This window comes from Gorilla gorilla, chromosome 3, assembly GCF_029281585.2.
Source record: "Gorilla gorilla gorilla isolate KB3781 chromosome 3, NHGRI_mGorGor1-v2.1_pri, whole genome shotgun sequence".
In the NCBI taxonomy this organism is placed as follows: Eukaryota; Metazoa; Chordata; class Mammalia; order Primates; family Hominidae; genus Gorilla; species Gorilla gorilla.
This window is the reverse complement of record NC_073227.2, coordinates 201,561,722-201,705,900: the sequence shown is the minus strand read 5'-3', so window position 1 is coordinate 201,705,900 and position 144,179 is coordinate 201,561,722.

The window sequence follows — 144,179 nt, the reverse complement described above, 5'->3', positions numbered from 1 at the left end:
GTTATATATTTAAAAAATACATATACACTTAGCATATAATACATATACATAATATATTTGAATGAATTTTCAAAACTTATTTATAATAGTATCCTATAATCAAATGTATGTTCAAAATTATTTGTAATGTATTCATTAAAAGTAATATTATTTATATTTAGTTAAAAAGGAGTTAAAACTTTACACATACAATCTCCTTTCAAGTATTATAAGGGTTCTACGGAAAATACCTTTCGTCTACCGACTGCTGAGGGTGATGGAGAACTCACTATTTCCTGAGTGTACATACTACAGTTTTTTATATAGTTAAAATTATTAAATTTATTCTTCCGTATGCTTTTCCTAAATTTGTCTACCTGTAACACACAAATGCTGTTCTGTATTCTGGGCTCTATTGAAATAGTATTTTCTTAAGTGATAACCAATCACATAGTTTACATTACTTATTGGGTGTTTTCCAAAGCTGACTCTTCTCCTTGCTAAACATTATGATAGCCTGGATAGATTTAAATCTCTCACCATTCTGTTCATCCTCCACTGCACATGTTTTAATTCTGAACATCTCTTTGAACAAATTGATCCAGAAAAGTAACATAATCCAGATAAGTTCTAGCCAATTCAGTAAATGGAACCATTGCTTTCTTTGTTTTACAAATCATAACACATCACCCAAAAATGCCTCTTACTTAATAAATTTTAAAAATATTTCCCTTTCAGGAAAGTTTCAGGTGCTTATTGATAATATTATACTAGATCAATAATTTGTAATTGGAGGAATTTTACTTTGTGCTGAGTTTAAAAGATGATGTTTTTGAAAAAAAAAAGTCTCACCCTCTTTTTCTCCTTTCTTATGGTATTCATCTCAATACTTCCAGAAAATAGCTGGTGCCTCTGTCTTTGTCTTGAATTATTTTTGCTTTTTTTATTAAAAAAATTCTTAGATGTCAAATTACATTACCATCGCTAAATAAAGGAAAATAACTAAAGGGTGAACATGGTTATTAAAAATTGGAAAATAAAGGTGCCCTGCATATTGACTATATTTATTATTCTTGGAGACTCTTACTCTTCTTTGCAAGGAGGACAGATCCTTCTAAAAATTTAAAGAGTTTCAACTTTTCTGTATAGGATGATCGTTTGCCAAAGCCTACACACTTTGACTAGTCATGACTTTTTCTTTTTTCCTGTGATGAAAAAAAAATTTTTGACAACATCAAAAGAGAAATGTTCTCTAAAACTTCATTGTTAGAAATCAGTACTGAATTGGCCACTTCAAATAGAGAGAATTTTGAATACAGCATGTATGGCTTTAGGATAATAAAATCCAATTCTGTAGAGGAAGGTGCCTTTAAACAACAACAACAAATAGTGCAGATATTAGAAATAAACCATTCCTTCCCTCCTCTTTAATCAATCTCAATATGATGATTAGATGAACAAAATTGCCTTATAAAATATCCATACAATACAATTTAGAGGCAGCTTAATGAGGTACCTACAATTATTGCTGGGAAGAGTGACTGGAGAAATTCCCTTAAATTGCAAACAGAGAGTTGAATGGGGTGTGGGCTGTATTATAGATTTTCAAAACTAACTTCTTCCTTCCTTTGACATTATACTGAGCATTCCATACAAATCCAATTTTGTATTAGTTCTACTCTCAGCTTTCTTTGACTCTACTCTCTTTCTGCCAAACTCTTTTAGAGAAAAATAAATAACCATACAGCTCTCACCCATTATAGACTCATTTTGCCCTTAGTGTCGCTTGGGAATCTCCACCAAACCACCCTTGATCCCGAGAACTCCCTCCTGAGCAACAATTCTCCTAAGTCAGCGTGCTGCTTACATAATTATAATAGTACACTTCACTTCGACAAACCTTTATGGAGAACCAACACCAGACCAAGTGCTTGGCCCTGCGGTAAAGCAACTACTAGAAACCGCAATCCTTGTCTGGGAAGTGATGCAGACCCACGGTGTGAACAAACCAAATGGTTTCATAAGTCACGAGTGAGCTCTTCCTCTCCTCTTCACTTTAAAAATTGCAGCTGCCTTCTTACATGACAGTTTTAGAGAAGGGGATAGAGCTGCCTGTGAGCAAATGAAAGACCTTTGGCTAATTGCCCCATGGAAATCAGTGAGAAAGACTTTAACTCACGGATGTATGGATGTATATTTATATTGTATAAATCTAGTATCTGTTCCAATCAATCAATTAATGCAATAATCCCACTTGAAAGGAAAGTCTTTTGAGAACTATTTTTGCTCTTTTTTGGTAGTTTTTGTCCAATTCTTCTGTTTCTATCGTCAGCCCAGCTTTTTGAACAGAAGAGGAGGCAGTATCCTCATGCTCCTCTTTGTTATTTATTATTTTCTCTAAAGCCATTAACTCTAGGGCTTTCTTTGAGGTGCAACATTTTTCTGTCACTCTGACTCCTTCTGTTCCTCTGTCCTGACATTGAATGTGTTCTTTTCTTCCATTCCATTTCCTCGGCCACCGCATGCACCAGGGCCTTATTAAGCTCCCACATTGCTTAACATATACTGGTTGATAATCTTGCCTTCCTGAGGCTCATTTTACAAGCACCCCACTCTGAGACTTGGCATATTAAACAAACCACATTCAGCACAGGACTCCACTCCATACTTTCCTATTTCATTGAATCTGTATTTCTCACTAAAAGGTTTCCATAATTCTGTCCCAGCAAAATGTCTCATCATTCTCACTATCCCCAAACACAGCCTTTTCCTGAGGTCATGCTGATTTATTTATATTCTCTGAACCTAAACTTCCAACTTCTTGGATTATATTAATGTTCTCATCCATGTTTGAAAATTTTATCCTGCCATCTGTAATGTACTTGCCTCTATTCAGATATCCAACAATTACTCCCAGGCCTGTTGATGTTCTAACATCTTCATTGCCCAATACCCATATCTTCTCTGGCTTATTTTACACACACACACACACACACACACCCCTGATTATACAATCATTATATTCAATGGTAATGATGATAATAATACAATAATAGCAAAGACATCTTACAGTATTTATAATATCTCAGTCAACTATTCCAGAAACCTTCCATATTTGGTAAGGATAAGAGCAAACATATATTAAAATAAGTGCAAATATATATTAAAAATAAGTCATCCTGTTGAAAATAAGAGAAGAGACTACCTCCTAACCCCTGCCTTCATCTTTTTGTAGAACATTCACTTAGGAAACTTAGGAAAACATGTAATTGTAAATTTGTTTTCTGTCTTGTTAAAATATATGGAAATCCTTTCTGGCTAGGTGAGCCTTATTCCAGGTTTAGGATCCAGGAATACCTTTCTCAGCTACCAGGGAATCATCTTTTTGAAATGTATTTAAGGAAGATTGCATCCCTATCTCCTAGTTTCTGTGCAAGGGCAGGAGCATAATATATATATATATAAATATATATAAATATATATATAAATATATATAAATATATATATAAATATATATAAATATATATATAAATATATATATAAATATATATAAATATATATATAAATATATATAAATATATATATAAATATATATAAATATATATATAAATATATATAAATATATATATAAATATATATAAATATATATATAAATATATATAAATATATATAAATATATATAAATATATATATAAATATATATAAATATATATATATATAAATATATATATATAAAAATATATAGTGTTCAATCTAGTGTGGCTTATGGTAAGAATGTTATTTTTTTTCCATAATAGTAGAACTCTAGTCCTATTGCTCAGTTTCTCTCAAACGAGTTTCTACTCATTCCCATATGAAACTTTCCATGCATTCCTGTCTGTGTCAAAGTTAAAATAAAGCAGCTGTGCTTATTCAGTGTCTATTCAAATCAAGTTGAAGCGAAACTCATCCTTCTACAAAGAAACAATAAATATGTCAAATCTAAATTCAAAGAAAACTAAACTACATTTTTCTTCATTCTTAAAGTATTCAACTGTCATTGTCAATGAGACAAATTCTGCCCATCATTTTTGTCATTAAGTCTTTCTGCAAATTGAACTTTTGCATTGTTTCATTAGAGCCTGCTAAATTATAGTGTAGCATTTAAAAGATAGGCTCTGAAGTACAAAAGATGTTGGTTCCAAATTCCAACTACTTCTTAACAGCTCTATGACTTTGGGAGAGATCTTTAACTTCACTTTTCTTATTGTTAATAAGAGGAGTGTGGCCAGATTTAGCAGATAAAAATGCAACCTTAAATACGAGGCTAGGCACAGTTGAATGATGCGTGAAAAGCATCAGTAGAATGCCAGGTACCTGGTAACCACTAATAAACATTGGCTATTACCATCATTACTATGTTATTTGAACACCCTTCTCACTGTCTAAGCCAGGTCTTCTCTTAAGTTTTCCTCCAGTTGACTTTGTGCAACTTGAGGTCTAGTGTTATCAAAGAATTATATGGAAGGCCCTATGCATCACAAAAATATTCCTAAATCCTGACAGCTCTAAAATACATAACTTTAAATTATCTTCAAATAAATTCACATGTAAGAGTATAAGTAATAGGCTCCAAATGCCTGTGCAAAACTTAGAAAAATCAGAAATAATGTTAAAAAATAAAGAAATGTTATGAACTGTTTCTATCTCACTGTTTATATTTTTAAGTAAGTATATTTGAAAGGTATATTTTGCTTAGTAAATGCTTCACATCTGGTACTTGATCTAGACCAGCATTGTGTTTTCTGTGGCATTTTCCATCTAAGCAGTGTTGAAATTTTCAGCCTCAATTATGCTGAGTAAAGAACATGCAATTTCCCCTTGTTTTCCAGGGGAAATTTTATTTCCCAATCTGCAGCAGTGGAATAAAAGCAAATGTGGTACAGGAACGACATTTCAATGACTACAGACCTGCTTCTTACTTGTCTGCTACCAGTAACTCTTGCAAAAACTGATCTCTCCTTTCTTTCCACGTATTCACAGGAACTTCCTTTCACCTCCATATCTTTCCTCAATTATTTGCTCAGTTTCTTGTCCCTCCCTTCCCATAAACAATCTGTATCTCCTCCTGTGGAGTCTCCATCCAGGAATCCCCTTCAGTGGCACCCTCAGTACCAGCAAAAAAGCAAAGTCAGTTCTGCATACTGGTCGTGTGCATCCCTGTTGCGCTGGCTGAAGCCATTCTGTGGGAGGTGAGGAACAAGGTAACCAGCACCCAGGGCCACGTGAGAGAAGGAAAGGAACCTGGCAATGTAGGCTCTAACCCAAAGAAGAATTTCTATGGTGCATCTTTATCCATCTGCCCTGTTATTTAAGACAATTGTGATGTGGCTGCTACAGTCAGAAGCTGGATTTCTCCAAAAGAACCCTTTCCAGGAAGCTGATGATCTCCTCATATGCCAGAAGTAGTGAATTAATTTTCTTCAAGGTCAAATTCTGATGATCTGGACTTTCATTTGGCTTTCCAAGTATTCATCAGTGTTAACTATTTTACTCCCTCTACGAATGACTAGTTTTTATTTTGTTTTAGTTTAAAATCACAAGTAAGGATAGCTAAGAGTAAAAATACCTTCTTATTTCTCTATTTCCTCGTTTCTCTCTGGTGATTGGTTTATGTCTTTTGATGCATATTTAATTTTTCTCAAGCCTGTGATCTACATTTGAGAGAGAAGGAGACAAAGTACAGATGTGTGGGGAGGTTTTCTCCAAGCAGGGAAAACATTAAGATTATCTTTTGAACTGTATTATTCATTCCTGGGGTCTAGGAATTTCTTTCCACTACTTCATGTTCCACGTAAAAGTGTACCCCCAAAATACTTCTTTACTCATCCACTATGTTTCTATCTCCATGAATATAATTGTTTTTTGGACATAACCTGACAGAAGTGCTCAGTCCTTCCTAGGCACCACTTTTGGAAGAATCTTCCTTAAGTGGCTCTATCATCCCCGCTCCGGCAGGACCCTTCTAGGCTTTCCACTGCTGCTAGAAGAGCATACTTCGGTAATCGACTTTTCAAATCAGTTCACAGCACGAAAAATAGCAGTGGCCTGTGAAATCGGCAAATTCAGGGTTAGACTCGTTCTAATTGTATATTTGAACCACCCACCAACTCTAGGGGCACTAGACTTTCTGTTTGAAAATTAGGTGACCAGAAGCAAGGATGACAAGACCCCTTTCTTCTCTACTCTTCCAACCTTCCTGGCACCCACTTCCAGGGCAACCTGGATCCGGTAAGCACCCACCCCCGCGAGGGCCACTCCTTTCCTCACCAAATGTTTTCTGATCGCTCTGCCCAAATTTATTCTTCTCTGCTTCCTCAAGCCCATCCACATTTGAGATATCACCTTAAATTTTACCCTCTCCAAAGAGCCCCTCCTCACTTCTCTGACAGGGCATAGTATTTGCCTCCTTTGAATTCCTGTCTTTGTTTATTATGACATCTCACCTACTGCCTTCTTGTATTTCAATCTCCTATAAGTTTTCTAATCCAACTTATTTATCCAAATGTTAAACTTCCTGATACAAATTGTTCCCTGCGGCCGGGCACGGTGGCTCACGCCTGTAATCCCAGCACTTTGGGAGGCCGAGGCGAGTGGATCACGAGGTCAGGAGATCGAGACCATTCAGGCTAAAACGGTGAAACCCCGTCCCTACCAAAAATACAAAAAAAAATTAGCCGGGCGTGGTGGTGGCCGCCTGTAGTCCCAGCTACTCGGGAGGCTGAGGCAGGAGAATGGCAGGAACCCAGGAGGCAGAGCTTGCAGTGAGCTGAGATCGCACCACTGTACTCCAGCCTGGGTGACAGACGGAGACTCCGTCTCAAAAATAAATAAATAGATAAAATAAAAACAAAAATAAAATTGTTCCTTACTTATTTTACATCTGTGCAAATTTTGTATGTTGTAAGTAGGTTACATGCATTATATTTTTAAATTCAAATTAAGCCTTCAAATTTTTAATTATAGAAGCATTTTAAGAACTTTATTACAAAAACAGTGAAAATATTCTGGAAAATTCAATACTGGAATATAGATCTGGAATACAGCTTGATATTGCCCTTTATTTCTTGTCTCTATCTCTGTCTTTTTATAACAGACTTCCCAAATTCAACACATTTTACAAGAAGATTATAATTCCTTCATTTTTCTCAGGCTAGGTCATATCAATACTATTATTCATTCTATTTCAATAGGTATTGACATTTTTATGACTTTATATGACCACAAATATTATTTTATTTAATTGGGCTTTCCCAATATAATGAAAATACCTAATAAAAAGATTCTGTAACCCAGGCTAGATCTAGTCTTATTACAAAGTGTGTGTACTCTATTTGACCTACTGTCTTTCTTGGTCAGAATTTAAGTATTGGAAAGGCACATGTCTACTCCATCAGAGTAGTAGTGCCTTGCAACCAAGGGATGTTTCTTTGCTTTCTCACCTCAAAAAAACCTCTTCCTCAAGGCCTGCCTTGCAATAGTGCACTTTTTTTTTTTTTTTTTTTTTGAGATGGTTTCTCACTCTGTTGCCCAGGCTAGAGTGCAGTGGTACAGTCTCGGCTCACTGCAACCTCTGCCTCTCAGGTTCAAGTAATTCTCCTGCCTCAGTCTCCGGAGTAGCTGGGATTACAGGCATGCACTGCCACGCCTGGCTAATTTTTGCATTTTTTAGTAGAGACGGGGTTTCACCATGTCGGCCAGGCTGATATCGAACTCCTGACCTCAAGTGATCCACCAGCCTCGGCCTCCCAAAGTTTTAGGATTGCAACAGTGCATCTTTAAAGAAGTTAGTTGGAAGACAAATAATTTGCTTATGCCATTTTCTGACTCAAAACCAGGTTAATTAAAGTAAAAGGCAAATCATTTTCATCTATTTCTCAAAACGTATTTTTATATGTAATAAGAAAATAGTAAATTTGAAATTTATTGTGTTGTCTGATGTTACGCACCATTTTTAAAAGCTCAAGAGTTCCTTTGAATAAGATTTATTTTTGTCTTATTTAAGATCTTCAGAGGGTCCAGTCTATTTCCTGAAATTGGAGAAGCCAAACAAATGACTTCGGCTTTCTATTGCGCTGGAGTGTTCAAGGTTTAACTCTGAGTTAGCGTTTTGCTGTTGGGTTTAAATCACCTCTGTTTCCAGTTGCCCACTCTGGCATTTAGTAGAGAAGCTACATTCCAGATGGAAGCATACCTTTAAACTATAGGAAATAATGTAAAGCAAACCCTTGAAAACATCTGGGAAAAGAAAAGTCCCCAATGTGGAATTTGCATTTTTCTGATTTGGCCAAAAGGAGAAAGATTTGAAACGTTCTCATACTATAATGCATAGTAAGTAAAAGAATATAAAGTGAAGTGTTCATAACAAGGGCATGTTAATATGGTGAAAGCATGCTGCAAGGCATACGCTTGTATGTTGGGTTGGAATTTTGCCACCACCATGGTGGCTGTGGGCATCTCTGTTCCTGGCCTCATATCTTACACACCCAGCACATGGCACATTCCCAACACAGCACACACACCCTGTTGTCTCTTACTGCTTAATTATGGCTCATAATCCCAACATATGCTCCATATTGTCAACGAAAGGGAAAAAGCTGACTTTGATTTGGATCACATTTAGTGTTTTAAAATACTGGAATATGCTATTTTACAATGATATATGGCCATGAACAATATTTTTCATTTTTTTCTAATAGTATCCCTCTTAACGGATAAATCATGTTTTCCAAGATTAAATTAAATGGGTCCTGCTGTTAGAGAAAAATGTTTTTGTGCTTCTGCTTGGCTTTCTATATTAGTGTTTATTAAATCTTTAAAAACTTAAATAACCCTACAATAAAATTCAGGAATATGAAAAATTGCATGTGTGTATATTATAATGGATTTTAGTATATTAAAAAGGAACATTAAACCAAATGATTTCATAAACTAGAATAACAGAGCCTGGCCTTAGGTGGTATCATATAGTGCAAAATTACATTACTGAACAAAGTTGTTGGGTTTAAAGTCACTTCCTGAATCCTGTTCCATCCCCTTTCCTATCCTAGCAGTAGACTAGCGTTGGTTATATGCATGGGGCAATCCTCCAAGCAATGGGGAGGAAACACCCTCCTTCTACTCTCTCTTATTTATTCACAGCATTGTACATTTATATTTCATTTTTGATTTTGTAATGCCCTTCTACAACTATAACCTCACAACAATCTTGCAGCAAACTCCTCAGATATTATCATATGTTTTGGATTTCTCTGTACTTGTATGTTCCCAATTGATACCTTCCTGAAACACACAGCCTAAAATAGACTCAGCCTTTTGATTCTCTCTAATAGCATCAAGTTTATTTCCTTGAAGGCACCAATGTCAACTCATAATGATCTTACTTAAATATTCATATATGTATTTATTTTCCATCCCCCTTCACTGGAATGTACGATCCAGGAGGCCATTGTGTCTTCAGTACTGTCCCTGCTGTAATAAATGAATGAATGTAGTAAGAAAATTTCTTTTCTTGTCCTAGGTCATACAATGGACTCATCTTAAAATAATAATAATTGGACCAGCTGTGTGGTGTAATCGCTTCTGTAATACCAGAAGGCTGAGTTGGGAGGATCCCTTGAGCCCAGGATTTTCAAACCAGCCTAGGCAATATACTGAGACCCCCATCTTTAAAAAAAAAAAAAAGGTAAAAAAGAAGGTTGGAGCAAGCCCCAAGGACTCCATTGCTATACTAAACACCATCGATAGAAAAACAAACTCAAGTATAGTAAGGATTTGCCAAAAGACAAAATATAAATTGTCTTACTGTCCTACATTAAAATTTTCAAATATATGAATGCTTGGAATGGACTTGTTCTGTTCATTTCAAAATGACTCCTGTGTGTTTCAGTTGACTTGACACTTCAGATTACAGTAAGTAGAAAACAAGAGTTCCAAGCTACCTTGAGAAGTCATTGTATCCTTTCCCTGCCCTATTATTAGTGTCCTGCTGTGCTGAAAAAGAACAAATTGGAAACAAACATTACATACTAGTCTATCTTTGTGCATATTTAAACACAAATTCCATCTCTACGCTATAGAATACATCATATACTGTTTATGAAAAAATATTCACTACAGCAATTATGCCGTAAAGAATATCCCAGGGACTGAGGGAAACAAAGACAACATTTTGAGCAAACATCTTACTTTTATATATGAGCTTATTCACATAGTAGAAGAAGGCTCTTGGAAGTTTTATACAATTTGCTTTGAAAATGTTAAATAACAGTTTGGCAGATGAGGCATTATTTACTTGTTTCTTGTTAATGTTCCATCTTATTTCAAATAAAATAATTTACAATATTAATTGGATAGATGGTAGAGTAATTATTATATTGCAAGAATGTTTAAAGATTATATAAATTGCTATTTTAATAGGATTATCTTGCAAATAAATGAAACCTAATCAAATTGCTCATTTTGATATATACTGCCTTTTATGATTATTTTTAAATGATTTATATAATTAAACTTGCTTCATCTGGCAAACAACCATTATAAATAGAAGTGCAATAAAAGCTTCTTTAATAATGAACATAAAATGCATCACCTCCTTAAATAACTTTCCCTCAATCTTTGCAGCTTTTGACTAGAGGATAAACATGAATGCCATCACTAAAACCCCAATTCTTTTTCACTGAATCCAAATCAGTCTTCATCTGGTGCCCCCGCTACCCATTACTCTCAGGCAGATAATTCTAATTCCCCTGGGTGGACCCTGGGAGAGGCAAGGAAGGGACACAGCAAAATACTAAATGGGCATATGAGGGAATCCATTAAAGGTCTCAGGTTCCCTTGTAGCAAAGAATGAAATGTAAATACTGGAGTAAAGTGCTGGTGACCTCGAAGTACTGAGGACAACAGGATATGGGCTCTAATGCTTGGAAAATTATAGTCTCTCTGCATTTAGAGCCCTGGGACCCTGTCTGTTTGGCTAATAATTGCCATATTTCTCCACTACTGAAGCAAAGGGTGAGCAATGGGTAGCATCCTAAAGATGTTTAAAAAAATCCATTATGACCTGGTATTTGCTGACTCTGCTACTTGAACTAACAGGACTGTTTTTTTCTGTTTGTTTTTTTTTTGTTTTTTTTTTTTCTGACTGTACTGTTCCTTTCTACTAAATAGGGAAGGGAAAGATTTATGAGGGCATTTCTAAAATAGTTTAAAGAAAAATAGCTTTAAACTAATTGATTTATGCAAGACCATTGCTGTCACTTATATACAAGTTTGTGTGAGGAACATAAACCTCAAAAGCACAGGTGTCACCCCTGAGAAGGTAATTCAGAAATGGTCTCTGTCTTTTATGGCAAGGGAAGTATGGAATTTCACTAAATTGTCCTTTCAGGCATAAATTCCCCTGTGTTGCTACATATTCATGTGAAGAGAAACGTAAACACTCTCTTGATTAAATACTTGCATCTTAGTCTCACAGATTAACCTGCGGCTGTACCATGAATAAACTGCCATGGTATCCAAACTGATTTTCTGCCTCCATTCCCTAGCTCTTCAATTACCAAGTACAATATGCCTATGGTTCAATGTTACCTTTGATCTGAGAAAAAACAACAAAAAGCTTCTGAATTTATCAATGACTTTTCCACCCAGGGATTAGAAAAGCAAAGGCCTGAGATATTGCTAAGCTCTTCATCTAACTGTATTGCCTCCAGTGATCCTTATTTATTAGACTAGGGTAAGATAGGCCCTAAATAGAGACGTATTTTGCTTGTGATGCTTAAAGTACAGATAATGCAATCTGAATATTTGTTGCAAACAATACGTATCTTTAGCTTCTCTCTTAAGGTGATGTGAATCAAATGCTAAAAACAAGTATTCATAGACTACTCACAAACCACTCATATGTTCCTCTCTGTTGACTGCACATAATGGAAATCATATTTCTACTCTAGTAGTATTTCCAGAGTTTGGCAGAGCAGGATGGGAAGGATCCGTCTATTTTCTCCTGCCCACGTTCTCCCTCCATTTGTGAACTTGTTTTCTTGCCCTCTCTTGCTTTCTGCTTTAGGGCTTCCTTTCCCCTATCACCAGCTTTACTCTGTTCCCTCCGCCCCAAGAACCAATCAGATGAGTTAAACACAGATCCTTTTCTGCATGCTGATACTGATTAGAATTTCGCACTAAGAATATTTCCCTTTTCCCAGTTATTGTAAAGGAAGTAGAGTCAGGAGCCCTATAGAGAAGGAATAACAAGCTTCAGTTTGGGGACTAGGCTGAGTTTGAATCTTGGTTCCATGCTTTTCTTACTATATGATTTTTGACAAGTTATTTGTTTTCTTCAGGTACTTTTAGCAAAAACAATATTAAATATGAGTTTTCTATGTGAAGTGCTCAGCTTCTGCTCATTACACTGCAAGTGATCAACAAATACTATCATTTTATTGCAAAAATATTTCATTCAAGTGTATCCATCTAGGAGCAGCCCTATAACTAACACATTCTGTAAGCTTGAGAACTCAACTTCTTTTTTTCCTCAGAGCCTAAATTTCCTTCTTTATAAATGTAACTTGGCTGAGCATGGTGGCTCACACCTGTAATCCCAGCATTTTGGGAGGCCAAGGCGGGCAGATCATTTGAGGTCAGGAGTTTGAGACTAGCCTGGCCAACATAGTGAAACTCTGTCTCTACCAAAAATACAAAAATTAGCCAGGCATGGTGGCAGGTTCCTGTAATCCCAGCTACTTGGGAGGCTAAGGCAGAAGAATTGCTTGAATCTGGGAGTTGGAGGTTGCAGTAAGAGAAGATCATGCCACTGCACTCCAGCCTGGGCAATAGAGCAAGATGCCGTCTCATAAACAAACAAACTAATAAATAAATAAATGTAACTGGAGATGACATAAAATGGAGTAACTAAATAGTGGAGTAACTAAATGGAGTAACTAAATATTCTCTAAGATTTTTCAATCTCCATTATTGTAGAAAGTCTCAAAAGCCAAATCGGGAGACAGAACACCTTCGTCCTCTACGGTAAAGATTGCACCCTCTCTTTTGTCAAGGTTAACTATTTTTTCAACAATATAAAGATTTCAAAGACAACTGTGGTTGTTAGGCAACATGGGATGATCGACAAAGTAGAGTTCTCAAAAAGTACTACAGAAACATGGAAAAGAAATCGCCCAATTGTGTGGGAGACAGACCTTCACAGAAGAAGTGGCATTTGAGTTACGTCTGGGGGAAGGTGTGTGAGGGTGGAGATGGGTCGGGGGTGGGTTGCAGAAGCAACAGTAAGCATGGAGAAAAGAAGGTGACAGAGAGCTAATATAGCTTAGAAAACAACACAGTTATGGATAAATCATGGGTATATGGAAGAAGGGTTCAAGATGAAGGTACAAAACTAGACTGGAAGTAGAATATGAAGAGCTTCTATTTTGTGTTGAAAAGTTTACTCACTAATTAAATCCCAATTACTGTTTTCTCTCAATGACACTACCATTTTCCTTGCTTTCTTTGACAATGTTTTTAAAATTATTATATTATTTGTATTCCTCATGCTACTTTGCCTCTACCCCACATGCCATGAAGTACAACAATCTATCAGGTACAGACAGGCAGAGAGGCACATTGTTATAAATAAAGATGGTACCATATGGCTACAGCCACCTAGCTACATTACGGAAGGCAAGGTGCTTAACCTTCCTATGCCTTTATTTACTTTTATATACAATGGTCTAATCACAGCACCTCTCTTAGCTAGTTGTTATGAGGATTAAATGAATGAACAATGGCACATAAGAAACTTTATTCAGCAATTTTATACACTTAAAAAAATTACAGTACTTTTTTCCAGAACCAGCTTAAGATGACTCAGTGAGTTTTTCCAAGACTCACTTAAACCTGCAATTTTTCATTTTTTGCTGAATTTCCGTTTACGTCTGTAGGACAGAATACTATAAATGATCTATCCATGTGATAAGTTTAACTCCATAACTGTGTGTCCAATGATTCTAGCTCTTTCATATAACGATTCATTCAGTGAATGTTTGTTGAAGGTTTACTAATTGCACTGGCCTGAGACATGAGTATAAAGTGATAAAACAAAAAACATGGTCTCTGCCTTTGTGTGGCTGAATCTAGTCGAAATGCTTGCTTAGTTTACAGAGACTCTCCTCCTATATTTACTAAATTGGTATTTGCAATATCATAAAGTTAAAGGGGCTGTTATTATTATTATGTTCACGTTACACAGATGAGGAGACTGAACCTTAAAAAACAGAGACATTCCCTAATTTCACAATCTATCTAGAAATGTTGGGCTAAGATTGAACTCCAGGTTCTCTCACTCCTCATGCAGGCCTCTTTCCATGACACCACACAATGTTTCTTATTCCTACATTACATAGTTTCTATGGTTTGGATATCTGTCCCCTCCAAAACTCATGTTGAAACTTAATCCCCAACGTGGCAGTACTGAGGTGCGGAGTGTTTAAGAGGTGAGTGAGTCATTGGGGCTCTGCCCTCAAGAATGGGTTAACCTATTTGTGGATTAATGGATCAGTGGGTTAATAAATTAATGAAGTATCATGGGAGTAGGACTGGTGGCTTTTTTAAGAGGGGGAAAGAGACCTGAGCTGACATGCTCAGCCTCCTCCACCCTGCAACATCCTGAGCCACTTCAGGACTTTGTAGAGTCTCCACCATTAAAAAGGGCTCACCAGATGTGGCCCCTTGACCTTGGACTTCTTAGCCTCCATAACTGTAAAAAATAAATTTCCTTTCTTTCTATAATACCCAATTTCAGGTTATCTGTTATAAGCCCACAGAAAATGGACTAAGACAACCATATATTCCTTGGGATTAGGGAAATATCTTCTTTTTTATATATAACATTTAACACAATGCTGAGCACACCCTAAGGATACATGATACGCACATCGAACAAATGCATCCTTGAATCTATTGGGTAGAACCTGGCGTTCTGGTTTCCCCTCATTCTCCCTTGTCCTACAGTTCCACAAGGCCCTAGATCCATCCTGATGTTATGGCAACAGGGCACTCATGTGTGTTTCAGAGTCAGTCTCTTGTCCCTCTTCCTAAAAGAGAGTGCTCTCTGTGAGTATTATTGGTGGAGGTGAGAATATTGGGCAAGGAAGACATTTGAGATGATGGATAAAAACAAAGGAACAACAACAGCAACATAATCTATCTTAAATCAATGTATATTTACTGAAGACCTGAAATCTACACTGTATTACATTGGATGCTAATTTACTGACACAGTAGGACACCAGCATTTATGAACACACAGTCTACTTAGTATAAATTGATCATTACATAAAATCTCATTCATTACTCACCACAACCTTATGAGGTTGAAATTATTACCCCTATTTTTCCCGAGAGGTTATGTAACTTGTTCAAGCCCTTATTTTGAGGTGGCTGACTTCCACAGTACAACCCTATTTCATTGAAATCATCACAGTTAATACCTACATTAGTTAAAGGGGCATCGAGTAAGTAAAAATATGCAGTTTAGTGCCAAAACAAAAAAAACTAGCAAAAAATCTAGGCTAAAGAAAAAAGGTAAAAATGGCTGTTTTAAAAGTTACCAAGTGTAAACTACATTAATCAAATATGTTTCTTGAGTGCCACAAATTTAGTACAGCTGTCATCGCACACGAAGACATTTTCTTTGTCGTTAGTGTGATTATGACATCCGTGGGAATACATAAACCCTTCGACTGTCTGCATGCGTTTAAAGACTGTATCAAGTCATAACAAGAAGCAGTCACAAGTAGCCTCCCAGATTTGCTCATCTGGACTTTAAGATCCCAAAATGCTTACTTTTTTCATATGGTAATCATGTTGACATTTGTTTCAGAGATCATAAGAAGAGAAATGGAAAACAGCATCTGAACCAGGAAAGGAACCTCAAAACAGCTGCTGGCCACTGAGCAGCTGTTGAACAAGGATCTGACTATTGTTCATCTCTCCCCCGCCCCCCAGCAGATGCCACTACCTTAAATAGCAAGTAATATAGACTCTGCAGTGGGTATGACAAACATCCTCATAGTTGAGCAAGACACATCACCACTAACGGGCATGCATCTCCAAGAAAAGAAGCAAAATAGTTCCAGGATCCCTGACGTGCATGCACTTCAGTGTGGATCTTTTACCATCTTTATGGCAAGGCTGACAGCTATCTTTGGAAACAGCGAGCAATGAGGTAGATGCTAATCTAATTTATATTCTAAAAGGAGGGGCATCTGCTACTTTTTTCTTTGACCTACAGGAAAACAGCTAGTGGTGTAACGAAGCTAATCACAGGAAACTAGTTTGGCTTTGTGTGAGACTGCTAATTCGTTAGACTGCAAATTTTCCATAAAGAGTTATTTACATCTCACTAACCACTAGGTTCACACCTGGGGTTGGCAACACCTGGCAGTGTTCTTAATGAGTTCACCACTGTTTCCAAAGAAAATGCTGACATTAATAATTGTAATGTTACATTTATTGCGAGAAAAGTCCAAACATAAATGTGGTGGATTAGTAAAGGTCATTGCAATCTAACTGCTTTTGGTGCTAATGTAGCTTGACAGTATTTGCAAGCCAGGAAGGAGACAGAGAAAAAGCCTCCTGTGATAACTAGATCTTTCATGGCAATGCCTGATTGCATAAAGGCACCTGCTTAGGTGATTTTTGCCCTCAATGATGCTTTTGGCATTTTCCAAAATGGCACCTGAGTTTCTGTCATATTCTATTCAGTCTGTTACTAAATTCTACTGATGCTTTTCTCCATATTTTTCAAGTCGTCCCTTAATTTCCATTTTCATGGTTGGCCAGAGTCTTGGCCTGACCTGCCTGAATACATTACTGCAACTGCCTCCAATATAGCTAAGTAAAGAAGCAAAACTGACCGTCTTTGCATGATGTTGTGACTAATCCTGAAATTCACAAATAATTACTGAATGCCTGCTGGGTACCCAGCCCAGTGCTTGGTGCTTTAAGATCAGGCAAAACGTAGCAGGCAGTTTGTACTTTTCAAAAGCTTTTGATTTAATTAAGGTGACAAAAAGTTAAATAACAGTAATGACGAAAGGCAGTTCTTGGGATGTAGGAAACAAATAGATAATACATGAGATGTGAATTCAGAGGACAGGATCTTTTACAGTTTGTAGTGTTCTCTTGAATTTCTTAAATTGTAATACTTATTTGTTATCTCTTAGCTTTTGCTTCAGTGAAACAAACCTACTTTGCAGGACAGTACTGTGTACTGAAAATAGTATGTTTTTTCCTGAATATCCTACTTTTTCATGCTAAATCTTCCTTCGCCTCCTCCATCACCATCTTTCACCTGCTTCTCCTGCTCCATGGAGACACTTACTCTGTCTTTACTGGTTCCAGTCGTTCAAATTCACTCTAGTATCATCGCGAGTTTCATATCATTGCCACTCTCTATAGTTATATTTTCATATAGCTACTCATCCTTTTGAAGTGTTTTTATTAATCTAATAAACACAGGTGTGTTGAGGCTGGACTTGTGTGTGTCATTTGAATTGCATTAAATCAGCACAGCACTGTGGGCAGGAAAGTCTTCATTAATAATTCCCCATGGTGCCTCCTCATGCAGGACTTAATCAGTATTTCCAGGCGCCTGGATCCTGATTCTACAGGATGGATGGTAAGTCAGCACCTGCAGCTACTTAGAGCTGTTAAAAAAAAATAAGACTTCTTCCCTCACTGCTCCTATTTGGCTGTTCCTGCTTCCTCTACGCCCTCTTTTTATTGGAGCCACTTGCCCTTGGCAGGATAGCCCTTGAGCAAGGTCAACATTTCTACTGATGCTTCACAATTGTCTCCAGAACTCACATACCTTTGACAGGATGATAGAGGCAGCAACTCCCCCTCCCTCTGCCCTCTGCATTAGGCCAATAGCCATAGCTTCTCATCTTTAGACCAGATGAGTGGACATGTCAAGTCCTCACAGTGGTTCCCTCTACAGCCCCTCTCAGTGGACTTGAACTGAGGGGGTGGCAACCCCACTCCTCCTCCTTTGTTGAGACGGTAGAACTCACATGACAGCTACATCCCTCTCCAGGTAAATCTGCATTATGATCTATCTCACACATCTTGATATCTAATATGTGATATATGCTTGGTGCCCAGATTGAAACTTCTTATCTAGAATCATGGCACCCTAGCTATATTAAAAAGTAAATTAGCCCAAGCATCATTCTGAGGGCAACCGTTGATTCACTGTTTAACTGAGAAAAGTTAAGAAAGATGTAGCTTAATCAGATATGAATTGAGATAAGGATATTGGACGGTTTAAACACAAACACTGGATGAGTTTTAGAAAGTGTTATACACACATACTGTATAAATAATGTGGATTTTTTGGGGGTGGAGTGGGTACACCCATTCTATAAATGGGGGCAATAATATACCTCCTCTTTTTTCTGGAATGTGAGACAGAACTGGATGACATATCTGGGATCTGAACGGTTGCCCAGAGATGATCCACCTAATATGTAAAAGTACCCTTCTCTCTCTCACCACTCCACACTTTTCTTCAAAAAAAGTTCAATGGGTTGGGTGAGGATGCTGAATTAAAAACCTGTATAGGGATCTGTAGTCCTCTGCAACAACCATCACTTCTCCTTATATAAAAGTGCAGTTGGCATGCCTGAGGCCCCAGCTATGTACCACGGTACTCCAGCCTGGGCAACAGAGATCCCGTCTCAAAAAAAAAAAAAAAGCACAGTTGGGGGTTACTATTTAAGTGTGAATGATTTAAAAGTAATTTCCTTAAAATATTAAAATAGTAAGATCACAGGACATAACCAATCAAAATTTGGCAACTACTGATTTGAAATTTAGGATGAGGAGAAACTGCCTCTTAGTGTTATTATGCATGGTAAATTGCTACCAATGAGTAAATAGCATTAGCTATAATAACCCAACGATTCCTACAAACTACTTTAAATCTTACATATTTTACCACATTTCATTCATAAAATGTATGTATGATGTTAATTCACTCTTTTAATAACTTTTGTCAAGCCATTATAGAATAACCATAACCAAGGGACATAAATGTTTAACAAGGTATCTATAGTCACCTATCTATCATTTATAACATGGATGGCAAAAGCACTATCAAACATTTATTAAATATTTATAAATAATTTTATCCTACTTCTAGCATGTGTTATAAATATATTATTAATTCTTTCTAAATTATTGATAAGAACTCCTTGAAACTGAGTATGAGAGTAACATTTATTATGTAAATGACATTTTGTCACCCTTGAAATCCACATCCTAGGCTAACTATATGTACATCAGGGAGGCCATGGGCAGGGGTGAAGAAATACTATTTCTTGTGGAAAAATATAATATTTAAGTTATTGACAAGGCAAGTGCGTTAGATATAAATTTCATAGAACTAGTTTTCTCCAAACTGAAAATTCTGTTAATTGACCAGATGCTTTGGGAAGTGGCTGGACTCTTTCTATTCACGAAGGAATACTGAATAGAGCAATACAGCATAGTTTAATGCACTATATATTTTATCTATTTTGCATATTTGCTACATAGGCCATATACCTACACCAGAGAAAATATTCATTGCACTGAATGGGATAATGATGCATATTAAATCTTCCAAGCCATATAAACATTACTAATACATAAAATTCAATACAGTCTTAGGACATGACCAGAAACACCTAAGATATTTGGGGGAACTGACTCAACATCTCTTTAGCTATAGAGTGGAAACCATGATGGCCACATGAACAAATTGCCACACCTACTTTGATCCAAGTTAATATGCTATATTAGAAGGTGAGACTGCATCCTGGGCATGGTGGTTCATGCCCGTAATCCCAGCACTTTGGGAGGCTGAGGCGGGCTGAACATGAGGTCAGGAGATGAAGACCATCCTAGCCAACATGGTAAAACACTGTCTCTACTAAAAATACAAAAACTAGCTGGGTGTGGTGGCACATGCCTGTAGTTCCAGCTACTTGGGAACCTGAGGCAAGAGAATGGCTTGAACCCAGGAGGCGGAGGTTGCAGTGAGCCGAGATCATGCCACTGCACTCCAGCCTGGTGACAGAAGGTGAGATTGAGATTGGAGAAACATGGCTACCAAATTCCCAAACACACATTTCAGAGTCATTGGAAGTGGGGTGAGAAGAATTGAGTTCTAGGATAACTTCTGTGCCCTTTGACCACTTAACGCAGCTTCGGACTTCTTCTCATTTCTTGACTTCTACTTCATGGACTCCAGAAAGCCACCCAGAGATTCTGAGCAAGGAAGAGTCTCTGTACTATCCAGAAACACAAGCCAAATCAGGCCAGCATATTAAAAATTTATTTATTTATTTATTTATTGAGACAGAGTCTTGCTCTGTTGCCCAATCTGGAGTGCAGTTGCACCATCATAGCTTACTATAACCTCAAACTCCTGGGCTCAAGTGATCCTCCAACCTCAGCCTCCAAGTAACTAGGATTACAGGCATGTGCCACCATGCTCAGCTAATTTTTTGGTGTTTTTCTTTTTTGTAGAGCCAGAGTCTTGCTATGTTATCCAGACTGGGCTTGTACTCCTGGCATCTAGCCAGCCTCCCAAAATGCTGGTATTACAAGCTTGAACCACTGCCCCAGCCCTAAAAATTTTAGAATCTTAAATTGAAGGTTTACATCAGAACAAGAATGATCCATTAATCTGCTAATGACCCATTAAAATTCAAAATTTATTTTAAGAAGAAACATGTTTTTTCATGCTTTCCAAGCCTTTCAAAAAGTGTGATTTCTCTAGAAATTTTAAAATTTGTTTTTTAGGTGTCGATTTATTTCTATACATAATGAACAGTACCTTCTCATTGTTGGTACACTATTGTATTCACCTACTTAGCAAAGAAGTTGTGAGAAGAATAGGTAGTAGAATGATCTGAATTATTTGGACCAAATGTAATTAGAAAAGCTAACAAGAAGATGGCACAAAGTCACCAACTAAACTTGACCCTAAACAATACTCATTATGCAATCAAATAACATGAAAATTCCAGCAGAAGTTTAGAGAACTGAAAATATAACTGCACAAAAGTTCAGTTGCATTTTGTTTCCAGGTTGAAGATCCGCAATTAGACGCTATCATAGTGGTCCTGCTTCTTGGCTTTTATTTACTTTTACCTCGACTTTATGTTTTTTGGAAATCTTGGATAGGGCTAATAGAGATGATGAATAACTAATCCCTCCTTTCCCCCTCTCTATACACATACAACAAGGCACTTCTCAGTATCATCATTGCTTGCTGAATTGTAGATAGTATTTGATGAGTAAATTAATATCACATAAAGAAGGTAGCAAACATTCACAGGTGTCTTTCACTAGTGCCTACAATATATGCTCTGTCATTCCAGCAATTAACCTTGAATTCACTAGGGTCACACTCAAGCAGTGTAGTGAATAAAATGCTATAACATTCTGAGCTTCAGTGAGTTCTTGGCACAGTTAATCCAGCTTGATGAATTATAAAAAAGACATAGTCCTCTATTAAGAGGCCACCTCATGCTCTGGAAACAGTTGAGCAGAGGAACACAAGGAATCTCGGTTCTAGCCAGGTGGTGTTGGTGAGTCACTTAGTAAACTCGCTGACTTTCAGCTGCATTTTCTGTAAAACTGCTAACACAATTGCATCTCTGAACATATCAATGACATGATCTTCTTGTTTTCCTTCTTTGAAAACAACCATAAGTAAGACTAAATTAAGGTAAATTGGGTAATTCCAGACCAAGAATAGAGACATTGAGAGGAGACCGACAAGGTCATACTAAAAACAGAAGTCTCTGGAGGCGATGGAGGAGCTGAGGCAGCAATGAATACCTTTTGGGTTTTCCACCTATGGGATCTATTTCGGGGGGTTCCTAGACCTGGAAACTGTCACATAGTGATTTCATTCTTATTCTGGTCAATGGTACTGTGTAAAGTAGTTGAAGATTGTCCTAAGTGAGTTCCAGTCCCTCCACCATCGTCAATAATGCCCGCCTCTGAGTGCCCTGCCTAAAGCCTCCTCCTTCAAGCTCCCATTTGGTTCTGCTCCATCTGGGTCACTCGGTCCTAGTGAGGCAGGAGAATAGGGTCTGAAGAGAAGCTAAAGCCAATTCGAGCTAATTCCCTAAAGCTGGATCAAAAGAAAGACACCAGCGACTGGGGGTAGGGAACCCCAGGCCAGTAAGTGCTGATTTCCTGAAGCTAAATCAAAGGGAAAACTCCCGGGTCTGGAGGTAGGAACCTAAGGCCAATCTGCGCTGCCTTCCTAGGGCTGGATCAAAAGGGAAAACCCCATCTCTCCACGCTGGAGTAACAAAGGATCAGAGGCTACTCTCCCTACAACCCCGCACCCCACCCCACGACATCTCAGATGAAACCGGAGCTTGCTTTGCATTGATGCAGGCCAAGCGCGGACCATGCCTTCATCCGCAGAGGACAGCAATCCAATCCGGCCTCTAATTGGCCATGGGCCAAGTCCTTTATCCACACAAGGGGTAGCCAGTAGGGGCCTCGATAGGGTACAGACACTCCAGAAAACTTTGTAACCGGGCCCCTGAGCCGCTCGCTGTGGCCTGCTCCCACCCTGTGGAGTGTTCTCTCGCTTAAATAAACCCCCACATTCACCGTTTCATTCCTTTGGACTTAACTCCCCTTCACGTCCTATCAAAATGTCTCCATCCCATGTCCCAACTTCCTAGCCACAAATTAAGTTAATAAATAAATATCTTAAAATTCCAATCCTGCTTCGGCAGTATTAATTCCTCAACAGACCATTCTTAAAGAGGCAAAGTGCGGTGGCTCACACCTGTAATCCCAGCACTTTGGGAGGCCAAGGCGGGTGGGTCATGAGGTCAGCAGTTCAAGACCAGCTTGGCCAACATGGTGAAACTTCGTTTCTACTAAATACAAAAATTACCTGGGCATGGCGGCCCACACCTGTAATCCCAGCTACTCGGGAGGCTGAGGCAGAGCACTGCTTGAACCCAGGAGGCGGAGGTTTCAGTGAGCCAAGATTGCGCCACTGCACTCCAGCCTGGCAAAAAGAGTGAGACTCCGTCTCAAAATAAAAAAAAAAAAAAAAAAAAAAAAAAAAAAAAAAAAAGAGGCAAAGCGTTTAGCAGGAAAACAAATACTTTCAGGGAGCTTGATGGGCTAAACTCTCCTTAAGACAAAATTTTATGTCTAGGAGCAGGAATTTTACCTAGTATTTGGCAGTATATGATATGGTAAGTTAGAACTCAGCAAAATGTGCACATCACACTTTAAGTAGCAGGTTATCATGCTTTTGATATAATGCCTTGCTCACTGGGGCTACAGTTAATGTTGCCTGTAACTTCTAAGCTGGTGGACTGCTGGCAATGTGTTAACAGTATCATGTGCAAAAGGACCAAATAATTATTTTGATTTTGTGATTCTAAAAAAGAATATACATCATTATTTATAAGTTAAAATTGGCTGTAATCATTACATTAAAAATAAAATAACAACCTTATTGAAAGTGATGTGCTGTTTTCACTTTACTGGAATCTGGTACCATCTTGAGGTTGGAGACATGGTGCTGAGATATCTGTTGGTACAATGAACTTCAAAGCCAAGCCCCACAATTACTGTGAATGAGCCTCCATACCTGAGCATGGCAGGAAGTCATTCATTTTGTAACTTTTGGAAAACTATTTGATAATTCAGATATCAATACTTCCTCCGAATATCCTTACAAATCTCTTTAGACTTATTGCACCCTCAATTCCCAATTGCCTACATAAAAGGATTGTATTAAGCATTCTTTCAATATTCTAACTGTACTTATTTTGTGGCACAACGAATATACCTTTATTTTTCTTTCTTGCAGAGTCTGGAAAATTTGAGGTACTTCAAAATGTAACTTTAGTGCTGCAAAACCCTGCAGCCAACGGAGAAAATCAAGGCTATTCAAAGCTATACTATAATGTTTCTTATTTCAGAGCCAGGAAAATATATAGAAAATTACTTCCATTTCATTCAACTTTACATTGCATTATTGTCTTCGCAAATGTTGCTATGTGTTCTTTTATATATAGTAATTGATATTTACAATATTTTCAACATTATAAAAGCACGCATTCTACCTTGATAGAAATTTATTAAATTTTAGTTCCATAAAATTAGTACATTTTTCATTAGATTGCACAGTAAAGGTCAATCTTTGTATTTCATTAGGATAACACAGCCTTGAAATGATTCAGAGCAGGTGCAAAAGAAAAGAAAGCACAATTCATGAATATATGACAGGAGAGCAATAATACTAATTAATCTGGGGAAGAATGCGGCCAGATTATGCTTATGGAAGACTTAAATCTTTTAAAGGCTAGCAAATAGATGGCAAAGGTCATACAATCAATGTAGATAAATAATGAAAGTCCTTAGAAAAAGCCAAAATGTGACAAGTGAGAGGGTGGTCATGTCATTCAATTTGGGGGACTTAAATATTGAAAAGTCAATGATTTGGGCATTACATTCAAATGACTAGAGTAATGAAATAGAGAGAGATGAAGGAAAATCTATGTGTGCCTCTATGTCGCATGCCAGAATTCCCCGCGACCTAAACTATTCTCTACGGATGAAATTATACATTCTGGTTTATACATTATCTTATCACATGCCTTACACACCTGGTAAGAACATCACAAAAAGCATAAGAGTCATAGTGCTGGTGTTCAGTCTCCTGACGGATGTTAGCTGGGGCCAGTATGGTTGTAAATAGTGAAACGTGGGCTGTGTGTCAGAGACTCTTGCCACTTCCACGTTGTTTCTGCCTCCCTAACATGTCTGATAATGATTGATGCATGAGCTTAAGGAAGAAGCTTATTGATTCATAGAGATGTAGAGTTTATAGAAATATCAAATATGTTTTGATAGGATCCATCCCCAAAGTAATGAAATGAAAAGGATTAGCATAGGTCATAATGTGTATTAGCCACTGAGTATTAGATTTCAGAGTACACTTGAGTTCTTTCTGTTCTGTCACTAGGGGGCACTGTGAGCATGGATGAAGCCCTGTGTCCTGGATGACCAAATAGAAAAAAACCTCCCTAGGGGAATTTGCGATGCCTCTTTTCATCCAACATTACGCGTTTTTTAATAACATAGAAATTGACCCTCCCTGTCTTAAAACCAACTTTCAGGCAAGGGACTGAAACTCACCAGATGACTACATCCAGAAAATGAGATGCCGGGCCCCTCGTCCACCTTGATTACTTCCTTACTCCTCCCTAATTGATTTTTTCCCTGCAGGTAGCTACATTCCTTCCCTGATATATAAACCCCCCAACTTTAGTTGGTTGAGGACACAGATTTGAAACTTATATCCTGTCTCTTTGGCTGCAGCACCTGAATAAAGTCTTCTTCCCTGGCAATCTTCCTTGTCTTAGTGATTGGCTTTCTTTGTGGCAAGCAAGGGGACCTAGACCAAACCCCTGGCATTTTGGTAACACCAGTTTCTCTAGAAAATATTAGAGTAAGACCGCATAGGCAGCCAAATACAGAAGAAAGTTTAGATAAGATATATGCAAAAGAGTTTGGTCAGATAATGTTTATCTACTAGGGCTTGGATTTTCTTTTCTTTTAGAACAAAGAAAGTGATGAGAAGCAGGAAATAATTTTATTGATTTTTTTTTTTTGTCCACATTGCAGATACTGCACTTTGTGTGTCAAACAAGGTGATAAAGACATCCGGAATGTGGCAGTTTGCCAAAAATATACGAAACAAGATACCACAAGCTTCTCTATATAAGAATCCAAGAGACTACATCATTCCTTAAGAAACTGGGATATTTCTAGCGAACACTCTATATTATTTGCATAAATTATTCCAAACTAAAATTATAACACTAAAAGTGCCCTCTTCTAAGCATCATTATTTCTGGAAAGTCTACTGTAGAAAATATTTTAACTAAATACGTTAGATAATTCCCATAGTGATGCCCTTGATAGTACTCCAAGATTTGATTTATATATGCTCATTTATTCTTTTTTAAATAATTCAAGAGACAGATCAAAGCTTTACTTTTGTGAGTTTAGAATAATATTTTTTAAACTACATCTCTCAAGCTTTCTATTTTTCATGTGCTCATAAAAACATTTTCATACTGAGCATTTTAAATAAAAAAATAATTAGTTGAAGATCAGCATGGTACTTGTAATATTTTGTTGAAAATGTATTCGAGTGTTTTCTTTGAAAATAAAAGCAAACATAAGTGGAAATTTCACAGAGCTTGATGTACAGAGTAAATCACTTAAGTACAGATATGCTTATCCTTTGAATAAAGGAGACATGGATATTAGGATGCATGAGAGGCTTGGAAACCTAACACTGAAGCCGGAAGCCCTGTTATTTAGGAGCTGGCAGATGAATAACCATAAGTACGTGACTACACTGCCACCTAGTGGTGCAAAGAATCAGCCTTCCAATAAGGATGCATGACTTACAATTCAGTGGCAATTTTATCAACAAATTTTTTTGTGCGTGAAAGTGCAAAAAAAAAAAAAAAAAAAAAAACACACCAGATGGCTTGAAAGAGCCTAATAAGAGCAGTTATTGCTCTTTTATTGTATATTATTTCTCCAAAGCTTCATGATTCTCATTGATAAAAACCTCAGGTGTCTGCAGAAAGGCTCTGCAAACTCAGCACCCCAGGCAGGTATGAAGGAAAACAAGCTTCAAGTGTCTTTGAATAGAAATAGTATTTTCTTACTGCTTGGAAGAAGTCTGTCTTTTGAAAAGTTTGCTTAGGATTTGAATCTCTGTTTTCCTTTTCTAGTTGGAAGCCAAAGACAAAAACAAAAATCCCTTGGAGATTGTTCCAAATGCATCTTTCTTGCCCTCAACTGCCAGCCTTCTTAGGAATTAAATAATCCCACTTGTGATCATTCCAGGATTCAAACTTCTAATATTGACATCTCTGTTACAGGCGACAACGATGCCAGATTATGTCTGCAAATTAAGGTCATTTTAAAGGCCTAGGGAAACAGAAAATGCCTGGCAAGGGATCAAACTCTTCTTTGAGAGAGGGTTAAAAGAACCATTGCTATTTACTCATTGTGGATTTGTTTTGCAGGGGCATTGTTATTATCGCAGGCATCAAACCGTAGAGGGGAAAAAGCTGCAAACAAAATATCAAGGGAAATAACGACCATACAAAATAAATAGCAGGCACAAACAAAGTTCACAATGCCTCATGTGACCTTAGGAAAAACGCAGTCATGCATCCCACTTCCTGAATATGTTTTCAGTGGAGCCTTTCTTTCTTCTACAGCAAACAAAATTATTCCCTTCACCAGCAGTTGCCAGATTAGCCAAGAATATAATATTCAAGCTCAGGAAGAGATTACTGATGTGTCTATATTTAAGGGGGAAAGAAACATCTAATCTAAAACTTTGCATGAAATTTCTCCTAGGTAGCATAGTACATATTTTAGCTCTCATTTTTGTTTCCAGACATTGATTGCACTCCACATAAAATATCTTTAGCCCCCCAGAAAGACACTGTGTTGGAAAGTCCATTTACAGTCATTTAATGCAATACCTAATTTTTCTGGTGAGGTAGCAAAACCACAGAAGAAAAGGGAGCACCGCTAGGCAGAGATGATCTAGAGTCCAATTCTCTTACTCCCTGGCAACTCAATTTTCACTGCATCCTATAGCCTCTCTGTAGAAGTCAAGTGTATTTTACAGTTTTCTAAGAAATGATTGATAACCTCAACAGTCTGAAATTAAACTGCACAGCAGACAGTGGAAGATGGTATTTTAAAGTACCTGGAAGCTTTAGTATTCACTATTACACTACACTATTTTAATAAATAGAAAAGCAATGTTTATTCACTTTAAATTCATGACATCTATGAAGTTAAAGGTTTGCACAGCAATGAACAACTAGTTAAATATCACACATGGAAGCTAAACAGCAATTTGTAGATTCTGTTGCTCAGTGCCTTAATTACTTATATTGCAACTTGTTTCAGACCACTAAAGACAGGGCTATCAAAAAATCCCCAGGCAATTAAGGACAAAGCGTGCTCAAACATGAACAGCTCTTGAAGAAATAAATGGAAAGATCAGGTTTTATCTATAATGTTATTAGGTAGATAAATCACTGGCAAGAATAAACCTATGGAAAAAAATAAAGCACAAACTAAGATTAGCCTTTAGAAATCTCCTTGGAGATTATGCAATTTTCCCCCACGAAATCAATATCAGTTCAATTGAAGATAAATTACAACAGAAATAAAAACAAGACACTTCATGAGAAGTAATAATAGCATTGTTTCTTTCATTGCATAGTAAGATCTAATCACAAAGCAGTGACGAGGGTTGGGGCATCAGGTTATATTTGCTGGCTATTTTCTCACGATGTGACTCTTGGCTGTGGGGGACATTGTTGTCAGAATGCCTTGTTGGCACTGGATTGAGGGTTTAGTTACTTTGTTTATTTAAACACATCTTTAAATTTTCCATAGCTAAAAAGAGACTAGTATTTTGATCTGTTTTCTTCCATTGAAATATTTAGGCCATGTATTATTAATATAGATCATCGATAGAACTTTTTAAAATTGTCAGTGGATGTCTAGAAAAAATATGAAAAATTTAAAAATATTCCCTTTTTTGAAAAAGTATATTTTATTTAAAAATAAACCATCAAACCAATAACCCATGACTCTATCTACCAATGAAATGGAATCTAATGAACATGAGCACATAAAATAACACTTCTGCATAATAAATTTATTTCTTGTGACGTGAAACAATTTGGAAATGAGATTTGGATGATGTGTACTTTAATAGGCTGTGATTATGATAAAACCACATTTCATAGTGTAACACTTGCATTAATTGGTCTCAGATACTACTTCTTTTATAGATATTGTATGATGTATACTATATTATTATTATAGTCCGTTAAACCGTAAATCCTTCTGAATAGGTCCTCCAGACACAGTATTCTAAACTGTTATAAGAAAATGATTGCCAAGAAACTTTTGACATGAGCAGTGAAAAGTATTTATATAGCATTTGGTCACATGTGTTTTTTAAGGATGAAAAAAACAAACTAAAATTTTGGAGATGAGAAATCATGTTAAGAAAGTTTTAACGTATCTGTGGAGATGGCACAATAAATGCATTTCCTATTTTCTTTTAATATATGTAAATTAAATTAAATCATGAAAATATATATTAGTGTTGAGAGTGGCCTTAGAGTCTATTACATAACTATTTTTAAAATGAGGACATGGAGGCAGGAGAAGCATTTATCATAACATTTCTACAGAAATTCAATGTGTCTAGCTCTACTCCTTGGCATCACAGTCTGGGAGAAATGCTTTGTCTGGATTGATTATGAACTTGCAAAAGAAAGCCAAGATGTAACATTTCTGAAACAATTTCTTAATTCTCTAGTGTCAGAAATTAGTCAGATCAATACTGCAAGAAAGTGTTAGGTGAGGATTTGAGGGACTCATCTAATCTATACTACAGGAACATTTTTAAAAATATGAACTCATGGCCGGGCGCGGTGGCTCACGCCTGTAATCCCAGCACTTTGGGAGGCCGAGGCGGGTGGATCACGAGGTCAGGAGATCGAGACCATCCTGGCTAACACAGTGAAACCCCGTCTCTACTAAAAAATACAAAAAATTAGCCGGGCGTGGTGGCGGGCGCCTGTAGTCCCAGCTACTCGGGAGGCTGAGGCAGGAGAATGGCGTGAACCCGGGAGGCGGAGCTTGCAGTGAGCCGAGATCGTGCCACTGCACTCCAGCCTGGGCGACAGAGCGAGACTCCGTCTCAAAAAAAAAAAAAAAAAAATATGAACTCATGATGAGAGACTTCCGAATGGAGAACAGAACACACGAGTACAGAGCGGGATTGAGAAAAGAGTGGATCAAATATGTAGAAGACAGGCCTTTTGACTTTAGACCTTATAAAACTGATCCTACTCTTAGAAGATAATTAATGGACCCTAAAAAGAGAATGCACTGAAGGGGAAATGGTCAGGCTATGCCAATGTTTTCAGTGTGGAGGGTGAGCAGGTGCTCTTTATGCATGAGGGTGGCCTGCAGTTGAGAACAAATATGCTTTGTTGATGAGAACAAATATATACCTTTTGAACCAAATACTGGCTAATGCAAATTTTTTATCATTAGCACTAACTATTGCATAATTTAAGCAATGACATGCTAATATTTATGACTTCTGCTTATAATGTATATCATTATATCATAGATACGGTCATTATATCACCGTATCATTGCTTTACATGCATAAGTCAGATAATACATTTGAGGAATATAATCATACTATGTAACAAGACGTAAAAGTGAAACAAAAAAGGGGCAATTTATACATGGAATTCAGGTACATGAACAAGAAGGTAAGAGCAAAGAAAAGCTAGTGGTGTTTCTGTGGGCTTAGCATTTTTTTTTAAGATCCTCAGTATTAGAATAAGACAAACATCATCAACAACACCTTTCTTTTTGTGAAAGCAAAATATGATTCATTAAGTAATGGAAAAAATACTTAAAATTTAAGCATCGAAAGTCAAATAGGCTGGGTGCAGTGGCTCACACCTGTAATCCCAGCACTTTGGGAGGCCAAGGCAGGCAGATCACCTGAGGTCAGGCGTTCGAGACCAGCCTGGCCAACATGGTGAAACCCCGCCTCTACTAAAAATACAAAAATTAGCTGGGTGTGGTGGCGCACCTGTAATCCCAGCTACTCAGGAGTCTGAGGCAGGAGAATCACTTGAACCTGGGAGGCGGAGTTTGCAGTAAGCCAACATCATGCCATTGCACTCCAGCCTGGGTGACAGAGCAAGACTCCATCTCAAAAAAAAAAAAAAAAAAAAAAAAAGAGTCAAATACACAGAACCAGGAAGTGGGAAATGGCTCGTGGGGGTAGAGAAATATATTTGGTGTTTATGCCAGAGGGAGTCACCTTTAAACAAGGATAGATCCATAAAGGAATAAGAGGGAAGGTAAATTAGAAGGGTTTCCAGACTTTCGATGATACTGCAGTCTGATATTTACTGAAAATTCAGGAAGCAAAGAACTAAAGACGATGGGATACAATTTGACAAACACTACATCATACTTAAAACATGATATAAAGCTTGTCTAATCCATGGCTTTGGGCCACAGGTGGCCCAGGTTGGCTTTGAATGCAGCCCAACGCAAATTCGTAAACTTTTTAAAAACATTATGAGAATTTTTTTGTGATCTTTAAAAGTTTATCAGCTCTCATAAGTGTTAGTGTATTTTATGTGTGGCTCAAGACAATCCTTCTTCCAATGTGGCTCAGGGAAACCAAAAAATTGGATACTCCTGAACTATATGTATCTTCTATTAGATTTTCTAGAACTTCTGGTTGAACCCAAGAATGGTATTGTTCCTGTGAGATCACTCAAATTGTAGGCTGGAATTTCTGAACCAATGGATTCCCCACATGAGAAATCTCTAAGTAATTGCTCAGATTTGAAAATACTTTCTGAATACTCCTGAAAAGATTACCAAAATTAAGAAACCAGCACCAATGTCCAGGTTTGTGTAGAAAACACTAACAATCCAACCTTGCATGGAGAAAATTCCCTGTCAACTAGGCACACCAGCAGCATTCTTGATAAAAGTCATCCTCTATGTTCATTGCTCAGGAATCTGGGCTTCATCCTTACACATTCTTTCCTGACCCTCGTCCGATCAATTCCTAAATCTTGCTAATTATACCATCTTGATATCTCTGGACTCTGTCCACGTGGCCCAGTGCCAAATACCAATCGCTCCACTCCATCTGTGTGAGGCCTTGCGTTGACTCTTATACCAGCCTCCTAACCAATTATCTTGAAACATCTCTAATCTAATCTTTATAGTCAGAAGGTTATATTTAAAACACAAATCTCATTCCCTTTTTACCCCCAAGATCACTTCCCTTTGTCCCTTAGAAAAAAACTCTGTCTGTCCTAGAGTTTGTCTGACCTTGTCTCCTGTGGCTCCGGCTTATCTGCCCAGCAACATCTACGTCAATTTTCTACTCCCATTTCAACACTCCAAGCACACTGCTTTTACTTTCATTTCCTGAAACATCCCACTTCCCAAGTCATGGATTCAGTTCTCGCTGCTCCTTCTCATTTCCTGTCCTCAAACACTGAGTTCTTTTCAATCGCTTCCTGAGTGAAGTTAAACATCCCTTGCTCTAGAGACGTTTGCCCTTATCCAAACAACCAGACCGTTCCTGCAGTCATGCAGAAAATGCCATATGCTATATTTCCTCACTGTCTTCATAATGTTTGTAATTGTTCAGATCTATATTCTCTCATTCCTTACAGGCTTCTTAAAAAAAGAGCTCGAGTCCTGGCACAGTGGCTCACGCCTGTAATCCCAGCACTTTGGGAGGCCGAGGTGGGCAGATCACCTGAGGTCAAGAGATGGAGACCAGCCTGGCCAACATGGAGAAACCACGTCTCTACTAAAAACACAAAAATTAGTAGGGCGTGGTGGAGCGCACCTGAAATTCCAGCTACTCAGAGGCTGAGGCAGGAGAATTGCTTGAACCCGGAAGGCAGAGGTTACAGTGAGCCAAGATAGCACCACTGCACTCCAGCCTGGCAACAGAGCAAAGCTCTATCTCAAAAGAAAAAAAAAAAAAAAAAGAGCCTGAGTCTGTGTTCTGAACTCCTATATCCCTCAAACTGATATTTTCTGGTCCAGAGAAGGTGCTTAATAAATGGTTCTTAAATAGGTGTAAGATTATTAATAACGAAATATGTAATATTGCTATAATTAAACATTTTAAAGTGATGGTTATCTCTTGTCCACTTCCTCATAAGAGAAAACAAGCCGCTGAAATACTAAGCATTGAAGCGTAAAGCTTAGGGGCATTGGTGGGATGACTTGCATCAAGTCGTTTGGGATATTGACGATGTATGACGATATTCACAATATTGCAATAACTGACAATACATGAAAACATTGATACTAGAAGACAATATTACAATACATGACAGAAAGTCAACCCTGGCAGTTTTCACTGTTGGCGGATTACCTCCAATGTCCAAAATAATATTATTTTGCAATGTGAATTGTTGTTGAGGGGATTAATGACATGATGCATAGCAAGCTTATAATAGAACTATGAATCAGGGTTATCTGATTCCCACATGTTGGAGAAGGTCACTAAGCTATTGAGCAAATCCAGTCAATACCAAAACCATCATCTGTATTCCAGTCATAATTTGAGACTTCACAATGGTGTCAGGAATTCTGTTTAAATATCAAGAATATATTGACATTGAGAAAAGAGATGAAGTGACTGATATGAAAGAAACTCTCTCACCCCGTTACTTTATTTCCTTACTCTGTTTCACATTTCTTCCTAGTACTTAATATTTGTTTATTTCCTGATTTTGTCTATTACCACAATGAAGGTAATTTTAATGACAGCTTATTTAATTCTGTATCTGCGGTTCCATGAAAAGTGCTTGGCACAAAAGAGGAACTTATTAAGGTGGCAACAAATGAGTACATGAGTAGGTGTTTAATGAATATAGGCTTAATAAAGGAAGAATCAGCAAGGTAGGTGTGCGCCCGTCATTCATCATTTGTTAGAAAGTGGGCGAAGATACTTGGAAGGATGTTTTAAAAGCTGGCACAAGGCTGTAATGAGCAGGAGGAACTCGGCGGGGAGGGTATCTAGAGTTTATGATACTCACACTGTACTTCTATACTCCACATCACACCCAGATACTCTAGAGTAAGATCCAGGAAGGAGGACTGAGGCTACATGAAGCCAGGTGAGAAAGAAAGAAGCCCACTGGCCATTTCTTTAACACTAAGGAAGCTCATTCTATTGATGAACATTCAGCCATACAGTAAAGGAATATAGAGGATTTGCATTTTTCTCTGGTAAGAGATGAAAGTTCTCTTTCCCAGCAGGGCTAAAACAAGGGTAAGGCAAATGAAGAACGTGCCTCAGACAGAAAAATGCCCCCTTATATTTTGTATCTCACTCACCTCACCCCTGTCTCCGCCCGGTTCCACAACTCCTGAAGTTGATTAGCATAGGTTATATTTATTTTGTTGTTTTCTTGAGACAGGATCTTGCTCTGTGGCCCAGGCTGGATTTGGATTGCAATGGCATGATCATGCCTCACTGAGCCTCAACCTCCTCGGTTCAAGCCCGAATATCTGGGACTACAGGCCCAGCTAAGTTTTGTATATTTTGTAGAAACAGGGTTTCACCAAAATATATAATAACCAGGTTGCCCAGGCTGGTCTCGAACTCTGGTCTCAAGTGATCTGCCTGCCTCGGCCTCCCAGAGTGCTAGGATTACAGGCATGAGCCACTGCACCTGGCCAGCAGCAGATTATAAAGCACAACTTTGCTGGAGGTCTACCTCTACCTCCTTGAAAGGAACCTAGAATCCATCCAAGGTCTGGGGACAGTAAGGAGTGCCTTTCAGATTTTAAGGCCCTGCACAATACAGAATTCAATCAGCCACTAACTGTCTGAGTGCTTGCTTGGAGTTTATAATATGGGGACATAAGGCTGGTATATGGAGGCTCACCAGGAATCGCTCAATGTGCACTTGAAATTCCATGATAATTAAATGAAAGATTCCAGACTGTAGCCCCAGTTGCACACATTTATGGTGAGGAAAGTGAACACCTAACATTTTCTCCGCAATGCTTGATATCTGCGGATGAACCCTGGATTATTAAATAATGGCCTCAGGCTAGCAAATGAACTACGCACTTTGCCATCTTATTATTATAGTTTGCTTGCCTTAAATAAACTTCAATGTAGATATTCGTGTTCTTATTTGGCTTGGAGAAGATAAGTGTATGAATTTGCGGTGTGGCAACCTTTCTCATTTTCAAAAAGAAACAAAAAACAACCCCAATGTCGTGATTTCACCTTTTGCATACTTCCTTTAAGAACACCCAGTTTCATCACATAATCTACACACTGTCCTCCTCCCACGGAAATGACAGTAGCAATTCTGTGACAGAACATACAAACGTGGGAAAAACATTTATGTATATAAATTCTTCCTAGGTGCTCTTGGACTGAACCCAAGAACATAGCACCACAGCAGGCAGATGTAAGCCTATAAAGCATGGTCACAGAAGATAATTGCTGTTAATAATTCATTAAGAACTATTCCTTTCTCTTTCTGGAAACGTATTCACCACTTCAACCATTTTCATCAAGCTTTATAATTGGATGTGGAGAAAGGGCACACAGGATTTTATGAGCAATAACAACTAACATTTGTACAGCATTTTACAATTTGCAAAGCAGTTTTCATAAACATAATTCACTCCTTACTGCCTCAGTAGTAGTTAGGTGTTATTAAGATAATCTACATTTTCCTAATGAGGAATCTGAGTCGGCAAGATTATAAATGTCATTCATGGCTATGGGAGTAAACCCAAATAAAATGTTTGGAATGCACAGAGATTTGTTGTTTACATAAGGAGTAGTCCAAAATTAGGCAGGAGCTAGTGCTGGTTCATTTACCCATTCCACGATGTCAGCTCCAAAGTCTCAGAAATTCTTTCTTGTCCTCATGGCTATGGAATGGCTGCATTCCAGGATGTAGGTGGTGTAGGAGGAAGAAAAAGGAGCTCAGAAAAACCAAAGCTTTCCCAGAACTACATGGGAGATCTTTGTCCCTGTCTCGTTTCACAGACTGTTATGCAGCAACTCCTCTGAAAGGCAGCAATGGAAAGGAGATTAGATGAAACAACTGCAATCTCTCCTACATAGTATAATGAAATTTTAATTTCCATTCTCTTACTCCAGAGCTCCGTCCTCTCTATCTACAATAGACAACACATCAATGGGAAGGGGGTCTGTGTGTGTATAGTTTGTACACATGCTTTTGTGTTTGCAAATAACTATGAAGCTTATGATATACAGGGGAGATAAGGACTTTGCCATGAGATTGAAAAACATCTAAGTACTTGTTTAAAAAAAAAACAAATGAATTGTTGCTTACACTTGAACTTCTTTAATTCTTATTTCAATGCTCCCAGTCATTGAAGAACCATTTGCACCCAAGATTTCCAATACTGTAGCTATATAATTGTAATTCAAGTAATACACATCTATCATTAATCTTTTAACTATATTTGAATTCTTCAATCCCATCTGATTGCAGAACATTTCCAAGTAAATTGCTCACTATCTTAAATTCATTGTATCTAAAACTATGTCCCATGCTGTCTGTAAAACTTCACTTCCAAACCTTCTTAAAATCTTCCCGTGAAGCCACTATACTCATAGAGCTCAATGAAAAAGTGAAGTCACAAGCCAGGCACAGTGGCTCACGTCTGTTATCCTAGCACTCTGGGAGGCTGAGGAAGGAGGATCATTTGAGGTCAGGAGTTTGAGACCAGCCTAGCCAACACGGGGAAACCCTGTCTCTACTAAAAATACAAATATTAGCTGGGCATGGTAGTGCATGTCTGTAATCCCAGCTACTTGGGAGGCTGAGGTAGGAGAGTTTCTTGAACTTGGGAGGCAGAGGTTGCAGTGAGCTAAGGTCATACTACTGCTCTCCAGCCTGAGTGACAGAGCGAGACTTTGTCTCAGAAAAAAAAAAAAGGTGAAAAAAAAAGCGAAGTCTAATTTGTTGAAAATTCAAGCAACATGCTTTGTAGCCAATATGCTTATTGTTCACTTGCCAGGCATTGTGCTAGGTGCTGCAGCCACAATGGGAAGCAGACTTAACACATTATAGATTTGTTACATTTTCCCTATTTGGGTCCTTATTGCATTAAACACATGTATGTTATTGCAAAAGATTCCACCTTCTTTTTTCCACTCCACATGCTAACAGCAGAATCAACTTTCTAAAAGATTGTATCTATTATGCTTGTTTCAGTTTCAATAAATTACAGTGTTTCTGCAGCACCAACAGCTTTCATTTTAAACTGCTATGCTCTTCTGTGCAATAAAGGATTAATCTCACACAGAGAGTGGTCTGGCCTTTGTCCTCAGCTCCTAGGAGGTGATCTCTAGGTCACTACAATGTCCTGCCTGGGATGAGTGTCTCTTTGCTTGGAAGCTTCCCTATAGGACAGTCTAAAAACGTGATTTATGATGGGGGCTTTGGGACACACCAAATCAGCCCCAACCTCCAAAGGAACTGGAGATTAAGTATTGGCTCCAACTTCCAGGAAGGGCTGGAAACCAAAGGTCAGTCATGTGAGCAGTATGTGATATAGCTAGAAGGAAAAGTGGATGCCAGTGGCTTGGGTGGGGGTCCCCAAAGGGTCATGGTCAGAAGAGGTAACTGCCCATAGCTCCATGGCAAGGATGACTGGAAGCCCTTCCTCCTAGAGTATGCATCCCTCCTAGACTGCCCTATTCAGCCTTGTCTTCAGCTGGTTCTAATTTGTATCATTTTTCTGTAATAAACCTGACTGTGCATATATTTGAGCAACAGGGATTTCTATTGCGAGTCCATTTACATGAGGGTTTTTTTCAACAAATGCTCGGCCCTTCCTATCCAACAGGTTCTGCATCCATAACCCAGTGCAGATGAAGAATACAGTATTCCCAGGATAAGAAACCCACAGATACAGAGGGCTGACTTTTTGTATGTGCAAGTTCTGCGGGAGCACTGTGGGGACTTGAGTATGAGTGGATTTTGGTGTCTTCAGGCGTCCTGGAACCAATCCCCCATGGATATTGAGGGTCAACTCTAATAGCTTCTGGTGAGTTCTGTGAGTCTTTCTAACAAATTAGCAAATGTGAAGGTGTCAGTGGGGGAACGCCTGACTTTGTACCAGCTGGTATGAAGATGGTCCTGAGACCCTCGAACTTGAGTTGGTGTCTGAAGGGATGGAGTCTGGTGGGGATGGCGCCCTCCGGCTGTGCAGTTTGTTTCTCATTGCATATCCTTTCTGCAAACTCCTGGCTTTCCTCCCCAGGCTTCTCTGCTGCATAGTTCAGTCTTGTTTATCCTCTTAATATTCTCCCCTTACCCTGGGGTTGTTTATAACCCTTCTCTTCTTTCTCCAAATCTTCCACACTTTCAAGGAAAATGTCAAGTCCTGCCTCCTTCATGAAGCTTCTTTTCACCAGAAGACTAAATGTACATTGATGGTGCCTCAACTAGCAGGTGAGTTTTGTCTTTGTTTTTATAAACAGTAACTTTTATTTGAAGTTTAGGTGTACAAGTGCAGGAGGAGCAGGTTTGTTACATAGGTAAACTTGTAACATGGCGTTTGTTGAATACGTTATTTCATCACCCAGGTATTAAGCCTAGTATCACTTAGTAATTTTTCCTGAGCCTCCCCCTCTTCCCACCCTCCACCCACTGATAGGCCCCGGTGTGTGTTGGTCCCATCCTTTAGCCCCCACTTATAAGTGAGAACATGTGGTCTTTGGTTTTCTCTTCCTCAACTAGCAGATGAGGTTTTAATATCATATACAGTGCTTGGTTTTGCATGTGTTGTAATGTGACCTCATTACAATGTCAACTTCTCAAGATGAGGGAACATGTCTCAATCAGTTGTGTAACCCTCCCCCCATTCCTATTACAAGGCTAGCGGGGCATTCCATCAGTAATACTCACTTGGCTTCAACATTTCTAAGAACAGATGGAAGCACTCCTCCTTCTGTCCAGAACGAAAATGAGTGTACTCAGACTTGCATTCATTTGCAGTCATCAACGATGGTGACCAGTCTTAAGCTAGCTTTAATACAGGATCCATGCTCTCAAGTCATTATCTGTGACCCAAGAATGGAGTTATAGGGATGTTTTTTTTTTTATTCTAAGGATTACTATGAGTAAATGAATGCATTCATACTGCCTAACCAAGTTTCTTTTTTAAAAAAATCAACTACACATTTGCTTTGTTATGAGCACAGAGAGTGGCCAAAAACAATGCTTGTGGTGATTGACCAATGACTAAAATTAGCTAACTCACCTCTCAAGCTGTTAGGCATCAGGCACTGTCCTAAAGTCCTTCCTGTTGGGGCCTGGGGTGTCTGTATTTGTGACTGCATAGGGGTAAATTTGCTTCACTCCCACAAAAATCTATGAGGGAAGTGCTATCATCATCCTCATTTTATAGATGAGCAAACTAAGCACAGAGCGTTTAAATAACTAGTCCAAGGAAAACCAGTTACTAAACAGTAGAGGCGGGATCCTATCCCAGGAAGTCCAGACATAGAACCCATGGCTCCATTACGATCACTTGCTGACTCCTGCCTATTTGTTTAGAGTGCAGCTGGACTGTGCTCCCATACGAGCATACAACCTTGTCACATGGCATTGCCACATACTGATAACCCTTCATGAGTATAATAAAAACATGAAAACATATCATTTTCACGTGTGGGGGCATCACACTAGGACTTGTCATCAATGGACGTGAATTGGTGCTGTCTTTCTCACCTGGAGCACGTAAATGTTATTCCCGCCTGAGTGCAATGGCTCATGTCTATAATCCCAGCCCTTTGGGAGGCCAAGGCGGGCGGATCACTTGAGGTCCGTAGCTCAAGACCAGCCTGGCCAACATGGCGAACCCCCATCTCTACTAAAAATACAAAAATTAGCCGGGCATGGTGGCACACGCCTGTAGTCCCAGCTACTCAGGAGGCTGAGGCAGGAGAATCACTAGAGCCTGGGAGGCAGAGGTTGCAGTGAGCCGAGATCGTGCCACTGGACTCCAGACTGGGAGACAGAGTGAGACTCTGTCTCAAAAAAAAAATTTAAAAAGTGTTTCTGCCAACGTCAGGGGAGGTATCTCATAGCAAGAAACAGGTTGCATCATTTCATTTTAGTTGAGAGGAACAGAAAAATAATATACTGAGCAGTATAAACTTTTGGAACTGAATTTTAATCATTTTATATAATCTGTCATTTAATGACTCATGGTAATACTATTAACAATAAACCGTTCAGTGGACACAGGCTTAAAATTGCATGTATAAGTATTAGCCCACTTTTTGCATAGATCAATACATAAATATACATCTTTGAAGGTGTTCACAATGCTTAGCTTTTGGTACCAGTGTTTTTGGTATGTTCCTTTGTTTGTTGCTTGTATTTTCTACACCAATTATCTATAATTAAAATAGATTACTTTGCCCAAAAACCAATTGATACAGTTTTTACGTTACTCTGAACAGATAAGCCCAAATTAAAAATACATATATAAACATCTTCAATTGAACTCAAGTGGCCTAAAAAAAGTGATGTTTTAAAACATACACACATAAGATACTGTATTTTTTAGAGGTCTTGTTTTAAAATTACTTCTGAAACATATTTTTTCAAATACAAAAGGAGACAGAAGGAGTTTACTAAATGTTGGTTTCAAACCAACCAGCTATATGAAGTCAAAACCATGCTTTTTACTTCTTTAGATAAGATACTTAATTATGTACTTACATTCAAATTAAATTCATGGTCAAGCTCTATTGCTCCATTAGTAGTTTCAGAGAATAAGTTACAGAGATGGTCATGTGAGCAGACACCGACAGAAGGAAAAGAAGGAGGAGGCATGGGACAAGGAGGAGGAGGAAGAGAAGAAGTCACTGTGGTCTATAAACCGTAATTTAGGATGTGTGGAGAAAATTTTACTTTCCACATCAAACCAAAACCAAAGTTAAAATAATTCTATTTTACATTAGAAATTCCACAGCCTTTGTATTAAGGAAGCTTTTTCTTTAAGGTGTTTTCATTCATTTCATTTCAAAAATTTGTTCCAAAGGCCATCTTAAGTTATCTGCTACCCCACAGTAATTAACTTATGATTTTACTCTCCTATGGGATAGAAAGGACCCAGGACAAGAAGATTACTTCAGTGCCAGAAAGAGGCGACTTTCAAACAAAGGAACATGTCTCTGAAGGGGAACTTCCATGCACTTCAAAACTGTGCCTGGAATTTGCTATACTCAACGGCCCAGTGACATTGCGTATGTCTCAATTTTGTGGTGATACAGTTGGTGTCAAAATCCCACTTGGACATGCAGAAATTCGTTTCTGTGATTTACTCTGAGCCCAAAGTCAGGAATTTGTTTTCTACTGAGGGATGCTGACACATGGGAGAAAGACAGATTACAGGGCTCAACGACACTATCGACTCCTGAGAGAAAAAGAGACAAAGAGGGAGAGCCAGGCACTGTGATAGGAAATGGAAACCGATATTCAAGGGGAAAGCGCCCGTCTTCTGACCTACTCATTAACAGCTGTTCTAAGCTGTTTGGTATAGCTTGGGCAACAACAGAGTTCTCATTTGAATATTTTCCTTCATTTGATTTCACAGATTGCTTACAGCTTATTTTCATCATCATTCTAAAATAGTTGACAAATCTCAATATCAGTCTGTGATTTTTGTTTCTTTAGGAAGCATTGATCATTTTAATTCTAAAAAGAGAAGCCACGCAAGTTAGGCAAACACCTTTTTTTGTGAAACATCTTACCAAACAAGGACAATTTTGTGAATTATTTATCACTATTGGTGTTTAAACAATATTAGTTATAAAAAACACTTGACCTCAAAAATTTTGTGTTTACTCTGAATATATATGCATATATATTTACTCTGAAAGTATATATATACTTTCATATGTGTATATATATGCATATATATGTGTATACATATATGTATATACACATATGTATATATATACACATATATGTGTATATATATATGTGTATATATGTGTATATATATGTATATATGTGTATATGTGTATATGTGTATATATATACACATATATACATATGTGTATATATACATATGTATATATGTGTATATATATATATATAAAATGAAAGGGTTGCAGGCCAAGAATAAACCAGACTAATCATTTGTACTCAATGAATTGCTGGTATAAGTGGTAATATAGTTTTAATAAAATATTCAAATATCTAGAATTTTAATATAATACATTTTATTCATAATTTTTCTGCTTAAAAAGTCTAAGCCCTCTATTTCTTGATCTGAGAAATTATGCATCATTCCTGACTGAATTTTGAATTATTTGTGAATTCTTATAGAATAACTTGAATGGCAAATGATAAGAAAGCAACTCTTGAGAAAAAGGAAAAATGCATACCTAATATGCAAACCCAATGTTTCTATCATGATGACAAAAGGGGCTGTCCTTGACTCATGTACAGAATATAAGTAGCAAAATTCTGGGCTTTTCTTACTTCTTAAATCTTGAAATGTACACTGAATGTTGACTTGGAAACTGTTCCAGACTGTTTGATTGATATGTATCACCTGTTGATCCACGTTCTTCCCTCTATTCTTCCTTCTTGTATCTGCATTGTATACCATGCTTACTGAAGAAAAAACTTTTTGAAAATCAAGTGTTTGGGTACTAATAACAAATACTCTAGATAATACTTAAAATTCAGAATAATTTCAATATACTTACCAATAATTTAAAATATTTTGTAGTTTATAACGTGTTTTCACATACTCTTCTACCTTATTATCTCCATTTTATTAATGGGGAAGTTGCTGAAACTATGAAAGTTATATATATATTTTTTTGAGATGGAGTCTTGCTCTGTCTCCCATGCTGGAGTACAGTGGTGCGATCCCAACTCACTGCAGCCTCTGCCTCCTGGGTTTAAGCAATTCTTCCTGCCTTAGCCTCCTGAGGGGCTGGGAATCCAGGCATCTGCAACCTTACCCAGCTAATTTTTGTATTTTTAGTAGAAATGGGGTTTCACCATGTTGGCCAGGCTGGTCTTGAACTCCTGACCTCAGGTGATCCACCTGCCTCAGCCTCCCAAAGTGTTGGGATTACAGGCAGGAGCCACTGCTCCTGGCCTATACTTACCTTCTCTTAAACAAAGGCATAACTGTTTTAAAAAGCCACAGTACCTTACAAATGCTAATATGATGTTTGATTTCTACTTCAAGACTTCTTGGAAAATGAAAAATATGCCCAGGCATATGGAAAAAGTATCAACAGATTTCACTTATGAGTGGAACTCCTTCAAACACCACGCAGTCCTCTAACATTTAAATAGCAGTCATCAATTTATATTAAATAACACTTAAGGCCCAAGTAAAATGAAATTATTAAAATGGTTCTAATTAAGCCCATCTTTACTAATTCATATAATATTAAAATTAATTTAGCTGCCAATTAAAATAGCAATTGTATTCTACAATGATTTCTTTTCAAAACAATTTATTTAACTTAATAATAATTTGGAGAAACAGTCATATGCTGTATTAAAAAAGGTATTAAATGGAGGAACAGTTACCCCTTTGGGAGAAGAAAGGAACATGTATTGATTTTATACCTTTACCCCAAGAAAGTAACTTTCCATTGCTTGATATTTTTTTTTCAGAAATTATTTGTCTTGTCATTTTTATGACATACAAAGGCTTAATGCAAACTGTCAAAGGAAACAATTCCACAAGAACACTGCCTTTTTCCACTTTTCATCATAAACTGCTATTTGCCTCAACTAAATTAAATTTCTCTTGAGTTCATGAATCAGTCTAGGTGCTTCATTCTTTATTTGATTCAATGAAGAATGCCTATCTCCTCCATCAGTCCCCATCATTTGTTTGAAAAGGACTTTGCATAACAAATGAAAATAACTTTATTACTTCATCAGTAGAGGCAGTATTCAATTTATATAATAAAATTAAAGGTGAGAAAATAATTTTCTGCACACTTTCTATAGTGGCTTTCTCAATAGGAGTCTTCAACCTTCAAACACCTTCACAGTAGTGATTTGGACATTTGTCACTCATGGATTTTAAGGTAATGTTCTTTCCCTTAGTAATCATTATGACTTAATCCAAGATATTTCTTCTCACTGTTGCAAACCTTTAGGAGGGCTACAGTTTGCAAAAAAAAATTATTTTAAAAATGGAGGAAAAAATCTTTATATAATGTAAAATTAAAAGCAATACTCAATATTGGTGTATCAAATGATTAATCATTTGGCACGTACCTACAATTAAAAAGTTGAGAAAAAGCTCAATACATGATTAATTAGTCCTCGCTATTCAAGACACTTTATAGAAATAAATGAAGATAACATTGCAATGAATATTTGGAATTATATAGATGATATTAAACAAAAAATAAGCTAAGAACATCCTGTTTGATTTTACTAAAATTTAGCTTCCAAATGAATGAAGGTTTTTTTTTTAATGGAAAGTCAATGATTCTTATAATTTACATCCAGAAACAATGAACAATAAATGATAATGATGAAATGAAACTGTCAAACAGCAGAACTCTGGCTTTCTTTTTCATGCAGTTCTATTTTCTAAGCTTTCCAAAATAATAAAATGTACAAACTCAATAGGATGACTGAATACTCTAAGATGTAACAAAATACCCATGGCTGATTAAAGGCAAATTTGCTCTAATCATGTGTCTGCACTTATCAGAATGAAGTCTAAACAATATGCAGTATATCTTGACCAGAAAACAAATATGAAAAGCTCCACTACACATTGTGGCAGATGAGATTTTTCTGAGTGGTAATTCTGATATTTGATGTATGCTCTTTATTCTTTCCAAATAACTTTGATTCTGTGCCAGCCAAGATATAGCCCTGAAAAAAAAAATACTTCAAAGCACTAAAATGCTGAAAGAATCTTCAGTGTCAAGTAGAAAACAAAATTGTGTCCATATGCCTTACAAATAGTTTTTATTTCAAATCCATACAAAACAAAGTCTCAATCTTGTTAAACCTATGAGAAGTGCAGGTATTTATTGGTGTTCTTTACATGTAATGCTAATTGATCACGTTTGATTAACTTTCAATATAATTTTTACGTTGAAATGGAATTTAAATAAGTCATAGAAAGATCACCGATCGGGATTTGTCCTTTTCTTCCTTCACAGTTAATTCAGATTTTTTAAAACCCAATTATCACATATTGCCAGTGAAATGAAGAAGATATTCAGGAAAGAATGTAGGCAAATAACTGCTCTGGTTACATGCTTAAAAAAAGATGAATTTGATATGTGTATGTCACTCTAAAAGGGACAGGAAATTGTTGAGGGAATTCAAACAAAAAATCTATTTTTACAATAATTTACTAGACATTCCAGTTAAACATGTCTAAGATTCTATTTGTTTTTGAAAATTATAACTTATATTTTATACTTCATTTGACTCATACACGCTTAACTTAAGAGAAAACCTCATGAGAGTTTTAAAAGTTGAACTCTGGATGACGTAAGCCATAATATGTGTTCTTCTATGTGGCATCAGTTTTCTAACCATTTGAGAATACCTGAATACATATGAAATTGTGCTTTAGGTTGGAATTATTCCAATAGTTTTCTTAAATCCTCACTCACACATAAAATCATGACCATGGTTACATAATCTAAAGATTGTTACTAATAATCTCAAAGTTGGGAAATATTAGGAAATAGTATACAATATAATCCTTTATAATATAAAATAATCCTTTCTTTACCCCTTCTTGTGATGTTTGGCCATAGAGTCAATGTTATCATCACAGTAATACAGGACAGTTGGCCAAATACAATCATCCAGTGATATCATTAGCTGTTAACAATTCCAGCGTAGTTTATGGCACAGTGTAAGATGAGAAGACAAAAAGTGTTTGCTCTTGGATGAACCTGTGAGCCAGCCACAGAAAAAATGGAGAAAGGACACTATTGGCAATCTATTTGTGGCCTGAGTTGCTCTCTTTTCTCTGTCCAAATACGAATGGGAATAAGTCCCACAGTTGAATATTTTAATATATTGGGTGCATAGAAGAAACAAGGAGAGAATTGAGGGGATAAAGCAAGCCACGTTTGGACTGTCAGTGCCACCTTACATCATGGCCAGCTCTACGGGCTCTGTGATTTTCTCCTTGGAAAATGATAAGGGTAAATAAAACAGAAGTGTAGTTTCAGGGGCCTGTCATCAAGTAATTTGGGATTTGTCTGGCTATTACTTGTTTCTGAAGGAGCAAATGGCAGTGGATAGGCACACATCAAAATTGTGAGCACCTTGTGGCTGTAACATTGAAACTTAATCCAAAAAAGATGAGAACAAAATAAATCCAGGTGCCGTTGTTGGCACGGTAACACCTGGAAACTATTCAAATCTGTATTAGTACATCAACTTTTGAAGGTCCATTTTCAGCTTTATAAACTCTAGATGGTGCAGGTCTACCTTTTCTTCCATTCCTATCTCACACTTATAAAAACGAGGATGAGTTATGAAAAAATAACTTAAAATGTGTAAAGTGCTTTTAGCACTTAGGCGCTAAAACAGTCTTCAAATCTACACCAGATCCCACCCCCATTCCCAACTGACTTTTGATGATAAACATACCGTTACGACATTTAGCTAATAAATTTTCATGCGTCATGAATTTATGGTAGGCTGTACAATAAAAGTAACCATTCAAAGCCAACCACTCTAAAACAAATGATGACACCAATTTTTGCTAATTCTTTGAATTTCTTTGTAAGGAAAACAACAGGGAATGCACGAAGAATACTTTCGGGTGATTTATTAATCCAGGTGCTTACTTTCAAAATAAGTAAAGTCAGCCAAAAAAATGTTTGGTACTACTAATATGTATTGAAGCAAGAAAGCAAAAGTAAACTAATTTAAGATAAACAGTATGCATACGTTTCTGAGATCTGCAGAGAGCCCTAGATATATAACAATTTTATAATATATTTGACACATATGTTCAGGACCCTTTTCCTGACTACTTGAAATAATCAAGTGTTTGCGGTAATCACAGTTTAACTGATAATTTTAAAGTTTTAAAATAATTTAAAATACACATTTATATCAGAAGTTAAAGAGTTGCTAAAGTGGTTCTAAAATAGTGTTTATATTTACTATATTCATATTTGATGGGGTTAAAATCCACATAGAAATCTTCTTTCTAATAAAAATTCCTATGACTTGGAGTTCAAAATCTAGTCTTAATTTTATTTTTATTTAACTTTTATTCTACCATTTCATTTTCTGGAGTTCTTTTTTTCTTCCTTCTAATTTCATTTTCTTTATTGCTTTAGTATGCCATTACTGACCAAACATTTGAAACTAGAAAAATTTCACCCAATACATATCAGGGCATTTTCATGCTAAAATGTAATATTTACCAACAAGAAAATTGTGCAGAACCTTTACGTAAAGGTGAAATCTTCAGAGGCTTTAGATTGTCACTCTATGGAATCAGACAGTGCAGATGGTTGACAAAGTTCTCATCAAACCTGGGTACAAAACACCCTACGTAGCCGCGTTTTTGCAAAGAGCACACATAAGTGGAAACAAAACAGCTCTATTATTTTAATTTTTGAATTCTTACTGATTATTTAGCAACATCAATGTTATAAATAACAAAATGATATTATATTATTTGAATCAAGAAAAACTCAACTATATATCACTTTGGATTTTTGAAGTAATCATAGACTATTGTTTTAATTTCCAGAAATTGCATAAGTTCTTTAATTACTAAGATATGCTTTATATACTCTCCAGAAACAATGAGGTTCAAACAGAATTCATTAAACTACTTGCATATAAAGCCTGTAATACCACAAATTTCTTTTAATAAATATGATAATCTTAAGTTAAAAATACTTGATTTAGTGTCTGTCTTCACCAAACACTTATCACTATGGCCTGAACAGGTATGACTTCTGTTCAGAATAGGATAGATTATTCTTCCTGAACTATATGATATTTTAAATTTTATTATTAACTAATAGCATATATGATATGATTCTCAATTCTATAGCTAAAGTTAAGGAATCTTGCCTCCAAATTGGAGAAGTTTATTCATTCACAGAGGCGTTATTTGTTTTCATACGTGTCAAATAGTTAGATAGGGACTATGCTCATTTTATATGATAGTTCTTAGAAGTACATTCAAATGGTTGTCTACAGATGGGATACAATTCCAGAGAATTCATTTGCTGTTCAGCACAATTCTAATATTTCTTACTTAACATACAACTTATTTATTCCATCAATATAACACATTGAATTGATTTATTCAGGAGAATTGAATTATATCTGATAACCCAGAATTTTTCAGCAACTACCCATGTAAGCTTTAAGTATGTTAGAGAAATAAATTTTACCTTAAAACATACATATCAAAACTGAACTTCTGTACTGCTCTAATATTTTTTATTCTGTGCATGCTAAGCTAAGCATAAAGCTTTTTTTTCTTTTTTTTTCTTTTTCCTGAGACAGGGTCTGGCTGTAGTTGCTGAGGCTGAAGTGCAGGCTGATGTGAAGTGGCGCAATCACGGCTCCTGCAGCCTCCACCTACTAGGCTCACAGGATCCTCCCACCTGGGCGTCCTAATCAGCTAGGCTGGGACTACAGGCACATACAACCACTCCTGCTAATTTCATTTTTTTTTAAATTTTTTTTTGAGACAGTCTCCCTATGTTGCCCAGGCTGGTCTCGAACTCTTGGCCTCAAGCAATCCTCCTGCCTTGGCCTCCTGAGTAGCTGGGATGACAAGTACATGCCACCACACACAGCTAATTACTTTTTTTTTTTTTTTTGTCTATCCTGCCTCAGCCTCCTGAAGTGCTGGTATTACAGATGTGAGCCATCACCCACTTGGCCTTTTTTTTTTTTTTTTAAGTGTGAATTAGATAATCAGGAAACAAAAATAAATTGGAAAAAAACCCTGATATTTATCAGACCGTATAATTTTCTAAAGTTGCTCTTGCTCAGAATCAACAAGTGGCAAAACCAACAAGTGGCAGAATAATCAGATGGAAGAAAGTGCCGATAGGTAGGCAGAGTTAAAAGTTTTACCCCAAACACCTTTTTCTTTGTGGTCACCTATAGCTGGTACTGCTTAGCTTTCCCAGGGGTCTGTCTGCGTGGGGCACTGTCCTCTTCCACGGAGAGGACTAAACGCGTCTGTAGGAGAGAGAAAGCCTAGCCAGAAAAGCCTTACAAGAGGCCAGGTGCAGTGGCTCACGCCTGTAATCCCTCCAAGCCATTGGTAGGCGGAGGCAGGTGGATCACCTGAGCTCAGGGGTTGGAGACCAGCCTGGACAACAGGGCGAAACCCCTAAAAATAAACAAAAAACAAACAAAAAAATACACACACACAAAATAAATTAGCTGGGCGTGGCGGCAGGTGCCTGTAATCCCAGCTACTCGGGAGGCTGAGGCAGGAGAAGTCCTTGAACCCGGGAGGCGGAGCTTGCAGTGAGCCGAGATCGCACCACTGCGTTCCAGCCTGGGTGACAGAGCGAGACACTGTCTCCAAAACCAACACCATCATCACCACCAGCAACAACAACAAAAACACAAGAAAAGGAGAAAAAGAAAAGCCTTACGAGAGAGTCAGGCAGAATTGGGGGATTTTACCACAAAAAATGATTGCTAGTGAGACTCTCTCTTCAGAGAATTGATTTTGAGGTAACCTAGAGCTCGTTGTCCAATAATGGCGTCCCCTCATTAGAAAATACACTTATTCCTAGGATGTTTTCTCTGTTCAATTCATTTCTGGAGCTCCTCTTTGGGAACTGACGTCAGAGCCAATTTAGGACCCACATAAGAAAATCAGTTCTCATTAGTGTAAGGTCAAGCCTCAGACATCAAAACAGTGTAGCCTCTTGGGTCCCGTCAACTTTGACGATAAATGATGCCACACAGCTCTGAATCTCTTTGGCTCTGTTTATACTGGTTAGAAATTGAACATGTACAACCACTATTAGTGGTCAGGTAAGCAAAAATCTTTCCTTCGACTTATTTCACAATTGCTTAAGTGTCTTCAAACTGAAAATGTGACTCTTGTAACGTTTTAAACTCATGGATTTATATTTTACAATTCTACGTGTAATTTTAGCCATGCTGTAAACACCATAAACGTTATTTACAATTTTAAATAATACAAATTATTACATTATGCAAGGAACTTCCCTATAACAGTGTGATGTGAAATTAGCAATAATTATTTGCAACTCCATAATCTCACCAAATGGTGGCACATGTACCATGTTTTCTGTAGACTGAGACTTGTGAGTTTCATTCCTAGTACGACTTGGCATTAGCTGCTTCTATAATATTTCCTTGCATTTTATAAAATCATTTGAACTCCTCTAAAGGTTTCAACATCAAATTTTATGTTTTATTTTAATCATCAATAACTATGTAGCTCTCACCTTTATTTGCATTTTGTAACAAAATTTGAATTTTCTACAAAAGGATCTGCTCAGTATTAGCAAGGACACAATGGCAGTCTTTCTGGCAGGGTAATGAACTTGAAAAATTAGCATTTTTTTCTCTATTGCAATGATTTTATGTATCTCTTAATTTATTCAACAATCGTTTATTCATGAAATATTTACTGAGTACTTGCAACGTGTCAGGCAGCATGCTAGGCATTTGCAATAAAACTGTAAACAAGACAGACACAGCCACCTACTTCACGGACCTACAGGAAAAACAGACTGGTCAAGGTGTTTCATCATGTTCAGATATATATATATATATATGTATAATATATATTATATTATATATATCTGATAATGTATAACTATTATCTTTAGGGCATGCTTCATCCAGTACATCTTAAACATGGTTTAACGGAGTTGTTTTTTGTTTGTTTGTTTTTAGCTACTATATTGCATAATAAATCCCATGCTAGTTAATCCAAAATTATTAGTAAGAAAATCAGGTGAAGGAAATTAGAATGCAGGTGAGATAGTGATAATGTCTGGGTTTTTTGAGGTCTTTGATCTTAAGCAAGTAACAAGCTTTCTAAGTCTATGTTTTCTCATCTGTAAAATGGGGTTAAGAACCTGTATCCCTGGGGTAAATCTTATATATGAAAATCTCATATATAATATATATATATATATATATATATATATATAATATATACTTAGAAAGCATTATCACATGTATGTAACATGTACTGGATGAAGCATGCCCTAAAGATAATAGTAGATTTTGGAACCCCAGATTTGGCTTTGGACAAGTTATTGAAGTTAACGATTGATTTCAGTACTCTCATTTGTATTTTACACACTGTATTTTATACTGTATTCTCTCAATATTTCATAATGTTGGATTGGTTGAAATATTGAGTGGAAATAACTACAGAGGTATAAAACACAGAGTTAGCACTGTGTAACTAACTAACAGTACACAGTGCACTGTTAGCACTGTGTAAGCAGAATGGTAACTAAACAATTCCATAATGTCACCACCGGTCCCTTCTTCCCGTTGCTTAGAACATTGCTTCTTCAATGCTGCAAGTCACTTTGAAGCAAACTTCCTTCATTTATGGAAGAATCATCTGACTGTCTCCTTTAGTTATGTAGATGTGAAGCAATTGGAAGCAATTAGAATCTTCTTTCTTTTTTCTTTTGGGTCTAGCCCGCCAGGAGCCCAACCGTGTAGACATGAGGTTGTGTTTGTGGTTGCACATCCTTTGCTCTCTGGAAGCTTTGCTTTTGTCTTAAAGAAGAGGCTGAAGTTAAATTTGCCTGGGCATCAGTCTTCAGGGAGGAAGGCATTCATAAACCAACTCCTATCTCTTTGAATTCAAAATGCTTAAGCCTTGTTTCTTCCATTGGTCTTGACAGAAGTGAATTGTTAGTAAAACACAGGCAGAGTTTGTGAGAGTATCCAAAAAAAAAAAAAAAAGAAAAAGAAAAAGAAAGAAAGAAGGATCTCAGATATCCCAGACCAGTGAGTGACCAATGACCAAGGTTCAGCATCCAGACAGAAAATGTGTCTGAAGAGAACCACTTCTGGAAACATCATGTACCCCCTCTAGAGATGCCTTTGTCACTCTGGGTGTGCCCCAGGGAAGTAGACTTGAGTGTGTTTCTGTGAAAGCTGTGTCACTGGGTGCTGCAGGATTGGCAGTCCAGGCTCACTGCCTTGGTATCAGGAGACTGTTGGAGACCTCCAGAGGGAATGCTTTCAGCAAAAAGATGGACCATCAGTCCATCTTTTTCAAATGATGAAAAATAGGACTGACCCTTTGAACTGGACATGTACTTTGGAAATTTGGGTGGACACAAGACCCTTAGGAAAGGAAAGTCAGTTTGGTGGCTTGGAGAATTGGTGGGCTAAGCATGACTGTGTCAGAAGCATTCGAACAAGAGCACTTACATCTTGAATAGAGGCTGGGTAAAATGAGGCTGAGACCTACTGGGCTGCATTCCCAGATGGTTAAGGCATTCTAAGTCACAGGATGTGATAGGAGGTCAGCACAAGATAGATCATAAAGACCTTGCTGGTAAAACAGGTTGCAGTAAAGAAGCCAGCCAAAACCCACCAAACCAAGATGGCAATGAGAGCGACCTCTGGTTGTCCTCATTGCTGTGTTCCCACCAGTGCCATGACCATTTACAAATGCCATGGTAATGTCAGGAAGTTACCCTATATGGTCTAAAAAGGGGAGGCATGAATAACTCACACCTTGTTTAGCATATCATCAAAAAATAACTATAAAAATGGGCAACCAGAAGCTCTCAGGGCTGCTCTGTCTATGGACTAGCCATTCTTTCATTCCTTTACTTTCCTGATAAACTTGCTTTCAGTTTACTCTATGGACTCACCCTGAATTCTTTCTTGTGTGAGATCCAAGAACCTTCTCTTGGGTTCTGGTTTGGGACCCCTTTCCTGTAACAACTGTGTTTTAACTAAGACAAAAAGAGTTATCTAATATTACCTGTTGGCTATTGTTTAAAGTATTGGTTCTCCATCAATGCTTTTACTGTTTTATATCCATTTATACAACAACAAAACCCAGAAAGTTACATTTGTTATTAATAGGAAAAATATTTTCTGATGACTTCAAATTATCAAAAATATTTTTTAAATACTTTGAATGCTTATAGGGCATTGAAAATCCTCACCATTTAACTTAGCCTTGACAACATCTTCTTTAGGAGACATCTGAGCAAGATCCAAGTATAGATATATTTCATAGAACATGGAGGTAAATATAGATTTGTACATTATGGATGGAAATCCGTTTTTAAAATTCAGATATACTAGGAATGTAAGTGGTATTGCCATTCATTTTTCCATATAGGACCGTGTGGATTTTTTCCCTGAGAATATAACACTATCTGTTATTGTTCAAGGTGTACCATAAGTAAGAGAGCCTAAGCACAATTTTTTTAAAATCCTAAAGTATTTATTCTGCCAACACTCCTAATTATCCACACTGTATTCAAGTTATCAGCATAAAAAAAGATTGTGAAGTTTTTTTACCTGGATGTATTTCTAGATCAAATGATTCACGCTTATGTCCAGAAATTTGCAGAAGCCAGTAGGCATTTTATTTTTCTCATATGAAATTGGTGTGTTGAGAAGGAAACAACGAAATATCATGCCCACCAGAGGGACTGATCCTGAAATCTGTGGAGCATTTTCAGAACATCGCAGGTTAATGTAGCTTCTTCCAAGGCCTTCTACTTGTCTTCACAGCTCTCTGAAAGCCTTTACCCTCTTTCTGATCATCCTTACCCAGGCAAGCTCTCCCTCTTTCCTTTTCCTTTCTGCTCTGGTGTTTTGTCAGTAATAGTAGTCACTCCACCTGTACCCTGATGTTAGCAAAAGGTTCTGTTGGGACCGGCACTTCTCTCCACACTTCGAGTGAATTTCAATGTTGTACATCTTCAATAGCCACTGGCTGCCTTGTCTAATACGTTCCCAAAGCCTTTTAACAATGAGTCAACAAGGGGCGGCAGGAAAAGCCTGGGACCGACACAGCGGGGGCGCCCCCAAAGGAATAGCTTGTGCTGCATTCAGTGGTGGTGGTTGTGGGGAGGGGAGGGCCCTGTTGGAGAAGGGACAACACTGAGTTCACACAAGGGCTCCTGGACAAGACATATCTCTGCCAGTGATACACGGTCCACAAGCCTGGGACAAGAATTGCTGAGTCAGAACATATCCTCATCATCTCTCTTTTTACTACCATAATAGTAATCTACCATCATCTAGTTCTTTTGTGGCATCGGCATATTCAAGGTCTCACAGCCACTATATTTCACATGACTTCCCCCAGCTCTGTCATTTTGCCTTCTCTAAAATAAAAGTTGGTTTCAAGTTCATTATGCTAACCACTTTAGGTCTTGGGCATATCTTCTCCGTCCTTGCTTTAAACTATCCTTAGAAAAGCCTCATATATCTGATTTACGTCTTTATGTTACTAATAAATAAGTTAAAGAAAGCTAGAATCACTGCCGTTTTTTTTGCACCCACCATTGGGCAATTTTTATGCAATTGAAATACTGCTTATTTCTACCTCACTGGCAGAGCACTTCATGACTCAGGTCTAAGGAAAGTACCTAAGGTATTAAAATCCAGAAAAATTACATCAAGGGCCACAAAAATAAAATCTTTTCTAATACAACTTGAAAACGGCAAAGAAATATAGAATTTGAAGGTAGCCTCAGTTCTGTCTCTTGACAAATTTTGGTAAGCTCACTGTTACACCACGGAGAGCATTTTTCCCAAGCAGCTCTGCTGTCTCTGTCTCTAAATCATTCCATATGTCAAGAAAGGCTTATCTATACATCACAAAACCACTCTGAAATATAGCTTACTCAGGGGAAAAAAAGTGCTATCTTAACGTATTATGTGATAATTAATCACACACAGTTCAGGAAGATAAAAATTCTTTTGCAAAAGAAGAACAATAAAATAAAGGGGTTAAGATCCAATAATAAATTGGTACTCTGAAGGAGTTCAGAGTCTTTATTTTTCTGATGTTTCTTAATCTAGAAGCCTAGAGGATACTTTTGTAATCACTAAAGGAATTTTATTCTTCCTACTAGAGCTGTTTCTCCCGGCAAAACAATTAGGTGATTAAAGAGGTTTACACAGAGCATCACTGTGGTCTACTAAGGATTTGTACTTGACATTACCAGTAAATGAAATTCACAGGGGAAAAATCTGACTCATATGGGCTTTTACATAAAGGCAAAACAATTAGTCAACCAGTGTGGAGGAAGGGGAAAGGGAGAGAGTTAGTTGTACCAGATGTTAAGTAGCAAATTTTCCAGCTGATATATATATATATTTCCAATGGTTGCTTGGCAAACACATATCCTATTGTCAAAAAAAAAAAAAAAAATGAAAGAAAAGAAAGGCTTTATTTTGCTTTCCACCAGCCCTTCTAACCTCCAGGGGAACAGCAGGAGAAACAACCATTACAGAAAAATATAAAACGTACTACTCCAAACTTTACAGGAGAAGGACATATACTCATCACAACTATGGTGCAATTAATTCTTGATAGTCTTAAAATTGTGTGGACACTAACTCATTCTAGCTTTCCGAAAGTTAACGGTTCCTTCCTTATCATTAATATAATGTTTTCCTTTTATGCAATGCAAAGAAAACATACTGGCTGAATGTGAATGTGGATCCACATTCCCAACCTGTCATCTTTATCTTAACTCTTACAGACATTGTTCCAAAATATTTTATCATACTCATATATTACTGCTTGTATATATAATAATCATTTCCATCTTTTCTACTATAAAACCCTGCAGGGAGAGGAATATGTAAACAGCAGCAGAGTTCCTTTTATATACTAGGCACTTGAGCATGCTGAGAAAAAAAAAAAATGGATGAATGGCCTGATGATGTTTAATCAAAAGAGCAAAAATTGGCTTTTCAGTTATGCAAAGCAAGATTTCATTTAGCTGTCATCATCGATTGATTGAAATCTATCCCTTAATTCTTTATATCTTGTCTTATATCTAAAAGTTTCACTTGGTAAATGGTTGTCATTCAACATGTACTTCCCACAATATGCATTCTAAACTGTAAACACCTCCACTTGGATTTGTTTCTCAGCACATACCTTATTATCCAGTATACATCACTAATGTTCATGGTTAATTTCAACCTGCAACTTCATGAAATCGTATCAGGCATGTCACATATTAATATGTTGAAAAGTAAAAAGTTCTTAGTGCCTTAACTAGTTACCAGTTAAAGGAGGCTACTAGCTGTTTAACAAATTAACCAAACTAACTTCCCATGTCATACTGATTCCATGCCAGCTGCAGTAGAGTTAGGCATGAGAAGTTAATGCTCTAAAAGCTGCCCTTGCAAGTTCCAGGACCATCGAGGATAGTACTGCAACTGTGGAAACTTCTTAGAGTAGAAGCAGGGCTCATGGGGTCCTGCATTGTCGGGCTCCTCCCGCAGTGCCTCAGATCTCTTGGTCTGATCCGGGAACAAGAAACACGTGGGTCCAGCCAGGAGCAGCGAGCCATTCAAATGAGTCAGCTGGTGTGTGGAAGATCAGTGCTTGCATCTTTGAATTTTGCTCTGCCCACCTGCCTCCTGCAAAAGGCAGAGATCAGAGGCTCCGCAGGATCAGTGAAGAGCATCTCACACTGCAGGAAAGTCAGAGTCTCAGGGAGGGCCCGTGGTGGGGTAGCCACTTAAAAAAGACAGATGCTCTGGAGGAGGGAAAGCAAAAGTGTGAGGTGTTGACTGTCCTTTGTTGTTTAAAGAGGAATTTGGTAACATAAACATACTTTGGAAAGTTAACCTATTATTATTATTTATTTTAGAGACAGACTGTCTCTCTGTCACCCAGGCTGGAGTGCAGTGGCATGAACATAGGTCGCTACAGACTCCATTTCTTGGGCTCAAGTGATCCTCCCATCTCAGCCTCCTGAGTAGCTGGGACTACAGGTGGGTCACAGTGCCTGGCTTATAGACAAACACACACACATGCGTGCGCGCACACACACACACACACACACACACACACACACACACACGGGTCTCTATGTTGCCCAGACTGGTCTCAAAACTCAAGCGATCCTCCTGCCTCAGCCTCCCAAAGTGCTGTGATTACAAGTGTGAGCCATTTTCCTTTGCCTGACCCTCTATTATTGAGAAAGTACCTTGGAGGGTCACTTGGTTGAATACTATGTGACCACACAGATTCAAACCCCAGCTCTGTTACGTGTGGGCTGTGTGGCCAACCCAAGGCACTTCTCCACACTACAGTTTCTTCATCTGCAAAATGGATATCATGATAGCACCTGCCTCATAGAGCTGTTGTGACTATTAAGTCAAAGTTTCTAGATTACATGGAACCATTAGTACATTATCACCACCAACATCATTTTTCTAGGAGCAAATGTAAAAGGAAGTAAATGACAATGATAAATCACAGAAGTAAAGCTTTACAGATAAATGAGCTTGAGGTGTAGCAAACATTTCCAGGCTTCTAACATGTTAGAAATCACTCAACAGTATTCCCATGGGTTTTACTAGAATGGCTTTTGGACCTTCATCAAGTGAAGTGACAGCAATTCCTAACGCTGTGCATGGCCCCTCCACTATAAAGTAGAAAGTGTTCATCTGAAAGGGCTGGGAGGATGAGCTGGGATTTTGTTTCAAAAAGGATTCTGTTACATAAAAATTTGAATCAAAAAGAAACATACTATGCACTTCTCTTTAAAGAGATTTTTAAATTATCAAAGATTTCAAACATTTATAAAGGTAGAAAGAATAGTAATGAACCCTGAACTCTGTGCACCCATCACCTAACATGAATAATAATCACTCGTGGCCAATCTGGTTTTCTTTCATTTATATCTATCCTTGTCTCTTTTCCAAAAAAGTACTTGCAGTATGCATTCCTAAATGAAAGGCTCTTAAAAATATAAACACATTACCACTAAAACACTTATAATTAATTATTACTTAATACTAACAAATATGTGGACATTTAAAAAACATATTTACGTATATATGTGTTTTACAATTATAATTTTTGTTTTTTAAATTTTATTTAATGTTTTTATTATTTCTTTTTGGTAATGGATTACAACACGCATAATGCATGTATGTGTGTATACACATACATACAAATATATATTTTTAACTTGATATGTTATATAAATGTACTAAGTAATTATGTATTTATTAGTAGCACATGCACAAATAGTGTTTTACCAATACCAAACCGTGATCTTTTTTTGGTTATTATTTTGGATTCATGGGTGCATGTGCCAGTTTGATTACATGAGTATATTGCATGATGCTGAGGTTTGGGCTTCTAGTGATCCTGTCACACAGATAGTTAACATAGTACCCAAGAGGTAGGTTTGCAACTCTTCCTACTCTCCCTCCCATCCCCCTCTAGAGTCCCCAGTGTCTACTGTTTCCGTCTTTATATCCATGTGTACCTGATGTTTAGCTGCCACTTATATGTGGTATTTGGTAAAACTCTCTTTTTTAAATGGGAGAAATGGGGTGCCGTCTTACCCTCTTCTTGCCAACCCTTTACACTTTAGGTGGCAACTTATTTAGCTCCTGCTATTTTCCAATATATTGAGGTTGTTAGTATATATCAACATAAAATATTTGACCTCCTTGGAAGGAACAGAGAGCGCGGGTCTAAACGATAGAAGATAAAAAACAAAAACAAAACAAAACACCAGCCTAGTTATGGGACAGAGAAAGCAAGGCAAAGGGAAGGAAGAAGTACAGGATCGTGGCAGAGATGGGGCTGTGCACAGAGGTCAGGAAATGGGCTGGCAGGGGTGTCACTGCCCGATGACCTAAGCAACTGAATTAAGTCTGGCTTTGAGAGAAATGACCAGTGTTTGGCTGGGAAACAACTCATAAGAATTTTCTGGGCAAGAAGGCAGGTGTTGTTATTGTCATTTTGCGGAGAATATGACAAAAAGTAATGGTATGTCACCACCAAATGTGAAACTATATGATTTTTTATGAGAGGATTTCTGAGGGAATAAAATAGCATTGTATTATACACAGAATGAAGATTAACAAGGTTATTAGTATGCATACCATATGCAAATGTGTATAAACATTTACACATATATAGAATTCAGCAGACTTGATTTCAAATCCTTGCTTAATTCCTATATAATTGAGCAAGTGATTTTCCCTTATTGAGCCCTAGTTTCCTCAACTAAAAAATGGGAATAGTAACACGTCTATAAGGTTACTGTGAGACTTAGATGAGATAAAAACATGCTAAGTACTTAGTTCAGTGTCTGGTTCAGATACTAAGCCATATACTTGTCACAAAGCAGCAACAATATCAGAAGCAGAGGTGGTCGTATTATTAACATTTCTCTACCTTCTAGCCAGCTTTTCTTTGCCTGGATATGATTTCAGAACAGAGAAATGCAGGGAGAGGGCAAGCAAATGGATACTAGAAATAGCCAGTGATTGCAAGAAGGTGACTGGGACCTGGGGCAACCTCTTAGAATGAGTAAAGGGATGTGACAACTATGTGGGGACTGACCTTCCGTTGGTGCTTAATCTCATGTCTTTAGGGTAAAAAACAAAAACTAAAATAATACTAAACAATTTAAAAAGAAAAAAGAATTCCCGCAAATTAGGTTTGGGGGAAAGTGAAGACAAACTAGAGAAATAAATTTGGTTGAAATCAACCTTTGCTAAAAGTAGGCTCCAGAGATGAATTGGAGAGGAAATGTCACAAGATGTGAATGGACAATTTGTTGAGCTTACTTTCTAGAAAAACAGTAATTTAACTTCAGATAACTTCACTAAATAAAATATTGTATTCCTTGAAACTGAAGTCTTTGAAAGATATATATATATATATATATATATATATAGCACTTATATATATATATATAGCACTTATGTATTGATTTTGCTAAAACACAGGAAAGATGGGACAAGGTGAGGTATTTCTAACATTGGGTGATTAGGATCACCTAATCAGCAGTTTTCTTTTTGCTGATAATATTGTTCGCATTTAGAAAAAAGATTAATTTCAAAAGATCAGGAAAATGGTACTTGAAAAATGCATCATTTTTCAGGGTTTCCATTTACAACCTGTTAAACTTTGAGAGAGAACCACTGAAAAGAAAATATCATGAACATGCCTTAATAGTTCATTAAAGCTCAGAGACTGGCTGAAAGATCTATTCATATTATAGTACTCATAATATCAAGAAGTGGAAGAGAAAAAATGCAAGGACCTTGAAAACCATCAACTAAATTGAGAATATCACTTTGGTGTCTCCTTCATGGAGACTGCAATGCTTTTGTGTCTTTCCTTCTTTCTTTTTAATATATGGCTCAAGTTCTAAACAAAATGTAAAATGGCTGTTTTATCACGTTTTTAAAGGGAGGGAGATTGAATTCTTTGGTGAAAACAGTTCAATATAATGCCCATAGACTAATATTAATTACTAATTTTAGGCAAAATGGCACACCAAATTAATTACTGATGAGCTATTTTAGTGGAAATATGCCAGGAATCAGATTGTTTGGGGGCAAAGTGTCTCTGTAATAAATATTTAACACACTGTGAGATATTCTGGTTGCCCTGGTCAGCCATTCATTTCCTTTGATCCCTGGAAACTATTTTTTGTTGCAGTCAACTGTAACTGATTGCAGATGGCTATTTTTTTTTTTTTTTGCAAGCCAGCCACTTAATGTACAGTTTCCCATTTCTTCACTTGCTTTTCATCTGACTGTACCTCTAACACAGAAAGCAATAAGACATAGTACCTGAGTTTGTTGCCAGGTGCAATCTGCTAATCATTTAATGCTTTAGATTTGAATCTAATCTGCCTGATGTTTCTAACTATTTATTTAAAATCAGACATTTCTGTAGTGAACAATCACTTAGAATCTAGTTTATAAGCGGTGAGATACTGTAGGAACATGTTTCCCCATTAACAAGTATGTTGTTCCATTTAACTACAGTATTTTATAAACCAGTATCATGATTGTTTCCTTGAAGTCTTATCTGAAGTCTTTTCCTAAGTTTTCTCTTTCTACTGAAAAACCTGGGATTTCAGAATAGTGGTATGAGCTTGATAAATAATGAATTTTAGTCTGAATCAGAGTTTATCAGCATAATATATTAATTTTCAAAATATGCATCCCTAACATTTTTATTTTATAATGTCCATTATGACTAGAAATTTTAAATAGCAGAAATTGTAGAGTTAACTTTTAAAACTGAATAGAAAATCACTGAGTGATTTTTTCTTTTTACACAATACCATAGATTACAAAATTAAATCATATAATCTTCTTCCAAGCACAAATTCAAATTAATTTTTGGACTCACTAATGCTTTTAAGAATGCAGGAGAAATGTTGAATTCCTATGCTAAATCCAAATGAATAACTTGTAAAGACAGTGTTAACATAATCTTTTTGACTTGCATTGTCCAATACTAGCCACTAGCCACATGTGGCAACTCAGTTAAATTTAAATTAGTTAAGTGAAACTGAAAATTTAATTATTTGCTTGCACAAGTCATATTTAAGTACTCAGTAGCTGCAGGTTATGGCGGTTGGTGTATTAGACAGTACAGGACTATGGAATATTTTTGTCATGTCATTGCAGGAAGTTCTAAGGATACATCTGTTCTAGATTTACTTCTCTAATCTCTGGATTTTGGTATACATTAATCTAACAAATGTAACACGTAAAAAGAAAAGTTGCCATTTATTGAGGACCTATCTGCTAAGCACTATACTTGGTGTCTATAATAATGTAAAGCCAACGTTATGACCAATTAGATAATTTGTGTAAAAACTGATATAGAGCAAAAGATGATGTCATTTTGAGAATTACAAATACTTTTAATTTAACAACCTTTAAAAAGAACTTACTGAAAAACGTATTTTTCAGTATCAAAATAATCATGTTAAACCTAGCCAACTACAAACAGGCTATGATAATCTCTTATCTATATATGTATATTCAATCTGAATGCTAATAAAAATTTCCCAACCCACAGCTAGGGGAAGAAAAAAAGAAAACTAGATTGGGTTAATAGTAAAATATGAAGTGACTAAAATACTCTTCAGGAATCCATTAATTATATATATATATATATTTATTTATATATAAAGGATGTAATTAGATTTTTTTTTTTTTCGAGACATATTCTTGCTCTGTTGCCCAGGCTGGAGTGCAGTGGGGCAATCTTGGCTCACTGCAACCTCTGCCTCCCAGGTTCAAGCAATTCTCCTGCCTCAGCCACCCAAGTAGCCAGGATTACAGGCGCCTGCCACCATGCCCAGCTAATTTTTGTATTTTTAGTAGAGACGGGGTTTCACCATGTTGGTGAAACTCCTGACTGGTCTCGAACTCCTGACCTCAGGTGATCCTCCCACCTCGGCCTCGCAAAGTGCTGGGATTAAACACAGGAGCCAGTGATTAGATTTTTATCTCCTGTGCATCAATTTGTGTTTTCACAAACCAACTTAGACCTAGTTTTTTTGTAAATAAGAATTGTTGCATTAAGTGTTCTCTTTCATGTATCTTTACATCTTGTCTCTACATACCTCCTCATAAACAATAAACAACACATTAAGTAAATTTTCAAGGCAACATTGTAAATTACACTAATTATCTTAGATACTTTATTTCTGGAATGTTATATTTAATATCTCAGAGTATTTTTTAAAACCTAATTATGTTCAATGTATAAGAATTTATTTACTGGGTAAGAATGTTTAACAGGCTTAATTGATGAGGGCCTCTATATTCGTGCAAGCCCTCACTGTATGAATTTACAGTCCCTGTGAATCACATCTCGTGGAGGTATGCAGTGCAAAATAGGCACAGCTGCACATCTCTGCTCATCATTGAAAGCACACAGTGTTTTCCTTTGACTTTATTTCATGAATGTTTCTGACGAATATGTAGCATGTCCTGTACCAAATGACAAGAACAAAACAGGTTCACCAGTGAGAGAATACTAGAATTTGGACTTGGAACTAAAAGCCATTGGCAGGTGCACTTCTATGCCTGGGATCTCCCTGTACTTCACTGAATATTCTGGAATACCTAAAAGCAACCCTAATTATTAATTCATCAATTTAATCATTTAAAAATATATGTGTACCTAAGATATACCAGATCTCAGTCTAGGAATATAAAGAATGAAACAGTCCTTACCTGAAGGTTTTTAGATTAGAGAAAAACAGAGACACGGAGGAAGTAATTAAAATATGTTATTATAACTGTCACCAAATGGATATGCACAAGGTATCGTGGAGGTACAGTGGATAATTACCTAAACCATCCTTGGGTATCAGTGAAAGCTTCTTAGGGGAATATTACCTTAGAGAAATTTTAAAGTTTGGGCAGGAGTTAGCCAGGTAGAGCAGAACTAAAGAAAAGCACTCTAGATAGATATTTAAGAAGACACAGAAGGACAACCCAGGAGTGTTTTTCAAGGTTATTCTATAGACTACAATAAATCACAGTAATTATTAATAATTGTCTCACTTACATGGCAAAAAGTCGTATTGTCTCATCAATATCCATTCTTCTCCTTCTTTAAAAATGAAATCCCAGCATTTTAGCTGGGCAGTTGGCTGACCATCTAAAGACTGTATTTCTTAGTCTTCCTTGCAATTAGGCATGGGAATATAACTAAGTCCCAGTCAGGGATATATGAGCAGAAGGAAATTTGTAATTTGTTTATTTTTATTTTTTGAAATTTTCATAAAATCTAGCTCCCAGAAGAATGAATTTGTGATTTCTAAACTCTGTCTTCAAAGGAAAGTGGAATGACTTCTATTCTATCTTGAAAGCTATGTGAAATATAGATGGATGATAACTGGAGCAGCCATCTTAGAATTACAAGATTAAAATTGCATGTTGAGAATGACTGAGCCACAGGATAGGAGAGCCTGGGTCCCTGATACCACAGAGACACCCTAGCAGCACCAGACTGCTTAAACTTGGAATATTATGGGAGAGAATAAATGAATTTGCAACTTGCTTACGTCACTATTATTTTTAGATCTTTGCTAGAGCAATCATCTTTGTTAAGTGTTAAAAAAACATTTTTAACAATAATTTACTTTTATCTTTACATTATTGTTATTTGACTAGAACTCCTGATGTACCTCAAGAATAGAATCTCTATTTGCTGGCACATGACTTTGGGATTTGTAAGACGACCCTAAATAAGTTTTTGGATCCCGATAAGTCTATGTTAGCTATCTGATATACTTTTTGAACAAAGATTTATGTCCATAGATTCTGGGGCATAAAACAGTTAATTTCATAAATCTTTTAAAAATAAGTTGGTAGTGTAAATTTATTTAGTTTGACTTAATCCAGCCATATATTTTATTATTTTTTAACATATTTGCATGTATTATCTTGAAATATCCTATGGAGACATTTTCATAAAGGTACAATTTGATTCTCTTTCTTTCTCTTTGTACACAAAAATTAATATTCTGCTATTCATTTCATTGAAAATGAAAACCAAGTTACAGATAAAGCATACTGTAATACAACTAAAAAAACTGTTTGCAAAGGAACCATGTATGATGTATTCTTAATTAGGAAGGCAATACGTTTTAATGTCATAAATGCCACATTTTATTGTTCCAAATACAATGTGTTTGATGTATTACTAATTTTGCCTGAAAAATTAAAACATCAAACTTTATGATTGTGCATGCAAAACTATGAACACTATATCATATCAAAATAACTTAGAATGTGAACAAATCATAGTTCTTTAGTACAAGCTGAAATTTAACTAGTTGGTATACAAAAGACATCAAGTAAACCATCTGCTTTTAAAGACTGTGCATCCTTCACCCTCAAGCTATGTAAACTAAAGCACTACTTTGAATTTTTAATTATTAGGTATTTTCTATCAATCAATAAAACATTGACTTCACTGAATATCACTTTTAATGTCAACATACAGCATTCTTATAGTAAAATTATAATGACTAATAATTAATGATAATAATTGATGACAAAGTAACTGTTTGCTCTCTTGTGTCTTATATCCTCATACAGTTTATATACTACTTATACACCTGACAATGTAAAACTTTTTTCTTAGAAGCCATTTAATATTCTGATATTTCCATTGACTTAATCTCAATCATAGAAATAAAATTTGGTGCCAGCTGATAAAACATCACAAAACTAGAACAAGAGATATTGCCTACTATTTGGTGAGCTGGCCATAGTTCAGTGTTAGGCATCACTTCCTAGACCAAACTGAAATCCTGGATGATAAGATTTTTGCTTTAATTGTACATTATAAATCTAAATGTTATTCCATCTCTGTGATTCTGTGATGACAGAAAGGACAAAGCTTAAAAGGCTGGAAAGATCCTAGATATCCTTACTTGGAGGCTAAAATGAAAGGTATTCTGTAATCGAAGGCACCACAATGAGCTAAACAATAAACTAAACTGATTCCCTAAAAGAACTCTCCAGCCACTCAGACATAAAAAGCCTGATTCTTTCTCCCAGGGACTCACTCACATTCAAATCTTCCTTCTGAGGTTGAATAATATTCACAATATCTTTATATTTCCATACCTGAGGAACTAACATAGGTCTGTTGTGCCAAAAAATGTACATTCAGGACTTTTCAGAGACATTCTATGTGGCTTATGCTTTTTTTTTTTTTTTTGAAGTCAGAATCATATCTACAGCAAATTCAACATCAAATGACAAGCCAGAATGATCAATGCTGCTCATAACAAATCCACCCTTCCAGCCCTTAAGAATTATGTGCTACAACACAGGAGTGTTGCAGTCGATGTATTTGAACTAGAGAGGACAGTATAATACCTAAGCAAGCATTCTGGGATGAGCCGAGAATGACTGTAAACAGAGATGGCATCAGACATGCTATAAAGCACACATTCAAATATGACATAGCAGAGCTGTGCAGTGCCAGCCATCAAACACACAGACAGCCTCCTGCTCTGACAATTGGGATGGAAGTCTCTCAGAATCACAGGCAGTTATAGGTTTTGAAACTTTAGCTGTAGTTGCAATAAGTAGCCCTTACATAAAGGAAGAGTAGAGAGAACTCTACTCTACATTAGGTCAGCCTAACAGTGTTTTCAGAAACAGTGCTTACAAACTACGAGTCCAAAGAAAAAGATATTTGATTTCATAGAAGAATGCTAAAGGCCGGGCGCGGTGGCTCACGCCTGTAATCCCAGCACTTTGGGAGGCCGAGGTGGGCAGATCACGAGGTCAGGAGATCGAGACCATCCTGGCTAACTAAAAATACAAAACATTAGCCGGGCATGGTGGCGGGCGCCTGTAGTCCCAGCTACTCGGGAGGCTGAGGCAGGAGAATAGCGTGAACCCAGGAGGGGGAGCTTGCAGTGAGCCGAGATTGTGCCACTGCACTCCAGCCTGGGCGACAGAGCGAGACTCCGTCTCAAAAAAAAAAAAAAAAAAAAAAAAAAAAAAAAAAAAGAAAGCTAAAGGATCACTGAACACCCGAACACCTCTGTAAACTACAATTTAAATCATGTGTTGCTCGTTGGAAATACCATGTGCTGACAGGACTCTGGTTAAAAATAAATTAAACATTCATTCTAGATCATATCCTCGGTCGGTATAGAAAGGCATCCATTTGTTGAAAGTCCCCCTCACTTTGTTTCTTAAAGACAAATAGAATGAAAAATACGACACAAATAATCCTCCCGCAAAAGAATCTTAATCCTTAGGCAACTTCACAGCATCAATTAGTTTGGCAGTTAAATGTAAATTACTCAATGGAAATGGAGTATTAGGACATACATTTTAAATAGTGAAGAGCTCTTGATTCAGATTTTGTAAACTAAAGGAAGAAATGTCAGTTTAGCACCCTTAATTCAGTTCAGCAAACATTTACTGAAGCTGTAATATTTGCCAGGCACCGCATCAGGCAATGGGGGTTTGAAGATAAATTATGTACTGTGTTAGTTTATTTTAAACATCTTTCCAAATCCATCCAAATAAATTAACATATGGTTTGCCTCAGCATAAGTAAAACTCTCCCCAAAATGTACTGAAATATTTAACAATTCAATCAATCTGAAGCTAAATTATATAAAAACATGTGTATACGTGCATATTCATAATTGTGTGCATTCACCTACTTTGAGTTCCAATGCTTTGCAGAAAGCCTGAGCAGGTGTAAAAATCATCCTGCCATTTGAACCAAGGCATTTTTTCCATTGCATTTATTTTTCACCTATGTATTCTATATTGCAATTTTTAAAGGATTATCAGAAGTGATTCTGGGGTCCTAGTGTTACAAACATGAATACTTTTCTTAATCCTAGTTGTGGGATAAGGTGATATAGACAGGCCATTACAGAGAGTAAACATGGGGCGACATAAAGAGGCAGGAGGTTCTAAGGCAAACCTGATCTGTTCAGGTATCCTGATTCCCAGGTCTCGTATCTCTTATATGGCCACCCCCTCTCTGGCTTAGCTCTTTCTATTTGGGGTCAGAGAGACCAGAATTTGAGGCCTGTTTATTTCTTTACTATTTGCACAACCTTGGAAAATGGAATTACCTAACCTTTCAACTTTAAGTTTTCTTATTACCGTCTCTGCTGTTTTCTTGTATTGGTATTGTCATTAACATCCACACTACCCTCACAGTCATCTACTTCACCTGTTTTCATATTTACGTATTTAGTCATTTATTTCAGGAGCACTGTAACAAAATACTATTTTACCAAGTGAATAAATTGATAAAAAACAAATGTCTGTGATATGCCAACAATATATTTTCTACGAAGGCCAGCATAGATCTTTCAAGAAAGCAACGAGAAGGTTAGAGCACACACCTTGTGTAGAGCAGACAAATATATTGGTCTTTCCAGCTCATGCTGTAGCAAAAGATGGAGAAAAATACCCAGGCTGGGTTTTGTGGCTCATGCCTGTAATTGCAGCACTTTGGGAGGCTGAGGAGTGAGGACTGCTTGAGGCCAGGAGTTTGAGACCAGCCTGGTCATAGTGAGACCTCATCTCTCAAAAAAAAAAAAAAAAAAATTGGCAGCCATGCTAGTGTAGGCCTATAGTCCCAACACTTTGGGAGACGGAGGTGAGAGGACTGCTTGAGTCCAGGAGTTGGAGGCTGCAGTGAGACATGATTGCGCTACTGCACTCCAGCCTAGGAGACAGAGTGAGACCCCATCTCTAAAAAACAAACAAACAAACAAACAAACAAACAAACACTCCAGTGCCCCTAGAGAAGCATAGAACATGGGATTTTGAAGTAAAAACATTTCTGATCTTCTAAAATGTCTGAGATAGCCTAGCTCCTGAGAGAGCCAAATTGTTCTGCATGTTGTATTCCTTATATTCACAAAGTCAGTGCCTCAGATATGTTACAACAGAAGAGTGGTCTTTTTATTTCGGCTCCTTATGGCTTTCTATAACAGTCAAATAACTAGAGTTCTTACTGAGGTCTAATACCCTCTTGCTGTTATTTAATACAAGAACGATTTTCCTTACACATTGTTGGAAATATTGTCACGCTACACTAGAGTTAATTTTATTTCCCCAGGGTAAGAAATATAGAATACGTGGTGTTCTACCACCTGTTAATAATACAAAAACGCTATTTTCTTTTGACTACTTATTGTTACACAAAGAAAAGATTTAAAACTTCAGAAAAAAAGCACAAAATATGGTAAGTTAAAAGTAAACAAATATGAAAGATTCTGATTTAAACATTTCTAGTAGAAAATGCTTGTAAATATGAACTTAAAAGGCCAATTGCTTTATAATAATTTGTCTATGAATTTCCTGCCTGATGGATGATCATCCACTTGAGGGCAAGGGCATTTTGTCTTACTCATTTTGTATCTTCAGCACTCAACACAGTTTCTAATATAATTCCTAAAATATATTTGTTGAATCCATTAACAAATGAATGAAAAAAATACAAGTTTAAGATTTTTAAAAAATGAGGATGAAAATCCAAAGCCTTTGTTTCACAGAATTTATTTTGAGATGAGAACGATGGTTGGTTCTAGGACATGCCCATCTCCCACCTTTGATATAATCTGTGGATTGCTCACATTAATCACTCTGGTGAAAAGACATTGAAGGCAAATATTCAATGAGATCTGATGGAAAATGAGACTGGATGGTGATAACAACCAAATCATTTACTGTTAGAATTTTAATCCTATTAGTTAAATGGATGGATGTTAGAATGGACAAGTGATCATGAAAGAATGTTCCCGGCAGCACTGTATCATTAAGTAATTACTTACATGGCTTATACAAATTCTAGATAAATTGATACTACTATGGAATACATTGTACTGCCCCCACCCCACATAGATTTTATATGTTGAAGCCCTAATCCCCAGTGTGATGGTGTTTGGAGATACACCCATTGAGAGGTAATTAGGTCATGAAGATGAATCTCTTATGATGGGATTAGGGCCCTTACAAGAAGAGAGAGGAGACCTTTCTCTCTCTCTCTATTTCTCTCTCTCTCTCTCTCTCTATGCCATAAGAGGACATAGCAATAAAACTGCCATCTGCAAGTCAGGAAGAGGGCCCTCATCAGGAACCAAACCAGCTAGCACCTTGATCTTAGACTTCCCAGCCTCCAGAATGGTAAGAAATAAATGTCTTTTGCTTAAGTCACATAGTCTATGATATTTTTTATAGCAGCCTGAGCAGACTAAGACAGATACCTAGCAGAATTCAGATAGAATGACTAGTTTAGCCTAATCAAGCAGTTAGTCAGGTGAGGATGCAGTTAGTTGAGGATGCAATTAGTTAGGTGAGGCCTGGATCTGGGCACATGCCTCGGAGGAAGAGATGAGAATTATTCATGGTTGGTCCTGAGTACCCCACAATGAAAGAATCACATGTGAAGAAATAGGAGACCCATCCTAAAATTAAATCATTATATATAATATTATAGATAGTAATTATATTTATAATGTTATATAGATTATTTTCTTTGGTTTTAGGAAACAATCTGTTTTTGGTTTTAACCCCTCGCTATTTTAAAATCCATATTTTCTCATGCACAATTGATGTTGGCTGTCCCCAGAGGTGTTGTGAAATGGATTTACTTCAATTCAATGACTCTAAAGGTATTGAGGGCATTGAACATTTAGGGTCGAGACTTAGTATCCTATTCTCTTACGTGTTGCAGAGACTGAAAATCCATTATTTATGTTCTTTTGAACCATGAATTGTCCTTTGAACCATGGGTTTCTTTAACCTGGAAAATAAGCTTTTTAATTTAGAATACTACAGCTTGGAGCTACATATACAGGATGTACGCATCTTCATGGGATAGGAGAAACTGCATTACAATGTAGGAGTGTTTCCCCACCTGGGGAGATGCTGGCCTTAAATCCCTGGAAGAACGCCTGGAGACAGAGGGAACCTGGGTCACACCCCTTCTAGAACACGAGGCTTCTTGGGGTTCTGTAAACAAATTACAAGTACTTCAAACTAAAGAGGCTTTTTCTTTTTTGTTAATCTGCAAAGTTAATACTGGCAACAGGAAAAAAAAAAGATCAAAGAAAAATATATTTCCAAAGAAAAATGACCGTAATAGTGAGAATCTGAAGGTCGCATTACAAAAAATTATTAAGTGTTGCAAAATATGAAGTTTATTTTTTTCACCAGATGAAGTGGTGCATGTAACTCTAATTTTATTTTCAAGACAACTGGGAGGTAAATATAGGTAAGCAGAGAAGGAGGCAGACTCAGCAACTTAGGGAAATGTCATTTTCACTTGGTTTGACTAATGTTCCTAGTCAAGCTAGAAAAGCATTTATATTAAACTATCACTATTAAGGAGACAGTGTGACAATGGGAAAATCACAGTTGTTTCCAGTCTCTTTGGAAATGCTTTTGTAACACAGAAGGCAAGTGTGAATTCAATCCAAAGACATTAAATCTCAATAGACAATGGGAAAATCTTATGTTTTCAATTTGAAGAAAATAACGCATTTGCCCCATGTATGTATATGCATCTTTTTCCAACATGGGAATTGGGAAAGAGCATTTGCAAATCATTACCTAAAATTTACTGCTCTAAAGTCTACAATGGCAAAACTTTGGGAAGGAAAGAAACCAGGGCAAGTAAAATAGTATAGATAAAATTTGAACTATTTCATATACATATATATGAATGTGTGTGTGTATACATATATAAATATATATAGGTACATAGTTAAAATAGTTGTGTGTGCTGATCATCTTTTTTGTGTAGGTGTTCAACACAATTATATCGGAAAATAACACAGTCCCCAGACGTTTATCTTAGTTTCTTCAGTAAATTCTATATCTTTATTCACATTACTTAATGTTTATCTTTTTAAAAGAGTAAATAAATTCTGAACCATTAATCATTTACATAGTTTGGCCAGGCATGGTGGCTCACGCCTGTAATCCCAACATTTTGGAAGGCTAAGGCAGGCGGATCACCTGAGGTCAGGAGTTCAAGACTAGCGTGGGCAACATAGTGAAACCCCGACTCTACTAAAAATACAAAAATTAGCTGAGCATGGTGGCGGGCACCTGTAATCCAAGCTACTCAGGAGGCTGAGGCAGGAGAATTGCTTAAACCTCAGAGGTAGAGGTTGCAGTGAGCTGAGATCATGCACCACTGTACTCCAGCCTGGGCGGCAGAGCGAAACTCGGTCTCAAAAAAAAAAAAAAAAAAAAAAAATCATTTACATAGTTTGTGTTAATGTTAGAAATAATGATGAAAAAATGCTAGATAATCCTGTGAATCTCCTAAAGCTGACTTCTCATCATACTCCAGTCCTTTTAGTTTGACATCCTAAATTACCAAGGAGACATTCTTAACTCCTACAAATTGCTATTTCAATCAACGTCTACAAAAATTCTTAAGAAGTGAGCATTTATTTTCAGGGCTAGCTGGATTCTCCTCTGATATATAGTCCCTTATAGTGAGTTATGATGCCTTCTTGATTTATATGCCATCTCCTAGTCTCTCTCTCCTCTGCAGATGTATCCAAATAAGCACTACTATTGTTGCATCTTTTATTCATTATGCAAATGTTTATTCAACATTGAAGGGAATGCAAAGATGCATGCAACGGCGTTCTAGTCTTGAAGGAGTTCACAGTTGAATGTAGACAGCTTAGGCTACACATTACACCAACGGCAGTGATAATAAATACTTTCACCTTTATTCATTTAAAAACTTTGCAATGACTTCACATTCACTATAAAGTCCCTTCTCTTTAGTAGGCTGCTCGTAGTCCTTGACCAGCTATGTTCTAAATTCATTTCCTCCTCCATATACAATGTCAGTTTGGGGAAGGAATATGATTATTTTATTTCCCAAGTTTCTGCAAATACTACTTCCCTTGTCTCAATGCCCTTATCACATCTCATGGCTTCTTACGATATAATCATTTTTTTAAAATGCAGTTTTATTCCCTCTAGTATAAAAATGTCTTTGTTGACCTTTACAGTTACCAGTTATAGTTCCGACTGGAAATTCATAAGGTTTTTTTTGACCAATTAGTGACATTTCCCATATTTTAGCTGTGTATTATATCTTAACTTCTAAATGTGTGTTTATCCTATATCATCCCCTGAAATGCTTAACACAGGTGTGATGCACACAGTATGCTGAGAAAATACCTGATGAATAAATTAACAAATGGAGGTGTTCACCACTTTATTATTTCTCCATCAGAGATAAACCAGAGCTGAGAATACCCAACATGGAGGGGTTAAGACTCCAATTTAAACATGAAAAAAAAAAATGAAGCTTAAAAAAAATTCTAGGGAATGCAAAGACCTGCCATTGAATACTGGAGTGAAACAAAACATTTGCCAAAGGAAAAAGGACATGTTTGATAGAAACATTACAAGCCCCAAATTAATTTAAGTACCAAATCCAGCATCTATGGAAAAGGAGGAGACAGTTTGGCCAAGAAAGGGAACGTGCTTCTTCATAGGAGGCTTCGAGGAAACAGAGAGCGTTCCATTTCCTACTGAACTGAGTTAGTCATGTCTGAGGAGGACCCAGAATGAGACCTGCTCAGCATCCATGCAGTGATCCGTGTGGTCCCACTTGTCGTTAGGTTGCTTCCTGCGTTGCAAGCAGCAGAATGAAATCCACAGCGGACTTTCACCAAAGGCCTCTATTATGCTATGTGCTCATGCATATGTCAGTGAATGAGATATTCTATGGTAGTGAGTTCTCATTCTAACTTGACAGTTCAGAGAACTGACTAAAGTATTAACAGATCTAATGGCCATGGCTACTAAATTGACTGAGTTCCAATTTGAATGGTGATCTTATAGACGATTCTTTTCATATCTTTAGTTTTTTCTCATTTTTTAAGATTTGTGAACCCCTTTTACAGTAATACCTACTCTTCTGTAGCCCCATTAGAATTTAAAAATAATTATCCTACCAATTTTGCCAAGTGGAAGAAAAAGAACTGACAAGAAATTTGAAATTATATCAGATGTCTACTATATAATTATATTATACATTTTATTTTAAATAATATCCAATACCATTCCTAATCTTTGTATATAATACAAAATTCAATTTTTTTCTCATGTAATAAATAAGGCACATTGCCTGATTATTTTTATATCAGTCTTGGGGGTTGGGGAACGGAAGCATGATTTTTTTAATACAACTCCAAAAAGTGAAATATTGGTTTCAGAAAGAGATTAAATTTAACATCCTGTTATTTTATTTTTTAAAATATGATTTATATGCTGCATAGTAAGTGCTATCTGATAGGCATAACTTACAAATTTAGGGAGACTCATTTTGAGGTAAATTTGTAGAATTTTGTAGAATTATCATGTTTATATTTCTTATCAACTTGTTCTTTTTCTTTCCACTGTTATTCAGTAGTGAATTATGCGCATAAATTAAACAATATAAGTCTTAGAACGAAACCTATTTGTAACTGAATAGCTTTCTAAACCACAACACCAAGTAAAATTCTGTTTAGCGATAAACAAAGTGACAGAATCAAAAGCAGAGTTATGAGACCTGTGGTAACCAACATGGTACTTAATTTTCTAAATAAGCACCCATAGGCTCTTTAACTACTTTATTTTGGAGGTAAGCACATTGAAATGATTATTTTCTGTACGACTTTTTAACAAATGGAAATCGATACACGTTAAGAACGTGAACCTTCAGCATAACTTCGAGAACTACTGGAACTTCTGAAACTATTGGGAAGGGAATCATTTTGTAATCTGCTCTACCGAGGAGAGGGTTAATTAAGAAGGGCCTTTGCAGAGGGGAGATGAATCATTATCATCACATGTGGGCAGCCAGCAAACAGTGAGGTGGAGTTCTGACCTTCAGCTTCTGTCACTAATTCAATGTGCAAGTTGACTGCTGAGTTAGTAACGCAGCTATGTCGACATGTCAAAGACCAGATGAATTCACATTGCATTGGCTCCAGAGGTGACAGTAGAGCTTACAGCCTTTATTTATTCATTTTTATTGATACATCATGGCTGGTGCATATTTTTAGGGTTTGTGTGATAATTTGATACATTCACATAAATCAAGTTAAGTGTAATTGGGTTATCCATCACCTTAAATATTTATATTTTCTTTACTTATAGCCTTAATTGATGTGACTTTCAATTACTTAAACATATTAAATTCATCTCGCCATGAGAATTTAGCAGCTGAACTCTAACATTTGAAATGTTAACATTGGTGAACTTATAATTAAAGAATAATTTACAGAAAGTTGACCTAAAAGGTAAACTATGCGTTATTATTGATGGTCAGACTATTCAAGTATAAAACTCCATGTATGGATCATTTTATTTTTATTTTGTTTTGTTTTTAGTTTTGTGGGTACCTAGTAGGTGTATCTATTCATGGCATACATGAGATATTTTTATACAGGTGTACAATGTCTAATAAGCACATCAGGGTAAATGGGGATATCCAGCATTTCCGACATTTATCCTTTCTTTGGATTACAAACATTCCAATTATACTCTTTTAGTTATTTTTAAATGTACAAGTAAATCATTGTTAACTGTCATTACCTCATTGTGCTAACAAATACTAGCTTCAATTCATTCTATCTAACTATAATTTTGTACCCATTAAGTATCCCCACCTCCCTTCCCCCTGACTACCCTTCTCAGCCTCTGGTTACCATAATTCTATTCTCTATCTCCATGAGGTTAATTGTTTTGTTTTGTTTTTAATTTTTTTTTAGCTCCCACAAATAAGTGATCATTTTGTTTTTAAGTCCTGCCTTTCCATTACATAGAGGAAATCTGTCCAACTTCCATAAATATAATTGGGAACACTTTGCAAAATTAAAACTGTCTTTTAAGGCTTAGGTCTAAATGCCACTCACTCATGTAATTACTCTCTCTAGTATTAGTCCTCCGAAATTTTGTCACTGGTTTTGAGGTTTCAATTTATTTAACGAACCTTTCAGAGTACAACAAAATAAAATATCAGATGGGCAAAGTTAATTTTTTGAATTCCTGAGGGAAGTGAAGTAGTTGGAGGACAAGATAATGTAAACTTAAAAAAAGAAACAAAGAAAGAAACCTAGAAACCTCATTATGAAAGTCAATAAATCATTTGTAATTTCCTTACAAACTTATGACTAGTAAACTCTATGTTAATTCAAGATGGAGTCTCTCTCTTTCTCTCGCTCTCGCTCTCTAAATGTTTTACATTTCTCAAACTACCACATGGGATTACCATATAGGGTTTCCATAACCTAAGTCTCCTATAGAGGGCAGGCAACTAGTGATACCTTATCTTCCTTCAAGCTAGAAAGCCTTTGCAAATAATCTAGAAGTGGGATTGTTGGCATCGGCCAAGATTATTGAAGCAGTTGGTCCTTGTTTTCTGTATTGGTGGACTGAGTTTTGAAAAAAGGGTTATGGTTACATGAAAAACGTTCCATCATTAACACTAAAGGTACAAAAACAGCTGAAAAACATCTTTTATGCCTAAATCTCAGGGTTTTTGTTCAGTGATTTCGTATTCCCATCTTGAAGTGTGTGCCATTTTAATGACAACTCATTGTGTCCTAGAAAAACTCTACTTCATAATTTCCTTCTTTCATTATTTTACAAATAATGTGGCTGAAAACAAGAATGGATTCTTTTAAAAATATTTGAAGGTGTTAGTTATCAACCCTCAGCCTCAGAAGACGGGGTAACACAATGCCTTTCTGAAAATGAAATAAAGGCACAACTGGAAAAGTAAAAAAGATGTTTCCTGTGTCATGTACTCGTGTACATGAGGATCAGATTTAACAAACTCATGCACTAGAAGAGAGAAGAGGCACGGCGAAACAAGCAGGTACAACAAAGGTTGTAGCAAACATTTCAACTCCGTGTTTTCCCCATGTCTACACACTGACTTGCAAAGTTTCAGAAGGTGAAAAAGAACCCTAACCCTACTCTAAGAATACACACCTGCACTTGCTCATCCTATAGCTGTTTGAAGTAGTAGACTGATATAATTCTAGTGTGTTATTGTTTTTGTTGTTGTTTTTAGAGAAAGGGTCTCACTCTCTTGCCAGGCTGGAGTGCAGTGACGTGATGTGATCTCAACTCACTGCAGCCTCGACCTCCCTGGGTGCAAGTGACCCTCCCACCTCAGCCTCCCAAGTGGCTGGGACTCCAGGCACATGCCACCATGCCCAGCTATTTTCTTAATTTTTATTTTCTTGTAGAGAAGGGGTTTTGCCATATTGCCCAGGCTGGTCTTGAACTCCCAGGCTCAAATGACCCTCCTGCCTCCTCCTCACAAAGTGCTGGGATTACAGGCGTGAGCCACTGTCCCCAGCCTAGCCTAATTCCTGTATTTTTAACATAGCTAGCTAGCTAGCAAGCACACTTTTCTCTACGTCCAGCCATGGAGGAGTCAATGCACAACTGTGGAGTTACATGTAGAATACCCTCTGAAATTCTTGACCTTCCTGGGTTGAGGAGTGTCCAAGAGAGGCTTGAGAGCCTTGAGAAGCTTCTGGAGCTTGAGAGACTTCAGTGGGATAGCACAAGAGGAGATCTCCTTGTACACATACTAATAGCTCATTTATTGAGCACTTAACTATGTGCCAGGGAATGCTCTAAGCACCCACATGTGATGACCTCATTTAACCCTACAACAGCTTCATGTTAAAGTTACTCTTCTTACCCCATTTCACAGTTAAGGAAACAGAAGCATAACAACTAAGGGAAAAGATGGTGTTCACCCAGCTAGTCAATAACAGAGCAAAACTGCAAACTCAGCCATCTGTCTCCATGGCCTTTTCCTTCCTCCTTCAGTTCTGTTTTGCTTTATTGGAGAAGAGCTTGCCTTTTCCCCAGTAAAGTCGTTTTAATCACCTGCAGTGGATGGGGTACAGGACTTATTAGCAAGGTCTCTGGTGATTCTGCACTAATTTTAATTGCCCCTTTGTTATGATGGGATGTGGAGCGAGGGAGGTAAGGCTGAGCTGTGTGGGAAGCCAGGTTTTTCATTACTAAATATCTTAACAAAGATGGTTCCTGCCAGTTAGAACCCCTTTATAACCCCTTCCCCAAATTTAAGGTATATTACTTTCTGATTTGGCTATGAAAAAGAAAAGTTGGATTTTTCTTATTTTGTTTGCTTCCTTAATTGGCAAAATTTAATCTGAAAAACTACATACATACATACACACACACACACACACACACACATCTACTTTATTAAGCTTTCTCCGTTTTTCCTTTAAGTCGTATAGAGCTAAAAATGATACTTGAAGAAGAGACAAATGGGTAGGTTCTGCAATTGCAAATAGTTTTATTCTCTAAATGGGAAAACTAGTTGTGTTCATCAAATTATTTGCAAACTCAAATTCACAAATTGTTTGTTGTTCACCAAATTTTTCATTGAATGACGCTTTTCTACTAAACTTTCAAATTTATTATTTACTAATGTATTTATCTTTAACAGAGGGAACATTCAGTGGGAAAGAGAAAGAAAAAGATTTCCTTTTCGTTAAGTGTCTGAATAGTAGCCTAGTTTTGTTTGTTTGTTTTGGATATATACTCTACATATACCTTGCTACGCATGTATCTATGTAGGAAAAAATATTTAAAGGGAAATAAAATAGCTCAATTCAGGCATAGTTATATTGTCAAGACCCAGTTCCAATAGCAATTAAAATATATTACCCTGAAAATGATGTTTTATCTACAGGCATGATTGAATTGACTGTTATGATAGTGAATTTTTTTAAAAAAAAATAAGAAAACAGACAAGATTTTTAAACTGACTAAATTGCCTTGGCCCTTGCTTAGCTAAGTACATAGGCAAGATTTATAACTCCAGTGATCTACAGAGCAAGTCTTGATATTATTCCTATACTATTCAATATTGCTGCCTCTTCTTACTCTGATTCAATATTAGATGCCTAAACTTAAAATAAATGAGATATTCTTAGAGGAGGGTCCTTTCAGCAAATCTATGATGATGATGGTGATAACAGCAGATATTTACTGAGTGTTACTACAGTTAAACGTTATACAGACATTATATCATTCAACCTTTCTAACAACCCTATAGACTAGATGTTAATATCTCTTTTCACAGATGATGAAAATGAGCTTCAGGGCATTAAGTCAGTTACCAAAGATGGCTCAGTAAGGAAGATTAAATCAAGATTTAAACCCATGTGTTTATGACTCTAAAGCCCTTGCTTTTACTACTACAAATAACTGTTCATATTTATAATCTATGATGTTAATTTTCTCAAAATAAACATTTTCAAAAAGACCACTGCAAAGTGAAATGAAAGATTTTATGCTGTAATGGAGAACATTCTACCATATATTCAAATTCATATGGAGAAATGAGATATCCATGTTAATTTCATTAGATTCAAGAAGATTTTTTATTTAGAATACTTAAATAATTTAATAATGTTTTATTTAGAATGATTAGATCAGTCCCATGATTTAGTTAAATAATTTATTTCAGTGATTTAACAATTATTTAATAGAATAATTAAATAGAATCATTAAATAAATTTTATTTAGAATAATTAAATAATTCCCATGATTCAATTTCATTGGATTCAGTAAGATTTTTTACTTAGAATTTTAAAATTCTAAATAAACTTTTTAGTGAATTATAACAAATTGTTTATAAGGTCCTCCTGGCATATTTTGCACCAGCATGATAGAAATTTTGTACCCAAATTGCATTTTGTCTTTTTATGTATAATACGAAAACTGTAAAAATTTAAACATGGAGTTTAAGATATTTTACAGAATTTGAATGTCTGCCAATATGAGAAACAAAACCTGGAGGGAAATTCTGTGACTTTTCTATGTCTTTTTTGCTTTGAAATCAATTGCCATGGCTACTCATAGTTAATATTTTAATCAATCATGTCATTAAGATTTCATATTGTTCATTAAAAAATTCACTGGCCTTGCTCATGGACACTATATTTCTTGCAATGTAATTTTTATTTTCAACAAATACAGTGGGATGTATGGGGAAGTTTTGTGTTATTTGGCAACTCCAGAAGGACGTCTACCTGCCTCTATAGAACTCTGCTGCTGTTGGTCAAAGGTGTTTCCAGGGCTGAAGATACAGAATTACTTGACTTCATTCAGTGTCGTGTGCTTTTTAGCCACTGGCAGAGAACTATATACATGTTTGCAACTCTTTCCATTCTTTTCCCTGCCACACACTTACAAACAAAAATATGCTAATAAATCAAGGACTATGCAAAAAAAGGGGCAAAGTCAGGTTCATCAGAGCCATGTCCATTTTAGCACGCAAAATATGCATAATTAATGTAAAATGAGGGAAATAGAATTGGCAGAAAAGTGTGCATTGGTTTTATCTTTCAGGGGCAGATGAGACTTTATTTTCAATGAGTATATAGTGTTTTTGAAAGAAAATAGAAATATGAAAAATAATATGATAGAAATTTTAGTAATCATGAAAAAGTAGTTATTTTGATTAGTGATTTGTTTCCAAAATTGTTTGAACAAATCTTCATTAATATTTCTGAAGAAGAGGGTCTAAAACATAAAGTGATAATTATTGTATGGGTGCACTGTTTCAATAGAATACGTGTTATGATTTGAAAAAAACAAAAAGGTTAGAATAATTTTGCTTTCCATTTTTAACTTCTATTATATTCTAGAGAGGAAATAAAGACCTTGACTTATATAATTAGTTTTGAACCAAAGGACCAAAGTTCATGAATGCTTAGGATTTTGCTTTGTTTTGTTTTATGATGATGAAAAAAATATATTTTCATACAGCAATTTACAAAAAGTACACAGACTATAGACAACTAGAAGTAGATAAATAAACCAAAATAGAATTAAATCAAGGCAAACAGTACACAGTAGGAAAGTAAGAAACCAGGAATGTGATTAATACACAAAATACATTACAGAGTAATAAATCAATGCAAATAGTATGAAAAACTCCCATCTTCCTCACAATATTCTCTCCATAGTCTCCCCTATTTGGCTAGGTGGTCAAATACTTCCGGACTACAAAATAATAATAATAATAATAATAAGGCTGCCTATGGGAATTTGATCAGATTCTTTCTGTGCTGATTCTTGACTGGTTGTGAGCATTATTGATCCATGCTGTGCCTGAGACTGGCTTTCCTGAATAGTCTTTCTAAAACATACTTGCTCATGCCATGCTCTTGCTTAAAATCCCTTGGGGTCTCCAGTGTGAAAGAACACCCTTCAAAACCTAACCATGTCATGGAAGCAGCTCTGTGATCCGGCTTGCTTCTCAATTATGCTCCATCTCATAGCCATCTTCACCACCACAATTGTTCAACAGTTTTCTCAATAGGACCAACTTTGCTTCCTATTTGGGCATTTTTATGTGTTGTTCCCATAGTTTCATTTTTCCCATGTTCCATTTCTCTGTCTTTATATATATTACCATTTCATCTTTAACAGCCAAATACTACCTCTCCTGAAAAACCTTCTCCAGTATCCCCAGCTCTGGAGATCCAGGCTGATGTCTCTCCTCTTAACACTGCTCTCTGTAATTATTTTCTTACAAGCATTTGCCTTCTGGACTATGAGTCCTGGATGGCAGGGCTTGGTTAGAATGTTGTTAGAATTCTCAGCACTGAGGTTAGTCACCAGCTCATCGTAGGTTTTTAATAAATGGTTGGTGAGTAAACTAGGTAGGGAGGAAACAAAGCAACCTCATAGAAGTGACTGTCCAGTTGGAGGAGTATTCATGCTTACACAGGATTCAGAGCTTACAGGAAATAATACATTGTCATAATATGCCAGCACAGTGTCTCAGCCACATATACTACTCTCTTCCATATCATACAGGGAGAATTGCCCAGGTATCTTCCCAAATTTATAAAAGTGGAGATTCTGCATCTCAAAATTTGTTTTCACAAAAGTCATTTCCACATCTAGTCCACATGAACAAATACTGAAGGCATACAACACAAGATTGGTTTGAATTGCATTCAAAGGGTGCCATTGGTCTTTTCTCCTGGTAAATCGCATGCTTCAGTAATGACTTTCCAAACCATCTGATCAAACAGAACTATAAAGGAAGAAAGGTGAGTATTTTTTTTTTCCCATGGAATCAGAAAGGACAATTTGGAGAAGTTGACAACTTCAGTTAATATCTTTTGAATAATCCAACTAATAGCATCATATCATTTGACAGTGTGATACTGTGACATAATATTAATAAAAATATATATAGATCTGGTCTCTGCCCTGGTTTCTAGCACACAGCTCCTAAAACTCTAGGAATCTGGGGAGTGTTAAGAGGAGGTTTTTGTATGCAAATGAGATGACTGGTGGTTGAGGACTCTTAAACAGCTTCAGGATGGGGCTAGTCACCAGAAAGAACAAGGCACGATTAGAGGGTTGGGGCTTTCAGCCCCATCCGTAGATTTGTCAGGAGGCAAGAGGGACTGAAGATTCAGTTGATCATCAATGGCCAATGATTTAATCAATCATGCCTACATAATGAAGCTTCCATAAAAACTCAAAAGGACTGAGTTCAGAGCTTCCAGATCACTGAACAGGTGGGAGTCTCTGTAAAGTGGTGTGCTTGGGGAGGGCATGGACTCCACACGCCTTTCCAGGTACCTTGCCCTACACATCCCCTCCATCTGGCTGTTCTTCCGTATCTTTTGTAATACCCTTCCTAATAAATGGGTAAACTGAAGTAAGTGTTGCCCTGAAGTCTGCGAGCTACTTTAGCAAATAAATTGAACCCAAGGAGGAGACCGTGGGAATCCAGATTTCTAGCCTGTTGGTCAGACTCACACATCGCAACCTGGGGCTTGCAATTTGAAGTGGGAAGAAGTCTTGTGGGACTGAGCCCTGAAGCAATGGGATCTGATGCTTTCTCCAGGTAGAAAATGCCAGAATTGTACTGAATTAGAGGATATCCAGCTGGTGTCTGCTGGAGAATTGCTTGCTTGGTGAGTGGGAGAAAAATCCCATACACATCTGGTGTCAGAAGTGTTGTGTTGAGATTAGGAAAAACACTTTTCTTTGTGTCTACTAATAACCAGAAAAACTAGTTTCTGAATTCCACCACTCCCAAGTTCAGATACTGTATGTGGGTATATTAACATATTGAGTAAAATCCCTGTTTAATTTCTAGCATAATGAACATTAAAATCTGACAACTTTCTGCACTTTGTATATGAAGCTTAATTCCCTGCTCCTGGGTCAGAAAGAATACTGTTTTACATCCTTAATTCAGGAGTGGTGAAACATGGAATTTTTCATCTATGTTTTTATCCATGGGGGTCTCCCTTGTATGGGTACAGACGGTAAATAAAAAGTTTATTCAGGGTGGTCACTGATTACAACATATTGTGGTTGATTGTTAGCCATAACCATAAGTGCTGGAACAAATTAGTGAATTTCATCTTTGAAAATAATGAGAATATGATTTTTCTAAACTATTAAGATTTTAGAAAATAAACATTCTGCTAACATTTAGCAAAAAGCTAATTTTAATTCATTTTCTTTTATGGATTGCTAATAGTCTCCCAATAGGGCTTATTTTCTATATTAAGCTTATTTCCCAAATCATCACCTGCCAGTTCACTGAAGTATGGCCCAGGCATTGACCAAAAGGTTTCTTTATATCCCCACAATCTCATACTTAAGTTAGGACACACACGTTTCTCTTAGGTTCTTTCTTCTTAGAGTAAGGAATCTGTTTTTGCCCCAGGAGTACATTTGATATACCATTTTGTCTCTGATGGCACATTTCTGCCAAAATCACATACTGACTACAATTCTTTGGATAATAATAACAAAAAAAGCTAGTTGATCATAACACTCTGATCCTTCAAGTGGAGTTAATAGCAGTAAGTTGAAGCCATAATTCACATCATAAGTTACATAGCAGTTGTGAAAGAGGTGACTTTTCATGCAGAAATACAGTAGCACTTAAACATTGAAAAACTACTTTCTGTACTGCTGTGTGAATAGTCCAGGGGAAAAAAATACCTGATTATTTAGTATTTTCTCAGGCAAAACTCCCAATAAATTTGATGAGAATTTTCCCTTAGTAAATAGTGAAGAATTAGCTCATTTACTTTTCCTTGAGCTATTTTATGGTTATGCAATAAAGTAGAATATACATGCCAAATAAAACTTGTTAAGAGTCAGCTAAGGGATGTGTACTTATTCTTTTATTGTATACAAATAAATGCTTGAAGTATAGATCTTTATTTCCTTAATATTTATTGTTATTTTCTATCTTGACGTAAGAATGATTCTACAAGAACTTTGATAAATACAGTGAAACTAAACAACCATTCAGTCTACTCCAATAAATTTGCATCTGTGTTTCCCATGATGATGCTGCATTTTGTACTCTTTCATATTTTAGAGTGGGCATGTCACATCCATCAATAGTTGGGAATTGCACTCACTATGAAGCACAGCCCTAACACATAGAAGTGGCAAACTGATGAAAAAACGAATTGAAAAGCAATGAAGCAATCCCTAATGAACAGGAGAACATGACTTGTTTAGCACTAAAAGATCGATGAGGTGAAACAGTTTCCCCCACCAAATGAATACGGTGAAAATCAACCTATCATTGAACCCTGTAATTTCTCATCTTCATACCAACCATATACATGGAACCACCATTCTAACGCGCCTGAGGTTTACCATTGAGAGCAAGATAAAGTATGTTTCTTTATCTTAAGTAAAGTCTCTCACTTACCCATTAACCCTTTACATTTTGATGTTTTGAAGACTTTCAATAGTCAGCAATAACCTTGTGTTTAACAAAGTTAAAGTTTTTAAAGTTCTTCCTACTCTAACAGCTGAAGTATGAAATTCTTCTAGGACAGCTTCTGTGAGCTGACACTCTACTTGTTCTCTTCCCATTGAAAAGCGTCTTTTAATTCTGCTATGGTATTATTTTCCCCCTTAACTTTTATCTTACCCCATAAATGACAGTATTGCTCAAAGCTTCTGCTTTACACCTTTATCTCGTCTCTCTTCCTGCTTCCTTTTTCTTACCACTCATCTACCATTTTCAGAACTGACTACCTCTATCTCTATGCAGTTGACACCCAAATGTACAACTGCAGTTCTGTTTACCATACAAGAATCAGTCCAGAATTTCAGCTTCCACTCAAATATGTATGAGAATTTCCTCTGGGTGGTTGAATGCCCTGGCCTCAGGCTGGCTTTGTCAGCCTTAATTTATGTGTCCAGTATGATCGAGCCACAATGCTCCTCATGGAGAACACAGGGATGGCAGGACACAGCCTCTGTTCTTTCACAGTTTGCAAACATATAAACAGACAAAAACAATGGAACATGACAGCTGGTGAAATAGAGCAAAGCTCTGTAAGGATACAGAGCATTTCTTCCTTGTCCTGTCCGCATTTATTCTAATTGTATCACTGTTTTCCCATACTCCAAACTGGAAACCTCAGATTTATCCTTTGTTCCTCCAGTTGACAATTTCCTCTAGCTTTACTTCTGATTCATGGTTTGAAGGAGCCTCCTGCTTTACACCTTTGCCTTTTGACTGCATCTCCTCCTATAATAATACTTCCATAATCCCATTACTTCTGCCTCTGGCTTCCCTAACATGGATATATTAAGGACTCTCCATGATGGGTCCCAACCTGTTTTCTGTTTCTACTTAATACATGCTCACATTCACAATCAAACAGAGCTCCATGATATTTTCTAAACAGATCTTTTCGCTAAAAATGTATTTTTTTTCCTTCGAGTTACTCTTATTCTTGGCTCAGAAAATTGAATTCCTATATGTTATCAAGGTTTGGATAAAAATCCCAATTGCCAAGTAATATTTACTAGTCCTTCTACCTAAACACAAATTTTCTTTTATGAATTTTCAGAGATATTTATTTACACAACTTTCAAACTTAGAATATTTCGTGATGCATTACAGTTTTATATACCCATACAAATGTGTGTGTGTGTGTGCGCGCACACACACACACACACACAGTCCTTCTCTCATTAGATGAAGAGATAACATAGTGGAAAGAGCTAGGTTTTGGAATAAGATAGATCTGCCATTTACAAGCTACAATAGCTTATTCAGGTTACCAACCTCTCTGAGTCTTCATTTTCTCACCCATAAGATTAAATGTGATAAATAATGCAAAGTACCTTGTAGTAGAATACATGGCATATTGCAGGTATTCAGTAAAGGCTAACTGTAATAACAATGAATAATGGAAGTAGAAACATTGTGAAAAGGAACTATGCTCTCCTACTCCGTTATTTTTGACAAGGTCTAACAGAGGCCTTTGCCTGTACTTGACTCTCAGTAAACGCATTTTCTATGAATGAATATATAGATGAGTTATACTTCTTAACAATATGATTTTCTGTCTAAGAACTCTTCAGTGATGCTTCAGATTTCAGATTATCTTTTGTGCTTAACACTACTTTCAGCACATCTTGGCTTCTTTTTCCATACCCATTTGTCCCTCTTATAGTTACAGGGTTTCTATAAAACCATCATATTAGACACCTATTCCTTGATCTTCCAAACTTTCTCTTTCTAGGACATTTTCTCCATTTCCCGAAATGCTTAATTATCACATAGTTGATATGCACTTTCTGGAGCCCTTAATTATCACACAGTTAATATGCAACAGGAGATAATTTCATCAATTCCCCATTCCTCTAGCAGCCTCATCCTGTTGGTGTCCTGGAGCAAGCGCTCTACCCAACGACTTTTCCTGGTTTCCTCAAGGCTTCAAAGGGCAGCATTTCCAGGCAGTGGCAGAGCCAGAATCTAAACACAGCTACACATGAATTTAGAGTGTAAACGCTCAACTATTTACAATCCTACCATCGCTTATTCTCATGTCTTCTGTTTTTTTTTATTTTATTTTATTTTTATTTTTATTTTATTTATGGCTGGGTGCGGTGGCTCACGCCTGTAATCCCGGAACTTTGGGAGGCCAAGGAGGGCGGATCACGAAGTCAGGAGATCGAGACCTTCCTGGCTAACATGGTGAAACCCCGTCTCTACTAAAAATACAAAAAAAAAAAAAAATTAGCTGTGCGTGTTGGCGGGCACCTGTAGTCCCAGCAACTCGGGAGACTGAGGCAGGAGAATGGCGTGAACCCGGGAGGCGCAGCTTGCAGTGAGCGGAGATCGCGCCACTGCACTCCAGCCTGGGCAACAGAGCGAGACTCCGTCTCAAAACAACAAACCAAACCAAACCAAACCAAACCAAAACATTTATATCTCTCTTATGTTAAGGATGAACATTATTTACATTGATTTTTTAAAGCTTAAATAACTAACAAAATTTGTTCTAAACCCATCACACACAGGTGAAAATGGAGGCTTAGAGCATTTCAAGGGCTCACAAACGACAAGGTTCGAAAATAATTTCCATAAGAATATAGATCAGTACAAACGTTGCTAACAGGTATGAGAAGGTGACGATCATGAAGAAAAATTATTTTTTTCATAGATTATTTTAAACATATATGATATAGAAAATATATTCCGAAAGGAAAAGTATGTGAATAATTACGCTCATTCACAAAACATTTTCTACGCACTTTATAAAAATTACAAAAGTTTGCCACATACATATTTCATCATGTATGCTTTCATGCATGTTTTTGAAGTAATTTTGGAAATAAAATATTTGTACAATTTTAAATATGTACAATATTTATTTACCTTTAAAATGAAATATAGGAATTTAAACACTTTTTTTGGTACACTGTGGAAGCTATTATCTTGAAATTCTCTAGCCTCTTCTAGCACTAAATGTTCTATCAGTATACTAAATGTTTTCTATAGTAAAGAATAATTTGAAATAACTACTCAAAATACGGAGTTGTCTATGTTATCCTATGCTTTGCAAACATATTATATATATGATTAGGTTAGGTTTAAAAATATTTTGGCAGGACAAATATTTTTCTATACCTAAAACAGTTAAAATACAATTTTCCAAAAATGAGAAAATTATAACTCTCATGTGATACTAGAAGAAAAAGTATAAAATTATAATATTACTCAACTTGATTACAGATAGAACTAGTAAGATGTTAAAACTGGTCCAAAGAGCATTTGACAAAGAAATAATTATAGGCAGTACTGGAACAGGTTTTCCGATTTACGTATGAAGCTTGTTAATGTCCAACAGGGCCATAAACTGTGACCTTTGAAGTAACCTGTTCCATTTGATAGAATTATCTGCATCTCTACTGGACAAAAATCTACACATTAACTTCCACCTCTACAGAGTTGTGAAACAACTCAGACAATAGTCATTCAAGCCTAGCACTGCGCAGAAAGAACACCCTGGAATATCTCTTGCCTGTTTCCAAGTTTCAGATAATATTTCTGACCTGGCTATTTTTGACAATGAGGTAATACACTCCAAAATATATTCGTATGTATTTAACATGCATTGGCAACATTTACTCAAAATATTTATTCCTTACGCTAGAATACTTGGTATCTTCATTCCTGTGTTGGCTTTAATGAACTGAGGGCAGGGTGCCCATATCAAATTCCCCTGAAATGCTAACTGCTGAAGAAATTTTAGAAAATCTGTAAGAAAAAAAAAAATGACTGAAGATCTAAGAAAAGAAGAGAACACAATCATGGAAATAAATAAAGAGGAATTAAATAAAAAGCCTTCTATATATAACCCATTGCCCATAGTAATTCCTATTTTCTGACAGTCCTACCAACAATTCATTAACAATTTATCTGAATCTATCCATCTATCTTTACTAATAATCACACACTTTTACTTTACAAGAAAAATATACATATCAATGGCACTACATTTTATCATAAAATATGTACTAAAATAGCACAAATCGAAAAAGTGTTTTAAAGTAGTTAGTAAGAGACCTATTATTATACCTATTAAGATGTAATGCAAAGAACTACATTAGTCTATTTATAGACATATTATAGTGCCTCTTTGTCCCAAATTGATTTCCTGTATCTCCAACAGTGCCTGTCTTGAATAATATCTTGATTTATCCACTCAGGTATTTAATGGGCACCCAAATCATGCCCAGTCTAAAACACTCCTGATTCCCCAGGCTTCCGTACCCACTGTCTTCTCTGCCCCATTGTCTTCTCTACCCCTGTCTACCCAGCAGATCACATTAAAAAACTGGGGGTCATCCTTCAGTCTTGTATTTTTTCTACCCTCAATATTGAATCCCTCAAAAAGCATTTTGGCCTTCTGACCTCTCCTAACCATTGCCACATCTACCACCACCACATCACTAGACATTGTGAACTTCTCCCCGAATTAAAGAAATATATTCTCCCTCATGTCACTGTTTCAAAACCCATGTCTCTAACCAGTCTCCTTATTCAACAGGCAACGGCAAAACTCTTCTTCTAAAGTCATGCTATATCACTCCCATGCCTTTTATCTTCCAATGACTTCTCATCCCAATAAGAAAAAAAAAAAAATTCAAAACTTTACCATGACCTAGAAGGTGCTGTATGTCCTGATCCCTGGGTAGCTTCCTGACCTCACCTTGTGCCTTAGTTTCTGAAATCAGCAGGTCTTTTAGTTTCTCCAAAAGGCTTTCCTCCTTCTCAAGATCTTTCTTTCAGATTCTTTAAGAGCAATCCCTTTCACATACTTTATAACATTTATCAGAGAGGACTTTCCTGACTCCAAAATGTATTCCCAACATTTCCTATCCCTTTAACCAACTTTCTTTTTCTTTGTATTACTAAGCACTCAGTATGTTTTATTTTTTATTTATAGGCTTACACTTATTCATTGTCTGTGTTACTCACTAGAATGAAAGTTCCACAAAAACACAGCTATTTTTCCTGTGTTTTGTGGTATCTTCATCGCCCAAAACAATACCTGGCATATGGCAGGCATTACATAAATAGTTGTTGAATGAATGAATTAAAAAGCAAATGATTAAGAGAATAAAATAGAAAATATCAACTTAATGAAAGTTTTTATTGTCTCATACACATCATTAAAAATGCCAAACTACTGTCACTTTGTCCAGTTTTTTAAGAACAATATTCTTTCCTTTCTAGGTTTACATGAAGTAATTTCAAGTAGGAAAATTTTATTCTATTAATACAGAAGGAAACCAATAGTCACATAAGTGAGCCTTCTAAACAAATGATGTTTGATAGAACTTTGAGAAATGTACGTATTATATTAAAATAATTTTTACTTGTGTCATTTGTCATATTATTAAACATAGATTCCTTGCCTTTCCTCTGTTAATACTATGTGTATAAACATACTCTACTGATAATAAAATTCTCATCAAAATATAGCCCTAAGATTTACCTACAGCTTTGATGTTTTATGTTCTGATGATAATTAAGTAGAAACATTTAAATTCTTGCATATTTCAAATGGACTCCCGAAAACAGTCACACAGAAATTTTTAGCACATACTTAAGCTTCTTTCATGAAGGCTGTTTTTAAAAATTACAGTATGTGTTCTAGAGATCAGCAAAAATAGCAGAGAATCCTAATTTTACAATTTGACCAATGGAAAAAAATCTAATACGTCAAAAAGTGAACCTTATAATAATTAATAGAGTTCCTTATTTTGTTTTTATTAAGGTGCATACACATTATGACTTTTCTTATTCCTAATTTTGTCACTATTCCTGATAGAAAGGAATAATAAGAAATTTAAATAAAAATAGTATTATGCATTTTGAGAAGCAATGTGATGAAGATCAGTAAGGTCTTACTAAAATGCCATACCATACTAACAACCTTTGGTTTCGATAGGATTACTTGACCAGAAGAAGAGCAATAGACTTGGCTGTACAGAAAGGGCCCAGCCCGAGCATATTTATTTCCTGCATTCCCCTTGGGTTAGAAGGGCTTGACTACATGGGTAAGACTACAGCTTCGCCTTATCAACTCTTATAAAGAACGAGACATTTAGGCCAGGCATGGTGGCTCACGCCTGTAATCCCAGCACTTTGGGAGCCCGAGGTGGGTGGATCACTTGAGGTCAGGAGTTTGAGACCAGCCTGGCCAACATGGTGAAACCCCGTCTCTACTAAAAATACAAAAATTAGCCAGGCATAGCGGTGGGTGCCTGTAATTCTAGCTACTCAGGAGACTGAGGCAGGAGAATTGCTTGAACTCAGGAGGCGGAGGTTGCAGTGAGCCGAGATCGTGTCACTGCACTCTAGCCTGGGTGACAGAGTGACACTCCACGTTAAAATAAATAAATAAATAAATAAATAAATAAATAAATAAATAAATAAATAAATAAAATAGTGATCCTAAGAGGTCATTAAAAAAAAGAATGACACATTTGCCACTTTTTCACTAATAACCAATCCATAAGACTTAACCTTCACATTTGAGAGAAATGACATGCAACTTGCATACTGAATTAATGATATAGACTCAACTCAGAATTGAACTTCTTTACCTACTTGTCAATAATATTACAGCAGTGCTGGCTGCCCACATATGATGATTCCAGACTGTCTGATTCATCTCCCACCTGCAACTGGTACTCTTTAATCCTCTCACCTATGGATGGGCTTAGGAAACTCTTCCCTTACCACTAGTTTGAGAAGTTGTAATAATTCATAAAGGAATTATTAGGATTCATATATTATTTTTTGAGATGGAGTCTCACTCTGTCACCCAGGCTGGGGAACAGTGGTGTCATCTCAGCTCACTGCAGCCTCCTCCACCTCCCCTGTTTAAGCGGTTCTCCTGCCTCCGCCTCCCAAGTAGCTGGAATTACAGGCACACGTAACCCCACCCAGCTAATTTTTGTATTTTTAGTAGAGACAGGATTTTGTCACGTTGGCCAGGCTGGTCTCAAACTCCTGACCTCAAGTGATCCACCCACCTCGGCCTCCCAAAGTGTTGGGATTACAGCCATGAGCCACCGCACTCGGCCACGGTTCATATTCTTAATGTATGTTGATTTCCATTCTTTAAAAAACAGTACAGAAAATAATCATTTTAATATGTTTATTTTCATAATACAATAGTTTAAGAACCTATGTGTGTTTAATTAAAAAATTACGTATTATCTAGGCTACCACATATTCAATGACCCTGCTTTTAATATATTTTAAATTACCTCAAGTCACTGACTTGAGGCACAAAGGCTATTAAAGTCACAGATTTAGGCAAACTCTAACTCACAGCAACATTAAAATGATCAGATGAGATAGCATGTTATCAAATGCCTTTAAAACTGTGAATTTTATCTAAGTGTCTTAATTTCTTACAAATAATAGTTGTCTATTATTTATTATAATCAAGCACAGTACTATGTGTGCTTTAATTCTTTTCTCATTCCGTCTTCATTATAAGAATTCATGATCAATTCCATTTTCCACATGAGAACATAGATATTCATGGTAGAGCCACTAGGACCAATTATATCTCCTTGCTGAAGGAGGTATAACTGGTAAATGATGAGCAAGGAATTGAATATAAGTTTATCTAACTTCATCCCTGTGTTCCATCTACAACACTCCCAATGCCTCCAGAGAAAGAAAGAACTCAAACACGGTAACAGTTTTCAAAAGTGTAAAGTCCATTATTTACCAACTCTGCCAAGTCTGGTAAGGTGTAAGGTAGATGGTGCCATGGATATAGTTAACCCTTCTCTAATTTTCCTAAGGCTGACATGGATGTTTTAGCTATTTTCTATTTGAATCATTATATAAAACATGCTTTGTAAGTTTAATAACCTCTTTAATCACTGAGAAGATATGGGGCTTCTCTTTGGAGTCTCTACCAATGATGACATTCTTAACAAAATAGTTGATGGATGCCTAGGATGTGCCAGGTACCTCTTAGGACCTGTGGAATGCAGTAGAAAACACTGTTCCATGGCTCAGTCTAGATGAAAGAGACAAAATGTAATAAGCACAATAAATAATAAATTATATAGAATGTTAGAAATTAAGTGTTTGGAAAATAGCACAATTTAAGAGAGTAGTAGCACAGGCGAAGAAGAATGGGAGCAAAGCTGTAATTTTAAATAAAATTGTCAAGAATGACATTGTTGGCAAAAAGACATTTGATCAATGAGGGGATGGAAGTGGGGGTCGTTAATTACATGAACACAACAGAGACAATAGAGAAGACTTTGGCAGGCAAAGAAAATAATCGGCACAAAGGCTTTAAACCCAGTGAGTTTAAAGCAGAATAAGAAAGAAGAGCCAAGATAGGGATGGGGGCTGGAAAATCATGGTCTCACCTGCCTTCATAAGAACTTTGACTTTGACTCTAATGGACACGTGAGCCACCAGCAGTGCTTGACATGGTCTAATAATGGCAGGGTCTCCTCATTATATAGGGGTCAGTTTGGGTGCTGTATTGAAAGTGGATTTTAGAATAAAGAAACAGGGAAAGATGGAGACTAGTTAGAAGGTAATGTTGTTAATCCTGGTGAGACATGATGATGGCTTAGTCTAGGATAGCACAAGGTGATGAGAAGTGTTTGGATTCTGGATATTATTTTTAGTAACAGCCAATAGGACTGTCTTAAAGATGACTGGGAAAGTTGCAAGGGACAAGTTTAGGTTTGGAGTGAGATCAGAGAAAAGCAAGACTTGAGATTTGGCTATGTAGAGTTCCAGACACCTATTAGATCTCGTATCTTGTCACTATCTTGTGTTTGTTGAAGTCATCAGTAACAAGTGCGGTGACCTTCCCTTGAACTCAAGCGCAACCACAGAGTCCTTCCCAGTAGAGTACTCCTGGTAACCACTGCCAGTAGAGATAAGCTTACATTAGACGAGGAAGCTATTTGCCATCACTCTGAATTGCTGGTTGTTAACTGAAGCATTAACCAGCTGCATAGGGTAGATGTTTCTTCTACCTGCTGACAAATACTTATGCTTTTACCTTTTTTTTCTTTTCTTTTTTTTTTTTAGACAAGGTCTCACGCTGTCAGGCTGGAGTGCAGTGCCATGATCACAGCTCTTGACCTAAACTCAAGCAATCCTCCCACCTCAAACTCTCAAGTAGCTGTGACTACAGGCATGCACCACCACACCCTGCTAAATTTTAAAATTATTTGTGGAGATGGGGGTCTCGCTATGTTGCCCAGCTTGGTCTCAAATTCCTGGCCTCAAGAATCCTCCCACCTTGGCCTCCCGAAGCACTGGGGTTTCAGGCATGAGCCACCATGCCCAGACTGCTTTTACTTTACATATGCATCTGAGGTAGAGACTCATTTAGAGTGCATTATTGAGATAATTTTGTTAGTGGAATGTGGTCACGTTAGAATTACATTTCTCTGAAAGTATGTTTTCTTTTTGACTTGGAGTCATTAAAACCTTGAGATAATTTACACACATTATAAGCCATAAATTCGAAATTACATAATAATGTATTCTGCAATTCTGTGTATTTCTACACAGCTTGTTTAGCAATAAAATAAAATAAAACTCAAAGGTGGTCTTTTTTGTTTTCCTTTATACTTTATATAACACTTCTGATAAACTCCAACTCTGGGTCAACATCTCATTCCAATAGCACTTGAAGGTCAATACTAACCTGCTTGATTTTCTTCAAACAGAGAACTGTTTTTCAGACAGTATTCTAACTTGATGTATCTATGTGAAAAGCGAGATGAGGTTAAGTCAGCCATCAAAGCAGATTGTTTACTGAATAAGGATAAAGTTCAGAGAGGAGAAAGGGAGGAAACAACAACTCGTCTCCATTGTTGCAGTTACTGTAATTACCAGGATCTAGGAAGTGACAATAATTATGCCTAAAGGAAAAAAGAAGATAAATATAACAGCTCAGTGTCTCTATGCACCAAGACAATTAATGCACTGGATGAGAATGTTAGGATTCAGGAAGATCTTGGCAGATTGAGTGACAGGCAGAAACTGACAGAAGGGTATTTAACAAGGATAAGTTAAGTTCATAATTTAAGAACTTTTATTTGGATGAACATATAATTTTGTATAAGTGTTCCAATATTTTAAAGATAGGAAACATCTGTTACAGTTGATAGAGAAAAGACAGGAAGCCTGGACACCTGGCATCTGGTTCCACATCCTCAGAAAACTATATATGTGACCTTGGCACATCGCGGTAAAAGCTCCGTTTTCACCACTCTCAAAATGATGGAGGCCTGACTTTATCAGTAAGTCCTTTCCCTTCCACATGTAAAAATTGCTACGAGCCTAGATACCGACTGACATGATGTCAATAAAGAAATGCAGCTAAACAGTTTCTCCAGGTTTTAGTCACTGCATAAAATGCACAGTCATTCTATATATATGCACTTCCAATAAGTACATACCCCAGATAACTTAAAAGATAAGCTCCAATGCCTGTGTTTCCCAGGTCTTGTAGAATTTTCCTTTACCTTGTCAGAGTCCAATTCCACGAGAAGGCAGACACAGAATTGTATTCTTGGAAAACACTGCCTAATGTTTATTTAATAACTTTGTTGAAAATCCTATCATATATAAAAATAATACACAAAACAATTTGTAGGGTGTATGTTTAATGAAAATTAAATGTTAATCTAATAAGAATTACTTTTTTTTTCTTAAAGTCTGAAAGTCACTGACTCTCATCTGATTTCATTAAAGAAAAAAAATCAAAGAATTTTATAAGTCAGATTTCTCCTTGGATTCTATATTACACCTTGCCTCGTTTTTGGTCAAAATATAACTCATATTTGTGCAGTCCTGAGAAAGTTTCTTCAGAAAAGACTGACAAAAATAAAGCTCTATGAGGCTCCCTATTGCAGTGCGTGTAACAGAAAAGAAAATAAGAACTCCATCTAACTACATGCTGCAGCTGAACAGGCCAGCTCCTGGATATTGCATGAAATTCCGCTGGGTGCCCGAGAGTATTGTTCTTCAGAACCCAAGAAGATTTTACCAGCTTTCTGTTGACAGTGCAAATCCAGAATTAGCTACAGTAAGCAGAATAATCAATTAGTAGTTCTTGGCCTTCTGACCTTCTAAAAATCCCGGCCAATACACTGTACAGGTATTGCTGAATTAAACTGTGATTGGCAGGAACGTCTCACGAAGAGGCAAATAGACAATTTCTGTTGCGGTCGTATGCTAAATTTACCATCAATATGCTGAACAACATCTCCTATTTTGACAGAAGATCCAATATGGATACTAAAAAGGCTGCGGGACGGTGTCTTCATAGCACTCCGATATTTTCATTATTGCATTGGAGAGCCAGTGTTGGACTAGGTGTTGATGGAAGTTTGAACGAGAGTTGAGCAGTTAATTCAACTGGGTCTTAAAAATATAAACCTGCATCTTTCTCGATACAGTGGTGAAACTGATGTATTCAAGATTAAGTTTCCAGCCTGAATGCTTTTATAGGTGGAAAATAAAAAAGTTTAGAAAATGGAAATGATCTAATGAAAAACATAACATATCCCATTTTGAACGTGATCATTCAGCCAGGTAAAGTCTGAGGTTTGTCTGCAAGTACTTTAATTGTATCCCAGGCAATGGAAGAGTTATTCATTTATCAAGGAACAGAGATGACCTAACTCAGGCTGACTGCAAAGCTCTCAGAAGCCCTGAAGCTTTGGACTTTCAGCTGCCCAGCCACCAAGATCATTTCTGCAGGCCTTTTAGAAATAGCCTCACATCCTCACGTACCAGTTTTTCTTTAGTTCTACTACTGTGGCAGAAGAGATTAGTTTGCACATAACTGTATTCAAATTTTAACCACATACCCTGGCTGAACACAAATTTCCTTTATCCTTTGAGCAATTGCTGTGTACAAGAGGCACCATTCACAGAACGTTTAAAGCTGCTGCCCATGCATCCCTGCCTGGTCCACCTCTTTCCATCCCACCTTGGGAAAAAGCATTACTTAGTAATTTTATTGTAATTGATATTGGAGCGAGACGACTGATAATTTTTTCAGGTTAGAGATTTCATATATACGTTCTGCTGTATGATACTTAGAAGATGATTTTATGTGATTATGTAATACAAAGTTGTCTTTATTTTAATAAAATGATTAATACTTTCAGTGTGTATAAATGTGTCAGCCTAATGTCACATAAATATGGACATTAATAAACATTCAGTGAACACCTAAATGGCAATGTTATCATTGATACTGTACTGTTTCCGTTATTGCAAATGTTAAGGAAACGTGTACCTTATATTTAGACACGTGTAATTTCAAGCTTTTCCCTAATGTCAAGTCTACAGGCATGCTGTCATTGTTTTGGTAAACCTTTCCTTTACTTTTAATTTAGGGGCAATGTATTGACCTTTGCTGAAGGTATCCATTGCCCTATAATTAAAACAATATTTTCACAATGTAAAAAATAAAACCTCAAACGTAAAACAGCAACTAAAATCTGTAATATTTTGCTACTCTGTATATCTCAATCTCCTTTTCATGTAAATGTGATTTTGTTTTCTATGTCCTCTCTTGATTTTAAATTGTATATTTTAATCTTCTTACAAGGCCATATTTTATCATTTTAGTGTTATTACCCCATTTACACATGTGTTCTTGAATCACTTCTCAAATATATGTTATCATTCTTTTGAAATACATTTACTCCTGAGTCTGAGAGCCTCAATTTCCTGTGGATCCCAAAACGATTCTTGGAAACTGAAGGTAAGGGGAGTTCTTGAGTGATACACCCATGTTTAAAAGAAACTATAAAATTGCTGTCTTAAGAGCTGAGGTATAACAACCCCTTCATTCTGCTCCACTCCCTTCATTTCTTCCTGAATGCAGATCTTAAATAAACAGCAAGGCCACATCTCAAAATTTGCTGAGTCTGTGATACAGTCACATTACACCTTCCAGCCTTATTTCAAAAGCCACTTCCCTTGGGATAGCTCTCCTCTTCCCCGGGCAGAGAAGTAATTGCCTCTCTCTACTCTTTTTTTTTTTTTTTTTTCCTGAGACGGAGTCTCCCTCTGTCTCCAGGCTGGAGTGCAGTGGTGCGATCTCGGCTCACTGCAACCTCCGCTTCCTGGGTTCAAGTGATTCTCCTGCCTCAGCGAGTAGCCGGGGCTACAGACGCGCACTACCACGTCCAGCTAATTTTTGTATTTTTAGTAGAGCCAGGGTTTCACCGCGTTGGCCAGGTTCGTCTCTACCTCTTGACCTCATGATCTGCCCACCTTGGCCTCCCAAAGTGCTGGGATTACAGGCATGAACCACGGCACCCGGCTGCCTCTCTCTACTCTTACAGCATTTTACACTTATATCTGTTATAACTCACATTACTTGTATTGCAATTGTGCATTTATGTATCTTTCTCCCTCACCAGACAGCAAGATCCTTGTGGGCAGGAAAAGTGTCCTCCTGTATCTTACATACTGACTGCTGGAAAATCCATATGGGCTAAATCATTAAATCAAATAATCTCTTCACACTATTTATCTGTGACAACACAGACTCTGCTATAGGAGGCAAAATAGTACTCAATCACGATTCTTCTCCAAGTTAATATTATACCCGAATTAAACCAGAGGTGGAGCTATCCCCACTGCATCAAGAGCGCAGTGCATGATGACTGAACAACATTTTACATTTTAACCTGTTTTTTTAATGCCAGTTAATAAGTGTACATGAAATGCAATCTCATCCAATTGCCTGAAGGATGTTTTACCCCTACCTAAAACCAAGTGGACACACACCAACAAGGTATCGGCAGTTTTTCAAGGATTTGAAAATCCTTCTTCTGCTTCATACCCAAGAACCAAAGCAAAGGAAGCCAAGTAGTGCAAGTGCCCCTGCCTTCCCTGTAGCTCCTGCCTCTTACCCTGCTATAGGCCTTTGTATTACACTCTTGGAGGTTCAGCTGAAGTGTTATAGACTGGATCAAACATCTCACTCTCTTCTATTTAGATTTTTCCTTTTCCCAGGAAAGATTTTTTTTTTTTAATTGTTGTTCCCTGTAAAGTAGGCAGTTGCCTAACCCTCCATTCTATAACATCATAATACTCCAGGTCTCATCCCACCAGTTTCTGGGCCTCAATGTATAAAGAGATGCTTTTGAAATATCTGCCTTAAGTGACTAGCTCTTATAATGGAAAATCTGACTTTCAAAAAGATTGTTTCCAAAATGGGCAATAAGACTTATGGAGGACAAAATCAGATGTTGATTTTTGCTTTCACTTTGCATTCCCTCTTTCTTAATTCTGGAGATGGCAGATTGATCTTTCTGACTTAGGTAAAAAGACCATACAAGAAAGGAAGTATGAATAAATATAAACTCTTTACAGTTGAAATTTCCACATTGATGGAATAATAATAATAAGTCCCAGTAAATGAGCATCTTTCTGTGTGCTTGTTTACCCCCTATATCATTCACAAAGGATCCTCACTGTGGTCCTGCCAGTTGGAAACAGACTCCACGCCGCGAAGGTCACATTGCTGTCCAAGCAGAAAATAAATGGCAGCTGCAGGGTGTTGTAGCTCAGGCCTATAATCCCAGCACTTCGGGAGGCTGAGCGGGGGTGGGTCACTTGAGGTCAGGAGTTTCAGACCAGCTTGGTCAACATGGTGAAACCCTGTCTCTACTAAAAATACAAAAATTAGCTGGGTGTGGTGACGCTCGCCTGTAATACAGCTTCTCATCAGTCTGAGGCAGGAGAATCGCTTGAACTTGGGAGGCAGAGGTTGCAGTGAACGGAGATTATGCCACTGCACTCTAGCCTGGTCAACAGAGCGAGACTGCGTCTCAAAAAAAAAAAAAAACGAAGAAAGAAAGAAAGGGCAGTAAATCTTACTGATGTGCAATGATCTCTGCTATCAACCTTATTTTGATAGTTTGCAATATATTTCCTTGTGATAAACTCTGGAGGAAGAGTAATATTCTAATTATTTAACAATGATAGAAAAAACTTTTTTTTTACTCCAATAAATTCGTTTTTTATTGGGGTAACCAAACGCAGATTACCTGAAACACTTTAAAATCTCTGCATGAAGCAATACTTCAAAAAGTGTAAAGAATTTACATGTTTAAATAAATATCATTATTTTTTCAGTCATTAAATTGGCCAAACTTTTAAAATGCTTTTAAATCAGTGAATCAGGCCACACATTGTCAAATTAAATTTTGTGAAAAATACTACATGATGATTAGCTCCATTATAAGAAAATCTTTTTTTTTATTTTTTATCTTTTTTTTTTTTTTATTGTTTGAGACGGAGTCTTGCTCTGTCGCCCAGGCCGGAGTGCAGTGGTGCGATCTTGGCTCACTGCAACCTCCACCTCCTGGGTTCAAGCAATTCTCCTGCCTCAGCCTCCCGAGTATCTGGGATTACAGATTCCCACCACCACACCCGACTAACTTTTTATATTTTTAGTAGAGACAGGGTTTCATCACGTTAGCCAAGCTGGTCTCGATCTCCTGAACTCAGGTGATCCACCCGCCCTGGCCTCCCAAAGTGCTGGGATTACAGGCGTGAGCCACAGCGTTCAGCCAAGAAAATCTTTAAAATAGTTTTCAAAAAATAAAAATACATTTTAACTTTAAATATTATAATTTAATGATTTTAACATTTTACATTTTAGAAACAATTTAGACAATTAGAATTCTTGGGAATCCTTTTTTAAAATCCTAACCACATTCAAGGAAATATTACCCCACAGAAGAGAGAAATCACTTGGGAAAAGCTTCAGGGGGAGACAGAGACCACACCCTTGCCCCGTAAAGTGAGAGTCCAGGCTCAGGACTCAGTTCCAGTCCTGATCCTGGCACCTGCCTGCGAGCTCTGTTGCTTCACCTCTTTGAGTCTCCACTTCTTTGGCATCTGCAAAATGAGAAAACTGGACAAGATGATGTAAAGGAATCTTCCATTTCTTAGGAGCATAATTATACCACTCGATAAGCTATTTCACAACTTTTAAGTAGGAGGCTTGCGATTGATCAGAAAAATAAAATAAAGATGCAACTTTTGGCGCAGTTTGATTAAGTAATGAGCTTCTCTGACAGTGGAAAGTCAGAATGTGCATTTGGTGATGGCTGAACCCTCGCACCACCTGGGATATTGTACTTTCCACTCTTCCAATGGACTTTATTTTCTAAGGTGATGGACGGATGGCCTAGGTATAGCGTGACTGAATGGAGAAGCAGGATATCCCTAATTTATGCTTTAAGATTTTTTTAATTTAAAATACCTTTCATGAAACAAGTCAATCTTTATTTTAATACTCTTTCCAAATTTAGCAATAAAGGTCAGTACTATTTTTTCAAGCAAAATCTGAGAATTAAGGACAGTTAGCTAGAGTTTAATGACAAATTTGCTGTTTCGAATGTGTGTGCCATCCCAGAGGATTCTGTAGACACATCAGATCTGTGATTTGAAATGAAGCTGTTTCAAAAGAAGAATGACAGGATCAAGCCAAGTGATATAGCATGGATTCCACTGCACAGATTTCTTAAAGAAATTATAGTTTTTTAAAAAGGTTTCCTTAGCTTATTTTTCAAATTCAGACTCTGACTCCACATGTAGTCAAATGAAAACCACAACTTTGCTCTGTAAAACGGCAATCTAAGCCAAGTCTCCTCCTTTGAGAAACAGAATAGCATCGTAGTTGTGCCCACTTGCTGGAGTCAAGACAACCTGGGCGCTGGTTCTTCACCGAGTAGATGTGGGCAAGTTATTTAAAACCTGTCAGCTACAGTTTTCTCATTTATCACAAGAGGGACATAGGAGTCCCCACATACTGGGTTCTTTTGTGGATGACAGGAGCCAATCCTTTACAAACATTAAGCATAGTGATTGGCAGGTAACACGTGCTCAAAATATATGAGGTTTAGTTTTATTTTTTAATTAATTAATTTATTTTTTTTTGAGACGGAGTCTCGCTCTGCCGCCCAGGCTGGAGTGCAGTGGTGCGATCTCGGCTCACTGCAAGCTCCGCCTCCCGGGTTCACGCCATTCTCCTGCCTCAGCCTCCCGAGTAGCTGGGACTACAGGCGCCCGCCACCACGCCCGGCTAATTTTTTGTATTTTTAGTAGAGACGGGGTTTCACCCTGTTATCCAGGATGGTCTCGATCTCCTGACCTCATGATCCGCCCGCCTCTGCCTCCCAAAGTGCTAGGATTACAGGCGTGAGCCACCATGCCCGGCCTTATTTTTTAATCTTTTAAAAAAATCTGTAAAGCATCGCTTGTAGCTTGTAAAAACCAGCAAAATAAAAACCATAATGATAAAAATAATAAAGGCTACTAGTGATCTAAATTACAGTATATTTTTTTATTATCCAAAACATTACCCAGAATGGGTTCAGACTTTCCTTGCGTGTCAACCAGGCGTAGTTTCAAAAACCCGAGGAGCAAGCCAGGCCTTTCCAGGTAGTGTGTCTACCTCCCACTCCAGCCCAGGCGAGGAGCCGGGCGGGGGCAGGGCTGGGTTCTGAGAAACCCTCTGTTTGGCTCTCCAGGCACAGCTGCCGTGTGCCACTATGCCTGACACTGATCCCAGACTCAGACTTCTCCACTGTGCAAATCCTCCTGCTTTCTTCTGTTACAAGGGCATGGCAGGATGCAAATTCTCTCATTTTGTGATAAAAAGAAACCACTCCGAAAAACCTCTGGCCTTGCAAACCTTGCTTCTTATTGTTCTGAATTACTCTGCATTTCTGTCATTTTTTTCCACTCTATGCTCTTTATTATCCAAGCAACACATTTTCCTCTGAATATCCTCTTTTTCATCCAACTTTAAAAAATTCAATTTAGACAGTATTTATTGAATGCACAAAAAATGATGAGGCCTTGCTCCTGTTTTCAAGGGCTTAGAATGACAATGAAAAAAGTAAAGAAGATACACAGGCATGAAACAAACAATGATCCCATGATACTCTGACTTCCTTTATGATTCTGGGGCACCACCAGGTGCTTGCATCAGGGTCTACTTTGTAATATTCAAGTTAAGGATTAGGTCCTTTGCCAATATGATAGCCACTAGCCACATGTAGCTATTTAAGTTCTAATTAGTCAAAATGAAATAAAACCACAAATACAGTTCTTTAGTCACACCAGCTGCATTTCAAGTGCTCAACGTCTACACAGGGCAAGTGGATACCATACTGGACAGTGCTAGGGAATATTCCTATTATTTCAGAACGCCAATTAGATGGTGCTGATCTAGGGAACTTTGACTTGTGTCATGTTTTGGATTCGTGGAAATGCTCAGATTATTACATTAATTTTCATTCTACAAAATTCCTTCCAATGTTTTCTGAAATAATCTAGAATGCAAACAAATCGAGTGATCTTTTGAGCTATATATGACTGATCTACAGGAACATTAATACATGGGATATTTCATTAAAGGATTTGATTTGGTAAAATTTGAGTCATCTATAAAAGGTTGTTGTTGGAGGGAAATTCCAACTACATATGTAGAAAAAGTGATTTTATTTGAACATTATTGGCTTTAGAAATAATTCATATGTAAACAAGATAGTACAAAGCAGTCTTCTGTGTGTGTGTGTGTGTGTGTGTGTGTATAAGAGAAAGAGAGAGAAAGATGTTGATGATGATAATGATGCTTTCTCATCTAGTATATCAGAACTTTTCATTTAAAGGGATATAACACATGCCTACTCAAATATAAAGTAATAGTAATAACAATGAAACCAAATTACCATGCCCATCTCAACAGGTCCATTTGATAGGAATAACAATTTCACATCAGAATGTAAATCAAGAGTTAGCAAAGGCAAGAATGATGTGGTGAAAAAGCCACTTAGACATTTTATTATTGCTTCAGATATGAGTAAGAATATTTTAAAAATTAAAGGTCCACGTGAGGTGCCTCACACCTGTAATCCCAGCACTTTGGGAGACTGAGGTGGGAGAATCACTTGATGCCAGAAGTTGGAGATCAGCCTGGACAACATAGTGAGACGCCATCTCTACAAACACCAAAATATATATATATATAAACAAAGCAAACCTCAGACCTCTACATTTTATCTACGCTGAACTTCCCCCAAATGCTGTGAACTGCACCAGATCATTACAGAATTTATACATGACGCAGACTCTGATATCAAAAGGTTGTATGCATATAACATTTAAATTTCTGCTCTGTGTCAACAGATGCCGCTACAAAGTTCAGCAATGGCACATCTAATATGATTAAAGTGGATGGGGCACTCTAAATTCTGACTTGTTCTTGGTGCTTATTTAAGTAGCTAGCATTGAAGAAAACAAAATTCAAAAATAGTCTTTTCCCAGATGCGCACCATCCCCTCCCAACTCCCCATCTACCCAGGCAGCATCCAACCTTAGAAAGGAATTCTCAAAATGTTTGCTAGTAGAGTTAATCTTGCTTCCCATGGACTTTAATCACTGCAGAACCCTTTTGGTTGATAAATACTGTTTAAAGTTCTTAATTCATTGTTTGGATCTTTCTGTACTCAAAATCTTTCTATGAGTTCTTCTTTGTCTTCCCAGGGTCAGGAATCTTTTCTCCTGGATTGTCTCAATGCAAAAATTGAAGTCACCTGAACTATTACAGATGCTTCAACTTTTACACTTTGCTTCTAATTACTGCCAGATGCAATCTAATTAAACCCACCAGGTGTCTCCCCTCAGGTTAGAGTATCTCATAGAATCCTTGCTACGAATAAAATATGGAACAGCAGAACGCCAAGTATGTAACGAACCCTTCATGAAGCAGTTGATAGGTAGGCTTAAACTCTTTTTTGTTATTGACTATAATAGAAAGAGTGAGAATAAATTAACTAAGAATCGTGTAGGCAGTGATGTTCATGACTATTCTGTCATTCCATTGCTCCCAAACATATTTATCGCTGCAAAGTTTCTTCATTTAAATGAAAATGTTATTTACTTATCATGCTAAATATAACAGTACAGCTCAAAAGTACCATGTGGGATTTTTCAAATAGACATACTATTTTATTTTCTCAAGGATATGCATGTAATAATTAATACTCTACATGTTCTTAAGTTATATGTAATTTTATTCATTGTTTAATTTTTCATATATAAGCATTATTTGTTAAATGTTTAATATCTTACATTAAACCTTCTGTGTTAATATATTTGTATAATTATGATTCCATAAGCCTTCTTGCTTACTAGTGTATTAATATAATAACCATCAGACTAAAATCTCAGAATGAGACAATTATCACCTTAACTGTAACTTTAGCATGATATAATAACTATGTATAGTTGACAAAGTGCTTATCAGAGTCAATGCATTTACATTTGAATTTTATTTGAACATTAATTTATAATATATTTAATTACTTGTTTCTTAGGAAAAATGTTCAGTTTATTTTATAATATAAAATACTATATGTACAGAAATATAATGAAATTAATATATTAACATAACATATTTGCATATGCAAACTAGGTTTATTCTTTTCTAATTTGGATGATTTTCTCAAAATAGCAAATTATTTTTCAGAGTTAAAAATACAACTAGTTTAAAATAACTTAGCTATTATAATTAATTTTTATTAAGTGAAACTTAAAATCATTTAATAATACCTTGAGCAAAAATACAGCACAAATAGGAAATATATTAAGCCATTTATAATTCAAACATTAAACAAGATTTCCCTATCCTTTATGAATTTTTAAATGAATGCATTCTTAAGTTATGACAGAAATATCTAAACATTATGAATTTCTTTACCTTTATCAGCAGAACAAGGATAAACTCACATTTAGTTGCTAAAATAATACTAAACTTTAAAAAAACCAGACTTCCTTATAATATTTGATTATTAAAATATGATAGTATATGACTATCATTTCATATTATTATAAAATGCATCCATAACAAAATAGAGAAATATCAGTGACTATCATTTCTAATAGTCACCTATGATATTTCACCATTTTGTTATGGGTGCATTTTAAAACAACATTTTTCTTAGAATTATCTGCAACTATATATATATACCAACATTTATGTAAAGAAGAGTAGTTTTATAATTAGCAATCCACAGCACAGGCCATCAGAATAATGTTATATTTCTTCTCATTTTAGTGTTTTGGGTGTATTTGATTGAAAAAGTTAATCTATATAACTATCACTTTACTGGCATATGTATGGATAAAATCTCAAAGGCTCAATTATGAAAGTCTGTATTACACTGTGGTCAATTCCAAACATTCTTGTATATTCGATAATATTAATTCACAAAGTCAATATATTGCAAAATAAACAACTAAATGAGGAATATATGAGCTTTGTGTGTATGTGTGTGTGGCTATTCCGAGAAATGTTTAATAATCAGGCTAGGTTGAGCTTTTGACATTTCTTCCCTGGACTTGCTAACACACACTTCAAGGCTGCAATAACTAGATTAAAGTAATAACATATCAAGTGTAGCTCCAGGCTACAGTTTTAGCTGACACAAATCATCTTTCACTGGACACACTTTATAGTCTCTAACACCGATGACTTTGCTGGAAAAGTTAGTATTTGTCAAGTTGGGGTTGTATTTATATACTGTCATAAATCTGCAGCTAGTCATCACAAGTTTTTGAGTTTGTAATGAAATAGTTCTGATGTAGTTAAAATATCTTCATTATATTTTTAAATCACGTCAGATTTAACCAGTGTATCCTACGAGTAAATGCTAGTTGATCTGGGTTCCTATTGGCTCCTGAGAATTTTTGGCTGAAGGCTAACAGTTTCATTTGCTCATTTAAAATAGCACATTTGTCTTCAATTTAGAAAAATTAAACTAGTAGTTTAAATGCAAAAGTAAGGAAACAGCATATCTGGCCGAATCATAATAGGTTGTAAGAAAATGAACTCACATCATAAAATTGTGTATCCTAACTTTATAAAATACATATTTTACATAAAAATTTGATGATTGATTTTCAATAATAAGCTTTCAGAAATATGTGTTTATAAATATATAATAAACAGATCTGAAGCATTGTCTATCTATACATCTTTAGAAAAACTAAAAAACAAGTCATGTTTGGGAGTTTATGATTTAATTGGTAGTGTTGAGTCTAGGAAGAACTACAAAGTATGCTTTGAGGAGTGTCAAAACCTAAGAGAGATTTTAACATAGGTATTTCTACTTCATAAAAATGAAACACTTAGGGATTACATAATTATTTTTATGGGAAACAAATACTATTGATAATACAGTTTGCATGATTCCTCTCAATGTACGGTTGACTCTGTGGAACTACACTAGCAAACAGTTTTGCGAGAAACTTCCAATTAACGGCATTTTTCCCTTTCCCCATACCTGAATCACAAGCCCCTTAACATACAGAAGAATTATGTTTATCTGACTTTAAAAGCACATTTTACAGATAAGAACATATTGAAACATATCAGAATGTGATAGTGAAACAGCATTTACCAAGAAATCATCATACCACTTTGATTTCAATTTCTTGAATCACTTTGAACCAAAAAAACCAGACGGCTGGTATTTCGAAGTTTCATAATATCTGTAAAAGTAATCGTTATATATTTACACAAAAACTACTACGTAAATACATATATACAAGGGTATTATCAGTTTGAGAGTCATACAGATGGTGAGAATTTGTATAGTAGTAAAACAGGTGATTTTGTTATCTTAGAAAACGATATGCAATTTCTCATAAGGAACCATAACAGGCAAGTGGTCCATACATTTAGGGGTTCGCTTCCGACATTTATTTACATCATCTGAATCCTTACAGTGAAGTATGCTGGTTAGATACAATTTATTTTAAAATGAGTACTGTTATATGCAATAATAGTTATTTATAAAACATTACTAAAGAAGGCTGGAAGCTACTTCACAAAAGGAAACATCCTTTAAATTTTTTTTTTTACTACAGGCAATAGTGCAGGTGATTAACAGATGTAATGATTGAATATATGAGTATATAATATATGAATATACAAAAAATCTAGGAATATATGAGAAATATATGAAATATATTTGAAATATATGAATAATGAATATTTGAAATATATGAATATATGAATATTTGAAATATATGAATATATGAAATATATTTGAAATATATGAATATATGAAAAATATTTGAGTTATTAAAGAAATATTAAGCACTTTATGTTAAGGGAAGTTTTTTCTGAGTTCCAGTCGACTTCTTTTCAAAATTACCTGGATCTGGGCTAATTCTAAAACACGGTGCTAATATAAAAACCACGCAGGTAACAGTGCTGCCTGTTTTCATGCTACTTACCTGGAAAAACAGTCTAAAACCTGGTAGGGATTAGTCATTTCCTTTTGAGGATGGGAGAACAGTAGGCTACATTTTGTGGAGAAATAAAATGGGCTAGTTTTCAAGTCTGCTGATACATACAGTGCCTAAGCATAGCCTCTATATTTACAGAAAGAATAAAGACTAAATCAGTGGAGTGACTTCTTTTACTGTTTAGAACCAGGACATGAGGTAGAAAAGCTGGAGACAGTGTGCCTGTCTTCAGAATGTTTGGACATATTTGATGCTTCCATATGCATATGTATGTTATGTATGTATGCAGGTGCATGCATACAGTATGTATCTATGTCCAATGTAGGTGTGCATGCCTGATGTCTGTCTGGCATGTGTATTGTGTGTGATATGTGTATGTACATATATACATGTGTGTCTATCTATATAGTTGATAAGATTTCAGTCTTATTCTTTGAGGACAGCATTTTTACTCAGGTTTGCCTTCATTCTGCATTTCCGCAAGATAGTTTAAAGACCCTGGATAACATATAATGTAAAAATAATGTAAGAAATTGTTGCAGTTTTTAGAGCAAAGAGACAAGACACTAGCTTTGAGACAAATGTTTCACTTAAAATTTGTCAGTTTTCAGGTCCTATTTTTCTCCCATTATCTTGTAGTCTCCTTAATTCACTTTTCCAGACCCCAGCTAATGACTTCTTATCGTTTGCCTTTTCCATATCAACCATTTCTCCTCATCTCAGTTCTGCTACTTGTATTGCAATTGACTTTCTTACCTATTTTCCAAATATTTTTTCACTTATTAAGCATTGCTTCTTCTCTAAGACATCTTCTGTTTTTAGTGTTACATAAGCCTGTTCTATTACATTTGTTAACAGTTGAAAATCTACGATGGTATTAAAAAGGTAAATTAAAAAATGGTAAAAACATCTTGTTCTCTATTCATTGTTAATATCATTTACTATTGTATGATAAAATGTGACTAAACATTTCAATTCGTAAAATTTTTCTTAAGAAATCATTTAAGCCTGCCGGAATAACTAGTAGATATGCTGGTACAGTTTTAGAAAGGTCGTTTTAGTGTCATTCTAAGTCATTAATATGCTGTGATTACATGATTACACTTTCAGTTAGCAGGTATCAGATTTTACAAGTTTATTTTTTTACGAGTGGTTTATTACTGAATTATGAATATGTTAGCAGGAAAATTGAACATTTATTATTTTTCTTTTTTCCTTAAATTCTCTTTTTAAAAAGTCAGCATAGAAAGAATTCCTAAATGCTCAATGGTCACAGATTTAAAGCAATATCAGAAATAGTAAGGATTTCAGGGTTATTAAATTGCTGTCTTTAGAATCATGTCTTACTATGTAGACCCAGAACCAAACAACAAATGAAAAGGGGAGCAATAGCACCCTAAACAAATCAAAATAGCAATGTATTGCAACACCTCCAAATTACATTTCCAGTTTTACTTGTATTACTTATTTTGAAATACGCTTAAATATAATTTCAGTTTTGCAAAATAGGTGTGCAATTTAATGATTCTTGCAATGGTTTTCAAAATATCACATTAAAAATCACCTACCCTTCTGCAGTCTCGAGGATTGTTTCTCTCCCATTTCCCTCTGTTAAACTAAATTTGATCTTGCCTAAAGGTGCAAGTATACTTATGTGTGCAGGGACTTCAATAATTCATATTTTTGACATCCAGACATTATATGACCCACTGAATATTCTTAATTAGTTGGGGAAGGAAGCATCTGTATGGATTCACAAATCGTTTTAAACATGCTTTTAAATATTTTAAATTAGAGCTTCCAATTAAAATTGTACATGTCACATTGTCTCATTTAATTCCACTGTTCTTTTTAGGAAGCACAGCCTCAGCTGAACAAGCCTCATTGATGTGAGCTGAGCTCAATTAGTTTCTGATGTTCCGCCAAATTGCCTCATTACCTGTCATACAAACACCACTGACACTTTTAGAGTGGAGCCCTTTGCATCCATATTATTGTCTTTAGAACAAAAATAATTATTCTCATTAGAGTAGTAAAAGTAAGCATTTTGCTAATAAACAGTAAACCAATATATTTGTAATACAAATAATACAATAAAGCAATGATGAGACATAAATCAAGTGTGTGCTTACACATATACATATGTGCCCCTGTGGGGACACACGAGCAAACAATGTTTTTAAATTATATAGACTGTGGGTCCTTCACGCAGTCCCTGGAGGTTTGTTATTACAATTACTTTGACCACTGGGTTTTCCATATTAACTGACAATGTATTGATGATAAGAGAAACTAGGAGTTTTCCATTCTGTCTGTATTTGAATTTAAAATGTACTTCACCCTTGGATCATAAAACCATTATGAATTCCTCATTGTACAGAAGGCTTAAAGTGGCTTAAAATACACTTACACCACATTCTAGAAGAGAAAGTATAAGCAACTATTGCAAACAATCTTTATTTGTAAGTCTTTCACTAATGTTGTTGACCACTTCTCAAAATACTGACCCACAGGTAAAGATTTATGTGGTTTTAACCCTTGCATCTTTAGCTTTTTCCTTCTCCCTTGCCCTTTATTCATTGCCTTTTGCGTAGGGAAACAGCAGGACCGAAGGTTAGAATCTAATTAAGAGATAATGTTTTTTCAAAGCTGGTCTGTACACATGACATGTATCGAAGCAGAAACCATTTTTTTTTTTTCCTGAATGGCTGGCAGAAGATCATTAATAGAGAGAGAAAAAAGTTGCATTCCATTAACAGCCTCATGATACTGTAAAACACTCTAGTTAGAAAAGTTTCTGTTTGCCACTGGCTTTCAACCCCAGCTGTATATTATAATCACCTAGAGGGTTTTTAAAAAATACCCCTGCCTGGGCTCTACTGCACACCAATTAAATCAGAATCTTGGTGCTAGAGCTGGAGGCATGGGTATTTTGTAAAACCTCCCTGGCTGATTCTACTGCACAGCCAGGGCTGGGACCCGCTGTTCCAAGAACTTCCACCTTACAGATTAGAGGTAATCATGGCACCAGGCGTAACCACATGCCTTTCTTTGGGCCTCACATCTATTCTTTATTTTAAGTAAACTCCAAAGGACTCTTTAAAACTAAAATTACCATGAACAAAATTGTATGTTACTTTAAATATTGTTGGACGTGTCTATATCCCTGGAGTTTGTATTGACATATTTATGAGTCTTGTTTTATTTTGTGATGGAATTTCGATAATCTAAGGAACTCAATATTTGTGTAACTAAAAATATACTATTTTAAATTTCTACTTTAGGATGGAAGAATCCTCTTTGTCTTGTATAATATGAGATTAAATGTCAGAAATCTTAGTGTTGCCTTGGATACAAACCTGGGGTAATTATTAGAAGATTGGGCCATCTGAATTTCTCTCCCACTCAAGTTTTATGTTGATCTCATTATCCATGCATTGTTATCAGTGTTCCTGGAAAATGTGAATAACCTGGAGTCTGCAAACACTGAACAACAAGCCTTTCTGGAAAGGAAATTTGCTCCTGTGCTATAAGGTTCACGCCATCAGCAAATATCACTGCGCAATTTACTTTCAGCACCCTTTCCACTTAGCAGAGGCGTTCTGCAAACACACAAGGAGGTTACAAGAATAATATATGGACTGACAAATGCACTTCACTCAGCATGGCATGCGGTGTCCTTACCTTCCATGCCTCTAAATCAGTAATTCTTAAGGTGGGCAGTTCATCGAAGTGTCTGGAAAGAGCCTGGGAGACATAGTAGCAATGTAGAAACAAAGCAATGTGTTTCCCCGTTAATTGTATTTGGACTAGTCTCACTATTGAACTTCATTTTTAACTTACGGCCAATATTACAGGAGGGCAAATAGTATACTATTTCCTGTTAATTAAAGGGTCAGGAAATTAACACGTTCACTCATTTGAAGGAGCACTCTGGGTCAGGTGATTCTGGAGAAGGTTCTCCTAATTCATGATCTCCTGACCTTGGGCACTACTGACATTTTGAGAAGGATAACTGTTGCGCAGGGCTAGCCTGTGAATTGTGGGATATTTGAGAGCACCCCTGGCATCTACACACCAGATACCAGTACCACCCTCCTTGCATGACAATGAAAAATGCTTCCGGATGTTACGGAATGTCCCCTAGGGTGCAAACTAGTGCCCCTCACCCCCCACCCCACTGAAAACCATACTTCTAATTCAAGTCTTAGTAGTTGATTAGTCTATTTTATTATTCTATAATTACCATGTAAATACATGTTTTCAATTTCCTGACAAAGGATATTCACGATGTTTCAGACAATGACATTGAGCAGGGCTTATGCAGTGAATTTCAACCTGGTGTTGGTTTTCTCAACATAGAGTGAGCTGCATTTGTGACACTGGTTCCTGATCAGATCATTGACCATTATTTCTCCCATTCTTTGCTTTACAGTGAGCCACTTACCACAACTCCCATCTTGTCAGTTTTGTCCTTCATATCAATACTATGCTACTTTGCCAGACACTCTTCATGACTCAGAGATGGTGGAAAGTAAGATTAGATGATGCACTGCTCTGCTTTGTAGCTAACTTCACAGTGATGTCACATTGGTTGGGAAAGCTTTTTCCATTTTCAAATCAGAATAATGAGGGCATCAGATAATTTTAGAATCTTAGAGGCCTTTTAATAGAGATATCTTTATTTTATATGTTAAGAGACAGCGGCACAGGTAATTTAAATGACTTGTCAATGTGTCTCATGACAAGTTGGTGTTAGAACTCAGATCAAACATTTCTAAGCCTTCTTACTGGGCCCACTTTTCATTTTACTGCAGTTTGTTTCCTTTCCTAATGCTCTGAATATCATATATATCACTATAGTGATTGCTAAAGAAAACAAAGCTCTGAAAGCAAATCCCAATTCTGCAATATTTGTTATTTATGCTAGGCAGTTAAGACATTTTCCTTGATGCTCATATGTGTCTCAATTGGAACTTATAGACCAAAATTAGCCTCGTGAATTATTGTTTATAGAAATAATGTCGTGTGTAAGCTTAGGATACATTCAGATAGTTTAGCTAGCTGGTAAAAGACTTCAAAATTCTGTTTAATCTCCTATTTATAGTGCTGTCATTGGATATTATTTTGCTTTTCTGATAAGGTAAATAATAATAAAATAATTATGATAGCAAAATAAATTTCCAAAAAAAGCCTGACATTAACACTTTGAGATTTTACTAGGAATCTTGTGATTTCCCCCATATGCATCTTAAATGCAAAGCCAATCCTCAGAGTATATTTTCCATTTATTAATTAACAATGGTCCTCTTCATTTTTCATCTCTCTACCCTCTGTTGCCTGTCTTGGAATAATTTCACTGCACCTAAGCACATTTATTAGAGCAGATAGAAGGGGGAGAGAGAAAGAAAAATTCAGTGAAGTTCATTTTTCTATTCCAAGGCAGGTCCTGCAAGATCTCAAGGGATTGATGCTGCTTTGCACTCCATCTGTGATTGCCGTGCCTCTCAGTCCCTTGACAGCAACTACAATGCCACTTGGTTTTAAAGTTAGTTTCAGCAAGTTTTTGTCGCATAGCTTCTTTCACCTACAAAGTGATCACCTCCCTCTCCCTCTTCCTTTCTCTCTTCCTTTCTCTTTCTCTTACTCTCTGTGTTAAAAAACACATACATGTATATTCATTTTACTTTATATTGTATGCATATTTACACCATCCTTAACCCCAAGCTAATGAGAACACTTGATCCAGGTCACATAATTCTCCCCAACTTGCTAAATGAATTCTAACCATGTATGTGTTTGTAAAATTTTTAACTCACTTTACATTTTCTCATTGAAACTGCATGTATATTGTGGCTATGTATGTGCCTTTTTGAGGATAATAAATTAAATGTGGCAAGTGTCCTCGCTGCACGCATTAAGAAACAGAGGCCCACTTAGGCCTCTTCAAGATGAGGCTCGAAATTCCACTTTGAGGCTAGAAATTCACTGCAGTCTTGGGGACACCACGTTGTGAATAACCCAGGTGATATCACACGGGGCATGGCACTTCTCTCAGCTTATGCCTCAGCCCAGACATCTTAGAGGATACAGCCTACTGGGCAGCCTGGATTTTTATCCTGCAAATGCTCATAAATTAATTTCATGTTGCAGAAATTAAATGCATTGGAAGAAGACTCCATTTAAATTAAAATGGTTTGAGTTAATTATGCAATAGGCATAACATAGTAATAGAGAGTGGGCTAGTAAAAAAAAAAAAAAAGTTTTGATGGGTGATGTTTGCTACTTTCTATGGTGTAAACATTCCCACCAGAGCCATTTTCAAGCTACCAATGTGATGTCACTGAACACGAGGTTGAGAAGAGACATGTAGAATTGGCTCAGGATGAGTGGCTTGCATCCAAGAAAGAGGCAGAAGAGGAAAATACAGCCTATGATGAGCTAGTGCAGGCTGCTCCCAGTGGATTGGCATCTATAGTGGGCAATTAAGGTAACTGCAACAGAGCAAGGTTCTCCACAGCCTTGCAAATCAAATCATTTTCTGAGGATCAGCACCTTTGTCATCATCTATAAATTTGTGAGATATGAAAGATCTCAGGTATTTCTCCCATACTTAATCAGAATCTGCATTTTACAAGATTTCCAGGTGATTCACATACAAATTAAATTTTGAGAAGCACTGGTCTACAGAATCATCCCATTCTAAGAGACCCAGAATCTCTGCAAGGGAAAGCCTTGTCCCATCCATTTGCCCATGTTCTGCTCTAGAGCCTTCCTTTGGCATCACCGTACAGGATGCATTGTGTCAAAAGGACATGTGCCCCATCCCCTTTGCTCAGGTCAAGGTGTGCATTTCTCTAATTCAGTGAATTTGCCAGTTAAACAATTATGAGATTAGGACTCACATCTGTTAGGTGAGAAAATTCTTTTTTATTCATGACTCCACAGGGGAAAAAAAGGGGTTTTTATTTAATGATTATTCCCTTTTTGCATTTTATTCAGTTTTTATAAGTTAGCCAACATTTTGCTGCAGTCAGGGACAGGATGCATAGACATAGCAGGTACAGTCAAAACCTGATGTTTGCTGGGCAGAGTCGGGCACTGTTTCTGGCAGAGACTGCATCGCGGCAGAAAGGCAGGGCAATAATACTGCCCAGGGCAATAAGGAGGATAGGATGAGGGTCTTTGAAAAAAACACGTTTTTCTTTTTTCTGTCTCCAAGGGCAGCATTATTTTTTTTTTTTTTCTGTGCTGAATGTCAACTATTCTCTGCTCCATTCCTGAACTCTCAGAAAATGACTCAACCCTACCCCTCCCTCCAGAATCTCCTTCACTTGTGCCCCTCTTCTTCCTTCCCTCTACTTCCCACCTGCATATCTTCTTCCATCATTTAGATCTCTTCTCTTTTAGATCTTTTGTGTCTTACTATTCAAGGACTATTCAAGGACCCCTTAGAGAGGCAAAGGTGATACTGTTGAAAATATTTCAATTATACTTAGGGCAGTTGTAGGTTCATCTCAGCTTTGACACTTACTAGCTGGGTGTCTTTGGGTATTTTTTTTTTTACCTCTCTAAGTTTGTTTCTTCATCCCTAAAATGGTTTTAATAATTCAGAGCCAAGATATCACAAGCTTCAAGCTTTTAGCAGTGTCTGGCATATAGTAAGACCTCAAACGGAGTAGTTTTTCCAATTTCTTATTGTATTATTTAGTACATGTTTAACCCTGGACCAAAACTGCTCTCTTAAAAATCATCAAGGATCTGCAAGTGATGAGATTCATTGGCCCTTTCCAAGTCTATAGTCTGTTGAAGCATTTTAGACCTTTGATATACTTTCCACACAAATGTCTCCCCTTCCACATTTGTTATCATTGTTGATTACAATTTATTCTCGCTGCTGCTGACAAAACATTTTGCTCCTTTCTACATGCTTAAGGAAGGTTACTCTTGAATCAGAACTCTCTTATTTCTCAGATTGAGGCAATTAATTGCTCAGAAGACCATAAATGAGTGGAAAGATTATAAAAAGTGGTGTCAAACAAATACTGGTTCTGCCACTTACTGCATGAAAGTAATTTAAACTCCCTGAACTTCAGTTTACCCTTGATAAAAATTATCTATTTGGAAGCATCTTGAAGGTTGAGATAAAAATTATTGTGTGCAAATACTAAGCATAGCATTTGGAAATTACACAATAAATGGTTTGTCCTTTCTCCTTTTCTGTTTTACAACTCACGTGCTGATTAATTGTTTCACTGTGTGAGGGTGAAAAAAAAAACACTTGGATTCTAGTAAGTCTACATTCTTATTTTTAGTTCTACAATGATCCCTATTGACATTTATGCCACATTTAACCATGAGCTGTTGTTACTAATGACAAATATCTGCTTGGTAGAGTCATTATATTTAACATTCAAAAACAAAATTTGGGTCTCAACTACTATGTATTGCTTTTATAAATGTGTTATATTTCTTCATTTAAATCCCATAAAGTGCTATGCTTTGTGAAAGTGCATTTGTTGATAGCGTGCCTACCAAAAAAGATAGCATTTCAGGAGAGTATATAAAAATAGACATTCTTAGAAGAGAGGCATTTCAATAGATAATGGAAAATACTAAAACTGGAAATTATGTCATTTTGATCGTAGCACAACGTACAAATTCCCTTCAAATCAGTGTCTTTGGGTAATTTTAAATCTCCTCTATGCAAATCAGATCTACTGAATCATCTAAGAATCACCTTAAATGATTCCTTAATTGAAAATTTTAATTATGCATAAATGTTTCAGTATAGTCTTAATGGTAAAGGCCACTTCATCTGACTGATGTACTTACTTTGAGGTGCTATATTAACATGAACTCAAAGTTCTTTGTAAAAGCGTTCTGTGTTTCGATGGGAAAGATATTACAGGCTTCGTTTTAACATTATTGTAAGCAAATTGTTTTCATAAATGTGTGCTTCTGACCCTGAAACACTCAGCTCCCTAGAACCACAGGGATACTTGGAGCTTGAGAGTTGACTGGAGAGCCGGGACACACTAGTAAAGGATTTACAATTATTTCTCTGTGAATTCATTGCCTCAGTCAAAAATCATACCAGGTCTATGCCAAGTACTGAGGATATCAAATGAGGAAATATGTTCCTTGTCCTCAAGAAATTCACCTTACATAGCCCATGGCCAAAATCACACGGTGAAACATTTGAACTTCAAATGGAAGAATATGTCAATGATCTGACGTTATCGGGTATAAAGTCTTAGTGTGTGGATATCTCTGCCTCATCCAGAAGACAATCAGTGTGTTAGGTGACCTGTGTGTATTGATAACTAAGTTGCACTGGGAAGGCTAAGGTAGGTTGCGATAAGTAGAGACTTGTGGTCGTCACATTTTAGACTTGGAGCTAGAGATACCAGTGAGTCTCCTATGCTGTCCAGGACCCCACAGTTACCGAGAGATAAATTTGGGGACCAAACACCAAAGCCTAACAAACTCATTAAGCAAAGCACTACATTCTTATTGCATTTAGGATGATTCATAGAACAGAACTTCAAAAATGTCCCATTCTCTCGGGCCGTTGAAACTGAAACTGCATCATAAAATCTAATAAAATTAAAAGTGGTGTGATCACTCTTTAAAAAAAGCAATGGGTCTGTGTGTAAGCCATGCACAAGCAGCAGCTTTTAGGCTGGAGAAGTGAAAATAGACTGCTTGGGTTTCTCTGTTTAAAAGGTGTGAGGTGAAGTGATCAGCAGATATTGGGAAGGAAGCTGTAAAAGATATTTTTATCATGAACCGATATTCGCCTCACTCAACAGGGCCACTTTCTGCCTTTGCTTTCAGTGGTGAATTGTCTCTCTCAGCCCCATTGCCCTCCCTGCTTCTTCCTTTTGCCCATCGCAGCCTTGGTGGCCATGAGTTTGTTGCAAAGGTCTTTGGTCACTGCGGTGGCAGCTCTGTCTGATGCCACCTTGGCACTCTGCTCAGATTCCAGACTTTCTCACCTGTGGCTTTCGAAAGGGAGATCATGGGAAAAGACTGTTTACCATCAAACTTTCTGGATTCAATGATAGGTGTTTTTTTGTTTGTTTGTTTGTTTTAATTTATTGAAATTCCACATTTTGTTGACTGGGATTCCAGCAGCAGCCTGCATAACTTTGGTGAATGGATGCATGGGTGAAGCTGAACTAGCAGAAATTCCAAAAGCCCATGTCCCAGAACATTGGGAATACTATAAGCATCCTATATCAAGACGGATTGCCCACAGTTTCCATGATAGTCCTGAAAAGAACTATGAAAGAGCAGTGACCGTCATTCAGATCGAAGCCAAAAAGGCTGAATTACAGTTAAAGCAGCTGGAAATATGAAGATTAATACCTGACAGAGGAGATGGGCCCTAGTATGAATATCTGTTATTAAGGCACTTATTGAGCATTCTCCAAAATCAGCTCCTGAAAATTAATCATTCATTTTTCTAAATACAAAGTATATTTTCTTTAGTGAAAAATAAATTGTAAATATATTCTCTATTTTTCCTCTCTGATGAATAAAAGAGCTTCTTCCATTGCTCTGTTTCTCAATGTTGATTTAGATTAAGGCTTTTGATGGGGGTTTTGGCTTTCTCTTTTGGGTTTAAAATATACTAATAAAAACTGGAGAAATAGGAATTTGTGAATTCCAAACTTTGTGGTAACTGTGAAAGGTTAGCATTGATCTGACAAATGGAAGTTTAGAAGAGAAGTCTAATTATGTTAAGCATCTGTAACTGTGATAGTTTTTACAAACATCTATATTATAGACATCTGTATTATTGAGAAACAACTCAGGATTTTAAGTTCCATAAAAACTTTGAACCAACTACATAAAACATTAACACTTTAATAAACAATTTTCAGCAAAAAAGAAGAAATGATATTCTAAGATTAAAAAGTGAATCAGCAGTCTCCCTATTTTGGAATTTGATGGATCAATACGATCTAAAATACCATTTAATGATCAATGGGCATTGCCCACTTGTGGTATGTGGGAAAGGCAATTAAGAAATGTAAAAACCAAACTTAAACCACTTGCTGACACCATAATGTCATAAAAGGGTACACTTTGCAACACAAAACATTAAGAAGTATATAATCTTCAAATAAAGGAGCTTTTAGAAAGTTATTTAATTTATTAAAAAAATGTTCTGGCTACACTCAGTGGCTCATGCCTGTAATCCAGCACTTAGGGAAGCTAAGGCGGGAGGATCGCTTGAGCTCAGGAGTTCGAGACCAGCCTGGGCAACATATGTCTCTACAAAAACAAAAACAAAAACAAAAACTTCCCATGTACATTCTTGTCCTTGGTATGTATGATGTATGTACACACAGGTCCATAAACTAGTTTGTATGAACCTTTGATTTAGATCATTTAGAGTCGTGCTTTGGAGCCTCGGTGTGCACATGGGAATTCAACCTTTTGAGGGGGACTTTCTGCCTCTACCTCAGAGCCAGCCTGCTACTACTGCAAGAGGAACAGCTATCTCAGGGTACCTTTGTGAGTACACTATGGTGATGCTGCTGGAAGAGAAAGCATATTGTTTTCCTCACTCCACAGCTGTTGCTTCAATTCAGCTATAGTAGCCACCTTTCACTTTGTAAAGCAAAGCTGCTTCCATGTGGGCATTAGGAGAGGTATAGGTTAAAAGGATAAAGAGGTTGGAGAAGGGGAGGTTTTTTTTTTTCTCTTCACACCTTGAGAATTATCATGATCTGGTTCAGAGAAGGATTTTGCCTATCTGTGTAAAATGTTTAGATGAAACTCACACAATAAAATATACATTCAATTTTCCTCGTAAGATAACTAAAAACATTCACTTGCATGAATATGTAAACGCTTTTTTAAACATGTGCATTGCACTTCTTCAGCACAGTACATCTCTGAACATGCTTCACATAGTATGAGAGACACAGCCGGGCATTCTGGGAAATTCTTTTAAATGTTCCGTGATGACTTTTTAGGCTGTAGATTTTGGAGAATGAGAATTTATCCAGTGCCAAGCAGCATGTCTATTATGCGTCATCGATCCCTGTAAATGTAGTTTTTGACTTGAGATGGATGGCTGTAAACTTCTCCACAGTCATCTAAGTAACAAGGAAAATCATTAGCATCTCAAACAGGCTGTTCAGACCAAAATGTTTTGCATTACTTCTGTCCACATTTGCCAGCCCCACTGTTTTATTGCTCGATGCACAGAAATAGCTGTCTGCAGCACACCCACTTTTAGTGCCTCTCAGACACAGATTCCCATCAAAGTGAAATACAGTGGGGCCAGAGTGAGGTGCTGTGACTTGGATCAGTTCTCCATCGTTTCCTGCCCACAGAGTTGGAGCGGTTTTGTAGATTTAGAACTTTCACCCCCAGAATTGCTCACTGCCTTTTGAGATTCCCATTTCAAGATACACAGTTGCAGGGGTAAAAACTGTAGGAAGAGATGAAGGTACTCCCCAATGCTCTGGAAAGAATCGTTTCTTTTCCTAGAGTTGTTTATGGGGAATACCAGGGCCTAAAAGTGTGCAGTGATGGTGGCTGCTACTCTTTTTCCCTCCTTAGCCCTCCTGATAACATATTACTTTGGATCAACCAGTGAAATTGATGAGTTGTTCATTCATGTAAAAATCTCTCTTGGCTCCTTACTTGAAGCCAGGCACAATGCTATTGCAGACGTTGTAAGTATGGTGGTCAAATTAGGGAGATGAGATGCTGTTTCTAATGGAGCTTACCTGCTAATGAGGGCAAGAAAGCCAAGAAACACACAGAAAAGCAAGCAGCAGATGATTTCAGATGGCGGTGGGTGACGTGGATGGCTGGGTGATGGTGAGAATAGAGTGTAACTTAAGGAGCTTGTGTTACACAAGAGAGGACAAGATCAGAACGCTTTCCCAGAGACCTGACAACCAAAGCCTGAATCCAACGGGATATCTAAGTGTACGGCTCAAGTACAAATGATTTTAATCCCAAGGCAGGAAAAAGCAGTTTTGAAGAAAATGAATTAAGGCGACATTGGTCTAGGCCAGTTAGACCATAGCAGTAAGAAGTGAGGTCGGGGAGAGAGGCAGGAACAAGAACCTGGCAGGGTCTTTTTTTTTTTTTTTTTTTTTTTTGAGACGGAGTCTCGCTCTGTCGCCCAGGCTGGAGTGCAGTGGCGCGATCTCGGCTCACTGCAAGCTCCGCCTCCCGGGTTCACGCCATTCTCCTGCCTCAGCCTCCCGAGTAGCTGGGACTACAGGCGCCCGCCACCACGCCCAGCTCATTTTTTTGTATTTTTAACAGAGACGGGGTTTCACCGTGTTAGACAGGATGGTCTCGATCTCCTGACCTTGTGATCCACCCGCCTCGGCCTCCCAAAGTGCTGGGATTACAGGCGTGAACCACCGCCCGGCCCCTGGCAGGGTCATATAGGAACGGATGAGCACTTGATTTTTACTTCATTTTCATCCTTTAAGGGTGAGCATTGTTGATGCTATGGAGATAGAAACAGATATACATGCCCAGGAATCCATAGCACCTACAGTTAACGGAGAGAGGAAATTCATTTCTCTTCCTTTCCTTGGCCCCAAATACAGATACAACATGTCTGCTGGAACTTGGAATCTCCTAGCACCACTCTAAGTATAGTCGTCTCTATTTTTTCTCTGTATTTTAAAACATCAATTGGGGTTATTAAGATTTATTTTATACAGCCGCATCACGAGAGAATGTAATTTTTTCATTTCATTGTTATGCTCACTAATGGGAATTGTGACATTTTTGTTCAAATGTCTTTCCCTGTAGCTTGTTTGTTTATCTGAAAAATCTTCATTTAGTGCTGTCAGAAGCAGCAAAATAATACTTAGGCCTTCTCTGCTGAGCAAATATTGCATCCGCCACATCCCTTCTGCTATCGCTCCTGTCATGTATTTTGAGGAACATAACATTAAATCAATGTTTTTAACAAAAGTAAAAGTAGTGTATATTTAGCTCCGTGTGTTGAGAAATAATTCAGTGCCAAAGACTCATCAAAGATGTCAGCAGAGTTCAACACATATTTTTGTTAACGGATGTCTAGAACAGAATAAAGTATGTCTGCTGCATAAAGCTTTTCATAGCATATTTGAATTATTTTTCATTGCTAGGTGGGGTAAGAAATCATAATATTTAAAGTAATTGTTTTTACATATCTCAATTGTTTCACACACAAAAAATATACAATTTGAGTCATCACCTTAAAAATAAAAAGTGACCCAATATTGCCATATTTTACAATCATCATCTTGGATTTCCTTGTTGAATGTCTAACATTGTATTCTTTTTTTTATTTTTGCTTAAAAGCTTTTTTTTTTTGGTTGTTTATTTTAAGTACCTCTTTTAGAAATACAAGTGCTCAAAATGTTTCAAATGTTACCTGAGGGATTCCCTCCTCAGATTTGGGAAGAATTCAAAATGACATTGAGCATAACTCCTTGGCTATATCTAAAGCATAAAAAATTCCATTTTATTTTTAATATGCCTCAGTGCATTCAAAATAAAGCCTTTAACATTTCAAATGCATAAGTGATGAGAACTTACTCTTTAGTATACTGAGTCCCAAACTATGGCTTCAGTCAGTGTGTGAAACTTTGATGGCCCAAGGATTTTAAAATTCCTAAAATGTTACTGTGGTCACCAAACCCAAGAAAAGCATAGTAGGTTAAATTTATATTTAAAACATTTGCGGCTTTCCTCGTAATTAAGCAAACAAGTATGTCACAAAATCTTTAACTCTCTTACGGGTGAAAGGAAGGTTTGTAAACGTATGTCCTATTTAAACACAAATATTTAAAATGCTGTATGTGAGAAGGTTATATGAGGTGAGTGTGTTTTGCAGGTCTTTGAAATCCGCCTTTTGTTAGGGTTTTAGGGTAAAATTTTGTGTTTAAAATATTACTGATCATTTATTTGGGAAAATATCCCAATTTACAACTAACGTTATAATTTAAATTAATGTGTCTTAAAATGCAACTGACTTTTATCTAGTAAATTATGAATGAATTTATAACCACTGCTATGGTTCATGGCCATTTTTTAAGGATAGAAGCAAGTGCTGGAGGAAAATATGATTTACTAACAGACTGCTTTGAGAATGGAATATTTTAATAATTTGGGTTTTCTAGCCAAATCAATTGTTGCTAGAGATCATTTATATTTCAAACTATCACATTGAAAATCTTCCTGACGTCTGTTATTCCCAGCCCCCGGGCCGATGTCTATAGGCACCGGGTAAATATTTGTTGAAGGCGGTGCAGGGCTGATTCCAGTCCTGAAACTGTCGCAAGGGTGTGCGGTGAGTGCCCCTCCTGGGAATGTGCTCTTCAAACTAGCACAGAAAGAAGTATGACTTTCTTCATGACTTTCTTTCTTTTTTTTTTTTTTTTTTTTTTTTTTTTTGAGACGGAGTCTCGCTCTGTTGCCCAGGCTGGAGTGCAGTGGCGAGATCTCGGCTCACTGCAAGCTCCGTCCCCCGGGTTCACGCCATTCTCCTGCCTCAGCCTCCCGAGTAGATGGGACTACAGGCGCCCGCCACCATGGTCTCGATCTCTTGACCTCGTGATCTGCCCGCCTCGGCCTCCCAAAGTGCTGGGATTACAGACGTGAGCCACCACGCCCAGCCGGCAGAAAGAAGTATGACTTTGTAATCCAAAATCAGATTTCGCCATTTAGAGAAGATTTGAGAAATTATGTTTGTATTTAAATCATCCTCATCCCACCCTCAAGCCTCAAGAAAGATGAGAAAAGTATACTATGTGTGGGGAATGCTTTTATTCAAAAGCTTGTTCCTACCTTCCTTCAGGAGACATGTCACACTGCACATTTTGTCTTACATTATTTTGAATATATTAATTGTCTATTATGCATAATGATCATATACTACTAGCCCATAGATCCCATGAGGACAGGAGCCATGTGGATTGTATTGATTAGTGTGTACATAGCACCTGCCACATACCTGACACAGATTATAAACTCACTATGTATCTCTCAAATGAATTAATGAATATTAAATATTGAATTAATGAATAGTGAAAACCAGGCAATAAGAATGTTTTAGTAGCTGATATTTATTAAATTAGGTTTTCCTAGGTAGCTCACGGCAGCTAAGCTAATTACAGTAAGTCTTCACTTAACATCATTGATAGGTTCTTGGAAACTGTGACTTTAAGCAAAACAACGTATAATGAGAGCAATTCTCCCATAGGCTAATTGATATGAACAAGATTTTAGCTACTAGGGCATATTTCTGGTCTCCTAAACATCAGCAAACTTCTAAATAAAGACCAAAACATTTTTCATGTAAACATTTAAATAAATGTGAGCTGGACATACATTTAAGAAGGATTAATCAAAACAATTAAGATAATTATTCACCAACTTATTCCAGTCCAGGGTCCCAGGTGGCTGGAGCCACCCACTCACACCCACACTCACCCATAAACACCCTCACTCATTCACTCTCGCTCACACTAACCCACACACTCACACGCACCCACAAACACCCTCACTCATGCACTCTCTCACCCACACACTCACACTCACCCACAAACACCTCACTCATTCACTCTCACTCACACTCACCCACACACACGCACCCACAAACACCCTCACTCATTCACTCTCACTCACACTCAACCACACGCTCACACGCACCCAAACACCCTCATTCATTCACTCTCACACTCGCACCCACACTGACCCACACTCACCCTCATTCACCTTCACTCACCCTCATTCACCCTCACCCACACTCACCCACCCAATCACACTCACACCGACGCTCACTCTCACCCACACACCCTCACCCACACACCCACCCACATTCACCCACACCCTCACTCACCCTCACCCACACCCACACACCCTCACCGTCACCCACACACTCACACTCACCCACACACGCTCACTCACACACTCACCTTCCCCCTCACCCACACTCACAATCACCCACACTCACCCTTAGTCACACACCCACACATTCACACATACCCACACACCCACACTGACCCACACACACCCTTGCTCATTTCCTCTCAGTCACTCACACTCACCTACACACTCACCCACACTGACCCACACTCACCCTCATTCACCCTCACTCACCCACACTCACCCACCCAAGCACACTCACCCACACTGATGCTCACCCTCACCCACACCCACATACACCCTCACCCACACCCACCCACTCACATTCACCCACACCCTCACCCTCACCCACACCAACACACTCACCCTCACACTCACCCTCACCATCACCCACACACTCTCACCCACACACCTGCACCCTCACTCATACACCCTCACCCACATTCACACCCACACTCACAATCACCTACACTCGCCCACTGACCCTCACCCACACTCACCCTCACACACCCTCACTCAACCTCACTCACCCTCACACACACCCACACTCACCCAGTCACTCTCACCCTCACACATTCACATTCATCCGCATTCACCCTCACCCCCACACTCACACTTACCCTCACCTCATCTCACCCACACTCACCCTCACACCCAGTCACCCTCACTCACCTACAGTCACCCACACTCACCCTCACACCCTCACCCTCACCCACAATCACCTTCACTCACCCACTCACCCACACTCCCTCCTGCTCACCCACACTCACCCACATTCACCCTCACCTGCATTCACCCAAACTCCCTCCCGGTCACCCACACTCACCCACACCCACTGTCACACTCACACTCATTCACACGCCCCCACACTCACACTGGGCCCTGAGGACGCACCAGCTCAAAGGGCTAAAGGACACCTCTTTGGGACGTGGGAGGAAACTGGAGTCCCTGGAGTAAAGCCACACAGGCCGAGGGAGAAGGGGCAGATCCTGTACACACCGGGGGCCTGATGGGTAGCAGCTGTTTTCTCTTCACCATTATAACAAAACAACCCTGTAGGGACCAATGTTATTGTCAGACCTGAAGTGTAATGAAGCGCCCCCTTTTTCTAAGTGGGTCTCAATCACAGAGATGCCATTAAAAATTATTCCTGGCCAGGCGCAGTGGCTCACGCCTGTAATCCCAGTACTTCGGGAGGCCGAGGCGGGTGAATCACCTGAAGTCAGGAGTTCGAGATCAGCTTGGCCAACATGGTGAAACGCCATCTCTCCTAAAAATACTAAAATTAGCCGGGCGTCTGTAATCCCAGCTACTCGGGAGGCTGAGGCAGGAGAATAGCTTGAACCCGGGAGGCGGAGCTTGCAGTGAGCCAAGATCATGCCACGGCACTCCAGGCCGGGCAACAGAGTGAGACTCCATCTCAAAAAAAGAAAGGAAGGGAGGGAGGAAGGGAGGAAGGGAGGGAGGAAGGAAGGAAAGAAGGAAGGAAGGAAGGAAAGAAAGAAAGAAAAAAAAAAGACCCCTGACTCCCAGCCTGTCACTCTTGGAATAGAGTGCTGTCTCTTTTACAGGGTATGAGGAGGTGGGAGGGAAGGTGAAACGAGTCATTGCCAGAGGGCCCAGGGTCTCCCAAGACTAACACATCCTTCCTGGTTTCACGATGCCATTAGAGCCAGAACAACGCCTTTACTTTTTTCTTTTTTTTTGGAAGGCAGTCTTGCACAGATCCAAACCAGGTGGAAAAATGCTTAAGATTTCCCCACTTTCTCAAAAAATGTCATCACTAGTCCCAAATCAGTTAACCCTTTGCTCACATAAAATGCATTCGTACTCCTTAAACGCACCAACAGATAATGATTCCAGTTGACCCTGTTAAATCTAAGAACACATAAGAGTAGGATTAAACAGTTTGGCAGGCAGGTTCTCTGACTGCTGAACTCTTGGAAATACAATCACTCACCCTAGATCCTTTTTCCTCACATAAGGGCTATGAAGCGAGCTTCCTAACTATCCTTCAGCTGAGCACATAGCTTTCTTCAAGGCACGAACACCACTTCATCCTAATTGCTATTGTTTCTTTTCATAGTTGGCACTATCTCTGCCTTCTTGGCTCGTGGACTGTGCGAGAAGCAGATGTAAGGGGAGGGCTTTAAACTGAGAAGGGAAGACAGGTAGTAAATCTAAAATACAAAATTAATTAGGAACTAATTCAGGAAGAGAGTATAACTTGCTGACTTTATTGCCATCTTCAAAGTAGACGAGGAGGTGGTAAAATTCCCTTTGAGCAGCAAAGTGAAACAACAGTCAAATGTGAATTCCATCTCAATAATTATTTTCGCCTAAATACAGCCCTCCTTTGAAGAGACATAGACTAGCAAAAAATAAACTTACAATTACGTGTTAATGCAGGGAAGATGTGGTCTGGATAACACCAAGGGGATTGGCAAAGACATTCATCTCTTTGTTCAGAAATCATTATATCGACCTTGACTTACTGGCATGTAGCAGGCTCGGGCTGGCCTGCCCAGCAGCAGAGTCCCACCCTCCATCCAGCCAGGCCCCCCTGGCCAGCTCATTCTCCTTCACTGATTAAAGTAAGGAGAGCAAGTCCCTCAGTCACAGGATCCCCAAGATGAAAGGCATTTAAAAATAGTTTGGAACACACACACAAATCTTCCTTTACCATTAATAAGGATTTCTCTTGTTTATTTTTTTCGATGACAGCTTTTTAGAAAGAGCCTATTGTTTTGGTTTGTGAGAGACAGAAACTTGTTAGTTTTTCTTCTTTTAAGTTAAAAAAGACTAACGGGATCTATTAGCAGTTGGAGTGAAACTCATTCTTCATTGCCAAAATCATAAATGTTATATCATGTGAAAATATAAATGTCAAAGGATTTATGGTAGGGTGGCCCTTTAAACACCCCAAATCCAATACAAAGCAATCTACTATTGTAATGCATAGACAGAAAAAATCCCTTTTTCTTTTTAGTATATTACACTGGCAGAGATACTCTGAAAATAGTTCAGGATCAGAAAAACGTTCATGGCCCTCATGTTGGTATCTTGCAAACTGGGGACTATCTATACTCACCCTGCTCTCCCTGTAGAGCCTGCACTCAAATCCCAAATGTTCTGTGAGAACTGGCGAAGACACCTCCTCCAAGGAGCCTTCCTCGATTTACTTCCCTTTAAAAGAATCATGCTATTGACTTGAATCTTTCAGCAATTGTGGACCGAGCCCTTTACCAGGATATTTAATACTGACACACACTTTCAGATCTGTTTCATTCTCTTTTAAAATGTAATGCTAATAAAATAAATAGCTGCATATTGCTAATGCACGTTATCTTAGACATATACATCTAATTTCCAAAATTAGATTGACGGTTGAGGTAGCATATTTTTAAATCACAAAATAGGGTTGTATATATTTTTCCATCTGTTTGGGGGATCCTTTCCCTTTCTTAGTCCAGAATATTCCTATTCACTTTTAAGAGCCAGCCAAATAAGGCTTCTGTTTGAATAAGGGCTTCTATGTGAAGAGCACCACTGCCCCAGCCTGGCACAATCCCAGTCCTTTGTTCCTCTTTACAAGACAGCACTCTGCAGTTTGTGTCTTTCTGGTCTGTTCTCCCATTTACCTGTCAGTATCCACTGAGTTCCGCCAAAGCAGACACATGGATCATTTATTCATGTCTGAATCCCCAGGACACAGAGAATACAAATGTGTAGGCTGTGGTACTCAATCACCGGTATTATATGTTTGAGAATGAATGCTATAACATCGCAACATTTTTAAAAATATGATACAACGATAGCCTTTTAAAGTGTGTTTTAAGACATTTAGAAATTTACACATTCTACTGGGTTACTGTACATTAAAAAAAAACCCTTAAATCTAGCAGAATGATAGGAAATAAATTAGCTGGCTTAGGATGCTGTGATATTTCTACATGTGATTCAAAAATTACTCTATTTGAATAAAACTTTTGACGAATGCTGCTCAAAATGTGTTCCTAGAATGGCAACAACATCATCATCCCTGGGAACCTGTTAGAATGCACCTTCTCAGGCCTTTTCAACACCCTCTGAGTCAGAAATCCTGGGGTTGGTGGGCAACAAGCTGAGTTTCAGCAAACCTTCCAGATGATTCTAATGCTCACTAACGTTGAATAACTATTGTGATTTTATTGAGAGGCAGAGGCACAAGAATTGCTTGATACCAGGAGGCAGAAGTTGCAGTGAGCTGAGGTTGCGCCACTGCACTCCAGCCGTGGTGACGGAGTAAGGCTCCATCTCCAAAAACAAAACAAAACAAACAAACAAACAAACTATTGTGATTGTATTGAAATATGAAAATCTGTAAGCAAATATTCTAATTATAATTTTGAAAATAAGATTTAAAAAGAGGAATGCTTTGGTCTTGGATGCAAATGTTTAATTATAGGATGTGCTTATCTCACTTTTTCTTTTGTCGCCTTTCATAGCTCTTTATAGCTTCATTTTCCACATATGTTTGTGAGGTCTTCAAAGCCAGGGGCCTCTAAGTCACATGACCATTATTCTAGTTAGAAATAACCCTGTTGAAATTTATTTTGACTTCTAGGATTATACGCCTTCGGTCTGAATGATTCTTCACCAGATGGCACAAGCATTTTTTAAGCTAAGACTGCTATACTAATTCCTCCTCCAGCTCTGTGATCTAAGGAGGAGAAAAGTGTAAGTAGGGCCAGAACATTAACTCAACGTCAAAAGCCTTTTGTGACATGAAACAATTCAGGAGACACACAGTCCGGTCATTTCAAACTGGGCCTTGTCTCTCAAGCTCTTTTATTTTGTTATTTTTTATTTCCATTTAATATTTCTTTCTCCAGAAACTCTTCACTCTTTATGACATTCCTGTATTTTTTTAAATGACAGAAATTTTGGTATTTCTAAAAAGCAAACAAATAAATGATACTGACCTTCTAATTTAACATTTTAATATTATAGAAAATGAAACCAAAGTTAATAGGTTAAATTATTTTCTTGAGATCTTCTACTTAAAGACAGAAGCAAGATTTGTTGCTCAGTGATATGCGTGTGTGCGTATGTATGTGTGTATGTGTGTAAATATATAATTGGGTAGGATAGGAGGATAAATACGTCCAAAAAATACAGTAATTTTCTCTACATTATTATTTTTAGTTGTTTTATAGTGTACTATTTTGAATCTTACAATACCTTTCCTGATGAAAATGCAAATAAATAAATAAATAGATGGAAATAAACTCTTGTGTCATCTCTTCTTTCTAATAATCCTACACTGTAATAAAATTTTGCCTTTAGAAATTTTTGCTCACAAACAAAATATAAAGCGTGTTTGTTAAACACAAAGTCCCAGGTGAGTCACAAATTTAGGACAGAAAAGTTGAAACATTAAAATACAAACTGAATAGGCAGTTTTAACAGCATGTATAATTTCTTAGACTTATTTTGAATCATATTCCATTAACATCTTTGTTTTATTTATTTAGGACTCTTAGCTGAAGCTTTGTTCAGGGTGTTTTGGTTCATGACATCCTAATAAGTCCTTTCATTTCTGAATTTTTTCTTTCCTCCCTCTCTTCCTGAGATGTGTGTAATACTTCCTCTACATTGGATTGCTAAATTCTGTTTCTGTTGAGATATCTGCCAAGCTTACTGACTCATAGTCCAAACGCCTTTACACAGAATCTGTCAGGGGAGAAATAATCCTAGAGAACCTGCTACTGGAGCCTCATTTTAGAGATAAAGAAAGAGAAACCAAGAAGTTAGCTGGAATTAGCAGAATAAAAGCAGACTTCAATCCAGAACTTTTTCCACTACATGACAAAATTAACTCCCATACATGAAAAATGTGTAAGTCATATAAACAATAATGTTTTACTGATGGACAGTTTTTAGTATACAGGTTAAAAATCTAGACTTTAATTTCAGTCAGCCTTGGTGAGAATCCGCATTCTGTAATTTACCTGTAAGTTTTAGCAAGTTTTGTACCTTCGCTAAGCCTCAGTGTTCTCATCCGTTAAGTGAGGACAATAGTTCTTAGCTCAGAGCTTCTATGAGGGTGGGATGAAGTGATATTTAAGTCACTTAGTTTAGTGCTTCACACTGAAAAGCACTCAACTGATTTCTCTAGTAGAAGTATATTTTAAATGTTTACTCTATTGTAAATTGAACTCTTCGCTGTTAACAATCATTATCAATATTTAAAAAGCCAACCTCTCTATCTGAATTATCTAGAGAATGATCAATGTAATATTGTTTTCTATATCCCTTTACTGATAAAAATCACAGTTTCATTTTCCGCCCAAAGTTACCTTTCAATGTTCTTTGGTTGGCTCAAGTGATAAGGACTTAAGTAGACTTCTGCAAGAAACAAATCTCTAATAGGAATGTTTTAACTAATTATCTGAGGAGCTATCAGGAAGCCTGGAATCTATAAGTATATTAATGAAGAATAAAAGATTGAAAAGGACAAAAATGTATCAAACAGGAAAGTGATACCTACATGTAAAGTAAAACTCCTACCTAAATTGGCATGAGTCCAATTTGAGAGCAACAAAATGCCCTGAGAAGGGAAGGTGCAGGCCCTGAACAAGCATCCCTGCTGTATGTCCACACCTCCTCTTTCTGGACTGCAGGAGGTCTCAGTTCTGGTAGAGAACCCTGAAAGCTTATTGGGAATTGCTTACTCTCAAAAAGCATGAGAATTCCTACCTAAATGGGAGATATTTTTGCTCTTCTGCTCTTAAGCTTAATATAAAAATAGGGTGTTATACATACATGTTAACTCAATCGGGTGGGGGGAGCGGGGAGGGACAGCATTAGGAGATATACCTAATGCTAAATGACGAGTTAATGGGTGCAGCACACCAGCATGGCACATGTATACATATGTAACTAACCTGCACAGTGTGCACATGTACCCTAAAACTTAAAGTATAATAATAATAAAATAAAAAAAATTAGGTGAGCCTTGAAAGCAGAATGAAATATAAAAATTTTCCCCAAAATTTCTAATATAGCTTGACACATAATTAGTAGAAACAAAGAAAAGGTATATTTTTAAGGAACAAGTGAGTGTACAATAAAATATTTAAACAGAAATAAATAAACTTATACGTATATAATAATTCAATAATGATGTAAGAAATTTTTAAAATAGTTTTATAATCTAGGAAAAATCCTGGCTATTTTAGAAGATAATTTGATGACAATTTAGATGTCATTAAAAAAGTATATGACTAAGGACAAAAAACTTCTTGTCAAAGTCACAATATTTCTAAAACGTAGGTTTGAATAGGGTGCTATTTACAGTAGAATCTTGAGGCTTTAAATAAATCTAATAGGCTTATGTTTCAAACCATTCCGAGTTTCAGATTTTTAGCAAATACTTTCAAGTGACTTATTTGCAACCCAATGATACCAATAAATTCCTAAAAAGTTTATGCTCAGAGTGATCTGTGCGCAATGATCTCTCATTATTTATCTTAACTGGCTTTATCTCCTGGTGCCACCATCAGAGATCTGTTACCATAGAGATGCATTTAAGGTGCCAGCAGGAGAACAAGTGGGTTTAATCTCCTTACTTTACTTTGGTAACATATCAGTGTTATTAGAAAATAATTAAATTAATTATGCTGGCCAAATAACATAGGACATTCTTGTATCAACTTAATCTTGTATTTTTGCTTACAGAGCTCACAGTAGTTTAGAGTACTTGACATGCATTTTTTTTCTGTAAGTAAAAAAAAAAAAAAATCTAAAGACAGATAATCTTTTCTCCAACTCAAGTGCTACCAAAGCCCAAATCAATATTCTGTAAATTAATAATTATTCATTGTTTCTATGATTTAGACTTTGTTAGCAGGCATATTCAATGTTCAGTCTCAGAGACGACTTTGTACAAAGAGAGAGAAGACGATGGGGGAACGGTAGCAGGCACTGTGACCCTTCCAGGCTGGACAAGGTTTCTCACGGTGCAAACAGGAGCCTGAAGGCTGTGGAGACAACTGCATATGAACTTTCTGAGGGCAGGAAATTGTGGCTTACAAATATACTTGGCACATAGAATGGGTTCAGTGTGTGTTTATTGAAATAAATGGAGACAATAATGACTCAGCGAATAAACCTGTCTAATCTATGGGGTGGGGGGATAACAAAGGCACTACTCCCCTCAGCCACAGCCAGGTATGGCAGCCTTCGTTGTTGAGAACGCTAAAACTCTGCCCCAGATCTCTAATCCTGACCAAAACATCCTATCTTCTCGACACACAAAAAGATATTATTCAAGTGTTTGTTTAGGACATGGTTTAGAGACAATGTGGCTATGATCTATGCAGACAAAACCTCTGCTCAGCATTTTTTGCATTGATGTTTCTTGTAAATAGCAATAAATAACACCAGCAATAATTATTAAGTAAGTGACAGGGAAATCTTCTCTTTATTTACGAATTATTGGAGTAGAGCTCCCCCTTAGCTCCCCAAAGCAAACGTGATAGACTCCAAATCTGCCACTTACCCTTGCATGATTGTTTGGTCACTCCCTCCCCATTTGTTTTTATTTTCCCAGCTAGTTAGTCATGTGTAATGATGCTTCTCTGCAACGATATTGACCACTTCTCTCTAGTGTGTAAAAAACAAGCCCTGTCAGTGACGGGCTGCAATTGTGTCTCCTTAAATCATTCTGATGGGATCGCTGCATTTGGCAACAATCAAATAAATACTCAGTTGCTTTTATTGTTTGCTAGAGCAAAGTAATATCTTTAAATGAGTGCATACTGTAGTTAAGGCATTAAATGATGGGCTATAAAACATGCATTGCCTGTCATTTATTCCTGCTATATTTTGTGATTCCTAGGGTTACTTGTTTGATGCATGGGATAGTTTGATGGTTACTACTGATTCATTTGGATCCTAGCAGTAAAGTCATGAGATAGATAGAGATAAGGTCTGAAAATGATAGTTTTCTGAGCTACATTTAAACTTCAAGCAGAAGGATGGTCAAAGAAACAGGAGCAATAATGTAGTTCTTTTTTTTTCCAAGTAGAGTATGCATTGAAGGGACCGTGTCAGAAGTTATAACAATGTGGAGCCCAAGATGGGACTATTGTGGTCTTTGCTTTATGGAGCAAGATAGCCCAGGAACCTGGTGAGGCAATTTCCTGATGCAATTCTTGAACTGTCCATTAGGAGGCTCTTAGTGTATTTGTGTATTTTCATTTTTACGTAGTCATAAGGTACTAAACAAACAAACAAACAAAAAGTTAAAAACAGGTGATAAAAAAACACATGGCATGGGTCCAATTTGAGAGCAACAAAATGCCCTGAGAAGGGATGGTGCAGGCCCTGAACAAGCATCCCTGCTATATGTCCACACCTCCTCTTTCTGGACTGCAGGAGGTCTCAGTTCTGGTAGAGAACCCTGCAAGCTTATTGGGAATTGGTTACTCTCAAAAAGCATGGGAATTCCTAATCTGGAGCAGCTTTAACCCTACTAATAATTTAAAGATTAGGAATGGTCATTACCTACAATATAGGAATGACCCTAGAAAAGTTTGGTGGAGGTGGCTTGATCTTTTCTTCTCAACCATAGCAAGGATGTGCCAGGGTATTCTGTCTCACCGCCCCAGTTAACCTCAGGAATCTAACTTGACCCATAAAGAAATGGACACATTCTGTTTCCTGACCCTGATAGTAGTAGCTTGGAATAGAGGGTTCCCCCATATTGGCTGTCAATATGCCCAGTTTATGGGATCTTAGACTAAATATATATACCTGTCTCTCCCAGGCATTGTTTGCAATCTCTCATAGTACCTATTTTTGACACTTACTCTAGCTTCCAGTTCGACATGAAGAGGTCTAATTAGTTGTCAGTTCCTGGGTATTACCTGCTCCGATGTCTCCAACTTCTGAATACAGTTCTAATTTTTAAATTATACTAAGAAACAATGCTCTGTGTCTTACACTATTTGAATAGAATGGGTGTGTATAATCAGTGAGAAATATGCCACTTAAACACATGCTTTGAATCACTAGTATATCAAAAACATTGATGTATTATAATTATACATACAAGTGAGGTATACTCTAGGAGCTCTATGATTTAGAAGTCAAAGTGCAGTATCAACCATACAAAATACTGGGAAGTAGTGTAAATTGCACTAAATGTATAGTAAGAGAGTTTTGATAAGCTTCTTTCATAAGGAGGGGTAATAAAAAATTAAGGATCTAAGTTTCTACAGTGCAAAATCTAAATAAGAATAAATTAAATACTGTATTGTGCAAATGCCATTCTTTAGTGATGTAAATTCATAATATATTGGTAAGTTGCCTACATATGGTGTTTACATACACAGACTAAGGGTGTCATACAAGATGAAGGACAAGCAAATGAAAACAAGTGAAATTTTTAAGTCTCCTGCTATGACTTAAGCATTTCATTAACTTCTCACTCTTCACTTTTTTTTTTTTTTTGCCCCCAAGCCCCATCTTGCTGGAGGGCTTGCCTGTAACCACAAAATTGACTAAAAGTTGGAGTAGTTTCCATATGCTCACCAAGCTGATAGGAACGTCTGGAGGACAGTGTTTGCTTGTCAGGAATGCTGCAGAAAGAAATATATTTTGGGCATCCTCAGCAAGAAATGAATATAGGTTTTCTAATGGAAATATCCTTATTGTGACAAATGATGGTTTTGTGCTATGGTGCATTGTGAATCAAGTCGTCAAAGTGAAGTGTAAACAAAACTTTGGGTGCAGAAGACAATCCTTGGAGTACAGTTTAAAAAAAAAAGGTAGAACTTTAATTTGTGTTGATTTATTTTTCAGTCCTATCTTTTTGACTTTCTATTTTTACAAATGTGTTATAATGCACACAATATATTAGGATACAATACCTGCAAAGGATTTATAATATATAGAACATGTATTCTTAAAACATTTTCCTAATAGAGTTCCAAGGAAGCTTGGCGACTACAATTGATATACATACAGATACTATGATTTATATGACAGTGTTAACCTGCCTTGTGGATAGGCTGAAAATTCTTTCTCCCATTTATAACAATGACTGTGGGAATATTCTTTGTAAATAAGTCATTAGTATTATGACCTACATATGAACTCCTGTTGTTCACCAATATGTATAGTAGGAACTCTTGAAGGCCTAATAAGAAGAAAATGTAAATTCTTACTAACAACCTCTGATTCCTGCTCCCTTTGGTATCTCAGATCAGTTTAACCGGCCATTATCCAACTGGTGGTTGGATCTATACCCTCTATCTCCTACGGCTAACTCATACATCATTTCAAAAGGGCTAGCCAGAAAATTGTAACTTCTTTCTAGTGAGCCGCATAATCATTACATCTCACATTTTTACAGCACCTTGCAGTTTACAACGCATTTTCATATCCATTATCTCATTTCATATATTGCCCACAAGCCTCTGGCTTCCTGGGATTCTATCATTCAAATCTCTCAGCAGTGACTTTAAGCACCACACTTTTCAATAATGTTGGGTTTTCTTTTATCTTGCCATTCTCTGTCAATTTTACATCCCTGAAGGGTTATGAGTTTCCTCTCTTATTTTTTTTATTTTATTTTTCATTTTTTTTTCTGAGACAGAGTCTTGCTCTGTCCCCCAGGCTGGAGGGCAGTGGTGCGATCTCGGCTCACTGCAAGCTCCACCTCCCGGGTTCACCCCATTCTCCTGCCTCAGCCTCCCGAGTAGCTGGGACTACAGGCGCCCGCCACCATGCCCGGCTAATTTTTTGTATTTTTAGTAGAGACGGGGTTTCACCGTGTTAGCCAGGATGGTCTCAATCTCCTGACCTCGTGATCCGCCCGCCTTGGCCTCCCAAAGTGCTGGGATTACAGGCGTGAGCCACCGCGCCCGGCCTCCTCTCTCATCTTAAAAATTCATCTCCCCTCCATGTCACACTGAACACAGTAGGTGGTCAATCCACACTTGTTGGATGGTTGGAGTCATTACGGGTCAGTCTGGCTTCCTCCGGTCGGGCAGGCTACTCACCGACTTACTTGAATCAAATGGCTCCTGAAACCCCACAAAGACTTCTCTATTTCTTCATCATTCCCCAACTAGCTACAGGTAGTTTGATTTTCTGAAACACAGAATTTTTTTCCCAACATTGGTATTTACTGCACATGCTTTATTCACATCTCCACATCCAGCTTTTCTAGGAATGTTTATCTATGCTGCAGAGCTAGAGTTAGTTTAAGGAGGTATTACAGAATGTGTAAGTCCATGGTTTATGTTGGTAGTGAATTCTGTTTGGCAACAATTACTTATCATTCAATCAGTATTGACTGTGTATTTGACAAAAACGAGCCAGGTAGTTGGTGTAGAACTTAGATAGTTGGTGTTATACCGTAGGAAAGGCTATTCCCAAATAACTGTAATACCAAGCAGACTGCGTTAAGTATCATGAAAGACAGTTTGAATGTGTTTTCAAGTTCAAAGGAAGAAAGAGTACATTCAATTAATGCTGACAAGTTTAATAACAATCACAAGGGTTTAAGAAGTTCCTATTTATGCACAACATTTGTTAAAAATTAAATTAGTAAAAGCAAAAAGATTTAGTCTCTGTGTTTATGAGCACATTATGTTTTAATAAAAACATTAAGGGCATAAAGAGGAATCAGTATTACACACAAATACAAATTAATTGTTAAAAGTAGTAGCAGAGAATTGAAAGTGATAAAAATTTAATATTTCTCAAGCTGTCCCTCATTACTTTCAAGTGATCTAGAGACGTGATTCCTGCCTACATCCCAGTACAGTGGAGAGTCATAAAAAAAAATGGGTAACATGGGAATTCTATTCTATTGAGCAGCCCTAGCATTTTGTTCAAGGAGTTGTTAGGACTGTGGTTCCCTTTAGCAAGATGTGGCTTCAACATCCATAATTCAACTTACCTGTTCATTGAATTACAGTGATTCTGCTGAGAGGTGTGGCAAACACATTCTCCACAAGAAAACATAATGACAACACAGAGAATGTTCTGAAAAAATTGCTTGCCAGCTTTCAACACTCTGTCTCAAAGACTGACTTCAGGGATACATGTTTTCGTTTTAACCACTTTCCCCCTACTATTTCTTAAAGCCACTGGCTCAAAATTTAGAAGACTAAGATAATGAGAACTCTCTCCTCTGTATTTTAGCTATTTAACTTAAGATAGTTAACCAGAATTTATACTTATTTAACATTTTATGATGAACTAGAAATGCCTATTTTAGCTCCCAACCACAGGCGAACCTTTTGACAAATGAGTTTTAGAAAGTGTCATGCAGATACTTCTGCCTTTTACAAATGTGCAGAGAAAAAAATCATAAGTACATGGGAATTGAACTTCCCTGGTATATAATATTTATGCCTTTAGGGTACAGAAAAATTGGCCAAAAGCCAGTTCCTAAATAAATATTCATTGATTCTACCCTAAGGGCACTTGTATCATATTTTACTAATAAGGATGTTGTTTATAGAGGTGGCATTATAAAGAGTAGAGGCTAACGAAATAGCACTTTTATTATCTTTGGTTTCTCCTGAAGAAGAGTGAAAGAAATTAAGAATGTGCATTTTGTTACCTAAATGAATTGAAAAAGTCCCCAACGTGTCAAAACAAATAAATATCTATTAATTAGTCTATGGTTGAACTGTAAGAATGTTGACGAGGCTGTAGTGTTTCTGGGGCTAAATCTAATTATAAAGGCCAATATCCCCTTGAATGTACATTTACATCTGCATAAGTGATCTGTTTAAAATGCTATTATAAAATTATTTACTAAAACCTTTCTGGAAATTTTGTATTTGAGAATTATTTCAAAGTGTCATTCTCTAAAAGCTTCTGAACTGATTGCACAGGAACTTCATTTTTGTTCTATCCCGTTCTCTGAACAAAGTTGTTCTTGTTTAGTTAAACGACCATTTGGCAGTAAAACTTCCATAGTTTCAGCTTCCACAGGTGTTTGTTTTATGAGAGGGGCCACAGCTGCAGACTGAAATAGGGCATATTGAGAACATATATGATATTACACAATCTTCTTCTTCAACACCAGGAAAGTTACAGTCTGCCGCTGAGATCCCAGTGGCTTTGGAAGAGGAACAAACTTTCCTGAGTTTTGAAGGTTGACGTCCACATGAGCAACCATACTCTCCTATAAAATTTTCCTTTGTACCACCATCAAAGACAATATTCTGTACTGACTCAGTGACTGTACCACAGATCTCAATCTGTCCGACATTTCCTACCTTCTCAAATAATACACAGAGATGAGATCTGAATAAATTTTAAGGAGCTAAGTTTTCCCTTTGGATAACAAGAAAAATAGATTATGTCAGGATTGCAATGTATAATTGTTATAATATGCATGAAGTTATCTTGATTTATATCTACAAATAAATAAATTCCCTGTTTCGAAGAATTACTCAGTTAGTTGTATTAATTATACTATATTATAATCAGGTATTTTTAGTTTTGCAAAGTATCTTTTCCACATTTGTGTGGTTTATACTTAGGGTAATGCTGAGCATTAGATAAATTAGACGTGGAGTTTAGTAGTTCTCAGATCCTGAAATGAGCTGCTTGCATCTAAGGAACACCCATATTCTAATAATATGCAGGTTGTTTGGACCCAGTACTGGGATTAGAATCTAGTTTCCTTACTTCTGGCCAAAACGTTTTGTTGTGGTTACTTTATTTATTTATTTTGTTATTATATAGCATCAATTGTTGTGTTGTCACATGGCATAAAGCAACATAGTTTAACAGTTTATAGTTTTAATATAAACTAAAGGTAAAATCCAAATTAGAGTAAGCCAGCAAATGTTGAGTGCTATGATAGGATTAGCACCACACTAGAGGCTACATAAAATAAAACTCCACCTCAAGGAAGATTGTTATCTAACCAGAGGAATATGGGAAACATCTTCAGATATCAGAAAATGTAGTTCAATGAAAAATTAGTATTCACGCACCATCTAAAATAGGGGTTCAGAAGTCGGAGATAGATTTAGAGACTGCACAGTAAGATTCATGGACGACAGGCTGAAATGAGCAAGCTACATTTTAGCATCAGTGAGTACAGCATGCTTACTGGAAGAGAGGGTCATGCAACAGATTAGGAGGTAACTTTGCAAAGGCAGGCTAAGGAGGAGACGCACTGAATGCCATGGTAAGAACTCTGGACATAAAAATATTGGAAGTTGTTGAGCAAGTGAAAAAAATGTTTGGAAGTGTTACTTTAGCAATGGCAAGAATGATAGTATGGAATAGATTGGCAGAATGAAGGCAAAATGGTTAGACATATTGCATTAAGGTAAAAAATGATAACTGAAGAATTATGTGCCACACTTATTAATAAGAAAGAATATGTGAACCTTGCAGATGTTTCCCTCTAGTAGAACCAGAGGCCAAGAGGAACCTAGTAACTCAAACAGATCTTTCAGCAATCAGTAGAAGAGCTCTTCACATCTTCATAGGGTCAACTTGCTTAGATATTGAATCATCTTGCCAGTTCCTTCATAACCCACAGTGAAGCCTCATACTTGTTCATTTCGTTCCTTATGGTCTCTGTGTAGTATCTTCTGGTTTTCTAGACACTGTAGTTAAGATTAATTTGTTTATTTATTTATTTGTTTATTTTTGAGATAGAGTCTGGCTCTGTCACCCAGGCTGGAGTGCAGTGGCACAATCTCGGCTCACTGCAACCTCTGCCTCCCGGGTTCGAGTAATTGTCCTGTCTCAGCCTCCTGAGTAGCTGGGACTACAGGTGCATGCCACCACACTTGGCTAATTTTTTGTGTATTTAGTAGAGACAGGGTTTCACCTTGTTAGCCAGGATGGTCTCAATCTCCTGAGCTCGTGATCCACCCGCCTCACACTCCCGAAGTGCTGGGATTACAGGCATGAGCCACCGCGCCCGGCCGAGATTTATGTTATATCAAGAAATTCAACCATCCCTCAGTGTCCATGGGTTCTGCATCCTCAGATTCAACCAACCCCAGATTGCAAATATTAAAAAATAAAAACAACAATGAAAATAACACAACAATAAAAATAATAAAAGGCTGTATAACAACTGTTTATATAGCACTGACAATGTATTAGGTATTATGGTTAGAGTAGGCAGACAGTTAGACATGAGTGGGACATGGGGGGCATGAAAAAAGGCAAGTCTGGAAAACCTGACACCAGAAACCTGCATGCTATGGATGACCAGACAAGAGGGGAAATATCTGCAGAAAGAAACACCCCTTAAGATGCCCAGTAATTGCTCACTCTGCAGTTAACTTGTCAGAATGTAGCTACCTAAATGCTGATAAGGAGGGGAAGAGGTCAAAGGAGAAACTCCTAAGATATACAAAGGCACAGTAAGTGCAGATTTAACTGCTATGAGGCTTTCCTGGGGTGGCAGTAATGAGCAACACCACCACTAGGTAGAATTCGTATCCGGGCCTATGCAGGTGCATCAGCTGACAGTAAGGGGGAATCCCACAAACCTGGGATGGGAACTAGATGGGGAGAGGTGGAGACAAGGCAGCAGCGAGAAAACTAGACAAAGAAAAAAGATGAGACTTAAGACAGGGGTGGAAACTTCAAGAAAAATCCGATGTTGTAAAAACCGAATGCCGATCTCTCAGGGCTGCTACTGGCTCATTCTCTTTCAGCAGCCCACTCTGCCTCGTCTTTCAGAGTGTCCTGTCTCTCTAAATCAACTCTCTGCTATTTTCCTTTGATAAATTCTCCTCTTTGGCTAAATTGTCTCTTGGCTGAATTCTTTCTCCCAAGTTAGACAAGAACCAAGATTTGTGCACTTCCTGGTAACATTGCAAGTAATCTAGAAATGATTTAAAGTATATGGAAGAATGTGCACAGGTTATATGCAAATAGTCTTTTTTTTTTTTTTTTTTTTACAAGGGACTTGGTTCTCGTATCTGTGGGGGTTCCTAGAGCCAATTCCTCAAGGATGCCAAGAGACCACTGTATCTGTACGTACCATAGCCACATTTTCTGCAGACATCCTGGAACTACTTTTGAAGAATACATCTATAATTTAACCTTCACACTTAATGGCTAACTGAACACATGGAAGAAATAGTGTTGGGGAAAGATATAATTCAAAAATAAATATGTCTGATCCTGGATAGTGAGAGAATAACCAATATTAAGTGTTTCTCAAAATTTAGTAAAGAATATACAAAATACCACAAAAATGTTATCACACTTAATTTTTATTAAAGTGCACTTAATATTGTTTATCTGCTTATAAACAGCAAATTAGCCCTTATAAAATTGAAAAAGTACCCTCAAACTTTAAAAATCTGTAAAACCAGTACAACTTAAAGTAACCGTTTCAAGTTTTTTACATAAGAAAGCAGCAAATCGTGTCACTCACAGCAACATGGATGAGCCTGGGGTATATTATGTTAAGTGAAGTAAGTCAGGTACAGAAAGATAAACACTGTATGTCCTGACTCATATGTGGACCTTAGAAAAGTTGATCTCCTAGAAGTAGATAGTAGAATAGTGATTACCAGAGGGGGGAAAGGGTAAGTGGAAGGGGAGATAGAAAGAAGTTGGTTAAAAGAAACAAAATTACAGCTAGGCAGGAGGAGTAAGTTCTAGTGTCCTATAGAGCTATAGAGTGATTATCGTAAACAATAATTTATTGTAATTTTTCAAATAGCTAGAAGAGACGATTTTGAATGTTACCAACACAAAGCAATGATAAAGTTTTGAGATAACTGATATGCTAATTACCTTGATTACATATTGTTTACATGTATCAAAATATCACACTGTAGCCCATAAATATGTGCAATCATTATTATGTTTCAATTAAAATATATATATTAAAAACATGTAACTTTCCTGTCTGAAAAATAAATAAAAGAGGCATAATATATTATCACTGATAATGTTGTTTAGAGGGGACCAAATGGCCACTTGCAATATTACTAAATTTTAAAGTGGAAACTTTTATAAATTCCACTTTGTATTATTTGTCAAGTAATGACTTAATTCTCCCAACAATTTTCTGCATTCTAACAACAGTGAAACAGGTGATTCCAGCTTTCTTGGCTTCAGATGGCTTTAACTTAACGTTAACACTTTATTTAACTGATTTATCTTTCTCTCACTCTCTCTCTCCCCGCCCCCTTATGGTTTCTTACAAACTATAGCAGTACAATTTGAAATTGCGTGGTACACAGTATTATAAGGTGGTTAATCAGGATCCCGTTAGCATTCATATATCAACATATTTAAAGATTAATGAAGAATAAAAACACAGAGATGCACACTTAATCATGAAAATCTCATGGGAAACTCATGAACCCCTGAAAATAGGTTTGAGAGTGTCCAATTTCTGGGAAAATCAGGTTTTAGAAACACACATAAAACAGTGAAAGTCACAAAAAAAGAGAAGTATTTACATTTTTGTTTGTTTGTTTGTATTCCAGGAACGATGATTAATTTTCTTTGGGCTAAGCAGAGGTAGAAATGACAGGAGAACATTTTCAACTAAATGATGTATATGAAAATTTTACATTTTCCTTGTAAGAGTTGCTGCCTCCAAACACACATTTTCCTCAGTGAGAGCAGTATTTATAATATATATAAAACACTCCAGATTTTCGTTCTGTAAATCTATTCTTTCTGGGCTTTTAGCCAAGATGTAGGAACATGCTGATAACTCAGGTGACAATTTCTATATCACCTAGGTCATTATTATAGTTACAAATGGAATATTTGAGTTGTATGAAATTTATAATTCCATTTAACAAAAAAGGAGGGAAAAGCCTGACTTTTTGCATTATTTGCCATTTGTTTCAACTGCAGTTCTTTGAGAGTGGAAGACGGGCATCTACATGGTTTGAACAACAGCCACAATAGTCAGACTTATGTTCTTGCCAGTGGGTGAAAAAAAATCTAAGGGAATCTTCAACTCTTAAGTAAATGTGAAGTTGCTAGAGGACACTGTTTCCTCCGTAATCCTTCAAATACTTGAATGTGGTTCATAGTTTTGTCCCCAAATGCTCTTGGATATGTTCAAGTCTCCTAGGTCCTCTGCTGCTCCTTTAGAAACCCTCTGTTTCAACCATACTGGTGTAAGCAGATTTTTTTTTCTGTCTGATCTCCTCTAAAGAGGCTATTGTGAGTCTTGCTCTGCTAAGCTTGAGATCACTGTGGAGATACAGAGATGGGCAGACAAGGAACAAGTGAGGAGGTGAATAAGGCCCAACAGATAGAAAGGTCTGAGCTCAAAGGCTGAGAAGCCAACCTTAGGTCTTAACTCCATGGGACAAAAGACGGGGAAGGGGACAAATGATAACAACTTTTGTGTTCTGAATGGGGAAGAACTGGTGTAAAGGATGAGTGAATTATAGCCAGATGCAAGCTGAAGGCGTTTAGGCAGATGGCCCTACACAGCACAGAATAGCCCTCTAGTAACAAGGCTTCTATGGCTCAGGTAAACATGGCGTGGTCTCCAGGCATAAGGAACTCCTGTTGCTAATTAAGAAAAGTAGGTTGCACTTTGGGAGGCTGAGGCCGGCAGATCACTTGAGGTCAGGAGTTAGAGACCAGCCTGGCTAGCATGGTGAAACCCCATCTCTACTAAAAATACGAAAATTAGACAGGCACAGTGG